This window comes from Hyaena hyaena, unplaced genomic scaffold, assembly GCF_003009895.1.
Source record: "Hyaena hyaena isolate Hyena2069 unplaced genomic scaffold, ASM300989v1 scaffold_308, whole genome shotgun sequence".
Classification (NCBI taxonomy): domain Eukaryota; kingdom Metazoa; phylum Chordata; class Mammalia; order Carnivora; family Hyaenidae; genus Hyaena; species Hyaena hyaena.
In genome coordinates, this window is record NW_024080942.1 from 980,258 (window position 1) to 1,106,966 (window position 126,709).

The 126,709-nt window shown below is 62.0% G+C and overlaps 3 protein-coding genes across 4 annotated transcripts in view; 1 reads left to right on the forward strand and 2 right to left on the reverse strand.

Annotated features, from left to right (window-relative positions):
• Window positions 1–9,166: 9,166 nt before the first annotated feature.
• On the reverse strand, window positions 9,167–78,037 carry SKI (SKI proto-oncogene). Of its 2 annotated transcripts, none has more exons than XM_039248408.1 (7): window positions 77,035–78,037; window positions 15,149–15,271; window positions 14,925–15,040; window positions 14,051–14,313; window positions 13,651–13,952; window positions 12,719–12,949; window positions 9,167–12,229 (listed from the first exon to the last, which is right to left on the reverse strand). In XM_039248408.1, the coding sequence occupies exons 1-7, from the start codon at window positions 78,001–78,003 to the stop codon at window positions 12,041–12,043; spliced, it is 2,193 nt and encodes a 730-aa protein (XP_039104339.1). In that variant the 5' UTR covers window positions 78,004–78,037; the 3' UTR covers window positions 9,167–12,040. The 2 variants fall into 2 exon arrangements, with proteins under 2 accessions (XP_039104339.1, XP_039104338.1); XM_039248407.1 differs by having other exon boundaries at window positions 14,925–15,043.
• A 24,351-nt stretch (window positions 78,038–102,388) lies between these two features.
• On the forward strand, window positions 102,389–108,523 carry FAAP20 (FA core complex associated protein 20). The gene is made up of 4 exons (XM_039248418.1): window positions 102,389–102,459; window positions 102,976–103,105; window positions 103,217–103,515; window positions 107,441–108,523. The coding sequence occupies exons 1-4, from the start codon at window positions 102,398–102,400 to the stop codon at window positions 107,511–107,513; spliced, it is 564 nt and encodes a 187-aa protein (XP_039104349.1). The 5' UTR covers window positions 102,389–102,397; the 3' UTR covers window positions 107,514–108,523.
• Window positions 108,524–110,189: 1,666 nt separating this feature from the next.
• Window positions 110,190–126,709, reverse strand: part of PRKCZ (protein kinase C zeta) — an 88,508-nt gene continuing 71,988 nt past the window's right edge. The window contains exons 11-20 of the mRNA XM_039248296.1: window positions 125,769–125,804; window positions 124,532–124,537; window positions 118,848–118,934; window positions 117,229–117,364; window positions 116,941–117,028; window positions 114,901–115,020; window positions 114,141–114,220; window positions 113,644–113,733; window positions 110,722–110,837; window positions 110,190–110,636 (exon numbers count right to left, since the gene is read on the reverse strand). Coding sequence (XP_039104227.1) covers window positions 110,549–110,636; window positions 110,722–110,837; window positions 113,644–113,733; window positions 114,141–114,220; window positions 114,901–115,020; window positions 116,941–117,028; window positions 117,229–117,364; window positions 118,848–118,934; window positions 124,532–124,537; window positions 125,769–125,804 — 847 coding nt within the window. The 3' untranslated portion in view covers window positions 110,190–110,548. The remainder of the gene's footprint in view (window positions 110,637–110,721; window positions 110,838–113,643; window positions 113,734–114,140; window positions 114,221–114,900; window positions 115,021–116,940; window positions 117,029–117,228; window positions 117,365–118,847; window positions 118,935–124,531; window positions 124,538–125,768; window positions 125,805–126,709) is intronic.

Here is a 126,709-nt window from a genome sequence, read left to right on the forward strand (position 1 = left end):
GGATGGATGGATGGATGGAAGGAAGGAAGGAAGGAAGGGTGGGTGGGTGCATAGATGGATGAATAGACAGTAGGATGGATGGACGGATGGAGAGATGGATGCCTGCGGCGGGTAGGCGGGTGAATAGACAGGAATGTGAGTAAACTGGTGGATGAATACGTGTATGGACAAACAGGTGGATGGGTGGTCGGAGGGAGGATGGTGGGTGATGGACGTGATCATGCACAAATGGAACAGAGGTTCACGTGGCATTGGGGGTAGGTTCTCATGGAATAACTGTTCTTACTAAAAGCGAGAGGCCGCAGACGAGGAAGCCATCCCCGTGGCAAAGCCAATGTCATGCCCCGGGGAGACACACCCTCACTTTGCACTTCCTGCTCTCTGCTTAGCAGGGTTCCCATCCAGTTTTACCCTCAGTATGACTGAACCAGTTCATGGCTGGCAAACTGGGCAGCCCAGTCATTCTGCAGGAGCCCAGGACCACCCCTTGCTCGGTCCTGGCTTCCAGACCCCGTGAGGCAGCCAGGCATCAAGCCGCCAGAGGGCCACTGACCACAGAGTCAGTGAGGGAGAGGGGTTCCAGAGCCTCCATAACTGGGGAACTGGTGTGATTCCGAGCCTGAGGTGTGGGGTGGAGGCTGTGGCGCCTGGAGCAAGCTGCACCTGCCAGCCTTCTGGCTCCACAGGGCTCCCGCCTCTGTTAGGAGGGGACGGATTGCTGGCCAGTGTCCCCAGCAGGAAGTCCCCAGAGAGGACGCATTCTCGGGAACCACGGACTCCTGGGTCAGAGCGTATAGGCCGGGGCCCCGGGGGCTGCGTCCTGCGGAAGCACGGGGAGGCGGATGGGGCCGCGGCGCTGGCTGTCGCAGGAGCTGTGCCACACGGGGCTGTGCCAATCGGGGGGTGGGGGGCAGAGTCCCCAGTGGATAGCCGGAAGTCAGGAGGGCCACACACGCCGACGTCCACTAGAACAGCCCCGCGGGGGCCTCACCGTCCACCTGGCTCTGCCCCCACCCCCTAACCCCGCGGCTCCTTCCTCTTTTCCGCATGAAACCTCCCTTCTGTCAAAAACAATAAAAATAGTGTTTGAGTTCAGGAAGGAAAACGTGCTGGGAAGGGAAGAGCCACTGCATTTTCCAGGTCGTCCAGGGGTGCCCTTCGGACCTTCATTCCAAACCAGCTCTGCGGGGTGTGGTCACAAAAACCAGGTGCAAGTTCAGAGTCGCCGCCCCACACGACGCCCCGGGGCCCCCAGACGCGGGCGGGGGCGGCCGGTCCCACCTCGGCTCCTTCACACACACGAAGCGAGGCCTGAGGGGAGCCCACACCCCGTGGGCCCCTGTTTGGGAGGCTGGGGCCCCCTCTGCTGGGACTCCTGGGTCAGAGAGTGGCATGCCCTTGGGGACGGTGGTGCCTCTGAGGCGGGCACCAGAGCCAGCTGCTCGAGCCCTGAGCGGGTCCCAGTCGTCCCAGCGTCTGTCCCGCAGACAGCGTCTGGCCTTCAAGTCCGTCAGGTGGGGGGCTGGGTGGGAGCAGCCTGGGGCCCCTGCGGCAGCACGGGAGGCACGGGACCAGTCCCGGGGGGCCCCTCGCCCCTCACTGTTGTGGGGGGGACCCCGGGGTGGGGAACCAGCTGGGAGCGCGCCTGCCAGCCCACCTGTGACATGGGTCCTCGGCGGAGGAGGGGGAGCCTGGTCCCTGCTCCCAGAAGGAGCACTGTCCCCGCGGGGGTCGGGGGAGAACCGTACCCGCGTCCCCACGTAGTGGCCACCAGACTCCCAGGCAGGGGCTCCATCAGGCCCGAACCGGAAACCCCGAGAGCCTTTTCCTTAGAGGAAGGCGGGCGTCCCCGAGGCCCCGAAACCACCTCCGCCGCGGGGCAGCGGCAGGCAGGCGGGGCTGGCGTGAGGCTGTCCTCACTGCCTTCCACCCCAGGAGGCCCCCAGGGGATTGGAGGGGAGGCTCTGGTCCCAGACCCTCCCCGACTGCCATCAAAGCCCTTCTCCCCTGGGCCCCACTCTCTCCCGAGGGTCCCTCCTGCCGTCCACTTGCTCGGCGCACAATTACAGAGTGACAAGCCCACGCGAGCGCCTGACAAGCCGTGGCCTCCAGGAGGCCTCGTTTGGACGCTCCTCTCTCCAGCCAGAGAGAGAGAGAGAGAGAGAGAGAGAGGCGGGTCAGGTGCCCGGCCCTCGCTGCCCGGCCCACCTCCCAGCAGGGCCCTGGCGAGCGCGACCTCTCAGACCACCCCGCGCCAGCCTGGCGCCCAGCACAGGCCAGAGCCCACCGTCCCGCCGGGCCCGCCAGCGCAGGCCGCTCGCCCAGCCTCCTCCCCCCGCCCCGGCCGCTCTCAGGGGACCCGGGCAGGCCGCCCCGTCTCGGCGCCAGGCAGGTGCCAAGGGCGGCTGTGGGGAGCCCCTCCTCCCGGGGAGGGCTTCCTGAGGGGTGCCCGGTGCCCGCTCACTACCTGCCCAAGGAGGCCCCAGAACCCTGGGGGCCCTCGGTCCTGTGGGCATCGCGGGGCCTGTTTTGGCAAGAGCATCTCGAGCAGCAGCGCTCAGCACCAAGAACAGACGCGGCGGCGAGGGGCCGTCCCCTGCCTGCTGCTGTCCCCACAAGGCAAGAACGGCCACTGAGGGCCAGCCCACCACCTCTCTGATGGAAAAGACTGGGCCACAGCCGGCACAGAACACACTGGGAGCCAGCGGGGGGCCTGAGCAGGTGAGGGAGGAGCTGCCTTGGGTCCCCTGCCCGGCAGGTAACCCCGGGGTGGCCCCGGCCTCGGGCCCAGGACGGCTGCGGTCCGTCAGCAAGCCTAAGGGGGTGGCCGGGGAAGTGAGCGGGCCAGGCAGAGACCCATACAGGCCGGAGCTGCCCCGGCCTGGGCTCCTCTGGGCACGAGGCCCTGGGTGTCGAGGGGCACACCGGCCGCCCCACTGCCCTGCCAAGGGTGTTTTCTGATGGAGACTATAAATAGGGCTGTGATCGGCCAGCGGGGCAGCCGTCTCCACCCCCATGTGACCCCCGGATGGTGATGCTCCCCAAAACTCTAGGTGCCCTTCCCCCTGGGAACTCTGCCCAGCAGTTCAGAGAACCGTCAGCCCCCAGCCCTGCCCCCTGGACAACCAGAGACAGAAGGAACCGGGACAAAGTGTCCCCCACAAATGCCGCTCCCGTGGGAGGCAGGTCGGACACCAGTCTGCAGGGCCTCCCTCCTGGGGCGACCAGGGAAGGGCACAGGGGGGCTGTTACCTGCTCCCCCCGGCCTTCAGGCCTCCCGTGGCCCCGTCTCCAGCACAGGCACCGCCCACGGGCTCTGGAAGCCACGGGAGCCTCTGCAGGGGCCAAGGTCAGGGGTGCGGCGGGCCCTCCAGGGCTCCTCGTTCCCTCTGCAGATCCCTAGCGAGCCCCGCTCTGGGAGACCCCCCCTCCGGCCCCAGGAAGGAGGGCTCAGGCGAGGCAGAAGTGGAGGTGAGAGGGCCTGTAGGAAGATGCCCGGGGGGGCAGGGCTGGGGGCGCAAATCAGCTCCTGATCAGGAAAGAAGGCGCCGGCTGCAGGTGCACAGTGGGAAGAGGGGTGGGAAGAAGGGGAAGCAGGGGTGGGGGCTGGGCCCGCTCTGCCCTAATAGAGAAGGGCAGGAGGGCGTAGCCCAAGTGGCCGGGGGCCAGTGGAGGCGTGGATTGGACTGGGTGGGGTCCCAGCCGTGGGGGAGACACAGGGTGTTGTGGAGAGGGGTCACCATCCCGCTGAGTGAGGTCCGAGGGCAGGGGAGGCCAGTCCTAGAGGAGAAAAGGAGAGGCTGGGGGACGGCATTTCTAAAGACGTCACAGGGCACCATGTGGCCTTCATGGGTCTTGGGGTCTTCAGTGGTCACGCTTGCCAAGGCCCCCACTCCCCAGGAGTCCGGCCCAGCCACCAGGAGGCGAGGGAAGTGGGGCTCAGAGACAGCCTCTGGGCCCAGGCGGTGTGGCCCCAGCGATGACTCGTGGCCCACGTGCGGACCACCAGCGGGGACAGGGCCCCGGGAAAGGGCAGAGGTGTGGGGGGCAAGGGCGCTCTTCCGCTAGCGGAACGCTCCTCGCCAGAGGGCCGCTTAAAGGATCGGGTCTCCCTCGGGCTCCCGCACAGGCCGAGGGGGTGTCACAGGCCGAGGGGGTGTCCGAGCGGACCGAGGGGGCTCCCTCCCCGGAGGGCGGATGCCCGGTCCCGGGGTTCACACGCGCCCTCCCAGCGCCCGGCCGGGCTGCAGTTCCCGCCGCCGCCGCCGGGGGCCGCCGACCAGCTCGGGCTCCCGACACGTGGACGGGCCCGCGCCCCGCCCGCCGGCTGGGCTCGGGGACCCCCCCCAACGCCCCGCCCCGGGCCGTCCCTCCTCCCGAGCGGGGACCGGAAAGGCTAAGCGCGCCCGGGACGCGGGGGGCACTTCCTGCGTGCGCCCCCGCCCCTGCCCGGGCGCGCCCGGGGTCTCGGGGAACCCCAGCTCGCTCCTGCGCACGGCTGCGCCCCTGCTGTGCTGTCTCCTGCGCGGGGGCGGGGCGCCCGGGACCCAGGCTTCGGACAGAATTTGGACGCGACGCCGGGAGGCGGCCTGGGGGGAAGTGAAACCCGGCGGCGGGGCGGCCCCAGGGGGCGCAGAGTCGGGTTTCTGTGAGACACATGATAGGAAACCGAGGCCGCAGGACGGAGGGCGCTGGACGCCCCCGTGTCGACACTCGCCTACCCCCCGCCCCCGCCCCGCGCATCAGACCCCAGAAGGCGACTCGGCGGAAGGAAGTGGGGACCCGCCGGCCTGCCCGCCCCCGGGGGCTCCCGCAGACTCGGCCGTGGGCGATGCCCCCTGCCGCCCCCCCCCCCCCGCGCTAGAGGCCTACGTGGGCCCCCCCGCCCCCCGTCCTCGGCCCCAACCCGGATCGGTGCAGCAGCCAACAGGCTCACCCCAGAAGGGCCAGTCCCGTGGCCACCTCAGCCCGGGGACGCAGGGGACCCCCGCGGCCCCCACCCCTGCCGCCCCTCCCCAGGCGCGCTTCCGGCCAGGCCGGAAGGAGCAGGAATTCGGAATGTTTTGGAACGAGCTCTAAATCCCGGAGGATTCTCTGCAGTGGCTCCTACCCCCCCCCCCCGGGTGTGGGGGGAAGGGAGAGGAGACTAATCTGCATCTGATGGGAAGGGGGGTAAACCCGGAATGGGGGGAGGCCCCCCACACCCCTGCTCACTGCCAGCTGCAAGCATAGGGGTGCAGGATGGTGGGTGGGGGGTGGCCCATATCCTGACATGGGTGCTGGTGGGGAGGCTAGACCCAAGGGGGCCACGCCGGGGCGGAGCCCTGACCTGGGCCCCGGTCCCAGTTGACCGCTGCCTTCCTGCGTGGGGAAGCAGGTGTTGGGGGGAAGGCAGATGGCCCCACAGGGACAGACCGGTGACACCCGCCAGGCCACACCCACTGCAGCTCTCCTGTCCCCCACCCCCAGCCTCCGGACAAAACAAAACCCCTCCCAGTCCCTCCCCAGACCTTGGCCAGAAGCCTCCAAAGACAACCCCCCCCAAAGTCTTTTCTGGGCCTGCCTTTTCTTAGAAACAGGAAGTTGGGGGTGTGGGCCACACCTCCACCAGGTCAGGGCCCCACCAAGGGCAAGGGAGGGGTTTGGAGCCCATGGGAACTCACCACCCTGCCCCATGCCTGCAGTCCCCAGTGCCCGAGGGAGCCCCAGAAATGGCAAGGGAGGGCAAGGAGACCCAGCTACCTGGGTGGGGCTGAGACAGGGAGGGGAGGGGGTTGGGGGACATGGGGGGAGGGCAGAGGTGGGGGACTTGGAAGGGGAGTGGTGGCACCCTGTGTCCCTTGCCGGCTCGCAAGCCGACCTGGCTTTGCCACGAACACAAGCGTGCAGACACCACCGTAGTGCCCACGGCCCGCCTGGGTTGCACAGGGGACCCCGACAAGGCCCCAGATGGGCCCTCTGCTGCCTTCCCCTCTCTCTCACCCCTGCCTGGGCCTCGAGCTGGACTCCGATGTCCTCTGATGGGGGCCGCATGAGGAGGGGACCCAAGCCCTGACCTCGGGCTCCGGCCTTCACAAGGCGCCTGTCCCTGGAGGTTTCCACAGTAAGCTTCTGCGGCAGGAGTGACCTGGCCAAGAACTTGGGCCAAGCTTCCTGCCAGTAAGGGCTCCTGGGCCAGGCTTGGAGCAGGAAGGCCCGAGCTCGGCCCTGACGGACACCTGCCTGGCTCAGGACGCTCCGAAGAGAAGCCAGGCCGGCTCCACCTGCCTGTCCCTACCACCCCCCGCAGAGGAGCCACCTGCTCCAGGGCTGAGAGTCCCCGCACGCGTGGCCCCCGGCCCCTGGCACAGGGCTGGGCACAGATGGCCGCGGGCGTGAGGCCCGCACGGCTTGCGTCATCGCTGGGGCGGGGGGCGGGGGGGTGGGCAGGCATCCAGGCCCCTGAAGTCCTGCCCCCACCCCTCCCAGGGTTCCCTGGGCACACGGGAGGGTGCAGAGCACGGCGGGGTTCTGTGCGGAGGGTCAGGGTCGTCTCCAAGGCCCTGCTTTCACATCCTGCTGAGGCCAGCACAGCCGGGTCACAGCCCCACCCTTTCCTGAGGTCACAGGCCGTCCTTCGGGACCCTCCGCAGGGGTGGGCCAACCGCCCATTTTCCCTACGGGACGCCTGCCTTCCTGCCGGTGGTGGTCACCCAGGATGCGCCCAGGCCCCCCGGCCGGCAGAGGTGGGGGGGCCGCAGGGATCCCGTGAACAACCCGCTCTGCCTCAGACCTGCCCGAGGAGCCCGCCAGCTGTTTCTTCCCGGCCCGCAAGGGGTGACCTGTGACTGGACAGGCAGACAGAGGGCGGGGAGGGGGTCTCAGTGGGGCACAGGGGTGGGTCGGGTTCCAGGCTGGGTGAGCCAGGGAGGGGGGCTGTTGGCCACAGCTGGGGGTGTGGGTGGGGTGGAGGCTGGGCACCTCACTGCGCCAGGGCCTGACCCCGCGGCCCTTCCCCCGGGGGGCTCGGGGGAGGATGGTCCGTCCGAGCTGTTACTGTAAACGGGCTGGCGGCTTCCTCTTTCCGTGGAGGGCGCGCCTGGCATCCGCCTCCCCAGATAAGGTGCGAGCTCTTGGCCTGCGGTCAGCCCCCCTGACCACAGGGTGGTGGGTGGGGCCCGGGGGGCCAGACTGTGGCTCAGGGGCAACAGACTGGAGGGGGGGTGGAGACAGACAGCCAGGCACGGCCGAGCACGGGGGCCCAGGGTGGGGCGCTGGCTGCTGGTGACAGAGGCAGAAGTGAAAGCTGGGGTTGGGGGGTCACAGGGCAGGCCCAGAAACTAGGGACCTGAGTAAGTTCCCAGGAGCACCTCCCCTGCCCTGGGCTCGCCGCACCCCCGGGACCTCGGGGGGCTTGGAAACCGCACCAACTGGGGGGGGGGCCCAGGACTGGGGCCAGGGCTCTGGACAAACGAAGCCAAGCTGTGGGACGGCCTCGGGTCCCTGAGGCCGCCTGGCGGGTCCTGAGCCAAGGAGCCCGGGGGCAGCGTGAGGAAGCAGGAGGCTGCTGGGATACTGAGGAGGGGGGTTCTCCCGCCGTGACCCCTTAAGAACGGCTTTGGGAGGTGGGTTCTGACACGAGGCAGCTCCTATCCTGTCTGCCCCGCATCAGGGTGCACAGGGCCCTTTGAAGTCACATTTATACCCCAAAGCGAACCCCATGTTCTGAGGCCACCGCCGGCCCAGCTGCGAAGCCCCCAGCGGGCCAGGCACCACACCCAGTGGCCACAAGCTGTCCCTCGAAGCCTGCCCATGGCCGGCGCCCCCAGAAAGCCCTCCTTCCCCATCCCCCCAGGGGCCCCCCGCCCTTCAGGACCGCCTCTCACCCCCTGCCTCCCTCCCCTCATTTTCCACATTCAGGGCCTCCAGCGGCACATGGACCCTCGCGGGGCCGGTGCGGGTTGGAGACCGAGCGCCTGAGGGTCCTGGGCGGCCGCTGCGGGAGATGCTCTGGGGAAGGACACGGAAAGGCCCTCACCAGGCGGGGGGCCCCAGGGAGGGGCTTCGGTGGTAGGAGTGGGTGTCCCACGGGATGGCAGGTCTGGACAAGTGTGCAAGGTCACCCAAGGTCCCGCTGCCTATCCTGGCGGCTTTGGACATGAGGTGGGCAAGGGACAGGTGTTCAGCGTCAGACGCCAGGGGGGCCTTGGCTCCGCTCGGGGTACCCCTGCGACACCCACAGGAATGTCCACTCGGAAGACCCCGGGAGACAGCGAGGGGCAGCCCTCCTAACGGAGAGAGCTGGCCGGGTGCCCAGACGTTGGGCAGAGCTGGTGGGAGGGGGCCTGCGCCCCAGGTGTCCAGCCCAGGTGACATGCTGGCGAGGGAGGGGGTGGGTGTGTTGTGTGGCCCTCAGCAGAGTCCCACTGAGACCTGTTGTCTACACCTCAGGGCCCAGGACCCCAGGCAGGGCCCTGGCAGGACGGGGTGGAGGGGATGGGGCTGTGGCTGGGGACCCTCCCTCATGACCCGCCCCAGTCCAGCCTCTGTCGTAGGCCCCAGGCAGGGCTGGGATCTTGGCCTTGGGGAGCCCGTGAGTGACAGGCAGAGGTGAGGCTGGGCAGAAGCCTGGCCCAGAGGTAGAGTGGGCTTTCCCAGGCCGTCCATGCTGCAGCCCGTCCTGCACCCCTCCCTGGGGGCTCCGAGGACTGCGGGGGCCGCGTGTGCTGGGGGGTGGGGCAGCTGGGACCCGGGCATCCCTCCAGGGCCAATGACCTCCACGTGACCTACGCGGGGCCAAGGTGGCAGCCCAGCACCCCGGGACCCAGTACCGTGGAGGCCCTCTGCTCCTCCCTCGGGACAGCAGGCTGGGCCCAGGGCTCCCACGCCGCCTGTGGGGAGCTGGCCATCCACACTGGCGGGGGTTAGGGGCAGGTCTCCAGGCCCTGGACAGGGTCCCCTCTGGCTGATGTCCATGGTGCAAAGAGCCAGCCAGGTGGGGCCTAGAGAGCCAGACCGCACCCCAGCTGCCCACCGCGCGCCCCACGCCACGCGGGGTCCGTGGAGATCGAAGGCCCCCCACGGTCTGACGGGCAGACAGACACCCACTTCCCCTCCCTGGGCTCAGGCCCTGGTGGTGGCCGGGGTTGGGGGGGCCGGGGCGGCCCAAGCACGGCTGACCTCCGCATACTCTCAAAGTCCTTTATTGTACAATGTCTTCTGTCTGGGGGAGGGGCGCCGAAGACTAACGGGTACACAGCGAAGTAGATAAATATGCCAAGCTTTTTCTTTTTTCTTTTTAAATCAGGCATTTATAAACAAGAAAGCATACATTAATTACATAAAAATAGTTTTCGATAGTAGAGTAAGTCACCATGTTGTCATTAGCAGCAGAAGGGGAAACGCGGACGGCAATGCGGACTCTCCTGGCGGATATAAAGGTAGAGCTGTGGGGTTTTTCCCTTAATCGAAAAAAAATGTCGCTTGTGACTCCTGACTTAAAGCAAGAACAAGACGGCCTCTCGAGCCTGGTGGACGCGGTGGGCGGGCGGGGGCGGGGAGGACAGAGCCCGCGGGGCGCCGCGGGGACCGGCAGAGGGTCCGTCCCCTCCGGCGGGTGAGCTGTTCTTCCTCAGTTAAAAACAACCCAGAAAACAGGACAACTACCAGGTAAGAAAAGAGTTTCTGACAAAGGAACCACCGTATACGCGTGAGATACGACAGCGTAGAGGACACGTATTTACACGGGGCTGTTCTGTACGAAGCGCAAGGTGCCGCGCGTGAGTTAGCTGCTCCAAGGTATGAATGTTATTGCTGTTGTTTCTCCCTTCGTTAAAAATCCTCTTTCAGCAGAGAAATAATGAGTAATTAAACGGGACGCACAATCACTCGGGTGATGGTTATTACACGCGGGGAGAGCCGAAGCCTGCAAGAGCCCCTCCTCCCTCCTGCGGCCGCACGAACTGTAGGACCTGCCCCCCCACCCCCTCCCTGAGGATGGAAGCGGCCGGAACAAGCCTATGCGCCCCGCTGCCCCCTGGGAAACCTCAAGCTGCTGGTGACCAGGGAGCCCGTGACCGCCGCCCCCTTCCCCGCTGCGCCAACTCCGGCGCAGGGACAGGCGCAGGCCCGGGGGACGAGCTGCCGCGGGCTGGCCAGCTCTTTCCCAAAGTCCTGGGGCAAAGCTGGCAAGTAGGGGCACGGACCCAATGGCCTAGACGGTGATCGGAGGTGGGCACTGTGGGGGGGAGGGGGGGGCGCGGGCCTGCACAGAACTTGGAGGAGCTCATCGCCCGCTGGGGCCTAAAAAAACCAAAAAGCAAACGGGTGGCCCCAAGCGACAGGCCCCCCAGGCCCTTTGATCTCTTACAACGTTCAGACTCGGCCACAGAGCACAATCCCACAGAAGCACACGTACAGCTCTGCTCCAAAGAAACCATTTCGTTCCCCTTGAAGAAATGACTGAAAAAACACAACTCCGGAAACACGAGGCTGAACACAGCATTCTGCGTGTTGTGTAGCACTGCCGGCCCCTTGCGGGGCCCGGTAATAATGCCCATCGATGGGATACGTACGGCGGAGGTCTAACGTTCCATGCATACAGATTTCGTAACTGCAAAAGAAAAACAAAAGCAAAAAACAAAAACAAAACAAAATTCCAAACAAACGCTGCATATATATGATGTCCCTTTTGCATTGCACTTTAGAAGAGGGGTCCAGCAGCACCTGCGCCCCTCCCCCCCCGTAAACCACGGGCAAGAACCCTGCAGATGACACGGTCACCAAGCCTCTGCTGGTCACGGCGGCGGGCGGGGTCTGCGCCTGCGCCGGCCAGCGGCCTCCACCTCCGTGTGCACGGCAGCTGCCTTGGCATTGGCGTTAGAATGGGGTCGAGCGAAGACTCCCGGTAAGATCTTTCTCATGTAAATAAATACCGCAATTTCAGGATGGGTAGCGCCTCTTGTCGACTGTAAAATCATTTTTCAAGCTTGGGCATAAAAAACCGTATACAATTTGCATGAACAGTTGAGAGTAAACGAGATTACTTGGAATAAATGCAAGTGACTTATTCTGATAGTGGCAGGTTCGATCGCGACTGAAGACGGGTGTCTCGGGGGTAAAAAGGCGAGTCCGGATTTGCTGTACAAGATGCTGGAAGGCACAGAACTACCCCCCGAAGTTCAGCTTTTGCATTTCCGTTTTGTGATTCCCTTGTTCAACCGAGCACCAGAGGGGGTTTCTAAACACTGGAGCACTTAGGCTGTGGACTGCTCTATAAATGGGTTTGCAATATTTGAAAAGTAAAAACCTCAGTTAACTGGGGAATAAAAAGAGAAGAGTTTTGACAAAGTGCAGTTCTAAATATACGTTTAAATGAACAAACAAAAAGGAAAAAAAAAGTGAAGTAATGCTGTTTTTGTTCCGACGCTGCAGCCTCGGCCCCGACGCGACAGGGGTGGCCGGGGGCGGGTGGCAGAGGTGAGCGGCGCCCGGGCAGGCGGAAGGCGGCAGTGGTCGCCGGCGGCCGGCACAGGAGGCCTGGGTCCTTGTCGCTGAAAAAATAGACTCTGGAGAAAACCCTCCCTGTCCCTGCGTGGGCGCGGACGGGCTGAGATGGCTTTGCGGGCGGGGCCCGGCTCCCTTGGGTCCTCGGATGGCGTCACGTGTTGGTGGGGCTTTTAAAAGTTAGTCGTTAAAAAACCTGTTGATTTTTCTGAGTATCAAGTCTTCTTATTGGTTTTAAATAGCTTATAACAAAAATGTAAATGTTAGGACGTCCCGGCAAGCAGAGGGCCGCGGCGGGCACAGAGCCTCGGCTCCGGCTGCGCTGGGAACCCGGCTTGCGCACTTGAACTTGGCCAGTAGAAAATTTTGCAGTGGATTCCAAAAGTGTGTGGTTCCAAACGCTCGCTTGGTTATAGGCACAGTAAGACGTTGTGCTGTGTGGACGTGGGGGGGGGGGGGCCGACGGCGCACAGGCGCAGAGCCCCCTGCGGGCGTGGATCGCTCGCCTGCCCCCCCCTCCCCCTGCGGCATCCGCACCCGGCCGACGGCGGCTCCGCTAGGGCTCCAGCTCGGCCGCGCTCTCGCCGCCTGCGGCCTCCGGCCGGGGCCGCGGCCACAGCTGCTCCTGCAGCTCCTTCACCACCTTCTCCAGGTGCTCCCGGGCCTCGCGCTCCCGAAGCAGGTCGGCCCGCAGCTGCTCGCGATCCGCTTCCGCGTGCTGGAGCTTCACCTGCAGGTCCTCGATCTGGAAGGGACGCGGCGCTTTAGCATCCACTCCCCGCCTGGCCGCCCCAGCCCCAGCCCCAGCCCGCCCGTCCTGGGGGCGGGAGCGCGCCGGGCCCAGGAAGGCCTCTCCGCAGGCACTGCGAGCCGGGTGCAGGTGGGCATGCAGAGCCGCTGACGGGTGGGAACTACCAAAACCCCCGAATGTGGCTGCCTCGGGTGCCCTTGACCTCCTGGGGCCAGAGTTTCCCTCGAGAGCCCAGACCAGACCCTCCAAGCACCGGTGAGGTGGGAGGAGGAGGGGCTGCCGTGCCCACCTGCCCGGGCAGGATGGCCCGGCTGCGGGGGCAGAAGCCGGGGCCCCTCTGCACGCCGGGCTGGCCCCGAGCTGGTTTCTCAAGGGGAACCACCAGGAGGGCGTGGCCACAGGGAAGGGGCGCACAGAGCTCCCACGTATGCGGCCAGAGACGCCTCCCGCACAGCCCACAGGCCGGCCCCCCACCGCCCGTACCTGGGCCGAGTACTTGGCGCGCAGGCGGCCGGCCTCGCAGCCCTTGTCGCACACCCGCAGCTGGCGCGCCTGCTCCAGCTCCCGCTTCAGGCGCAGCCGGGACTCGTTGGCCTCTCGCATCTTCTTCTCGTTCTCTGCCCGGAGGCGCTCGATCTCCTTTCGCAGGTTGCGCTTGGCCTCCGTGGCTTCCCGAAGCTTCTCCTTCTTGGCCACGCGCAGGAACTCCAGCTCCTGGGAGGGCAGGTGGCACACAAGCCCCGGCTGGGGTCACCACCCTGCCCCGGCCTCCACCCCTCCCGCCACCCCCCTGCTCCCCGCGGAGCCTCCCCCTCAGCCCTCAGCACCCGCCTTCCCGGGTGCCACAACCCGTCCCGGGAGGCCTCCCTCAGCACCTCCGCCCGGCCGGCCCTCTCCAGCCACCAGTGACTGCCGCCCCCGCCCCCACAGCCACGTGTGAACACGCGTGTGGGCAAGCACACCTCCAACCAGACCAAGGAAGAGGCACCCTGAGCGAGCGCTTGACACACACTCAGGGGACGTCTGGGATCCCGTGCTCTGGAGACAGCGAGGCTGCGCTGTGCTAGAGCCCACGTGTGAAGCTGCCAGACGCCAGCCACAGAGGTGCGAACTCAGCGACAGCGACACCGGCCGCAGAGTCCTGGGTGGAGGCCCCGCCCCACTGCCTGCCCCCCCGGAGGCGGGACCCAGACACATCTGGGCCCTGATCAAGCCCCTCCTTTGACAGGAAGCAGTCACTTTTGTGGAATCAGTTAGAATCCTGCGTGCCTGGGGGCCTGATCCTGCCTGCACGCTCGCCCGTCTCTGACAACACAGGGCTTTCGGGAACGAGCCGCAGGCAGCAGGCCGAGCAGCTGCTGTGTCCCGGGGGACAGGCCGGCTCTGTGCGGGGAGAGCGGGCGCGGCGGCCTCACCTGATGGAGGCTGCGCTTGGCCTGCAGCGCGGCGCTCAGCTTCTCCTCCTGCTTCACGCGCATCTTCACCACCTCATGCAGGAACTTCTCTTTGGCTTCCTTGGTGTCCAGGCCGCCCTCCAGGGCCTGCCGCAGGTGCTCGAGCTCGGCCTCCAGCCCGCCGCTTGCAGCGTCCGCGGGGGCCGCGGCCTCGGGGACGGCGGGCGCGGCGGGCGGGGCGTGCATGCCTGGGGAGCTCAGGTCCTTGGCGGAGCTGGATGAGGTAAGGGACGGGGAGGACAGGGACGACAGGGAGGAGGTGACTGTGGAAACAGACGAAAGCGGAAGTCAGCAGAGCGCTCACCGCACCTCCGCGCAGCGCCTCGCCCGGGGCAGGAGGGGACCCCCGCCTCACACGTACATTCCTCCCTGCTCTCCACTTCCACCTCGGCCTCCGAGTCCTTGTCATCCTCTGGGGCGGCCACGGGCGCTGGGGTCTCCGGGGCTCCGGGCGTGTCCACGGTCAGCTTCCGCTTCCGTGGCTGGATGCAGGTGGCTAGAGGTTCCGGGGCCCGGGAGACCACGGTGGCGCAGGGCGGGCTGCTCACGGCCTTCTGCTGGGCCGGCGGCGCCAGGGCCACGTTGGGGGCCACCCCCGTCTCAAAGCTCTTGTAGGAGTAAAAGCTGCAGGGGTGGGGAGGGTGTTGGGGCCACAGGCATCTGCCCCCACCGCCCCGCCCCCCCCCACGGTGGCCAGCGCGTGAAGGCTCATCGTGGGACATGTCCCCTGGAAGCTGGGAAGGAGGCAGCACACGAGCCGGGAGCCCTGGGGCAGCTGGAGCACGGCCGCTGGCCGCACCCAAGGGAGAGGGTGCAGCAGACGCTCCGGATGTCCCCGCCGGGACGCCGGTCAGCAGGACTGACGCTTCCGGAACTGCGTGCATGGGGAGCCGGGTCTGTGTGCGCAGCCCATGAAGCCGACTGCACAATGACGCACGGCGCTCATGCCAGTCGGAGCTGGTTCACTGCCGTGCGGCCCTGCCTGAAGGCGGTCAGAGCAGAAGCCGCAGGCAGGAACAAAGGCCCCAGGCCCACACACTCCGGGCCCTTCACTTAGCAGCACACGCGCCGCGGGAGGGCGGGTGCCAGTCCTGAGACATGCAGAGTGACAGCCTCGCTTGAATCGCATCCACTCCGTTTGACAACAACTCTGGGCAGCGACGCAAAGGAGAGGTCTCACCCCCGCATCCCCTGATAACGACGGACCACCCGCACCCAGCACGGCAGGTACTCACCTGTCTCGAATCAGGGCCGGGAGGTGCGGGGAGAGCTCTTTGTCACTCGTAGAAACCGCAGGGGACCAGGGTCGGAAAGCGGAAAGGCGCTGGCGAGGGTGAACGCAGCCGAGGCTCTGCTGGAAGAGGCGCCAGGGTCAGACGCAGGAGTGTAGAGCCCCGCGGTGCCCCCCACCACTACACCCGCCTCCCCCCCCATGCCCGCGGCCCAGCCCGCGCACAACCTTGCTGGAGGAGCTGGCCAGGGTCCGCAGCCAGCCAGACTGTTTGTCCTTCTCAGAAGACGTGGGGACTTGGGAGGAGGCGTCATCTGTCTTTCGGATGGAGGCGGGGGGTTCAGAGGAGACCTGTGGACACAAAAGTTGTCACCGGAGCCTCGGGGGCGTCTGTGCTCTGAGCACCAGGTGTGTACAGTGACGCGCGGGCCCGGACTCCAGAGCAGGATAAGCCATGTCCCCGAGAACGGGCGCTGTGGCGCTCCCTGCAGGCCTCCCCCGCCGTGATCTCCCCCTATGGCCACAGGAGGCCCAGGGTGGGGGCTCGAGAGGACAGCCCCTTGCCACAGCCCCGGCGGCCAATGGGAGCCACGGACCCCAGCCTCCTCCCCGTGATCATGCCAGGTGGCGGGCAGGCTCACCGGCCAAGTGTGGGGCCGGGCAGGGGTGTCTCCCAGGTCCCCAGCGTTCCAGGTGACAAGCAGAATTTCGACAACTTGCCATCAGCTGAGGGATAGGGGGGCTGCCCTCTGGCAAGCCCCCCCACCCCAAAAGAAAGCGTTCTCAAAAATAGAGACAACCCCTCCCACCACGTGCACAACAGTTTCAGGGCTCATGTTTTCTGCGAGCCTCGCTGTCGAAGGTTCGAGAAGCTGCCCCCAGACTCCCAGGGGGCCTGAGGGTCTGTTGGACGTGGCAGTTGCCATGGCCTCCCGAGCAGGGTCAGAGGGGAACCACCTGACAGCGCACGGTCCCCGAGGGAGACGGGCAATCTGGGCAACATGGACCGCACCTCCCCCTGGGGAGGCCGTGCTGGGGTCCGTGTGACAGATCAACACAGCGTCACCCGCCTGGGGAGCAGGGCCGCCAGGATGAGGCTGACCTCCGGGGCAGCGGGTGCGGGGAGGGCTTGCTGGGCGGCTCCTCCCCGCTCTGGGAACACGTGGGGAAATGCTGTATCGCAGAACCGTCCTGGGAGGGAGATGGGGGGTGGGGGAGGCACATGGTCAGGCAAGGTGTCCCCCTCACCAGGGCTGTCATCACAAAATTCAAGAGACACAGGGCTGACTGGAGCCCGGGCACACAGCCCGCGGACGGAGGATCCCGGGGAAGGGCCTGACCAAGCCCAGCACGCATCTGCCTGCACGTGTGCTCGTGGGGCCCCCGGCCCACCCCATGGCACCCACTCTTGGGGGACAGACAGGCGGGGGGGAGGACCCTGTGCAAGGGCGCGCCGGCCCGTCCTCATGCAGAAGCAGCTGCCGAAGGCCTGCAGCCGAGGGGTACACACCCAGCCCCGGGAAGGCGCTTCGGGGCGAACCCACAGACGGCTGTGGACAGTGGGCTCAGACGTGAAACACTCAGGAAAGAGAGACCCACTTGTTGGTGCTTTTTTGGGACAGAGTCCGGTGACATCTGCCAGCGCAGCCCGGATAGCTCCTGCCGCCTGTGAGGGGTGGCAGGGGCTGGGCGGAGGCCAGTCATGCCAGCACAGACGGGGCTTCCTGTTGCGCAGCTAGAGGCGGTGGCGGGGAGGGCAGGAAACAAGCCGCGTTCTCCCCGAGAGAAAAGCCGCAGGCCTAGCGCCGGCTCCTGCAGGCTGAGAAACCTCAGGGAGACTCCCAGGGCTCTCACAAGACTCCGGCTTCGGGGCCACGCACACACGCACGGGGGCTGTAGAGTGGCACCCATTGGCCAGAGCCCCATCCACGCGGCGGGGGAGCGAGGGGGCAGGTTCCTGGGCAGGGACCCGGCCTGCAAGCACCGAGCGCTCAAAACCAGCCCGTCAGTTCTGGAGGCCAGGGCCCCCCTGTCACCCCCCCACCCCGAGCTTTCTGTCAAGCCTGTGTGTGTGTGTGTGTGTGTGTCCCCGTCTGTCCGTCCGTTCGTCCAGGGAGCTGGAATGGCTCCTCCAGGATTCGCACAGCAAGAAAGGCCCCTGTAAGCCCCTTCTATCGATGACAGAGAGCAGCAGGAAGCGGCCACCAGGGACAGCCGTGTCAGGACATATCTTCCAGGCCACTGTCTCCAGCAGGGCGCACTTGGGCCCCAGGAACAGCAGACGGTCGGGGACAAAAGTGCCCTGCGATCCCTACTCCACAAGAGGTCACCCAGCAGGTAAGGACATTCGCTTCTGGTTTCTGACCCCTGTCAAGGCCTCCATGCCAGATCCTGGGGCCCACACACGTCAAGGAGGAAGCAGGCTTCCAGGCCTAGGGCACAGCCAGCACCATCGAGGGGGGGGTCTGCCCCCTGGAGTCCGCTGGTGACCCCACACAGGGCAGAGGGACTAGAGCAGCTGACCGCAGCACCACCCGTGGACACCTACCCCCGGGGGTCCCCGCGCAAGGGCAAGAGCATGTGCCACTGAGCATGTACCCTCGCCGTGCAGCGTCTTGGACAGTGCGGGGGGACAGTCCCGCCATGGGGCAGCCACTCTGTCCAAGAGCAGGCCACGGACGGCCCAGGCGCACACCCGGGACTGCCGGGCAGCTGTGTGTGGTCCTCACAGAGAGGACACCCCGCATCGGGGTTCTGCGCACGTTACACCGGGGACCTCTGTAGATCTGCAAGGATTTAGGTACAAAGTAGGAGTGACTTTGCCACCTGACCTTCACACCAACGGGGACCGGAGTGTCAGTCAAGACAGAGGCACCAAACCGTGGGCTCCATCAGATATGAGTGGAGCAGGGCCAGGACGGCTTATGGCCACCACCCAAGTGCAGCGCAGGGAGAAGCAGGGTAGACGAGAGGGTCCGTGGCCGCCCGCCCAAAGCCACAGTGGCTTCCGGCACTGGCCTCGGGGCCGCACACTAGCAAAGGCCACGCTTCAGCGCCCGAGCCTCAAGTGCACAGCAGGACAACGTGGGCCACGGCCCAGAGGCAGGGCAACGTGGAAGAAGGGCTTTGGGCTCCCCGCCACCGGCCCCCCACACCGCGCTGGGAGCCCCGTGTTTCAGCAGCACGGGAGCGGGCCTGGGCGCGGAGCCCTGACCGGGCATCTGGAGAACCCCAGGGCACGACTCCTGGGAGCGAAGCCGTCGCCGAGCCCGTGTTCCAGGGGAACGAGCTCATGACCACTCTGCCCCCCAGGGCCGCCATGGGCCCAGGAGATGTCCCTGCCTTGCCACGCCCCACGCCCCACTTCCTGGGTGCTGCCCTGCACATTTAAAAAAAAAAAAAAAAAATACGTGAGGACGAGAAGGGAGAGGAGACGATCCAGATGCTGGCAGAAGGCGCTGGCCCGAGGCCCGGCCCGCAGCCTGACTCTGCGGGGCTCCCGCTGCCACCACAGACCCCGACCATCACACAGGCGTCAGTCCTGGGCAAAGAGGGGGTGCCAGGCAGCGGAACAAACCTAGATGGCCCAGCAGCGAGACCTGCAGCCGCTCCCGCCCTCCCCTGGGAGGCCCCTCCCGTGCACGCATGTTCCAGGCACGGTCTGAACACAGACGAGGGTGACAAGGCCACGCCCGCAGACATGCGGCCTCCAATACAGAGCTCACAACAGGGGACAAAGTCACCCCGAAGGGCTGTCCAGAGTCGTCACTCTAAGTCAGTGGGAATAGTCACCATCTCCACCCAGGTCCCCAGGCCCCAAATGTTATGCAGGGGCACTTGGGGGATGTGTGGACCTCGGGCTGAGGACCTGAGGGTGATAGTCAGGACTGCCTGTCACACCCGGGCCTGCCCATGTTCCCAGAACCGGAAGCGGCAGTGCCCGCCAGGTCCCGGCCCTGCCACGGGCTCAGATGTCCAGGAGTGAGCATGCGTCCAGGGCAAACCAGCGGCTGCAGCACTCGCCCGACCCCCAAACGGCTCCCACAGCTGAGGGGCCGCTCGGGCCAGCGGGCCGGGGTCTCAGGCTCCCTCCCTTGTCTGAGATGCCTCCCCAGCTCCCACCCCCTCTCCCTGTGCCGTGTCCGGGCACCCTTGGGTCACGTCACGAGGCGGCGCCAGGCCTCCCCTGCGTGGAGGTGTGCGCTCAGAGCTCATGAACAACATGGACAACTGGACAAGGTCCATGGCGCATCCCCTCCCCACCCCCCAGCCGAGGACCACCGGTGTGTGCGCTGGCTGGCCTGGCACCCCGCAGCCAGGAACACCTGCTGTCCGGGCGCCGCAAGCAGAGCCGACACCTACTGCCACCCAGGTCCCCTCTGGCCCAGCAGTTCCAGGTGCTGGCTGGGGGGGTGTCCTCATGGCAGCCGGCCACTGCGTGAAGATGTCCACGGGCCCGGAGTCCCAGGTCCCACTGAAGGCGTCCCGACAGGAAATGACTCTCAGGTTCCCAAACGCACAGCAGCAGCAGGGCCAGCCTGACCCGGTGAGGCTGTGGGGCTGGGCCCTGGGAGCCACAGCAGCCAGAAAGCCCTCTCCAGTGGCCTGCGCACAAGTGACCCACTGACATACCTGCTGTGAGACCGTGGAGGAGGGGAGGGCAGGCTGGCAGGCCAGGCCTAAGCGGACCCCCAGGCCGCGGACAGGAGAGGGGAGCCAGGTGGGGCCGCACCCACCACCTCACCACGAGCTGCTAAGAACAGTCATGTGCCTCAGCCAAATGCCAGACAGAAAATATCACAGTTCAGATCCACCAGGAACCCTTTCCTGCCCATGTGCAGAATTCTGGCCACTTACCCCAGGGATGAGGAAAAGAGAAATTTCAAAGTCACAGGTGGGACAAGGGGCAGAAATCTCAACCTCCCAAGACCGCTGCTCACTGTGGGCCAGACCCCCAAGAGCCCCAACAGGACAGGGGACCCATGTCCAGACCCCAGCAAAGCCCCCAGGGGTGAGGAGGTGAGCCCCTTTCAGACGTCACGGTGGTGGCGAACTCACCAGACCCCGTCACTGCGTGGAGCCTCAGACCACGCATGTCCTCCGGAAGCACACCCAGGCCACGCGCCATTGGCACCTTGGCGGCAGCAGCTGCAAGGGAGGGCTGCCCGTGGTCTACACATCCTGCAGCAGACGCTCAGGGCGCTTCAGGGCGCAGGGAGCCTTTCAGCAGCCAGCCCCTCACGGCAAGTCGCCACGCAGGAGAGCGCGGGCAGACCCCACCACGTCCGCCGGGGTGCTCCCAAGGCAGGGTCGGTCACTGCGGGTGGTGCCCCGCTGCAGCGCCTCAGCCTGGAGCTCTCCACGCGGTGCTCCTCCACCCTGCCTGTTATGCCTAATTATTAATTACAGACCAAACAACAGGGGCGCCTGGGTGGCTCAGTCGGTTAAGCGTCCGACTTCGGCTCAGGTCATGATCTCACGGTTCGTGGGTTCGAGCCCTGTGTCAGGCTCTGTGCTGACAGCTCAGGGCCTGAAGCTGCTTCAGATTCTCTATCTCCCTCTCTCTCTGACCCTCCTCTGCTCACACACACACTCTCTCTCAGAAATAAATAAGAAACATTAAAAAGAAGAAAAGAAGAAGAAGAAGAAAAGAAACCAAACAACAAAACAACAGGTCTTGGACCAAAGCCCTTTTGCTCTCACAGCCAATCGGCGCTGATGGTCACTGCTTTGAGCCTTCGGAAATGGGGCTTTGAGCCAGACCCTGCAGTGAGGGCTCATACACCCCAGATCAAATCAAAACTCCGGGAGACACAGGTGCACGCCTGCCCAGTGTCCCCCAGGGGACCCTGCTGTCCAAGCGCCGAGCAGCCAGCACCTCTCCGGGCCTGGTTTGGCCACACGAGGGCAAGTCCCAGCCATCAAGCTTGGAAAAGCCCACGGATGAAGTTCTCGTGCTGCTGAGGGCTGCAACACGGGATGAGGGGGGCTGGCTTCCCCCACTCTGGGTGGTCTTCAGTCTTAACAGGCCATTCCTGCAAGGTCTGGGGCAGCCACTTGCCGGCAGGCCATACAAAGAGGAGGTGACGGTGCCAGAGGAGCCCCCCAGTCTGTCATCCCACAGAAAATGAGTGCTGAGGGGCCTGGGGCCGCCAGGGGACCCTGCACAGCCCCCGGGAGTCCTGAAGGCCACGGCCACGCTGTCAGCAGTGGGTGCACAAGTGCAGCTGCGAACTTGGGGGAGTGGACCGTGGAGCAGACACGGAGCTTCCCTGCTCCCCGTGCACCCGGGGAGGAAGGGCAGGGTCATCGCTGCCCTGGCGAGCCAGGGGTGCTAATCCCTGAGCAGGACCCTCACACTAAGGCCCATGGCTCCAGTGGGCGAAGGTCCCCTAATGATGCCTTAGACACCAAGGAGGCTGCAGCCAGATGGTGGAAAAGGTGGCCCAGAGACCTCAGCAAACACCAGTGGCCATGCGGAGTGACTGCTTCCCGCTTTATTCTTTACCAGCAAACAAAGGGTGGGTCTACAAAGGGCCAGAACTGGCACAAACCCGCCACTGAGACCCCGGGGCCCGGCCCTCAGGCAGCCTGACCCCGAGGCTGGCTGCTCAGACGGCAAACAGGCCCTGCTGGTGAGAGGGGCTGCGTGAGGGTCAAATGACAGAGCGAGGGGAACAGCAGCCCCGGCACCTGGCAAAGTGGCTGCAAGGCCAACAGATGCCCTACTTCTGCCCAGACCACCAGCACGGCCACGTCGGAGACGCCACGTCTTGGCCCAGGAGCAAGGGCGATGCCTAACCTGAGAAGGGCATGTGGAGCCACCAGCGCTGCCCCCAGCAGAGCCACTCAGCGTCCTGCATGGTGACCATCAGCTGGACAGCACCAGCCCCCCCACCGGGACCCCCTACAGCCGCCTCCCCACCCCCACACCGCATCCGCACGAAGCCAGGGTCTGCTGCCAAGCAGCACCGCGTGCGTCCCGCTGAGATGCCCTCCGGAGCACGCAGGTACCAGGCAGGCCGACAACCTCTCTGCAGAGGCGGCTTCCATTCTGGACACTGAACAGCGCAGAGTTGGCGCCAGTCTTGAGAGACCAACCTGAGGGTCCACGTGCCAACACCCTCCACGCAAAGGGACCCCACGTGAAGTTCACACAGAGCCAGGTGCCTGTGCTCTACTGGGGAGCACTCAGGCCCCGCGCCCCCTCCGGCCTCCCAAGGGACCACGTGCAGCATCGAACCACGGTCACTGGGGCGGCAAGTCGATCTGGACCGTCCTGCGCACCAGAGCCGGGTGAGGGGTCTCCACAGACATCCAAGGCTGTTCCGATTTCAGTGGAAGGGTCTCTGGGAGGTGCCGAGGCCGACACAGGGAGACAGCGCCAATGTGTCCCCGTAGAGGCGGAGGCCCAGGGGTGAGGTCACCGGCTGTCCTCGCACACCGCCCACACACCCACGTTCTGCAAATGGAAAGAAGAGCCACCAGGAGGGCCACGGCCGGTGCGGCCGGTGCGGACACTCCCAAGGGACAGGAGTCACGGACAAACGAGGCCGAGTGTGGCAAGAGACCCCGCTTCTTTCCGAACCTTTCTGGAGCGCCGCTACCGTTATTAGCTTATGTGATGTCCCGCGTGGCTGAAAAGCATCTCCTGAAAGGGTACCACCCCAGCCTCGCGTCTTCCTGTCACACGTTCTTGGCACGCCGAGTGGGGACAGCCCACGCTGTGGGCCCAGCACTCCCGTGGGGAGGCCCCTTCAAGCTCTCGTGCCCAAGAACGGTTTTGTGCGGCTCTTCTACAAAGAACTGCTTCCTTACAACAGCCGGGAGAAAACTCCAGGACCCTGATATCTATGGGGGGGGGGGGGGGGCGCAGATGTCCTCAGGGGCTTCCCGCAGAGTTGCAAGCACAGCCCCAGCCCCCCTGACGGCCCGCGTGCTCGGGTGATACCAAAGCACGAGGAGAAGATAAAATAGGAAAGCGGGAATTCATCAAGGTCAAGAATGCTCTAGGCTTCAAAGGATGCCACCAAGAACGTGGAAAGACCACCACAGAAAGAGAGGAAAAGATGTGCAAATCAAGTGCCTGATAAGGGACCTGCATCAGAATTCACGAAGAACCGCAACGCAGCCAGAAACCTTACCACGGAAAGGGCAAAGGATGGGACTTTCCTCTAAACGACACCTACGCGTGGCCGCCAGGGAAACGCAATGAAAACCGCGGCCAGACACCACCGCGTGCCCGCCACGGGGTGCGAGCAAACGAATAGAAAGCAGCACGTGCCGGCGAGGGAGGTGCCCGCAGATGGGACCCCAGGGCCCCACTCCTCAGTGAAGGCCCGAGAGGATGCAGGAGAGGGACCCAGCGGCCGAAGAGGTGACCGACCACCCACGCCGTGGAACATGTGGGGACCCGTGAGGCCTCACAGCTGAACCCCGGGCCTGACCAGTCACATGAACGTGGGTCCACGTTTGTCTTGTGTGTGTTCTGTGTACCGTACGCTGTGTTCTTACAATAAATAAAGGAAGGAGTGTGACTAAGAGAATCAAGAGGAAAACACATTTACGGACCCGTATCTGCCGATACCAATACCGCAGTCATGTGGACGGTTTACGAGACGAACCGTCCCTGGGGACTCACACCGGTGTGGCCTTCTGTGACAGGGGACACAGGAGATGCTACACGTGTTACTAGCACTGACATCAAAGATGAAAAGATGGTGTGAAAAATAAATTCGTGTGTATTCACAAGCATGACCGTTGCCGCACTAACGAAACGGGCGGGAGTGCCCCCTGCAGCCTGGCCGGGGCTCCTCGCAGGGATCGTTACAAAGCTTTTACGGCATCTAGGATTAGTCATGGTCTTTTTTTTTTAACTTTATTTACTTACTTCTTTTTTATAGTTTATTGTCACAATAAATTCGTCTCACGATTTGTTGTTTTTTGTGTTTGATTTTTTTGTTTTGTTTTGTTTTTACTTTGGAAGAGAAAGTGAGCAAGGAAGGGGCAGAGAATCCCAAGCAGGCTCCCTGCTGTCAGCCAGACCCCGATGCGGGGCTCGAACACACGAACCATGAGATCACGACCTGAGAGGAGGCCAAGAGGCAAATGCTTGGGGCGCCGGGGTGGTCAGTCGGTTGAGTGTCCAACTTTGGCTCAGGTCATGATCTCATGGCCTGTGAGTTCAAGCCCCGCATCAGGCTTGCTGCTGTCAGCACAGACCTGGCTTTGGATCCTCTGTCCTCCTCTGTCCCCCCAACCCCCTCACGTTCTCTCGAAATGAAATGAAGTAAAATGAACCTTAAAAAGAGAGAGAGAGAGAGAGAGAGAGTTGGGCATTTAACTGACTGAGCCGCCCAGGCACCTCGAGTCATACTCTGACTGTGCTTTGGAAACACTGTTCCATTTTTAAGACCATTCACCTTTGGGGACAGGACTACGCGTGTCTCTCCAATGAGCAGACAGAGGACGACAACACAGTACTCTCTGGAAGCAGTTATACAACAGTAAGCAAACTAACGCATTGTTGGGTCTTGTGTTAAATATCACTCCACTTTGCCTGCGTGAGGAGAGGCTGCGAGTGCCGCCACGAATGCGCCGCACTGTGCGCATACGTTTTGATAAATGTTAACTTTTTATAATAGATTTGTGTGCCTTTCATGGTAGCAAATGATAAAAGAGACCAACATCTAGATATAGGCTACGCATCCACAACAAAGCTAACTTGCAGCTAACTGACCGTGTGGCTCAGCTACAAGTTTTCCAAGGTGTTGCAAATCTCCAAAAAACTTTCCAACATGGTTCTTGAATAAAAACTGGCACATAAGTGGACCCACACAGTTCAAGTCCGTGTTGTTCAAGGCTCAACCGTACCAGGATTCTGGAAAGTATTACCACTGGAGCGATCTAAAGTACACAGGGAATGTCTGTGTTATTTCTTACGACTGTGTCCAAACCTATAATTGTCTCAATAAAAATACGATTAAAAAAATACAAGGTGTGGGGCGCCTGGGTGGCTCAGTCTATCAAGTGTCTGCCTCACGGTTTCGGCTCAGATCATGATCTCACGGTTTGGGGGATGGATCCAGCCCCACGTCGGGCTCTGCGCTGACAGTGCAGAACCTACTTGGCGTTCTCTCTCTCCCTCTCTCTCCACAAATATAACCTTAAAAAATTTTCTTAATGAAAAGAACAAGCTGCCATGTGACCCTCACTAGAATGGCTACAACTTTTATTTAAGAGGGGCAGTACGAGGTGCTGGGGACACCGTGAGAGCTCCGGGCCTCCATGCACCACCGGCGGGAAGGCAGGGGCTGTAGCCGCCCTGGGACTGTTTGGTGGTTCCTCACAAGGTTAAACACAGAATCAGCCTATGACCCGGCGAGTCCGGTCCTGGGCATCTACTCAAGACCATGAAGGATACATGTCCGATGCGAAAACTTGCACGCGAGTGTGCACACAGCAAGATTCATCGCAGCCAGTGGAGGCGTCCCATGTGCCCTCGTCAGAGGAGTGGACGGGCAGGTGCACCCCGGACCCGTGCTCCGCCTCAGAAGGTGCAAAGCCCAGACACACATGACACTCAGGGAGAAGCCGACACGGGGTCACACGCCTGCTGTATGATGCCGTTTCTGTGAAATGCCCAGAAGAGGTGAATCCACAGCCGGGTAGTGGAGTCATTGCTAGGTGTGCGGGGAGGGGAGTGAGGGCGACGGAGTCTCTTTCTGGGGAGACGAGAATGCTCTAGAATGCAATAGTGAAGGTTGCATATACTAAAAACCACTGAACCGTACACTCACAAAAGGTGCAATTTCTGTTACGGGAGTTATATCTCAATTAAGCTATTATTAAGAAATTTAAAAAAAAGAGAGATGAACTGCTGGCTGAAAACCCAAACCACCAAGGTCAATGGTTTTCCCCAGCTCCTGCCCTCCTGGGGGACAGAGCAACCTGCTGAGGACGCCGGCCTCTCAGGGACAGGCGGGGTCGTCAGCACAGAAAAGAGCTCCCCTGTCACGGGTCGAGGAATGTTCGGGTCGGGCCCCCTCCCAGCCACAGGATGCCCCAGTCTAAGCTGGGGACCGAGGGGTGGCAAGGGCTCTGTGATGCGGGGGGGGGGGGGGGCCTGGCACAGACCCCGGCCTGCTCCTACCGCGCCAGGACCTGGTGCCAGGGCAGTGGCTGGCAGGGTGGGGGGCGGGGGCTGAGCCACCAGGGCTGCAGGCGGCGTGGAGGAGGGTGTGAGGGGGGATGAGGGAAACACGGGCTCCTAGAGGCCACTCCGCACCAGGCACGGGACAGGCATCCTGTGTCCGCTCTGGGCGAGGGCGCAGTGCCAGCTGGGCAGCCAGGGCGACTCCAGGCTGACGACGTGGCCCCGGCCAAGGCTGTGGGGGTGGGGTCAGGGGGTGCTGCACGCAAACACAGGGGCTCAGGGCAGGAGGGTGTCCACAGGGCTCCCGAGTCCCACCTGACCCCCACCCCCCAAAGTCCTGGGGTCCTGGACAGTGGGCACCACAGAGCCCCACCCCAGCTGGCTCTCTCAACCTGGGGCTGATCGGCAGATGGGGACAGACGGTGCTGCTGGAGACCTCCACACACGGCGCCGGGCCTGGGGAACGTGAGCACGCCCCCTGCACCAGCCGCGCCCCGCCCCTCCCCCACCAGTGCCCACACTCATGTTCCATCTGTCCCCTGACCCTCAGTTTCTGAAGACCCAGAGCCCCGGGGCGGGCCCCTGGGGGCCGTATGTTCAGAGGAACCTGGTGCCATCACCACCTCCTGAGCCACGCGAGGCCCCACGCCTCAGGGACCCCACACCGTGGGAACCGGCCAGGAGTTCCCACCGATCAGCAACACCGTGCGTGCGACGGAGCATTTTTCGCAGGTGGAGATGTCACAGGAAAACCACATCTAGAAGCCCTAACACACGCATCCATTTCCTAACTTAGAGACTGAATTAAAAACCAATTCTTTCTCAACGGGCAGATTTTAACACAGAATTCAACCGCTAAGGGACTCGTCCAACTGGACACTGGCTGCAGATTTAGAGGCAGGTTAGGCGGGACCCAGCGTTGTGAGTCGTCCGCAGGTTGCAGGTGACCTGGAATCGTCTATCACACCAACCTCACCGAGACTGCCACCGCCTGGGGACTAGAGCCTGTGGGCGTCACCCTTCCACCCCCCACCCCCAAGCAAGGACAGAGCCGCTCAAGGCCTGGGCTCCAGGGGAGCATGGGGGGAGGGGGGCAGCGGCCGGGCTGGGGGCCTGACCGTCCAACTCATGTGTCTTCGTGGGTCAGTAGGAAAAAGCACAAACTGAGAGACAGAAACTCTTCTTCAAAGCAGCCCCCCGCGACCTTGTCAGGGGGAGACCCCTGGAGGACAGGGCGGGTGCACCCTGCGTGTCCGCTTCTCCGCCCTGCGGTGTCCAGGGGTCTGGGGTTCCACAACCAGAACTTCTCCCAATGTAAGAGAAGACAACGCGACATCCCCGCGACCCGGGGCTGAGCTCAGGAAGAAGAGCCCCAGCGCCCGGAGACAAAGATGAAGAAAACCCCGTGACGAGTCAGCCACACTAACCCAAGGTGGCCCGCAGGGGCACCAGGGGCCTGGGACCCCCAACCTTACCCATGCCGAGAGGGAGGCAGCCACCGAGTCCCCAGCCCACCTGGGGCGCAGGGAACCTGGAGCCACAAAACAGACGCACATGGACCTCCGAGAGCCCCCAGGGGAAGCTGAGATGAGCACAGTCTGGGGCTCCCAGCCGCAGCCCCACACGCATGGAGCGGGCCGGCTGCCGGGCCTCACCCACTCGAGCACGGGGTAGAAATGCTGTAACAGCCCTAGCACAAAATGAGTAAACACATAAAGAAAAAAATGTGAGAAAAGAGTAAGACATCAAAAAAGATCACACAGATTGGAAAAACGCAGAACTTTCCAGAATAAAAATAGTTCTCAAGGAAATTATTCAAACGCAGCGCAGGGGAAAACGAGATGAAAACACGAGAGATGGTAACAGACGTGAAGGAGATGAGGAGGGATTCCAGGAGGAGAGCAGGGTGGTGGCCGAGAACCTTCCGGGTCTGGTGAGAGGCAGGCCCTCAGCTTTCAGAGGTGAGGCAGGAGAGGGACCAGACCTTCCAGGTTCAAGGTCAACACCATCATGCCACCGACCAGTTCAAGGTGGCGCCACGTTTCTGGGGCCATGATGTGTGGGGACACATCAGTGTCTGATGTCGCAAATCCCCACAAACGAAGGGCCCAAACTGGAAGCTGGGTCCCGAGAGCGTCTGGGACAAACGTCCCCAACACACGCCCTCCGGCGGTCACGGGCACTCTCATCGGCCCAGGGGTTGGCACATCCTTGAGCACACGGACATGTGAACATGGCTGACTCTGGCCACACCTGCTGGCTCCCGGACAGGCACAGGGCGGGCAAGAAGTGGCCTGCCACACGCCACCCACGGCCACCCCGTGCTGCTGGCGTCTCCCCTGAGGGGCGTGTGCTGGGCTCCACGACGGGCAGGGCACCGCCCCCCACTCCTGCCCGGGGAAGAGCCCCATCAGGCACAGCAGAGTGCAGCGGACCCGCTTTCTCTGCAGCTCAGGGGCAGGGCCTCCTGGTCCGCCGTGTCCTCGAGAGCTGGGGACAGAGATGCCCTAGGACACAGTCCCACTGGCTCCCACGGATGAACTCTACATCCCCAGCTCAGAGCCACCCTAAATCAGCCCAAGATCTACGCCATGGACCATTCCTGAAGATTTTACAGTTCTAGAAACTGTACAGCTATTTTTATAAGTATCATTAATATTTTCCACAGGATAATTCATGTTTCATATTATACTTAAATTAACCTATTTCTGATTATTGTGGTGCAGGAGAAGCAGATTAAATTTGCAAGACAACGCCAAACCTCAAAATGAAGTGAAAATAGCAATTTTAAAGATTCACCTTGATCTTTTAAAAAAAACTTAAGTAGGTCATCTCTTCTGCTACTTGAAGGCTGTTGAGAGTAAAGAAGGGCTCTCAAAGGAGACGCAGGCATGGCTGCCAGGCTGCACGCCCCCTTGCCCGGGCATTAGACCTCACTAGGGCCCGAGGCTCTCCTTGCCAGGGCCCAGAGGTTCACAGCACCAGCTGGGACCTTCCTCCCCCAGGACGCCCAGGCACCCGCACTCCGGGCCTGGGCGCCTCAAGCAAAGGACACTCCAGGCCCGTGGGGCTTGGCGATCACCTACCAGCCTATCTGTCAAAACACAAACTTCAAAAGCAGAGGGTGCCCCCCCACCTGGGCCCTCTGCAGGGGTTGGTGGGGGGCCGCACACCATTGCTGTGGCCCAATCACCCCCAGGAGGGGGTGGGGAGGCTCACCTCCACTGGGCCAGGGGTCTGGGGCCCCGATCGGAGACGTCCGCTAGAGCCAGGCAGACCCTGAACGTCCACCCCGCCCCCGTCCTGCGGCCCCCCCACGCCCCCGCAGAACCCACCGGCAGCATCGGGATATGCGTGGGGAGGCCCGGGGGACGAGGCGGGTGGGGTGGGCTCCCCCTTCCCCGGCACTCCCTGGAAAGGTACTGTTGGAAGGACCAAAGCAACAAACAGAACTCCGAGAACAATGAAGCTGTTTTGAAAATTGATGGTTTTTGTTTCAAGACGTATGTGAATGGTCCCCCGATACTCCTGTTTTGGGGGGAGCTGGTGAGCAGGAGGGTCTGAGGGGGAGCAGGAGGACACGCCCTCCGTCCAGAGTCACCAAAATGCTGTGCAGAGCATGGGTCACAGCGTGGCACGTGAGGTCCCCCCGCCCTCGCCCCACGGAGGCCCCGCTGGAGGGAGGCCCGCCCCTGCTCCCCCCGCAGCCTCCACACAAAGAACCGGTAAGACCCGGGGAAATCGGTGGCCCTAACAGAGCCGGCCCTGGGACGCAGTGTCGGGGCAGCACGGCCTGCAGCTGACCAGGGACTTTCCTGCGGACACCCCAGCGGACCGCGAGCCCTGGCCGCCCTGAGCCCGTCTCCCCACTGCTGTGGAAGCAGGAGCCTTTACTTTCCGCAGCCAGGAACAGCGGGGACACTGAACGCCGAGAGAGGCGCCACGCAGTGGCTACCGCCTCCCGCCCCCGGCCCCCGCCTGCCCCTCCCCGGCTGGGGGCCCGCATCACCAGCCCCTCCCCCCGCACCTGCCGCCAGGACGTGCGTGGGTCCCCCGTGGCACTGCCCTCCTCACGGTCTCGCTGTCCTCCAGCAGGTCCTGGCGACCCTCTGCCCTTCAGGGATCGGCACGCCCTGTCTGGGGTGGGGACCCCACGCGGCCCTCAGCTGCTCTCCCTAAACCTACAGGTGACCCCCACGTCCCCGTCACCTGACCTTGTGCTCGATCACTGATTCACACTGACACCTGTCATGCTCAAAGAACGTGGGCGAGCATGCGGGCGTGTGCATGTATGTACAGTGTGTGCAGGCACGTGGGTGCACACCCGTACAGCATGTTCGGGTACGTGGGCACATGCATGTATGACATGTGCAGGGACGTGGGCACATGTATGTATGATGTGTGCAGGAAGGTGGACACGTACCTGCACGGCATACGCGGGAGTATGGGTGCATGCGTGTATAGTGTGTGCGGGCATGCGGGCACACGCGTGTATGTATAGTGTGTGCGACCTGTCCTCTGTCAGAGGTAGAAGGCCTGCCTCAGAGAAAAGGCCCCGGGCGAGCAGGGACTTTAGAGGCTGATCTGGGGTGCGGGTGACTGAAAGGAGGGCAGTCCTGACAAGGACTTCAAGGAGGGGTGAGGGCAGCGCTGCCCCGACCCCCGGGCCCTCAGGGGACTCCCACAGAGCAAACTATGAGAAGACACTTCTGACCACAAACGCAGTCAGGCTGGCAGCGGAGGGGCCCAGGTGGCCCTGGGAAGATGGGCACGCCAACCCCCCCCCCGCCGCGCCCCGCGGAACATCAGCCCAGACGGCCGAAGACGCTGCTGAACCCTCAGGCCCGGCCAGCGCCCGATTCACGAGGAAGCCATACCCGCAGGCCTCACACCCGGCAGCCTCCCGCCTCTGGCCGCCTTCCAGGAGACCACGGCCTTCCCGCCGGCTCCCTGAGACTCTGACCTGACGCCAGCCACAGGTCTCGGGCCGCAGCTGCCTCTCCCAGGGCTGGGGGGGCGGGGGCAGGGGGGCAGGTTCACTCAGAGAAAGGAACTGGCAGGTAGGGCCCCCCGAGAGGCAGCCCTGTCTCAGTTTCTGACCTGAGGCCACCGACCCCACATGAGGGCTGTGTCCCTGGCCACGCACTTCTCTCGAGGTGCCATCTTGCCCCGTCACCCACCCCTGCAGGAGCAGCAGCTGGGCCTAGAGAGCCAGCAAGCCCAAGCCTGCCAAGCCTCCGTGCAGAGAAAGCCTCCCATCCGCTCAGCCCCTCTTCCCACGCACAAAGGCTCCAAGGCTCAGCACCCTCGATGAATTATGCATAACAGCTCAATTATGACGGAGCCGCGGGAGGGCCGGCGTGGGGGCCCTGGAGGGGGGAGGGGGAGGGGGAGGGGGAGGAGGAACCTGGCGGCAGGCATCCTGGAGGAGGAGGCAGAGGTACTCCCGGCCCAGCAGGGCAGCCGCGTCTGCACGTGCAACACTGCAGAGCGCTGGCTGGTCTATGGGAGGGGTCAAAGGACACAGGGCCCCACACTCTAGCCTACGTCCGGATCCCAGGTCCTGGCTGGCCACCACTGACCCCCGAGGACCCTGCCCCGACCCCAAGAGGCCAACTACTGCCGACCAAGTGTGACCTCTGACTCCATCCAGGAAGCACGGAGAGTTGCCGCCAGCCCTGGGCAGCGGTGACACGGCCCCACACCTCCCGCCCCGAGTGCCGGGAAGACACACACGGGAAATGGTGACCCCCGAGGCACTTTACCCACCAGGCCTGCATCTAAGTCCCAACCCTGCAGTTTTGCACCCTGCAAAACCACCAAGAGTGGAGGCTTCAAGCCAAATAGCGGGAGGGAAGGATGAGGCATCTCTGCTCTAAAACAAGCCCCTCCCGGTGGACCCCCTCCCAGGACGAAGCCTGCAGCTAACACACACTCGGGAGGTGCCCCATGCCCGGAAGGTGCGCCCGGGTGGGAGCAGCGCCTGGCTCCAGGCCCTGGCGTCCTCGGGGCACACCCAGCAATCCGCCTCGAGGCAGCCCACGGCACGGAGCCCACGGCACGGAGCCTGTGGATCACGCTGCTTGGAGTTGAAGGTGCCCACATTGGGCGATTCCCACTTCTCTCAGGCCAGGGAACTTTTCCTGTGCAGGGCCAACACTTGCCACTCTTGAGTCTCATTCAAAGTCTCCCCAAGTGGCAGAACAGGAAAGTCTGCCAGGCCCCCTGACGCTCACATGAGGAGCCAAGTGCCCCCTGTAGGACATCTGGCCCCCACCACAGCTCTGGAGGCAGGGGGAGGGTGGGAAGGGGGCGCTGGGCGCTCGCAAGCTGGGCCTCTGCTCGTTTTTTAACCTAAAAGTGAGGCATTGCTCCGGCCGGCCCCACAGGCATGCAGTAGGCGCACTGGGTTTAGTGCTCTGCGGACGTTGTCCCGGGTTCTTGGGAACCTCGTCTAAGATAAAGCGTTACGAACAGTGGAGTCTGACGGGACAACGGGGCGTGTGCAGAGCGGAGACTCCAGGGAGGTGACGGAGACGGAGTCAGGGCACTGCCAGCCCCAGGAGCCAGGGGCCGCACGCAGCCCGTCCTGGTCCCTCTGCCCAGCCAAGTGAGCGGGAAAGGGAGGGGGCAGGGTTGAGGGCACTGGTGGCGCGTGCGCGGAGCAGGAAGTGACAGAGAATCAGCCGAGTCAGCTCTGTGCTGTGTCTCCACTGTTCCGGGTAATAAGGAAATACGAACGGGTGTTCCAGGCACAGAACACGAACTGTGTGATGCCAGCGACCTTGCACTTGAGTTACACGCTCTGGCGTATGCATTTTAAAACTGGCGTTGTACAACGTGGAGATGAACAGTGAAACTTAGGGCAGTAACTTCACTGTTGAATCTTCCTTTACTGAAGGGACCTGGAACAGCAATGAAAACCCCAGCACAAGCTGAAAGGGCGCGGAAAGGAGAGAGCCTTTCACATCTTGGTGGTTTTGGCACATTCTCGCCTCCCAGACCAGGGCCCCGCGCCGTCTGTCCTTGACGTGCATGTCAACATGGGGCTTGCGGTCCCAAGGCCTCAGGAGTGGCCACTGGTGGTCCCTCAGGAACCCGGGCAAAGGCTTCCCCAGAAGACGGCCCCAAACTGACCCACAAGTATCGCCCGCGAGGCCACCCAGCCCAGAGCCTCCCCTCGCACCAGGCACGGGACCCCGGGAGCCATTTTCTTGTCGGTTACGAAACAAAATCTTCCCAAGCTGGAGTTTTAAGCCCACTTGTTAACACCTTGCAAATGCATGCAAAATCCAGCTGACGTCAGGAAAGATGGAAACTCACTGGAGAGAGTGAGAGCAGAGGCCACACCCGCCTGCAGCTGCGGCGCTGCTACGCCCAAGGCCACGTCTGAACCCGAGCCAGAGAGAGACACTGCATCACACTGCCCACCGACCTCAAGAAGATTCCAGTAGGTCCACACAGGAATAAAACCATACATCAGCACGATCAAAAAGGTATTCTGTGCTCCTAATTCAAATTACAAAGTAAAGTAGCTTCTTGCTTTTTTTTTTTTTAATTTTTTATTTATACTTTATTTTTGAGACAGAGAGAGACAGAGCGTGAGCAGGGGAGGGACAGAGAGAGAGGGAGACAGAATCAGAAGCAGGCTCCAGGCTCTGAGCTGTCAGCAAAGAGCCCGACACGGGGCTCGAACCCACAAACTGCGAGATCATGACCTGAGCTGAAGCCGGACACTCAACTGACTGAGCCACCCAGGCGCCCCAGTAGCTTCTTGCTTCTTGTCATGAAGAAGGCCTAGCGTGCAATTGTAAAGGAAAGTATGCGTGTCTCCCCACTGCTGACAGTCTCAGAAAGAAAACCTGAGCCCCGACCCACCCTCCGGCCAGGGACGCAGAGGACAGCCACATCCACACCGCCTCTCCACCTCCACACCTCCCTGGGGTGGAAGGTAATGGAAGGGCACTCAGCCCAGGGAGGTATCTCAGCAGCTTGAGCTCCAGGCTGGAAGGAGACTTCGCTGCAGGGCAGAGGCCTGGGGACCCTCCCTGCTATGGATCACCGGTCAGCAGGGGAGGGGCCCTGCAGGGGCTCTTGGGAGGGGACACCTGTGGAGCTGGTGGCCAAGATGGGAAGAGGGACACTGCCTTGGCTCCTGACCTCTGCAGTGCCTGGCACGCCGTACGTGCAAGTAGCCCTGAGCAAAGCAGGGTGACCCAGAGCCGACCAAGGAGGCTGAGGCAGGGTGGAAGGTGGGATCAGAGGGAAGCATGTGCAGGAAGGGAGAGAGAGCCTGCTCTGGCCATCACTGGTCATGACTGAGCCACATCAGCGAGACCTTGTGGGATGGTCTCCAGCCAGATGGGCACTCCTGCCACAGGACAGGGGCTCCCGGGGGGCCGCCATCCCCCCCACCCTGGGCATATCCCCCGAGGGCAGCCGGCCTCCTTGGAAAGGGAGCCATCAGTCTGCAGGGCAGCTCTGGAGACCAGCACTTTCACCGTCCCAGCCAGGAAGAGGCCCTGCGAGGCGGCCCCGCCCACTGCCCGGGCTGTTTTGCTTCCTCAGCGCCTCACCCCTCCTCCTCCCTCCCCCTCCTCTGCGCAGCAGAAGCAGCGGCGGCCGCGGCAGCGCCTCCTTGTTTTCTCTCCATAGAAACCGACACAACAGCCCAGTGGATAGGGGGGCGCTGCTGGGCCGCAGGGCCGCCTCCACTTCCGGGCCGTGGCAACTAGGCTGGCCAGCAACCAGCAAAGTCACCAGCGGTGCGTCCCAAGCGCCCGGGCTGAAAGACAGCTTGTGGGTCCGCCAAAAAAGGAGTGTGTTCTGGATGCAGACACGGCCCAGAAGCAGGCACCGTACCCCCCAGGGCTCTGACCCACACAGGCAGGGCCACCAGAAGGGTCCCAAGCAACGTGCATTCTCCCCAGGACCCCTTCCCAGGAACTGGCAAACAGCACACACTGCAGAAACGGGTCACTCTCAAACAAGGTCTCCAGGGGGCCCCGGCCCCTCCTGTCCGAGGCGGGGCGGGCAGGGGACTAGAGGTTGGTGTGGGCCACACCAGGCTCCGGTGGACCCCGACCCAGAGGGACCCCGAAGAGCACAGGACGTGTGCATAACAGAGGCCTAAGGCAGGAGACCTGAGTGAAAAATTCAGACCACACTGGCTTTTTCCTCTGAGAAAAGGGTCGACTCAGGCTCTGCTACCTCGGAGCCACCACGGGCAGGGAGAACACGGCCCGCCCTACAACAGGGACCAGCCTGCAAAACAAGACGCCTCCTAAATTTCAGAAACTGGTCACTAGGCCCCAGAGCCCTAACACCCCCGTCCTGACCGTCCAAGGCTGGACCCCAGGCCCCCGGCACCAGCAGGAGAGGGAGCCTGGGAGCAGGCCCGCCCGGGGCCGCAGGCCTGGCAGACGGAGGCAGCCTGGTCTAGGGCACCAAGGTCCTCACCAAGGCCACCAGGCCAGTGTCCGGTGACATCCCTGCACTGCAGGGTCTGGCCTGCCACCTGACCCCCCCACCACCCCATCGACCCACGTAGACCACAGCCAGGTGTCTGCGCCCCTCACGGCATGAAGCCGAAGGCCACATGGGGAAGAGCGCAGTCTCCCAGGAAACAAGGTGGCAGCGCAGCGGCCAACTGGACAGCAAGGCCAGGAGCCCCTCCGAAGACCCTGGGACAACAGGTGGCCAGCTGGGGGCGGTGCGTAGGTGGGGGGCGGCAGGCTCAGGAAAACAAGGGTGTCCATGGTGTTGGGGAGCCCCATCTACCACAGCCCGCTGACAGTAAGCCCCACACCAGGGCTGGGGCTGGCTCCACTCCCTGCGACTGCGGTCACGGCGGGGACTGACCCTCCCTCCCTCACCTCCTATGATGCTGCAGTTCGAACCTCTACCTAGACCAATCAGGGTCTCCTGGTTCTGTTTTTAAATATCCCCCCGCAGCCTGTCTCCTGGGTTGTCCTGTAGACCAGGCGCGGGGGCGGGGGTGGGGGTGTCGGGCAGCGCAGCCCCCAGGGCACTTTCTGGGAGGGGCACTTTCTGCAGGCCACCAGGACACAGCCGAGAGCCCGCTGGGCGGTACAGCGGGGTGTCATGGAGAGCACGCTCCCAGGAAGCCAGGCTCCCCCGGGAAGACCGGGGATGCCCAGGCCCCTCTTTTGGGGACGGTGACAGGAGGGGCTGCGGCTGGGGGGCAGGAAGTGTCTCCTATATGGCCAAGGACACAGATGGCTGGGGGTGGGGTGGAGTCTTTAAAAAGACGCCCCTTCCAACAGCCAAAGGAAACAGCTCGCTGCTCTCGGAGAGCGGCACGTAAGCAGGCCGTGCAGGCCCTTGCTCCCCCTCACGGGACGTGCACAATGGACCAGAATTAGGGAGAAAGAGCCCTTCTGTGCGCAGGGCGGGGGCTGTGGGTTTGCCTTGGCGGGGGAACAACTTTCCACTGGCCCTGCCCCTCCCCCAGCCCCGTCCACTTGCAGCTGGAGCTGTCCTCAGAGGGAAGGAGGCATTTCCTGTGCCCCCCCCATTTCCCAACATTCTTGGCAAGCCCAGAGGAGAGCAGGCAGCAGGAACAGGGAGGGGGCCAGGCATGCCCCCCGGCGCAAATGGGGGGGGCAGGCAGTCACAGTGCCCAGAGAAGGTGAGCAGAGAGGCCACGGGGGCAGATGGGGGAGGGGGGCCCTGCTCCCTCTGCAGTGGCTTCCCTCCCGGGAATGTGTCCTCCAGGCCCATACTCCCCACAGAGATGCAGGAGGAAGGCTGAGCAGGCGTCAGGCAAGGAAGGTGGGGGCGGGGGAGTTGGGGGGGTGGTTGAGACAACGGCTGAAACGCACACCTGGTCTTACGGGGGGGGGGGGGGCAGGGACAACCCTCCAGGACACAGAGAGCCAGGTAGGCAGGAATTCAGGTGACTGTCCAGTCACTGGCCACTTAGTCCCTCAAACGGTCACGCGTAACAGAGGTGGGGGGGCCCTGGGGCCTCAGAGACGCTAGGCCCATAGCAATTACTCAAGAAACATCTGCAGAGTGCGTGGAGGTGGGAGGTTAAGGTCAAGGGAGGCCAGTCAGGCCTCAGCAGAAGCAGGGCTCCACCCAGCTGCCCTCTCCCATCTCCTGCCAAAGGCCACAGGAACACCTTGTCTCGGGCACCTTCCCTGAGTGCTGTCACAAAGCCCTGGGTGTCTCAAGGCACCGCAGCCCCTGGGGCAGGGACTCGGCCATGAGGAGGCCGCAGGACTCTGGCCTGAGCTTCCTGGGGGTCAAGGCAATGGCTGCAACAGAGGCGACTGCCCTCTGGTCCAAGGACCTGGGAGCACAGCCCTCGGGATTCGGGCCAGCAATGCCCCTCCAGGAGGCGCCCAATCCCTGGGGAGGCCTGGATGGGTTCTCTCTGGCACAGCAAGGGCCGCACCCTCTGTTACAGGAGGCCCAGCTCGGCCTGGCCTAGACAAATCAGGGTCCCCACCCCAAGGCCAGGGCTGATCTGCAGGGACACCCACTCCCTGGAAACATGCAGACACAGAGGAGGGGACGGGAAGGGGCTCTGGTGCCCGACTTGCACGTCTGCTGGGGCGCCAACTGTGTACCTGTGAAGAACGAACCAACCTAGGCTGCGTGGTGGCCCACAGCTTGGACTTCGGACACAGAAAACCTACAGCGTGGGGCGCCTGGGTGGCTTAGTCGGTTAAGCGTCCGACTTTCGCTTAGGTCATGATCTCGTGGTTCGTGGGTTCGAGCCCCACGTCGGGCTCTGGGCTGACTGTCAGCCCAGAGCCTGGAGCCTATTTCAGAGTCTGTATCTCCCTCTCTCTCTGACCCTCCCCTGCTCACGCTGTCTCTCTCTCCCTCTCTCCTAGAAATAAATAAAACATTAAAAAAAATTTTTTTAAAAAGAAAACCTACAGCGTATCTCACGCTGGCTGACCTTGCACAGCCCCTCCCCGGGACCCTGGCTTCTACTCAGTCCCTCCCACTTCTCCCGGAGCATATGGGCCCAGCACGTCTCTCTCTGGAGCAGGAAGGAAAGGCCCACGGCTTTGAGGACAACGCACAGGCTGGAGGGAGAGACGTTCTGGTCTCCGCTGGGAGTGGTCTTCAAATCCACAGATTTTCGGAAGGCTGCTAGTCTGGTCCCAGGGCCGGTCTCAGCGGCTGAACCTCAAAGCCTCCGGGCAAAGACAAACAAGCCGGCGCCTGAGCCCATGCGCCGGACCCACGGCCGGCTCTCTGCTATTCAGTACAGGCTCAAAGTTCCAGCAACCAGGTGCGGCCACAAGACGCCACCCTACCTCGAGAGCGCCGCCCCCCCCCCCCCACCCCCAGGCCTCTACTGGCACATTGAACGTGAAGGCTTGGCTCGAGCAGCCACTTTGGGCCATGAGGCAGGAAGCGAGGAACAGGGCCGGTGGGAGGAGAGGGAGAGGAGCATAGGGCCATGTTCTGCAGCTGTGTTTGCTCCACCCCTCAGGCCCTTCGGTGGAGTCTCCCTGCGTTTCAGTCACCCCAGCACCCCTCTTGCCAGAGGAGCAAAGGACAAAAGGCACCAAAGCTCATCGACGCCCATTGCGAACATGCTATGGCGTACAGGACCTCCAGAACCCCTCCCCCCGCCCCAGATTTCAGAACAAAGGAGAAAACTCTCGAAGGCCGGGGTCCTGAACCTACCAGGAGAGAGGCTGCGCGAAGAGGTCTCCATCCCTTCCACAAAACCCAGCAGGGAGCCGACGAGTCATGAGAACAGAGCCGCCCGGGAGAGCTCCAACCTTCACCACTGCCTCAGGCCGCCCCACTCCGTGTGCACAGGGGAGGCCACAGCACCCGTCCTGCGCAGAGCCCACACCACCACGTGCTGCCATGCCGCTGGGCCCGGGACGCGGAGTCCCTGCGGGCAGCCGCAGGCAGCAGGAGCAGGTGGCCTCCAGGCTTCCAATCTGTCTCTGGGGTCCCGGCCACCCGCACAAGGCTCCTTTCATTAGATGACCTCTGACTGTAGTAGGTGACCTTCAGAGAGCAGAGAGGGGTCCTAGTGCCTTGACCCACCGTGAGATGCTGGTAACCCGGACCCCCAAGCACAGGGGAGGGCAGACCCCCTGTAGGAAGCTCAATGTGGGGGATAGGGAACCCTGGCCGTGTGCCTGAGCTGTGGGTGCAGCGAGGAAGGAGGCTTTGGGGGGCCTGAGCAGACACCAGCTCCTAGGGGCTCCTATGCATGAGAGCTCTCACAGGACAGCCCCCCAGGATCAGAGAGGGGAGCCCAAAAGAGCAAAATGAAACTGCTCAGTCCCAGATCTCCATAGCCCTGAGAGGACACCAGGGTCACAGAGAGGCTGCTCCCCCCTCCAGGACCCAGCCCCAGTTTCTTCCCAGGCCTGTGGGGCCTGTGAAATCCATGTACAGGCGATTGGTGGGGGCGGGGGGGGTGCAGGCCAGGAGCAAAGGGCATGGCTGGGTGCCAAGGTGTCCCAATGGGGACTGTGGACGGGTGTGCGCAGGCCTCTCCCACAGAACCTGGAGCGGGCAGGCTACAAGGTCCGGTCCCCACCCAGGCCAGGCCCCCCTTCCTGCAAACCCTTAAAGACACAAATGTTTAGGGGCGCCTGGGTGGCTTAGTTGGTTAAGCGTCCGACTTTCGCTTAGGTCATGATCTCGCGGTTCGTGGGTTCGAGACCCGTGTCGGGCTCTGTGCTGACTGCCAGCTCGGAGCCTGGAGCCTATTTCAGAGTCTGTGTCTCCCTCTCCCTCCCTCCCTCCCCTGCTCACGCTGTCTCTCTCTCTCCTAGAAATAAATTAAAAAAAAAGAAAAAGACACAAATGTTTATGGAAAAACCAAGCCTCTCCAAACCCCTCTCCTGCCCCGGGACTCAGAGGAGCAGCCCCTCGACCTAAGAATACAAACTCTGACCGCAGCCTGAAAGCAGGCCGGAGGGCCACCACGTATCGCCTCATCCCGCCACGATGATCTCAGGAGAGTCGCCTCTGCGGTACTCGTACAAGGTGGTGGTGGGTCCTCACGGGCAAACAGAGAGCTTTGTGACCAGGCAAGTGGGGCACCCACACAGCTGCGGGCCTTCCCACTGCTCTGGATGGGACCTGACCAGGGTTCCCCAACACTGGACTCCAACCTCCGCCCAGGCCGGTCAGTCTCCTAGGGCCCTTCCCACAGGTGGGGCCCCAGGTGATCCCGTCTGGCTGGAGAAGCCCTCACTGTCTCCCACATGGCTCTCACGTGGCTCTCTCTGCCCAGGTGGGTGAGCAGTGCCCGACCCAGGAGAGACCCTGAGCTGCCAGGAAGCAAGGGATAGCAAACACCCGACATGACCGAGGCACTGTGCCCCCTGCCACACACTGGCCAGAGGGAGTGCCACATGAGGGATGCACCAACCCTGCATCCCTCTCATCAGGGAAACACAATCACAGCCACGAGGCACGACCACCTCACGCGTGCCAGACTGGCTTCAATCAACAGCACAGGAAACAGCAGGTGTTGGGGAGGATGCGGAGAAAGAGAAACGCCGCGCACCGTTGGTGGGAGTGCAGACTGGTGCGGCCGCCCTGGAGAGCAGTGTGGAGGCTCCTCTAAAACTAAAATAGAGGGACGCCTGGGTGGCTCGGTCAGTTAGACATCAGACTTGATTTCAGCTCAGGTCAGGATCTCATGGTTTGTGAGATCGAGCTCTGTGCCGGGCTCTATGCTGACAGCCTGCAGCCTGCTTGGGATTCTATCTCTCCTTCTATGCCCCTCCCCCACCTCTCAAAATAAGTAAATATTTTTTAAAAAGTTAAAAATACAAATACTGTATGATCCAGTAAAGCGCACTACTAGGTATTTGCTCAAATACAAAAACACTCATTCGAAAAAATACATGCTCCCATTGTTTGCTGGAGCACTGCCAGCAGTAGGCGAGAGGGGAGGCAGTCCGAGCACAGTGAAACAGACACGCAATGTACACACACACACACACACACACACACACTCCTATATATACACATACACACAACGGAACATTACTCAGCCTTAAAAAAAGAACAAAAACTTGCCATTTGCAACAACACGGACAGAACCAGAGAGTCTAACTAAGCAAAGTAAGTCGGTCGGGGAAGGCAAATACTGTATGATTTCGCTCAGAGGTAGAATTTAAGAAATGAAATGGGCAAAAGGAAAAGAGAGGTGAACCAAGAAACAGACCCTTCACTACAGGTAACACACCGATGTTCCCAGTGCGGTGGTAGATGGGTGTGCGGGGCCACCAGGCTGCGCACCAGAACCCAACGCTACACTACGCAAACTGGAATTTTTTTTAAATGTTTAGTACTTTTGAGGGGATGGGGGCAGAGAGACAGGGAGACACAGAACCTGAAGCAGGCTCCAGGCTCTGAGCTGGCATCACAGAGCCCGACGCAGGACTCGAACTTGTGAACCGCAAGATCATGAGCTCATGACCTGAGCAAAGTCTGACACCAACTGAACCCCACAGGCACCCCCTGGAATTTCTTTTAACTTAACGAAACATGGATGCGGCCCAAGGAGCTGCAGCCAGAGGGCATGGTCAGTTTCCTCAGCCTCCAGGGCCTGGAATACAGCCTGTCACATGGGAGTGGCCCTCGCCCCTGCAAGTCCCACTGACTGACACACCTCCTGGGCCCCCCGACCTGGCATCCCACTTCTAGAAGCACATCGAAGGCTGCGTGTGGCCAGGCATCACCGGGCCGCATGCCATGGGGCAGGATGGACACCCCAGGCAGCCCAGGGCAGGTGCGGGGTCGGGGGTGGGGACAGGCTGTCCACACACCAGAACACACACAGCCACAGTGTGGGCACAGAACCTCAGGCGTCACGTGGGCAGACAGAGGGACATGAGCGTGTGGCACCCATCTGTGCCAAATCACGGGAAAGTGCACACAAGCTTTGTAGCAGAAACACTCTGGCAGTTCAGAGAAGAAACCAGAACAGAGGTGTGAGGGTGGTTTCCCCAAATACTTCAGCACTTCCAGCCTGTGAACAATCTCCCATTCCCGACAAACACAGTAAAAGGAAAGGCAGGGGACTGGGAGCCAGGCGGGGGCTGAGCTGCAGGGAGGAGGGAGGGGGGACCAGCACCCCTGCCCGGCCCTTCCAGAAAATCAGAAGGCCATCGCCACCTCCAACCACACCCAAGTCTGGAGAATGACACCAAGGTATGCCCCCCACCACCACAGCCCCCCACCCTTGCCCCTCCTTTCTGGCCATGCGGTCCACTCTGGAGCACGGAGCATGCAGGCCACCCCTCCCCCTTCAGGGCCCAGCCAATCCCACAGGCTCACAGCCACACAACGGCGAGGAGCTGTGGCAGCCCCTGCCAGGGGCCAGGACCCAGCATGGGAGTCGTGTGGGTGCTCCCCCAGATCCAGGCCCGATCCGCATCCACTCCCCTCCCCCGGACAGGGGTCTCGAGACACACTGCTCCCCAGATCCCTGCGCACCATGTCCCAACTGCCCCTCCCATCAGCCTTTCTGTCCTGCAGGGTCCCAGGGTCAGGGGCCTGACCAGGGGCCAGACCAGGCCACGGCCCTCAGGACGCCACGCCCAATGCAGCAGGGTGGAGAGGGCCTCCTGAGCACAAAACAGCGCAGCCCGCTTCTGTGACCAGGATCTGGGCCGGCCACCTCCTCACCACGTCTCTGATGCCTAAATTCAAGGCTCCTTCCCACAGCACCCAGAGCAGGCCTGGCAGCCACCCCAACTGAAGTGACACACCCACAGGAACCATGTCAGACCCCACTGCAGGTGCAGAGCAGAGAGTAAGCAGGCAGCGGCCCCATCTCACCCATCTCACTCCTAGGAAGGTCCGTGCAACAGCTGCGTCTCACCCACGAAGCAAGCCCACGAAGCCCGGCTCACACCTGTCCACACCAGCATGCCCCAAAATCTACCAGAATGATGCACACAGAAAAGTGGGGCCAAGAGGCAGGACAGGGCCCACATACCTGGGGTGCGGAGCCCCATGAACCTGAGTCCCAGGGTCACGGCACAGACCCCAGGACTGGCACTGAGTGGGCACCGGGCCAGGGGGCTCAGGGGCCATCTGAGGAAGAGCAAGCCTGGGTCACACATCTGGGCTCCGGGTCTAATGGGAACATAACAAATGTCTTCCTGGCCGAAAGGACGAGTGGCCTGTGTTTTCAGGTGCTCCCCTGGCCGGTGGTCACTTTTACTACCACCGGGCACTCCCCTGATTTAAGACCAGGGGCTCCTGCCACCCGGCCCACCCCCTGGGAAGAAGCACATCTAGTATGGCGGCTGTACACGGCCCTGCGGTGGGGGGAGGGGGGGTGCGGCGGCAGCGGGGTCATGTGGGGGTCACATGGGGTCCAGGGCTGCTGGGGCGGGGGGCAGGGGGGCAGAAACCACCTGCCTACTCCGGGGTCCAGAGAACCAGGGCCGGGACACGTGGATAAAGGAGATGGGAGAGGGGAGCGGAATCAGACCGCAACCCTGCAGACCACACGCCAAAACAGCAACACAGAGACTCACTTAGTTTTGATAAGACACAGAATTACAGCAAGGACAGTGTTTACAAGACACGGCTTTGGGGGCCCATCAGTCACAACGTAGAACATGAACTAACTCACCCTCCATTTTTTTCTTAAATCAGAAAGACACCTCCCTGTGCCTGAGCCGGCGCCGGCACGCCAGCTGCCGGGACACTGGGCCGCCTGCACCCACGTACCCAGCCCCACGCACATGGGTCCAGGGGCAACGCCCCGTCTATCCCCAGTCCACTTGGTTCTAGGACTCGCTCTATTCCACTTGCCCAAAACCTAGACCTATGGGTGAGTTTGCTCTCAACTACTAACGCCAGTTTTAAGCTACTGAGATGTGTCACCTTGGTGGCTTGTGATTCTGACCTTTTGGCGTGTTTTTCATCCCCTGAAAGGCCCTGTCAGAGCTCCCAGCCTGGCCGTCTGTGCCGAGGGCGAGGGTCGTGGGAATTCAGAGGCGGCAACAAAACTCAGGGCAGTGACCTTTCGACCCGGCCCTTTGCAGGGCCTGCAAGGGGGTGGGGGCGGGGCGCCCCTGCAGCCAGGCCACCCTCCCCGGGCCCCTCAGCTCAGCTGGCTCTGCACCTGCCCATGGGGCCACTGCCCCCTGGAGAAAAAGAAACAAGCAATCGGGCCAGGCTCAGCCCTCCTCCCCAGCCTTCCTGAACCAGGTCCGCCTGTGGTTTCGGGGACCAGGTCCCTTTTCAAGAAGTGGCTTTCTGGGAACCTGGCCAGGCTGCCCTTCCCCCACATCAGCCTCCCCAGCCAAAATATCTGTCGTCAGCACCTCCTGGCTCTTCGGCAGCCAGCCTGGATTGGGGGGTGTCCCCTGAGTTCCCGTGTACCGGGCAGCCACCAGGAGCCCCTCAGGGACGCGGGCGGCACCGCTGCCTGGGGGAGGGGCACGTGACAGTGGCGAGGCACCCCAGCATGGTGGGCTCACAGGAACAAAGCTTTCTGTGGGGCAGGAGCCGCTCAGCATAAAGGGAACGAACGTCTGGGTCAGTGCAGGGCACGCAGAGCACAAAGGCGCCAGCAGCTGCGGCAGCCGCATGCTGCAAGTCCCCACGCTGGCCCTCCATCCCCGAGCGGCACTTAGCAATAAAGGGAAACCAAACAGGCCCTCCTTTAAGGCAGGCCAATGACGTGGGGCTTCACGTAGCCCAACTCCGCACCCCTAGGCAGGAGGCCACCTCGGGACAGACGTCAACCAACAGCCCCAGCGGATTTCCGGGGGTCAGGGGCCATCCATCCACTGGGACCAGTTGGGGAAAGCTGGTGAGGAAGGAGCGGTGGCAGCATGCGGGCCAGCCGGGCCACAGGAGAGGGGACCGTCCGAGCGGTTCTCAGTCGTCTCCACAGCCCCAGCCTGTGGATGGCGGGGCCAGAGGGGGGAGGGGGCTCCGGTGAACTTGTCCACCTCTCCCAGCCCGGCCCCACAGCCGACCAGCTGAGAGCCCAGGGGATGCACGCTGGCCCGCCACCTCTGCTCAGGGGTCTTGGACAGTCGGACCAGCCCTGCCTGGCCACCCTCACAATCCAGGGACCTGGAGGATGGAGAGCAGGCGTGTGGCCCTGCCCCACCCCCAGCACCTCTGAAGATGGGACGGCCTGAACTCTTCACCCTCAGCACAGACACCAGGAGAAAGAGGCCACAAAGGTGTCTGCCCGGGGAACACAGAGAGGGTGGCCCCTGACACCGTCTGCAGTTTGTTTCCCACCATGCCCCCTCCAAAAATGTGTATTGCCCGTTTTACAATCACCAGATGGAGGCCCAGGGCCCGCAGGCCTCATCACCCTCTGTGACCGCCTGACCTCTTGTAAATGGGGACAGAGCCCAGGACCTGAAGCCACACCCCCAATCCCAGGGGGCCGGCGCAGGTCACCAGGCTGCATCCAGCCCTTGGCATCGGGGCAGAGTGATTGTTGTCTCCCAGACCTACTCGCTCTGAGAACCAGAAACCGAAACCCAAGAGGCAGAGGCCCCAGAGTGACCGCACCCAGCAGCAGATGAGCAGGCACCGACCCCAGCGGGCTCTCCTGCAGGGAGACTGCATCCGCCCAGGGTGCGCCCCACAGGGAAGCAGGCCGTGTGTGGATTCACACACCCACCCCGGGTGTGTCCCACCAACAGGCAGGAAGGAAAACAGAGAAGAGCCGGCCACTGGCCTTTACTGCCCTGCGCTAGTGCTCGCCAGCAAAGCCACCCTCCCCCAACAGTCCCTGTGCCGTGCGGGACAGGCAGTGCACTGTCACAGCCCCCTTCCCGCACGAGGACAACCCCCGTGCTGCTGTGCACAGGGCCAGCTGAGGAGGCCTCCGCCACCCCAAACCCTCCCCACGCGCCTCACTTCCAAGTCCATGCTCACGTCACCATAAAGTCCCCCACTATCCTAGACAGTCTCTCGTGGCACTGGGAGCAGAGCCAGGCCCTCTCACGAAGCACGGAAGCCCCCAGGCCCCTACTAGGCTTGCCCTCCAGTCCCCGGGGCTCTGCGTGACCTCCTCAGGACCTATGGGCAGTGGCCTGCGAGGGCAGTATTGGCCAGAGGCGCGGGATGCACGTCACGGCAGGTCCTGAGTGGGGCCCCAGGAAGCCAGGCGTGCGCTCTCCCGGATCCCCAGCGGCACGGCCATGCCAAGGCCCTGGTGTGAGAGGAACATCGAAGCAGGTCACAGTCCGAGCAGTGGGTGGACTCGGGCCGGCACACACCCCCCCCCCAGAGGCTACAGCCCAGTAGGCAGTCCTCAGCTTCAGCAGAGCAGGCTCGGGGTGGAGGCTCCAGGGCTGGCAATGCCCCCGCCCCCCCACCCGCATTCCCAGGGCCCCTGCTCTGCAGCCCTGCTGGAGCAAGTCGGGTAAAACACGCCATGCGCCCAGGGAAAGAACCATGCTATAAAACCAGCAGGAAAACTCACTCCCATCTCCCCAACCAGATCACTGCTTCAGGACGGTCCTCTCTGAGTGACTGGGGGGAGTGGGGTGGCCGCTAGGCAAGGCCGGCCCTGCTGCTTCCTCACCGTCCTCTCCAGAGCCCTCAGCCCCCGCCCCACAGCTGCCCTGGGTCGGCCCGGTGCTGCCTGCGGGGGCTGCACAAGGCCCCGTGGACCCGGCACAACCCTGCAGGCAGCCCCGAGCCCATGGGGGTCCTGCTTACGCAGTAAAGAGACAGCGCGGAAAGCACAACGCCCCCTGACAGCCAAGGTGCGGCCAGCGACTCCTCCCCTCCCCACCCCGCGTGCCGGGCCCGCGTGCCACTCTCAGACGCCACCGGTGCTCAAGGGCCTGCGTCCCCACACGAGCCCCTGCCCTTTGGTCAACACTCAGGTGTGCCTGCTCAAGGCGCCGAACCAACACATGGCTTCGTGCAAAAGCCTGGAGGAAGGACCTGGGTGGGGGGCACACACAGCGGTGGCCGCCAGCCAGCTGTCGGAAAAGACCCAGAACATCAGCACCGAGAACAGGGTACCAGCTTCCCAGGCCTCAGGTCCTGCCCTACAACTTGTTCTCTGTGCTACAGCCCCGTGTGCCCGGTTGAGGGGGACGGGGATGGGGGCGGGCCCGGGGCAGGGACCTCAGGGACTCTTGGGGGGGGGGGGCAGCAGCCCTGGGGAGTGCTCTCAGAAGGGTCCCCAGTGCCTGTGCCCTAGGACAGTTGGCAGGAGTGGGCGATGTCCACTGGGGGGCCAGCTGCTTGGCGTGGCGGCCGCCGAGCCCGCGAGGCCCCCACAGGCCCGAGTGCCAGGGCAGCGGCCACGGAGCACAGAGCCGGCCACGGAGCTGGGGCCACCCAGGCTGCTCAGAGGGACAACCGGCCTTCCCGCTGAGGGCACCTCTGACGCAAGCCGGGAGCACAAACCAACGGAGGAGGCTTCTAACAAGTCCTCGGAGGCGAGAGACGCTTCTGCTCAGAAAACCCGCTCACGGGCAGAACCGAGACCTGGGACGAGAACGATCTGGAAGCACAGAGCCCACGATTCAACCTGCACCAGGATGCCCAGGCCATCATGTCCCTGGTATGCTTGGGCGCGGGGTCGGAGATGTCGAGAGCTACACGGGGTGCTCCCTCCTCAGAACGGGCCTCTCCTGGTGCTCCGGCCACTGCCCAGCACCCACTGCACGCACCCAACCACTTGCAGGTGAAAACGGAGCAGCACTGACCTGTGTGCTCCCCAGACTCCCTGCCCCGAGGCAGCGCGTGAGAACATAGCACCCCCTCCAGCCTGGCCAACCCCCCAAACCACGGACCATGCCGTCAGCCCTACGTGAAGGCTCAAGGTGGAGGTGGTATCTAAATGCCACAATCCTCGCTCGAGAGAGTACAGGTCACCTTGCTGCTCTGCTCCTCCCTGAAGTGCACCGGGACCGTGGCGCTTGCTCACCCTTAAAAGGATCCCGCTGTCTGGATGTTTTTATAAACAAGCCAAAATACTCGATTTTATCTCTGTTCAAGCTGAATTCTCAGTGGCACTTCAAGGGAAGGGTAAGACAGACTCCTTCCCCAACAGCCAGCTCAACTGTCAGCACTGTCTGCGCTTACAGGTGGCCCTGAGAGCTCAGGACACAGCCCCGGGCCCGCAGGTGTCACCACGGCGCGTGGACACCGCCCATTCTTGCAGGTGTCACCGAGAGCACGGGAACGCCACGCCTGTCACTAGACTGGCTGAGCGCTGGCTTGATGCAGCTGCGGGTCTGAATAGTCAAAATCATGGTACTTTGTTCATAATCAATTCCGACTAAAACTGAAAAGGCGGTAATGAAGATGGTAACAAAACGAATTTAATGCAGCCAAAATTGTTGCAAAAAGGAAAACACATTTGCTCACAATGGACACGCCAGTCAGCACAATTCAGCGATTTTCTAAAGCCTTCTACCTCAGAGCTTGCTTTGCTCACCTTCCTTTCTCCAGCTGAGGTCACCCCCAAGGGTCTGTCATTCAGTCTTGAGTTATTTCTTGTTGTTGTTGTTTTTTAAGTTTATTTATTTATTTTGAGAGAAACAGCCTGAGTGGGGGAAGGGCAGGCAGAGAGCGAGAGAGAAAATGAAATCCCAAGCAGGCTCCGAGCCATCAGCACAGAGCCCTATGTAGGGCTTGAACTCACAAAATCACAGGATGACGACCTGAGCTGAAATCAAGGGTTGGCGCTTAACCGACCGAGCTACCCAGGCGCCCCCACAGTCTCGACTTATTTCTGCCAGAAGCCCCAGCCTGTGCAGGGTGCCCCCCAGGCAGATGCCCGCACAGAGCAAGAGGAGAGCAGCTCCCTTACTTTGTATCTTCCTTCTCCAGTATCGCTTAGAAGACAGGATCTAATCAGAGAAGGTCAACGTCCATTACAGCTGGGGACAACAGCCACACTGAGAAAGGAGGACCCGCCTGCAGCCAGGACGGCGTCACAGGGGCCAGTCGCCCCGCCCCCAAGGTTTGGAGATGCCAAAACCCAGCAGCCGCCCGCCTTCAAACAACCAAGCACAGTTTCCCCAAGATATGAAAGCAGTCACACCGAGCCCTCCGCCCGCCCAGCGTACCGCTGCGAGGGTTTCCGGGTGAGCCCAGCGAATGAGTTGAGGAGATGGAGCTGGCAGTCCAGGGACACACGCCTCAGGGGGAGGGTGGCACAGACCAGCACACGTGTGCAAGGAACGGGCATGGGGCTGAGACAGCGGCACCAACAGGGTGGGTGGGAGCTGGCCTGGGCCTGAGGCTTCCACCAGGCAGGCTGGGAAACCTCTGGATTCAGGGGGTGCCCCACTCAGGAGGGCTCTATACAGTGCAGGGAGCAGCGAGCCCTGGAAGGAGCTCAGCTCTGGACCCACCCAACAAGTCTGGAGAGACCTTAAGGGTCAAGCTGTCTCCAAGTTAACTCAACCATAGGACAAAGCCCGAGTGACCTGCAGAGACGCAGGAACACGGAGCACCAGGCATCAATTTCAAAATAGGCGCAGCCAAACAAGCAGGAGAACACAAACCGTAGTAAGAGCCACAGCCACTAACACTGCCCAGAATGGGCAAACACATAAGAATTCACAGACCCAGCTAGCTCAGTCAGAAGAGCATGTGACTCTCGATCTCGGGCTGTGAGTTTGAGCCCCATGTTGGGTGCAGAGATCACTTACAAATAAGATCTTTAAAAAAAAAAAAAAAGATGGAAACAGATATGTCATGCTCACAACAATCCAAAGAAAACTGGAATAGCTATATTAACATCAAAGTCGATTTCAGAGCAAAGAATATTCACCAGGGACAATGAAAAGGATTACGTGGATACAAAAGTCAAGGAACCAAACACAAAGTGCAAACATTAATGCCCCAAATAACAAAGCTACAAAATACATGAAGCAAAAACCCATGTAACTGAACAGAGACCAATCTTCAATTACATGATAAGACTTCAACACTCTTCCGTCAAAACTTGATAGGGCAACGAACAAAACACAGGTAAAGGCACAATGGCACCACCACACAAAAGCATCAACCATCTGACCTGACCAGTATTTACAGACCCCCCCACCCAGCACCGGCCCTGGTCAAGGCACAGAGAACATTTACCAAGATAGACTCTATTCTGGACTGAAAACAAGTCTCGGTACATTTAAAGGGGCCCGTATCATACAAACTGTGTACTCTGCCCAGAGCAGAACTCAATTAGAAATCAGTAACAAAAATATCTCTGGAGAATTCTCAAATATTTGCAAACTAACACACTTCTAACTGACCCATATATCAAAGAAGAAATCAAAAGGCAAGTATAAAGTGTCTGAATGGAATAAAAACGAAAACACAGCACATCAGAACCTGTGCGAAATCCCTAAAACTGGACTTAGGAGAAAATCAAATATTTGTATCTGAAAAAAAAAAGTCTTAGATAAATGAGTCACTTCCACCTTATGAAACAAGGACAGACTCAACCCAAAGCAGGTCAAACAGAGGAAACTATAAAGATCAAGACAGAAATCAATGAAGCAGAAAACAGAAAAATAACAGAGAAAATCAGCGAAACCAAAACTGGTTCTTGGAGATCAGCAAAACTGTGAAGCCTCCAGCTAGACTGTTAGGGCGGGGGCGGGGGCGGGAGGGGGCCAGCATCAGGACCATGAAAGGCATCACCACTGATTTCTCTAGCTATTTAGAAACCAGTAGGGGACTATTAGGAACAATGTGGATAAAGCGGACAGGACATCGGACATCGTGGATGAAGTGAGCAATTACTTGGAAAGCAAACTCCACCACCAGCAGGCAGCCCACCCAGCCCCATCTACAGAACCTTCCCCACAAACCCTCCAGACCCAGATGGCCTTCAACGGTTAAGTACTACCAAATATACATATTTTGGGTTTTTTTTTCAAAGTTTATTTATTTTGTGAGAGATAACGCACAGGAGGGCCAGAGAGAGAGGGAGAGAGAGCTCAAGCAGGCCCCACACCATCAGCGCAGAGCCCAACGCAGGGTTCACCCCACAAACCGCGAGGCATGACCTGAGCCAAAATCCAGAGTCAGACGCTTAACTGACTGAGCCACCCAGGTGCCCTGCTACCAGATATTTTTTTTTTTTAATATTTTTATTTATTTCTAGGAGAGAGAGAGAGACAGCATGAGCAGTGGAGGGTCAGAGAGAGAGGGGGTCACAGACTGAAACAGGCTCCAGGCTCCGAGCTGGCAGTCAACACAGAGCCCGACGCGGGGCTCGAACCCACGAACCGCGAGATCATGACCTAAGCGAAAGTCGGACGCTTAACCGACTAAGCCACCCAGGCGCCCCTACCAGATATTTTTAAAAGAAAGAATTTTTGGGGTGCCTGGGTGGCTCAGTTGGTCAAGCATCTGACTTGGACTCAGGCCACGATCTGACAGTTCATGGCCTTGAGCCCCATGTCATTCTCTGTACTGGCAGCTCAGGAGCCTGGAGCCTGTTTTGGATTCTGTGCCCCTGTCTCTCTACTCCTCCCCTCCCCTCCCCTCCCCTCCCCCTTCAAAAATAAGCATTAAAAAATTTTTTTAAAGCAATGACCCTTTTTTTAAAAAAAGGAAAGAAGTAGCTCTCACAAAATTTAAGAGGGAATCCTTACTTCCCCAATAATTCTATGAATGCAACACTACAGTGATACTAAAACCAGACAAAAAACATTACAGAACAAAAACCAAACCAAAACAAAAAAACCACAGACCAATATCCCTTATGAATATAAATGCAAAAATTATGAACAAAATTTTACCAAGTCAAACTTCAGCAATATTGTAAAAGGATAATATACCAGGGCGCCTGCCTGGCTCAGTCGGTGACTCTTGACCTCCCAGTTGGAAGTTCAAGCCCAACATAGGGTACAGAGCTTACTTTAATGATAAATAGAAAGACAGAAAGACAGACAGTCAGAGACAGACAGAAAGACAGAAAGACAGAAAGACAGAAAGAAAGAAAGAAAGAAAGAAAAGCGTAATATACCGAGACCACGGAAGATGCGTTCCAGGAATGAAAGCGTAGCTGACATTCAAAATCATCAATGTAATTCACTACATCAATAAACTGGAAAAGATAGTCCTCATATTGATAATCTCAGCAACTGTAGAAAAAGCGTTTGACAAAACCCAACACCCATTCCTGAGCAAAACAAAGCAGGACAGAACTGTAGGGACTTCCTGAGTCTAATAAACAGCATCTACGAAAACCCAAAAACTAGCACGCCTGGCGGGGAGAGGCCCTCACGCCAGCCCCCAGGCGAGGAGCGCGGAGGTCCGCTCGCCCCGCCTCTGGTCAACACGGCCAGTGCCACCAGGCAGGACAGGTGGCGGTGTCCAGACCGCGAAGGGAGCAGGAATACCCGCTTTATTCACAGGAGACGTTGTCATCTGTGTCGGAAACAGGATGGACTCAACAAGAAAGCCACTGGAACTCGTTCGTGAGTGGCCAGGTTTTCGGGTGCAGGGTGGGTATACAAAAGGCCACCCCGCCAGCGATGTACGACCAGGAGAGAAGTTTAAAAAGCAATGTTGTTTGAGGGGCGCCTGGTGGCTCAGTCGGTTGCGCGTCCAACTCTTGGTTTCGGCTCAGGTCATGATCTCACGGTTCGTGAGCTCAAGCGTGGAGCCTGCCTGGGATTGATATTCTTTCTTTCTCTCCCTCTCCTTCTCTCTCTCTCTCTCCCTCTCTCTCTGCCCCTCCTCTGCTCTCTCAGAATAAACTTAAAAAAATTTTTTTAAAGCATTATTACTTAAAACTCATACTACACTGTATGTTAACTAACTGGAAGTAAACACTCGAAACTACAAAAAACCTTAAAAATAAAAAGCAATACTACTTACAGCAACACCAAAATAGAAAAACTTAGGGATGATTCGATAACCCTGACAAAAGGCTTCACGGCCTACGCACTGAAAACTGGGAAATGGCCTGAGAGAAATTTAAAACATGCACGGAGTGACTGCCTTGGTCACGGTGTGGAAAACTGAGAATTGCTGAGATGTCAGCTCTTCCGGGTCAATCCTAATCGAACTTTCAGCAGGATGTTCTTCACAGAAATGACAAACTGCTTCTAAAATTCACGTGGGGATGCAGGGGCCAGAGGACAGCAGTCACAATCAGGAAGAAGCGAGCTGGCGAGCTCACATCACCTGACTGCAAGGGCCGTAAACCAGTAGGAATCAAGGGCACGGACACAAGTATATGCACAGGCCAGACGGACACAACAGGGCGCAGAGAGAAACCCACACACGTACGGACAAAGGCTTCAGAACAAAACTGCAGCGATGACCCAGCAAAGGGCACTTTCTAACACGCGGGGCGGGAGCAAGGAGATGAACTTGGACGCGCACATCGCATCGTGCCCAAAAATGAACTCAGAACGCACCACAGGCCTAAGTGGAAACCTTAAAGTTGCAAAATTCCTAGGAACAAGCACAGGAGGCAACCTCTGTGACCCAGGCCGGGTCTGTCAGCGAGCTCGCTCCCGGCAGGCACGACCCAAAGGAACAAAACTGATGAACAGGAGTTGATCAACCTTTTTCCTTCAACTCTTCAAAGATGCCATTAAAAAAGAAAGGCACATCGGGGCGCCTGGGGGGCTCAGTCGATTAAGCAAACGACTTCGGCTCAGGTCATGATCTTACAGCTCATGGGTTTCAACCCCAGACGGGCTCTGTGCTGACAGCTCAGAGCCCGGAGCCTGTTTCAGATTCTGTGTCTCCCTCTCTCTCTGACCCTCCCCGCTGTCTCTGTCTCCGTCTCTCTCTCGGATATAAATAAAAAAACATTAAAATAAAAAAAAAAAAAAGGCACAGAGGGAGACCATTTCAGTAAGGCATCAGTGTGAAAGGGGCACGCACCCAAAAGCACTCAGAAGTCTTAAAACTCAACAGTAAGACAACAGCTCCTTCCGTAACGGGCAGGGTTCTGAACAGATGCTTCATCACAGAAGATTTCTGGGCAGCAAACGAGCGCCCGAAGAGAAGCTCAGCACCCTCGGCCATCGGAGAGACACAAGCCAGCAGGCAGCACCACCCCACACCTACACCTGGCGTTTCTAAGCTCAGCACAGACACGCACACCCCTGGCCCAGCCATTCCGCGTGCACGCACACAGCCAAAGGGAAGAATCCCATGTGTCCCCACAAACACTGGTAAGCAAATGGTCACAGCACCTTTACCTGAATGGCCAAGAACAGGAAAGGATCTGGTCACCTCAACAGGTGTGTGCATGAACAAGGCGTAGTAGATCAACGCAATGAACACGACCCAGCAGTTAACAAATACACATAACCACACAGAAAAATCTCAAAATAATTCTGCAGAGCGGAAGAGATCACTCCCAGAGAGAGAGAGAGAGAGAGAGAGACCTCTCTAGTGACAGGAAGCTGATCAGTGGCTGCTCATTATGTGTAGTATATCTTTAAACAGCTGCTTTAGAGGCCCCTTGGGGGGGTTCAGTAGGTTAAGCGTCCAACTCTTGATTTCGGCTCAGGCCATGATCTCACAGTTCATGGGTTCAAGCCCCCCATCAGGCTCTGTGCTGACAGTGTGGAGCCCACTTTGGATCTTCTGTCCCCCCGCTCCCCACATGCACTCTCTCTCTCTCTCAAAAATAAGCCTTAAAAAAAAGTAAAATAAAAATGACTATACAGCAAGTATCAACCAGACCGTTCATAGTCCAGGATTCATTTGTTCTGTAGTCTTTTCTTTTTTATTATTTTTGAGACAGAGAGAGAGCATGAGCAGGGGAGGGTCAGAAAAAGAGGGGGACACAGAATCCGAAGCAGGCTCCAGGCTCTGAACTGTCAGCACAGAGCGTGATGTGGGGTTCGAGCCCGTGAGCAGTGAGATCATGACCTGAGCCGAAGTCGGACGCTTAAACGACTAAGACCCCGGCGTCCCCATTTGTTCTCTGGTCTTAAACAATTTCCACAGGTCGACGACAGTGTATGCTAACGGCATAAGGCTACCATTTCTTCTGCGGGTGATCCCAACCATATCCTTTTCCATCCCATAAAGATCCACAAAAATACAGTAGCAGTGCATTAAAACCATTTCTTTCCCTAGATCAGAAATTGGCAAGCTTTCCCTGTAAAGGGCCAAATCGTAAGTATTTTTAGCTCTGAGGGCCAGGCGCTCTCACAACTACTCAAAGCTGCTGCTCTTGAATCACAAAAGCAGCTTCACACTCTGGGAACAAAAAGGGGTGTGGCTGAGAACCAATAAAACTTTATTTACAAAAATGGGCAGGGGCTGGGTCTGGCCTAGGGCGCAGCAGGCAGCCATGTATCCGAGGTTCTCCCAAGGGGTTCCCCACAGTGCAGCCAGCATCACCCGGGGAACTCACTAGAAATGCAAATGGTCAGAACCTGTCTCAGACCTGGGGATCAGAAACTGGGGGTAAGACCCCCGCAAGAAGCTAGCCATTCTTATGAGTTCTGAAGCTCAAGTTTAAGAAGCTACTGGCCCAGAAAACCAGCAAGGGTGACGGACGGATCCAGAGCCAGAAAGAACAAAGCAAAGCAGACGTTTACCAGAAAGCTAAGAGCACAGTCCCCAGGGAAGGAGGCGCGGGGCTCCAGAGGGAAACCCCCGAACAAGTAGTACGGATCCTGAGACTCCTGACGAGCCTCACTTCTTGACAAAGAGTTTTCAAGCCGGTTTAAAAGGGGAAAAAAAAAAAAAAAAAAGACAGTTCTAGAACGTCTTAGCTCACGTTCTTCCTTCACTCTGCATCCCTCAACAGAATCCAGAACTCAGTCATTCCTTGGGGGTGAAGGAGTCGCAGAATAAGGGGGTGGGAGTCTCTCTCCTAGACCCCCAGTGGAGACCATATTCAGACACTGACGACCTTCCAGGATAGGCACACCCACACACGCGACAGGAAGTCCTGGTACTAGAGGGTTACTTCTGGTTAAAATCACAGGTAACTGGCATTATGTATTTTCCTTTACAAAGCAGCTCTCTTTGCCCTTCCTTCCTCGATGCTTAAAACGCCAACACCATAAAAAAAAATAATAATAAAATAAAACGCCAACACCTTTTGCAAGTCCAGGAAACATACGAAGAAAATATAATAATTAAAATATATCATTTGAAGGAAGAAAACTTTTTTTTTTTTTGAGAAAAAGAAATGACAGCACATGCGTGCACGAAAGGGAGAGAGACAGAGAGGGCGAGAGGGAGGAAAGGAGAGGTAGGTAGAGAGAGAGAGAGACGGTGAGTGAGCGAGCATGGGCTCAGCACAGAGCCCGACATGGGGCTCAATCCCATGACCCTGGGACCATGACCTGAGACAAAATCAAGAGTTGGAAGCCCAACTATCTGAGCCCCTCTGGTGCCCCATGAAAACCAGTTTTAGGAAAGAGATGCAAAAATTCTTCGACTCCATTCCCCTCTCAGAAATCACCAACGGGGGCACCTGGGTAGCTCAGTCTGTTAAACATCCGACTTTGGCTCAGGTGAGTTCAAGCCCCACATTGGTCTCTGTGCTGACAGCTCAGGGCCTGGAGCCGGTTTTGGATTCTCTGTCTCCCTCTCTCTTTGCCCCTCCCCAGCTCGCACTCTCTCTCAAATAAATAAACATTTTAAAAAACGTGTTGTTTTTTTTTTTTTTAGGGGCGCCTGGACGGCTCAGTCGGTTAGGTGTCTGACTTGAGCTCAGGTCATGATCTCACAGTTGGTGGGTTCAAGCCCCACATTGGGCTCTGTGCTGACAGCTCAGAGCCTGGAGCTGCTTCAGATCCTGTGTTTCCCTCTCTCTCTCTGCCCTTCCCTGCTCATCTCTTTCTCTCTGTCACTCTCAAAAATAAACATTAAAAAAAACTTTTTTTAAATAAAATTTTAAAAATTGTTTAATCGCTGAGGGATGCCTGGCTGGTTCTGTCAGTGAAGCACGTGACTCTTGATCTTGGGTTTGGAGTTCGAGCCCCACGGCGTAAATTTGCTTAAAATTAAATTCTTAAAAATAAAAAAGTCGCCAAAGGCCCTGCTCTGCAACGAAGGAGGAGCTGTGCTAACCCTGAGCGTGTGGGAGGACCAGAGGGGCTGGGAGGAGGGCGCCAGGGCCAAACGGCTCAGGGAAGGGCCCCGGGCACCACCGGGAAAAGCGTGGGGTGCGAAGACGGGAGGCCGGAGGTCTGAAGCGAGCAAAGTAGGGCTGAGGCTGCAAGTCTGCGTGAGGAGCCGGTCACCTGCCCCGCGGCCAAGGGCACGCTTCCCCCCCGTGGGCTGACGGTCTAGCATCGCCAAGGTGGGAAAGCAGGGCTCTGAAACAAGGCAAAAACGGGATTTCAGAGAAAACCGTCGACATTCCCGGGGACCAGAGACAAGACCGCACAGCCACGACCGAGCGACAGGTGAAAGTTTTCACAAAAGAAACAAAGAATCAAAAAAGGACATTTTAGAAATTATAAATGAAATCACAAAGCCCAAAAGCAGACAAGAATGGAATTAGGCAATTAAGCTGAGGAAAGCCCCGGAAAGACACCGAGACAGAGAAGTAAGGACCAAGGCCATCAGAGCCCGGCCAGCGGTGCTCCAGAGGAAAGGGACGGGGAACCAAGCACCCACAAACTCCAATCAGCTCAACCCCCAACCAGGGGCGGGGGCGCACGGGGGCCAGGGCCCAGGCGGCCCCCCTCCGGGCCCTGGGCTCCAGAGGAAGGCAAGGAGGCGGGCCCACACCGCGCCCGGCGCGGCCTCCCAGGTGGGCCAAGGCCAGCGAGCAGGAAACGGGCCACTGACTGCAGGGCCCCCCCCACCTCGGAGCAAAGAGGAAGTGAGGTCAGCACAAGGGCCCCAGGGCGGGGCAGACAGGGGGTGAGGTCAGGAGTCGGATGCTGGATCGGGGTGAACGTGACCGCAGAGTCATAAACGTGAGCGCACAGGACGGAGTCCTCAAACGCCAGACAGGACTCGGGCAGCCCTGGGCGGGGGCCGCAGAGCCAAGCAGCCGAGGCGGGACCCGGGAGGCGGCGGCGCAGGGGACACAAACAGGTGGTTGACAGGACAAACACTGAACAGGAAGTCACTGCCCAAGGCCAAGTGGAGAGGACAAGACGGGGGATGTCCGGTGTGTGCCATTCACCCCGTATCTGAGGACCTTGTACCCCGACGCCTCAAGCAGCCACGCGAGAAGGGAGCATCCGCGGGGCAGCGGCCTGGGAAGCAGGGCACACCACCTGCGTCCCTGACACCCCCACTCGGGCCACTCCGGGTGGCGCAGGGCCACGGCTCCCTGTGCCCCTGGAAGGGAATGAGAGAGCCGCCGCAGCTGTGTGGGAAGCAAACAGAAGATTCCAGTCTGCTCCCAGCCCCTGGTCCACTCGGCCCCCCACGGAGGCGGCTGTGATGGCCAGGCGTGACTAAAGGACAGTCCGACAGCCGGCAGGTGCATTTTCAACACGTCGGGACTGAGCGTCAAGTACTTTAAAATGAACAGCAGCCAAATAAAGATCTAAATGGGGTCTTGAGCTTTCCGTCTGGTCATTCCTGGGTGAGACAGCATCACTGCAGAGCTGGCTACTCAAGGGACAGGGAGGTGACAAGATGGGCCACAGCGAGGCAGGGATCCCCCACACACCCAGGACAGAGGACACAGAGACCCCAGGGTGGAGCAGGAGGGCCTGGGGCAGCCTCCTTCCTCAGCACCGGCTCCCCGAGGCCCGAGTCAGGGCAGACGCGCTGCAGCTGGGGGTGGGCAGGGGGCCCAGCCTGCCAGGCTTCCAAGCAGGAGCAGGGAGGGGGCTCAGGTGAACCTGTCCAGCGAGGCCACCTACTCTAGACTTCAGAATCATCTGGAGATGAACAAGCGGGAGCCAAAAGACCCAGAGAAGCAGCCGCCCCCGGACACAAGGCTGCTTGCGAACGCGCCCAAAGCATCGGGCACAAGGAACACTCAGGACAGCCCCAGGCCCATGCAGGCCGTCCAACACCGCAGGACCGCAGCCCCAAGGCCGTGCAAGGTGGCCCTGGCCTCCTGTGTCGCGGCCAGGGGGTCCCAGTGGCCCACAGAGGGGTCCTGTTGTCTCTGCTCTCAGCACCTCTGGTAGAGGCCCTTCCCGGACCGCCGAGCAGCAGGGTGAAGTCCGGCAAGTGTGAGGGCAAGGCCACACCAACCCCGCCCGTGGAGGGGCGCGCGGGGGCCTGAGGTGACTCGAAGTCAGAGCAACCCTCAAAGCTGGGCGGCAGGGTGGGTGTGACTCACGTGCGTCAACTATCTAGAAGAATGGAGAGCAGCAGGCACTCTGACCATCATGTCTGTTCTGGTCCACAACACGCAGGGGCCACGGCCACTAACCCTGACCGAGGCCTCCGCGACCAGTCGCCCGCCCCCGCAGCCCCCCGACTGCCACCTGGCAGCTGTGGACTCCAAGGCGGCGGCCCCACCGGCTCCGGAACGAAGGCCTCTGTTCAACGCGAGCCACAGACCCTGACAGCCGGGTGCAGCGGAGACGGGGCAGGGGCGTCGGCGGAAAGGACCGGGTCCCGCTGGGGGACCCCCACGCCCCTGCAGACAGCGGGTGCGCAGCACCCACCACACAGCCCAGCCGCTCCTGCCCCTGCCTCCTGCTGCTGGGCCGTGGCGCTGCGGGCGTTTATCCATACGTGCACGTGGTGGAGAACCTGCCCTTGGGAACAAAAGCGAGACCCTGGCAGAGGCCAAAGCCTCAGGGACGGGTTGGCGGGGGGGGGGGGGGGGGGGGGGGGGGGGGCGGGTTAGGAGCGTCTAGAAGAACTCAGGTTTACACACCGTTTCCTCGAAGTGCCCGTGTGACAACCTAGGCTCACGACCGCCTGGTCCCCTCAGAAAACCCAGCCCCGGGGGCCGTAATCAAAGGGAACATGCAAAACCGCAGTAGGAGAGCTGCCTCCTCCAGCGAGGACCAGCCACCGGGAGGCCGGGGCGCCAGCACAGGGTCAGGGCCCCGGGGTGCAGGCTGCTCCCCGACGAGAACGTGGACACCCCTCTCACCAGGACAGCAGCCCCTGCTCTCAAAGCTCAGCCTTCTCGGGGCAGCTGGACGCCGCCTGACCCCTGCTTGCCGTCTGTTACTTCACGGGACTTTCAGAAACTGGAGGGAAGACTTGTACGACTGGAAACAAAAGGGCGGCTGCCGTCCTCCCCACGCAGGCCGCGCCGCAGGCCGGGCCCCTGAAGGCCGCCACGACCCGGCCCTGGCTTCCTGTCCTTCCTGACCCCGCTGGACATGCTGGGCGACACGGACCCGGGGCAGACTTCCGGGGAAGCCTCCTGGCACCGAGTGCCAGGCCGAGCAGGAAGAGCAGGAGTGCCCACGTGCCCCGCCGGCCTCTCGGGGCACAGCCGACGGGCGCAGACAAGCGACGGTAAAATGTCAGCAGACACAGCCTCTGGGAGGCCTCCAGAGCCAGAAGCCGGGAAGCGTGGGACGGAAGGAAGCGGCTCAGTTTCTATAAATGACCCACGACTGAGACGTGGAAAACAGCCAACGTTCACGTGCAGAAAAATACCCCGCCATCAACACCCCCCGCCGTGACCCAGGCCCGCGCTCAGCAGGGGCTCTGGCCAGAAGGACGTGTCCACGTCCAGGGACAGGCCTCCATCCTTGCCGACCTGGTCCCCCTGGAGCGGCGGGTGCGGGAATGCACAAGCCACATGCTGCCTCCCCCAGGGGCAGTGCCAGGGGCACAGATCTGAGGCACAGTCCACGGGGCGCCCTGAGGCCCCCAGCGTGCCGTCGTCATGAAGGACCAAAGGCATGAGCCCCAAAGAGGCTCGGGGACAAAGACACCCCAGCCGCAGGGTGCGCCTGGTGGTCACCAAGCTGTGCCAACAGTAGAGAGGCCCTCACGGTCAGGAAACGTGCGCTGAGGACACACTCAAACGAGAGGGTGCGTGCACGCGCAGCAAGGTGATCACGACTCGGGCCTCGGTGAGGGCTGCTCTCCCAGCTCCACCCGGGACTTGAAGGTTTTCTAAAATAGTAAGTCCTGAGCCAAGGAGAGGCAGCAGGCCTACAGACGGGCGGACTTCTGCTCTGCCATCAGCCACCCGCAGCGGGGGACACGCGGGAACGCACGCGCGCACTCGCCAAGAACGCAGGCCCGGTGCTCTCAGGACGGCCCGGCAGGTACTGCTTTCGAGCCGTGGGTTGTGCACGACGATGAACTCCCTCAATATTTAAGCCCATTTAGTGGTTTCCCTAAAACATGAAGCCGAATGAGTGGGAAACAGAACAGCCACATGACCCCTAACTCTGAAAATCAAAAACTTCTAGAACCGTAACAAACCCTGGTTATAAAAATTAATCTCAAATTCCAATTCTACTCTCGGGACAACGATCCAGGGACCGACGAGCCTGTGGACCCTGACCCACAGGCAACAGGGGGACAGAGAGAAGCACCCCTGGTCCCGGCAGGCCTGCAGAGCACAGAACCGCGACCCTGAGGCCCCAGCCGCCAGCCAAGGGCATGACAGCTGGACGAGTCGGCTCCATGGGCCGGGGTCACCGGCTGTCCACCCGACGTGAGGACAGGGAACCATGCTCCCTAAGCTGCTTCTCTACCCACTGCCTTGTTTTCACTTTCTCAGAAACCTCACTTTTCCAGAGAAGAGTCGCTCCAGGGTCGGGGTGCCTGACTGGCTCAGTCGGCAGCCGGTGCGACTCCTGACCTCAGGGTCGTGAGTTCAAGCCTCTAGTTAGGCTACTTTAAAACAAAGAAAACAAAAAAACAAAAACAAAAAAAAAAAAAAAAGAAAACAGAATTGCTCTGGGGTCAATTTTAGCCCATTCAGATCAAAGCTGTGGGTAAGGAGTTGACCACTGTCGGCTCCCAGCATCCCCGTGGGTGGGCCAGGGGCCATGGGGACTTGACACGCGGAGGCTCAGGTCAGACACTCCATAGTATGCCCCACAGTGGACGCCGCCCCTTGCAAGCCAGCTGAGACCTGGAGCCTGGGAAGGGGAGGCGGCCAGCGTGGGGGGTGGGGGCCGACAGGGACAGCACAGGCCCAGCCCATGGACACACCCAGTGCAAGCACAGGGAGCCTCCACTGCCCGGCTCTGCCTGTGCTTCCTGCTCACAGCACCTGCTGATGTCCATCCGACCGACTCGGCTGGCTGAGGGGAGAGCCACCGTGCCAGCCTCTGCGTGCCGCGTGGCCCCGACTGGCTCCCGGCCGCCTCCCGTCAGATGCCCCGACTTTGGGGAGAAAGGGCACTGGAAGCACCGGAGGGGTCAGATCTGCACAGCGAAGCCTCTCACCAGGAGCTCCAGAGGGTAAACCGAGGCCCACGAGGTGGCGCGACCCAGGATCCCAGGGTGAGGAAGTGGCCTAGCCGGGACCTGGGCCCAGGAAACACCCAGGAAGCACTGCCGTTTCTGTCTAAACTTCTAGAAACTCCTACCTGACCAGAAATACCAAAGAGCTGGAGTAACTACTTACTCCTGGCCCAGAGATGAGGGAAGGAGAAAGGGATGCTTAAAATCAGACTCAAGGGCAGCGACCTTTGCTCCACTGTGGGCAGCAGACAAGGGGCCTCTAAGAGATTTTCAACTCTTTTTCCCTTCAACCCAAACCCAAAGAGCCACCCTCCCCGAGGTTGGTCACAGGACCCCTGCCCCGGGCTCACATGGCCAGGCCTTCCTCTGACCAGCACCTGGCAGGTGGGAGCCCCAGGAGTATTTGCAAAACTGACATTGAGGACCCTCCTTTCCAGAGCACCCCTGCCCTCGCTAACAGTCCCCAGCTAGGAAAAGCCAGACGAAAAGGAAGTGCTGTCACCTGGACCAGGAATCTGCTCTCGGGTCCAAGCCTGCACCTGACCCAGAGGCCAAAACAGGACATGTGGAAACCAAATCACGGAAATGGCTGCTGGCAGTGGAGTCCCTGGCTCGGTCAGTGCTGCCCCAGGACGGGCACAGGCAGCATGGATGCCACATGTCCTGGCCAAGGCAACCTTCCAGTCCCTGGGGCCACCCCACGACCCAGAGAGGCAGTAGGCCAGGCCCTCGGGGGCTCTGGAGAACAGACAGAGCCGCCCCCTTCGGCCTCTAGGCCATGGTCACTTACACACACTCGCCTCCCCCACAAGGTGCCGGAACACAGCAGCATGTGGCCCGGCTGGAGGACCGGCATCGCCCGGCCACCTGCCCCCACATCGCCTCCTGGAGCCAACAGAGCCAACCTAGTGCAAACTACGGCAGAGAACAGGCCTGGACCCAGCAGTCCTACGGGGGGCGCAAGCCGTGGGGACCACGGCTTTCGAGGGTGGAATGACCCCCTCCTGGCTGCCACAGGCCACACACACAGGGTAGGCACCCACAAGAAAAGGACATCCATAGGGCGCCTGGCTGGCCCAGTCAGGAGGATGTGCAACTTTGATCTCAGGGTTGTAAGTTCAAGCCCCACGTTGGGTGGAGAGATCACTTAAAAACAGAATCTTAAGTTAAAAAAAAAAAATAATAATGTCTACATTCGGGTGCCACCTACTGCTGTGCTCATACCATGAGACTCCCCCCGCCCCAATGACACCCACAGCCTCTCACCCCAGGTCCTGGCCCCTGCCTGGGTGGCACAGAGGGTCTCCCACACAGACAGGCTCCTGTCTCTGACGCACAACAGAGGATCATAAGCCCCAGCACATGCCGGAGACAGAACACCAGACCGTCACTCACCACAGCGAGCGGGACTCATATCCAGAATACGTAAAGAACTCCTACAAACGAATAAAACAAAACAGCTCGACTCAAAAAGACTCAAACAGTCATTTCTCCAAAGACGGCAAATGCATGGCCAAGAAGCACCCAATGCGCACACCTCGCCCACCAGGGGGATGCAGTCGGCACCGGGATGAGACCGCCTGCACCCATCAGGAGGGCCGCCTTATCAAAACTGCAGAAAACACAAAAACAAACGGGTGTCCTGAGCAAGGACGTGCGAGCAGCTGCAAGCCTCGTGTGCCCGGTGGCGGGAACGCATAATGGAGTGACCACTGTAGCACAGGGCGGCAGCTCCTCAAGAAATCCAAATACGGGACACGTGGTGGCTCAGCGGGCCGAGCGTCCGACTTCGGCACAGGTCATGATCTCACGGTTCGTGGGCTCAAGCCCCGCGTCGGACTCTCTGCCCTCAGCACAGAGCCCACTTCTGATCCTCTGCCTCCCCCTTTCTCTCTGCCCCTCCCCTGCTCACTCTCTCCCTTTGTCTCAAAATAAACGTTAAAAATACATACAAACAAAAGTAAAATAAGAATCATAACCTGGACTTCATCAAAACTAAAAATACCTGGTCTTCTAAAGATACCGTTCAGAAAACGAAGAAGTCAGTCACAGAACGGCAGAAAATATTAGCAAATATGCGTCTGGTAGAAAACATACCTCAAACACGTGAAGAACTTTCAAAACTCAATTAGAAAACAAAGAATCCAGTTTAGGATGCCTAGGTGGCTCAGTCGGTTAAGTGTCCAACTCTTGATTTCAACTCAGGTCATGATCTCATGGTTTGTGAGTTCGAGCCCTGAGTCAGCACAGAGCCCTCTTAGGGTTCTCCCTCTCCCTCTCTCTCTCTCCCCTTCCCCCACTCATGCACGCACATGTGCATTCTCTCTGAAAATAAATAAACTTTAAAAATGAATTAAATTTTTTAAAATTACAAAATACAGTTACGGTAAGACCCAGTGACTCTGCTTCAGCACATATACCCAGAAGTGGAAAGCTGGGTCTCCAGGAGATTTCCGCACACCCGTGGTCAAAGCTGCGTTACTCACAAGAGCTAAAGCGTGGCAGCCAAGTACCCATCCTGATCTAACAGATAAGCAAAAATGTGGTCTGTTCACACATGGAAAATGACTCAGCCTTAGAAAGGAAGGAAATGCACCTGCTACAACTCTGGATGGACCTTGAGAACATCATGCTTGGTGAAATAAACCAGAAATAAAAAGACAAACCCTATAGGATTCCACTTACAGGAGATCCCTAAAGACATCAGGTTCAGGGACGGAAAGGGGAAGGTTGGGCCCAGGGGGCTGGGGGCAGGAATGGGGGGAGTTGTTTAATGGGGACAGAGTTTCAGTCTGGGAAGGTGAGAAAATTCTAGAAATGGATGGTAATGATGATTGTACAGCAATATGGATGTTCTTTTACCCCAAACGGTGCCTTTTAAAATGGTTAAGAGAGGCTCCCGGTTGGCTCATGTGGGTTAGCATCCAGACTCCTGACTTCAGCTCAGGTCATGATCTATCTCACGGTTCATGGGATTGAGTTCCGAGTAGGGCTCAGCGTGGAGCCTGTTGAGATTCTCTTTCTGTCTCTCTCTCTCCCTCTCCCCCCCCTTCCCCCCCCCCCCGCCTCCCTCACACATGCTCTCTCTCAAAATAAAAAAGGAAAAAAAGGGCCAGGATGGCAAGTTTTACAGGAGCCATATTTTACCACAACAAAACAAATGCACGAGGCTAATTACAGAAACACGAAAGGTAACAAAATGGTCAGTGCCAGTTGAAAAAAGCTGAAAAATGATTTTCACCTTTCAAATTAGCAAAGTTATCCGAATGACCAGCCACCAAAGGTCACGAGGAGGTAGGAAAACAGGAGCCTTCTTAACTCTGTAGGCTGATACACGGGCAAGCCACTCACAGAAAGACTTTCAGTAACACGTAACATCGAGAACTCTCTCAGGGCCCCATGTCTCCTGGCGTCAGAGCACGAAGCGGTCAGACACATGCACAACACGGTCACCCCTCAGTTGGGATCTACGAGGCACAAGACATACAGATGTGTGTGTTGCGTGTGTGTAAATAAGTAACACCAGAGGGGGCTGTCTTTGGTCTGCCGAATCTTCCACAAGAAACCCCCCTCCCCCACCTAACCTCACAGGTGCCCAAGGAGACACACAGACAATGGGGGCTGATCTCGGCCAGCACGGGGGACACGGGGCACAGGGACACCGGGACACAGGGCCTCCTCTCCCCACACGTCCCCTGCCGGGGCCGGCAGAGCCAATTCAGAGGACAGCCCCGCACAATCCAGGTGCACTCCGGCCTGGCCCGGGCCCCAGGCGTGCGTACACGGGCCAGTGACGATCTGTGACTCCTGTTCAAAGGCATCCGTGTGGGAAGCCAGACCATCCACCGCCACAAGAGTGGGGACAGGCCAGCATGCTCAAGCAGCAAGGCCACACAGCGATGAGGCGGCAGGTGAGTGACCCGCCAGTCACTGGGTGAGGGCCCTGCAGGCCGGCTCCACTAGGACACAGATGCACACACAGGACATGGAGGTGGCGTCCCGAGGGGCCACGATGAGAGAGGCGCAGGCCAAGTGCATGTGTTAACCTGGGCGCGGACACGGGTGCAGCTGGTTGGCGCCGACATCCCCACTCTTCCGAGCTGCGGCTCCGGGGCTTCGGGGAGCCCTCACTTGCAGCAGGAGCCCCCCGCCACCAAAGCCTTGCTTGTGGTGAAAAAACGACAGCGTGTGCCCTGTAGATGTTACATAAATGCCAGAACCTTCCAGACCACAGAATACTAGAAAATGTGTCCATACATGTGTGCAGAGGCACGCACACGTGCACACACAGGCGCACACATGCACACGTCCCCACAGGCACACTCGTGCACGCACATGCACACAAGCTCACACACATGCCCACACAGGCACACTCTTGCACGCGCACACACAGGCGCGCGCACGTCCCCACAGGCACACTCGTGCATGCACACACGGGGACACAGGCATGCGCACACACATGTGCACGCAAGCACGTACAGAAGACCCCTCAACCACGAGCAACGGTGGCTGCGGACCCTGCAGAGCAAGCGCGCAAGAGCCCCCGAGACAGCAGGGACCCGAGCCCGGGCTGGGTGCCCCTGGCAGGAAGGAGTTCGTATTACTGTCAGGCACACTGATGGCGCCACAGCTGTGACCTGTCGGACTCTGCATACGTCAGGTGATGAAACACTGAACTAGGAAATCAGAAACGTAGCCCCTTGCACAAAAAAAGAGTGACAGGTCGGACGAAACCAAACAAGCAGACGCCGGGAAGTACAGGGCCGGGCATGTGGGCTGCACTCACCAGTGTCGCCGCTCAGGTATAAGCGAGAAACCTCCCGTCCTAACGGGTCATTTTCACACCCCAGGCGCACCCTGCGTCACCCGGTGGGGACAGACGCAACCACCACCGCGGTGCTGGGAGCGACGGGAAGGGATCCGTGTGGCCCTGCCCGGCGCCGCCTTCTCGGAGTTCTGTTCCACGAGGCCAGCAAAGTGTAAGCACACAGCAGAGGCCCAGGCACCCAGGGTGGCTGCCAAGCCTCTGCCATGCCCTGACCCAGCTCCCCATTGTCACCTGCACCCCCTCCCCAGGCCCCTCACATCTGTCTACGGGGCCACACCAGCCACGGTTCCAAAAGCCCGGAGCCATGGGGACAGTAGGCCACACGGGGGGGCTGCGCTGCTGGGTCCCTTCCATGGTCCTCCGCCCTCCAGGGATCCCAGAGAACCAGGACAGGTGCCTCTGTCACAGAGGCTGAGGGGAAACAGATCTACCAAAGAAATCACGATTCAAATATAAACGTTAAAGTGAGAAAATAGAACATCTACACTAGAGGCATCAAGCTCCACCAGGTAATGAAACCCAGGAGGTACGAAAGGTACCAGAGGACCTGCGATGACCGCAGACCCTCTCCAGAGCAGGAGGGCACGTTCTCTCTCCCGTAAACCAGAAAAGGCGCCAATGCCGGCCCCTCAGAACCACCCGGTGGCAGTGAAGGCACAGGGGGCCGGTCCGGCTGGGCCCCTGGGGTGGACATCACACTATGAGGGTGGGGGGGGGAGGGGAGGGGGGTGTGCAGGAGGAGGGGCTTCCTTGTGCATGTTTGGGAAGGAGCCCCCCGGGGTCTTTCAGAGTCCGGAGCCCCCCGGGGCCTCCAGCAGGCATCAGGGACTGAGACGGGAGCTACGGCGACAAGGGGACCCGGACCCGCCGAGCAGGCCCCTCAAGGCTGCCCTGGGCGCCGGCCCGTAGCCCCGGGCCCTCTGTGGTCCCATCAAGATCCTTCCTGACCTCCGCTCCAGGGCCGTGCTTCCTTCTCGGGCCCCAAGTGTCATCCCCGGAGCCCAAGACCATGGCCAGCCCGGGCTCCAGAAACGGAACGCGCCCCGGCTCTCACCGAGCCGCGCCGAGGAGCCCGCGGGCCTACCTTGTGCTTAGAGCTGAAAGGGCTTCCTGAAATGAGACAAAACCCACTAAGGTCAGGCAGGCTGGGCGACACTCACTGCACACGAGAACGTTTTAAAAAAAAAAAAAATCACAGTTTTGATAGTTCTGCAAAAAAAACTTAGCAAATTTACAACAAAACTGTCAAGTAATTAAGGCAAGGCACTTCACACATGAACTTAAACTGCTAATTAAAATCCCCTCGCTTAATTGACTACATTTGCATATCATTCAACTTGGGAGCATCATTTTTTTAATGGCTTGGGCAACCCGGTTGTAACGCCGGGAAGCAGGGAGGCAGCAGGTGAGGCAGAGCCCGCCCCCGCACGGGCTTCCCGGAGGGCCCAGGGGTCCCTCATCCCCCCTCCCCCCGGCGGCTCCTCCCGCAGCCCCAGGCCCCCTCCGGGTGCGAAGGCAGTGAGGTGCCAGCACAGAGATCGCCCATGAGCTGCTCCCGGCTGCCCAGCACCTCTGCCTCAACCTCCCCAGCAGGTTCCAGAACCACACGTGGGCCAAGCGCACCTGTCCATCCCTCCAGGGAGAGGGTTCCCGGCCTCCCCGCGTGTTCACAGAGCGCCAGTCTGGCCACTGGAGGAGCACGGGCCTCGCTGGGGGTGACGGCGGAGTCGGGACAACCACGCTCACCACCCACACACAGGCCCCAGCCAGGCGCAGGCGGTCTCGCTCTGCAGCTGGGGGCCAGGGGCCACTCGGCAGGAGCCCTGAGGCTGAGAGCGCCACCCTCATGAAGGGGAGCTCCCTGTGCCCAGGGGCGCGGCCAGGGCAGCCCCGACATGAGAGCGACGCACAGGCTTCAGCTGACCATGGCGGCTTAGGGACCCAACTGGGCACCATGGGGCCCAGGCCGGAGAGACAGCTGTGGGTCTTTCAAACGGGGGTTTGTGTGTCACTTTCAGCACAGAACCTACAGCAAGACCGCACACCAGTGTCCACGTTCCCCAGAGCTGGGCCACAGTCACTTCCCGTCCTGACAGTCACAGCGTAGCATCGAGCGGATCTGGAAGGATAATGTCAGGCAGACAGAAGCATCCACAGGGATGGGCGCACGGCCTGAAGTGGTGCCCAAACCACGGCTCTGTGGAAGGAGGACCAGAGAGGAACCAGGAGCACCACCGCAAGCACCAGACCACGAACGCCACATGCAAAAGCCACTCCGGCAACAAATCCAGTCGTGGCTTCGCAGAGGCAGCGAGAAGGTCAAGGGCGAAGAGTGAATGCACTCGAGGCAGGGAAGGGAGCACAGCCTGGTGCCCGTCACTGCTGCCCGACCTATGGAGGCCTCCACAGGGGGCTGGGATCACTGAAGGAATACTCAGCTGACAGGGGACAGATGGGGACAGGGCATGAGAAGCTGGCTCTGCTCCCAAGGGAGCGCAGGCCTGGCCCCAAGGAGAGGTACTCTCTGGTCATCCAGCACCGGGCAGCCGGCGGCACAGGGTGGCCGTGCTCACCCGGGCTGTGGGGTGCTGCAGCGCGGGGTTCATGCCCCGCATGTGAAGCAGGACAGATCTTCAGTCCCCCCAAAAACACGCTTCCTCCCCCAACACACTGCCCAGGCCAGAAGAGGAGGGCTCTGGGGAGAACATGCCCCAGGCCCAGGCTCCAGGCAAGTCCCCAGACACCAAGTCACAAGCAAGTGACTCCTGTGAGGATGCAGCGAACGGTTCCTCTGGGGCGGGGAGACAGACAACCCACCACCCAGCAGACACCCCCAGAACACGTGCACCACCCCCACCCGAGCTTCAGATCCAGAAACTGGGACACACGGTGAAGCCACCATTGTGGGACTGTCACCCCCCACCTGCCCCCTCACACGTGGGCTCCGGGGCCAGGTTAGGAGGAAAGGGCCACAGCAGAGCCCCGCTGGCACCTGGGGCCACGGGAACCTGGCTGACCCTCAGGGGCTTCCCCTCTCCTCCCTGCCACCCCACATGCCACAGCAGTGACCCTGCCTCGACCACCCCAGTGGGTCCCCCAGGAAGCCTATTTTCAACAAGAGATGTTTCTTTCAAAGCAGCCGGCAGTGTCGCAGCGGAAGCCGCCTCGAGGCGGGCGGCACGGCCGGGCTCACCCGCGCTGGAGCCGAGGACGCCCTCGCCCACAGCCAGCAGCCCAGCACCCGGTTCACAGCAGGTTCGAAGCGTCTCTGCACAGACACAAGGCACTGCCGTGTCTTCTTGAGGACACAGGACACAGCCAGGACGAACATCGCCTGGGGGACACCACGCTGCTCCTGAGAAACTTCCTCCCTCTCTTCTTCCCTCGCTGTCAAGAGCAGAGCTGCCCAGAAACCTCGACAACTAGTGATTTCATGCCTCTGTGAGTCATTCGAGGAGTATTCACTCCGGGCCCGGAACTGGCGACCCAGCTGTGACCAATGTGCCCCCTCCACGAGCCCAGCAACCACAGACACACAAACCCCAGGCCCACCGCAGCAGGGCAGCCGGGGAACGGGGCCCGCGGGCAGGCCTGACCGCTGCGGGCCGCACACCCCGAGCCAAGCGCGGCACTTCCTGAATCACTACCTGTAGCTACAAAGTCAACAAGTCGTGGCGCTCTCTGCAGCCTCCCTGGTCCCAGCAGGGAGATCGGATGAGACACAGACACCGAGCACCCAGACGATCTCGCTGCCTTCCCGGGCTCTGCCAGGAACCGCTCCTGAAGCCTCCCATCTGCTTCCGCCCACACGAGAGACGCAAGCGTTACCCAAAGGGATGAGAATTTCCAGCAACAGCCAGAGCAGCGCCCGGGACACACACAGCAGGTACCGGGCACCACGGTCACCAGCAGGCCCACACGCAGCCAGAGGGCTCTCTGTCCCCGGCAAGTGCCCTGTCCACTCTGGTTTTCCTTCTAGAAACCTCTCTTATCCCGCAACCATCTCAGTGCAACTTCACACTGGGGTCCGGGTCCTTCATTTTAGTAAACAAGTGGACACGAGCGGTGGTGTGTCCCAGAACCAGAGGGACCCCCACCCCCGGCCCCCCTCCTGGCTCCCACACTGTGACCAGCAAGGCCAATCCACCTTGCCAAGCCTCTGCAGGGAGGTTATCTGAAAAAACAGAAGTTTAATGCAGCAAAACAGGCATCCAGGCTGTCCTCGCTGCTCTGAAAGCAGGGCTCCCCTAGAATCGGACCCTCCATTCACAGAAGAGCTGCATGACAGCTACTGTTCATTCCACACCAGCCCTGCAAACATGCTAGAGGCTTTCTGAGCATGACCCGTTTGCCAACACAAACTGTACCTGGGCTACTGGGGCAGGGGGGGGCAGCCTGAGAGAGCAGGCAGGGCAGGGACCGGGGCTGTGCCTGCACATGCAACAGGGTGGCCACGTATGTAGCCCCCCCCACCCAGGTCCCTACCACCCAAGCCACTTCATTCCCACGGACACCGTTTGTGGGTCTAACCCAACACCATCCGAAACCCTCTTCAGACCACGCAAGGCCATGCAGGGAGGAGCCGCCCGCCACACACCACCCCACACCCCCAGGAAACGACTTCCTGTCCCTTCACTGAGCCTCTGATCCGCCCCCCACATCTGAGACGGTCAATAAACTGAAAGTAGGGAGGAACGGGCATGGTCCCCAGGCCCCGCCCCGGCTCCATCCCAGCTGCCCTTGCCCTCTGCCTGGTACCCCATTTCCCCAGGGACAGTGAGCCTGGAGGGCAAGGGCCTGGGCAAGAACGGAGGCCTCGCTCACCCCCCCGCCCCCCCGGCTCTCATGGACCTTAAGGAAATAATTCAGCCTCTATATTTTGACTCAAAACAAAGAAACTTTTTAAAAACATTTCAGTTGAAACTTGCATAATTCTTCCAGTGGAGAAATCCTCCCTGACTTTCGCAATCCTTAGAAAGAGACACATTATTGCTGCTTGTGTAACAGTCTCCGGGCTGCGAAGAGTCCGGCCGCCGGCCTGGGCCACCTCCCGCGGGTCACCTCCTGCCAGACGGCCAGGGCTGGCCCCAGAAAGCACCGCCTCCCCCAGCTCCCCGGCGGCCAGGGGTGCAGGGTGCGGCTCCGCCACACCCCCCCCCAGACTTCCGCCCGCGCGGGCCTGTCTGCCCTCACCCAACATCTCAGACAGACATTACACAAACCGGCTGCAGGGAAGGTTGAGAAATGGAGACGCCAAGAGTCAATGACCCTAATCTCACGGCCCCGGCTGACGGACGGATGGACAGACCCTGGTGAGGCAGCAGGGACAGAGGCAAAGGTCACTCAATGACCCTGCCACCCCAGGGGAGCTGCCGCCCTGGGGAGACCCCAGAAGCTGGGGGGCCCAGCCCAGCTCCACAGGGGGATCTTGGAAACTGGCAGGATGGCGGACAGGCAGGCAAACAGACAGACAGAAGGGCGGGCAGCCCACACCTGGAGAACCATCTAGACATGCCTCTGCTCACTCAGACAGGCGGAGGCACCCAGCCAGTCCTTCAGCCCCCCCTCACTCCTTCAAGGCCAGCTACCTGGCACAGGGGGCGGACAGAGGCCTCGTTCGAGCTGCACCTCCTCCGCTGGAGACGACTCCCCAGCCTTCACTCTGGCACACCCCGCCTTCCGCATGGGGGGGCCAAGGCCCGGCCAGGAATCTCGCCTCAGGGCGTCACCTGAGCCAGCACCCACCTTCGCAACCACACGTCTGCAGCCAGGAAACCACCACGGAACCCCCCAAAAACCTAGAGCAAAACAAGTGGACGAAGGGACGACTCTGACGCTGTCTCTGTCCTCATAGCAGATCGCGTCGGAAGCACAGCACCCCGTTCAAGGGAGGCCCAGAGGAAGCGTGCGGGTCAGAATCTGTTCCAGCCTCGCGACGCTCTCTTCACGCCATTCCTTCCTGTGGTAACGTCATCTTAGGTAAGAACCAGACACACCTCTCCAGAGGAGGGTCCACAGGCCAAGATCCTCTTCCTGGCCTGTGGACCCAAGAGGCGCATTCGCTCCCAAGAAGGCCCACAAGATCGGCGCCCCCCCCCCCCCCAGCTGCTGGCTGGGCCCTGCCTGGAGGAAGCACGTCCTCTGACTGGGAAAGAGCTGCAGGTGACACGAGGAAAGCTGTCCCAACACCAGGAATCGAGACAGATGCAGTCATGGACACTTACACCACACGCCAGGGGGCCACCAGCCTGCGGGCCCCTGGAGCACACCGACCCCCACAAAGGCAAGCCTACAAAAGGAACCCCTCTGAGAACCCGGCTGTCTGAAGGACGGACAGACGGACAGACAAGCAGTACAAACCAGGCTCTCCGATCTGAAAACTGGGACCCGGAAGCACAGAGAGCATCTCCAAGGGGCCCGTTTCTCAAGCACACAAGTCCAGACCCTGTCCAGGGCCCAGGGAGGCAGCGCACCGCCCCACGGTCGGCCCAAAAGGGACGCACCTGGTTACCAGCGAGGAGGCGTCCTGAGGGCCGAGAAGCCAGGCCCCCAGCGGCAGACGAGCCGGCAGCACTGACATGCTCCTCTGCGACAGCAACCGGTGCTGCTGAACAACTGCGCCAATTCAGTCCAAACACCATCAGACAAGCCCAAGAAAAAGAACAGAGCCCCCCACCTGGGCAGAAGAGGGCAAGGGTGCAGAGGGCGCCAACGTCCCCATCTCCTTGCCGCGTGTTCCTGCAGCAGCAACATGACACGTGCCTCCCCCCCCCCCCCCCCCCCGCTGGAAACCTAAACACCCTAGAGCGATAAAACATCCCCAGTCACACCGCTTCCTACAGCCCCATCTCATACACGGGAAAACAGGGGACCTACGGGGGTTAGGCCAACTGGCTGGAGGTCACGAATCAGGAGACAGGAGCGAGGCTGCGGGAGCCGCCCCCTGAGGTCCCACAGCCAGGCCGGCCCCCCCACAGGGCACCCGGGGCAGCCCAGGGGGGGTGGGGGGATGCCTAGGAGGTGGCTCCCCACGGCCATGCCACGGCACTTTCTGCGGGCCCCGGTGACACGAAGGGGCATCCCTGAGGCCTGACAACCGCACATGCAGACGGGCCGCCTTCACAGGGTTTCCAGGCTTGAGGCCGGAGCCCCACCCCGCACTCCGTTCCGCGCCGGGGCAACCACAGGCGACCCGCCAGGGCCAGGCTTCAGGCAAAGCAGCGTGGGCAAAGGTAAGCTGGTCTCCAAGACAGACAGACAGACACACACACGCACACACCCCCCCTGAGACTGGCAGCCCTCCTGGCACTGAGGGCAGAATGGTGCCGAGTCTCCGGCTGGCAGGGCAGCTGAGCGGCCCCTGAGCCCCATGAGACAGGAACGTGCCTCGGCTCCCACTGCCTCACCGGAACCCAGGGCCCCGGGGGAGTCGTGTCCCCCACAGAGAACAATTCTAGCACGTTCTTTGTTCCCTGCTGTCCTCATCCTTGGTCAAAAATACTAAACTAAACTATAAAATAATTGAAAAAATCAAAATACATTCCACCAATAAGCTGTCAAAGGCGGTCACAAGGAGCGACGAGAGCCAGGCGGGGCACGGGGGAGGGGGTGTCTTCTCAGGCAGCTCCTCCACAGCAAGTGGGGTCTAGGCAGCTGGGGGGGGGTCCCATCCGTCCCTGAGGCTGAGACCCTCCTCACGTGGTGCCCTCGGCACACAGACAGACGAGCACACGGCTCCGCTGAGAGATTTAAAGAGGAAGACACACCCCAGGACTCCCAACTGCGTGGACGCAGAGCCAAAAGGCAGCAGGCAGAGCCCCAAGAACAGGACGGGCAGAAGCCGCCGCCGGGAAGAGCGCGCCACGAGGTGCCAGAGCCAGCACGGGAGCGCGGGGACGAATGCCCAGCCGCCACCGCACAGGACAGCGCGGGCACACGCACACCTGGAGGCCCCACCCACTTCCAATAAGCAGGTCCCCCTCGCCGCTTGGGAAATGCTCGTTTGATCGGCACGCGAGGTCGGGAGCAGCGTCAGGAAAAGCACGGAGGGAGAAAGGGCGCAGACCATCTGTCGAACAGGCCACAGCAGAAACAGGCTCACGCCTCGGCTCCACGGACGGCGGCCTCCTCCCCAGGGAGCGCGCCCGCCGGCAGCCCGGGCTGGGCCTTCCCTGAGCCTGGGGACGGCCGCGCCCAGAAGCACAGGGCCGGCTACAAGGGACCCTGGGACCGGTCCGTAGCGGTGACAAAGGTTGGCCCCGGCGAGCCCCCCCATCCCCGGACACGACACAGGCACACCCCGCCAGACAAGGCCCTCCGCCACTCGCTCTGGAGGTGCGGGACCTGCCACGCTACCACAGGCCCGCACACGGGACTCCCCCAGGCCCCACCGGCCGTGGAAGGAACAGGCCCCCCCCCCAAAGAAAAGCCCCCGGTTCACCCGGGGCACCCCTCGCGCCACCCATCCCCGACTCCTCTGAAATCAAGGGGTCAGAGCGGCCTCTCCCGCAAGCACCCTCCCCGACTCAGAGCTTCCCTTGCGTACAACCCCTGCCCCGCGGTCTGTGGACAGCTGCCACCTGGGCACTTGCATAGCTGAGGGCAGAAATGCCACCCAACGCTCGTGCACGTGCGTGCGCGCCCACGGCAGCCCTCTCTGAGCACGGGCAACAGGCCCCTACATCGCCAGCCCCTCCTCTGCTCACCGAGACTCTGACACTCCACTGGAGGGGCGCCCAGAGAAAACTGGGCGGGAGCATCTATTCACAGATTTAGAAAAAAAAAAAGTTTGATGCAATAGCTGAATTAATTAGGCCTCCTAAGAATAGCTGAGCCAATGCAGCATTCTGTGTGTGCAATTTAATAAGCCTGGATATTTAAAAGAAAAGTTACAAATACCTGGGGAGGGGAGGGCAGCAGGGAGAGCTGGGGAGAACCCCAGTGAATGGTTTGGCGTCTGGCAGCCCCGGAGCTGCCCGGCCGGATCAGAGACCCTCTGCCGCCGGGCAGACAACAGAGCCCCGGCCAGTGGCCTCCCCCGCCCTTCAGCGTTTCAGAGAGGGAGACAAGGAAACGGGCGTGTCCAAAACAAATCGTGGGCCACGAGCTACTCCCACTCAGGGCCCCAGGTGCCCGCTGACCAGGTCCCAAGCCCAGGGCCAAGTGGCCCTTGCCATCACACGGGGGACTCAGGGATTCACACCCTGGCATGCCCACGGAAATGCAGAGAGCTGGAGTCGCCGAGTCTCGGCCCCCTGCCACCACGGCCTGGACACCTGGCTTCATTTCTGAATCTGTCTCCCAAGACTTCAAGGCACAAACAGACACTGCTTGGCCCACTTCTGTCTGCCGAGGACCGTGGGCAGGCAGCCCTCTGTCTGGGAGCCTGGGAGCCCACTCGGTCTAGACGCCTCCTCAGGGCCCCAAGGAAGGCCTAGGCCTGAGGCTGCAGCCTGGCCCGGCCCAGACCTAACTTCCCAGGAGTTGGGACAAGAGCATCTGAGTCTGAAGCCTGGCCTTTGCGGCCCGTCCAGGCAATGGCTGTGGGCCTCAGGAAGGCTTCTCTACCCGCCAGGCTAGACCGCAGAACACTGGGACCCCCCCCCACCCCACCCCCACCCCCCCACTCCTAGCAAGCTGCCTCATCACAGGGATCGAGCACAAGGCCCTTCCTATGTGGCCGTCGATGGGGACACAGACGCCACCCTGAATTTCCGTAAAAACAAACCCCGAGACAAGTCGCGGCCTGTAGAGACAGAGCCCCTGCTTGGCTCAGGACGCGCCCCCAGCCTTCCCCCGGCCCCGGCCCGCCCAGCTCCCAGGCCCTGGGGCCCAGTGCACCCAGCCTCTCCCACAGCCAGCAGGGACACTCACCCGGGGCACCCGCCGCTTGTACTTGTTGCCATAGTCAAACTTCTCCTTCACGTCGTCCAGGCAGCGGCCGAGGCGCGCCTGCTCCTCCTTGCCTGTGTAGTCCTGGCTCAGCAGGATGTAGGCCCGCCAGTTGGCTGAGTCGAAGCCCCAGTGGCAGGTCCGGTTCTCCAGCGCCTTGTGTGAGTGCACCACGAACTTGTGCGGCGGGTACATGAGGCGGCAGTCGAGGCACTGGATGCAGGCGGCACTCGGGCTGCTGTAGAGCTCGGGCACCAGCAACCCCTTGCACTTGCCGAAGCACTCGTGGTACACACGCACGCTGCGCTCGCTGAGCTCCAGGCCCAGCGCCAGGCTGGCGGCCAGCTCCTTCTTGCAGGGCGGCGGGTAGGCGCCGCCGTACAGCAGCGCGTTGCACAGGCGCTCGGCGTCCGTCTTGGTGATGAGCCCGCACGAGGGCGCCGAGAAGGGCAGGATGCCCATGACTTTGAGGATCTCCAGCTGGTCCGCCGTGCAGCGCGAGCAATAGATGTGCAGCTCGTCGCACACCGAGTTGATCTGCTGCAGCGAGAAGTCGCGCAGCACCGAGTTGAGGATCTGCGGCAGGCACAGGCGCTTCTCGCCGCCCACCACGAAGCACGAGATGGTCTCGCCCTCCAGCACGGTCTCGCAGCGCTCGGTGGAGCGGTCGGATGGCATGAAGAAAGGCCCGGGGAGCACGGGCGGCGGCGGCTGGATGGCTGGCAGGTGCAGCACGGGCGGCGGCTCGGCGGCCGCGGGGACCGGCGCGGGCACCGCAGCCGCGCTCGCCTCCTTGGCGCTCTCCTTCTTGTAGGCCTCCTGCGCCCAGCGCGCCGAGAAGGCGGCCGGGCCGCCCAGCGAGCTCATGGAGCTCAAGTGGAACTGCTCCAGCGTCTTCTGCAGCCCCGGGTGCGGCTGGAAACCGCCGCGGCCGCCGGCCGCCGCCTCCATGGTGCGCTCCGGCTCCCCGGGCCGCTCCCGCTCCCGCGCGCCCGGGCCCCCGCGGCCCCCGCCGCCGCCCCGGGCGCCCCGGCGGCGCCCCCGGCCCCGGCCCCGGCCCCCCCCCGCCGCCGCCGCCGCCGGCTCCCGACCGATCACGGCCGCGGCCTCGGCCTCGCCCGTGGGCGCGAAGGGGTAGGCGGGCGGGGCGAAGGGGTCCCGCCGCTGGAGCCCGCCGCCGCCCGGGCCCGGCGCCACATCCACGCGCCCCGCGCCCCGCCCGCCGCCGCCGCCGCCGCCGCCCGGGCCCCCCGCGCGCCCCCCGCGCGCCCCCCGGGCCCTAGGCGCGGGGCATGACCCTGCGCGCGCCGCCAACGCCAACGCCAACGCTCGCGGGCCCGGGGCTCGCGGGGGGCGCGCGGGCAGGTGCCGGCGCCGCGAGGCGCGAATCGCCGCGGCGGCCGAGGCCGAGGGGCCCGGGAGGAGCGGGGGCGCGGGCGCGGGGCCCGCCGGGCCGTCCTCGCGCGGCGCGCCGCCGCCGCCCCGCTCCTCCCACCGCGCGGCGCCCGCCCGGCTCGTCCCGGCGGCGCTGGCCGGCCGCGTCGCGCCCGCCGCCGGCCGCCCCGGCCCGGCCCGGCCCGCCCCGCCGCCCGCGCCCGGCTCCGCGGCCCGCCCGCCCGCCTGCGCGCGCGCGGCTTCCGGGGCGGCGGGAGCGCCTGTGGCGGCGGCCCTCAGAGCGCGGCGGCGGCGGCGGCGGCGGCGCGGGGCTCGACGCACATCCTCCCGGCGGCTCGCTCCGGCTCGGACTGAGCGCCGAGCGCTGAGCTCACGCCGCCGCCCCGCCCCGCGCCGCCCCGCCCCGCGCCGCCGCCGCCCCGCCCCTCGCGCCGTCTGGAGCCGCGCGTCCGCCTCAGCCGAGCGCCGGCCAGGAATGCGACCGCCTCCCGGCCCGGCTCTTCCAAGAACGCGCTCTCCCCCCGCCGCCACCCCGCCCGGGCTCGGGCCTGCTCGGCCGCGTTCGGGCCCGTCCGCCGGGGACTCGGCTCCGCTCGGCCCCGCCCGCCCGGGACTCGGCCTCGCTCGGCCCCCCCCCTCGGCCCCCCCTCGGCCCCGCTCGGCCCCGCCCTCCGGAAGGGCGCTCGGCGGGGGCAGCGGCGGCGCCCGGGGCCCCCCTTCCGGCCGAGGCCGCTTCCTGCGCCGCTGGGAAGGCGCCGGTTCCGCCGCCGACACCGCCGCCGCCGCCGGGGCTCCGAAACCCACACGCGGCCCCCACCACAACCGCAGACTCGCGGAGGGGCAGGCAGGTCGGGTCGGCGCAGCCTCCACCGCTCGCCACGCGTCCCGTCCACGGGGACCCCACATACGACACGGGCCCCACAGAGTGACGGGGGCGCCTCGTGGGTTACTCCACGTTAGGGCTGCCACACCCGAGGGAGCCCACCCAGGAGACACACAGTGCAGCGCGGCCCAGCACGCCCCCTGCCCGCGCCCCCTGGGTGACTGACCGGCTGAGCCGACCACCCCACGACCCTGCACCCTGGTCGCGTCCCAGCCAACAGCTTCGCCTCCCACGGGTCCCAGTGCAGACCTGCCTGCTCCGCGGGCCGGGGGCTTTGTGCCTCTGGACAGCCCCGACGGACAGCCCCGCGCCCGGGGAGCCCTGCCCTCCGCCCACCCGCCAGGCCCCGGTCCGCCCTCGGCAGGCGGCCCCCCACCCTGACTGCAAAGCCCCTCACACGTCTGGAGGGCGCCTGGGGCAGCCCCAGGAGACACCTCGCTCAGTGTCCTTCCACAGACTGGCTGTCGAGGGGCAGAGACAAACCAGAAAGTGCAGGACAGAAGAACACCAGGGGCACAGAGTCGGACAGGCTGGCTAGGTGGCCCCCAGAGGAGGTGGCGCCTTAGCGGAGGCCTAGAGAGTAGGCACTGGAAATCAAGGTGGCCCCCAGAGGAGGTGGCGCCTTAGCGGAGGCCTAGAGAGTAGGCACTGGAAATCAAGGTGGCCCCCAGAGAAGGTGGCGCCTTAGCGGAGGCCTAGAGAGTAGGCACTGGAAATCAAAGGGACGGCTCTGTCTGTGCTCGGCCCCCGTGCAGGACGGTCCAGCCACAGGACAAGGGCACCCAAGCCAACCTGGGCGCTGGGTGACATATGAGGGCCATGCCCGCTCCAGCCTGAGTGACCTTCAGTTAACTTCAGCTTGTCACCTGCTCCCACCTCCCCAGTGGAGTCTGAAAGTGGCCCCAGTCCAGCGCTCCTGGGGGTGGCACCTGCCCTGGGGGCCCGGCCAGGCATCCCTGTGGCCCCTGTCACCCCTGAGGTGCCAGCAGGTGTCTGGAGGTGCAACTAGGATGGGCGGCACAGGGGGACAGACACCCAGGAGGGGCTTGAGATTCAGAGTGCGGTGGCCCCAAATCTGGAAACCCGATCGCTCCCCTCCCTGGACACGAGCCCCCCCACCCCCAACCTCGCCTGTGTCCTAGGGCTGTCCCTCCCGCCCTTCCGTCGGGTTCCCCCAGCAGCAGAGCCCCAATAGGACGCTGCTCTACGTGTGCAAACATACAACTGCAATGGACTATTTCAAAAACAAAAGGCACCTCTTACTTGTTTGGGGATGTCATTTTCTTGGTCCGCGTTGGGACCAAAAACGTTTCCATTGCACCCAAGAGGGTTCGTCCCTTCCGTGTGGATTTGAATTCTCTGCAGCTCAGGCAACCTGTAATCCAAAGGAGGTGGTCGGGGCACCAGAGGGCTGGCCGGGGAGGGTTTCCAGCAAAGTACAGTCTCTCCTGTTCTTTTGGCCAAGCAAACACCCCCACAGGGGCCCTGAGCCCATGGTCCCCTTGATGGGCAGTGCCCAGATCCAATGGACCATTTCCCTACATCCTCTGACTTTGCACGCATCTGGGAAGGAGTCCCGGGAAGGGGTCCCAAGAAGGGGCCGGGCAGGGAGGAACCAACATTTTTCCCTTCAGGTGAAGGGCCCTGAGAAGCAGGAAAGGCCTGAGCTGCCTCTTAAACAACCCCTCCTTGGACTTCACAGCCTGAAAGATGTTGGAGTTTCAGGGGCAGCCGAGCCCACCTCACCCACCGCGGGCCAGGCCAGCCATACCCAGACAGAGCCGACCAGGCCCCCCGTCTTCTCCCTGACCCAGTGGGGGCTTCTCAGCCCGCTGGCCTTTCTCCCTCTACCCCACCCCTGCAGCTGGACGGCGGGGTGGCTCACACCTCCCCCCGTCCCCCTGCTGCTGGCCAGGAACGAAGCTGGCACGTAGAAGGTCCAGGCCACAGGCACAGCCACAGCAGAGAGTGGGGCCCCACTACACCTGCGCCCCCTTCCCAGCTCACTCTCTGGCCAGTAGGTGTGGGCAACGGGTCGTGTGTGTTCCTATCTTTGGGGCTTGTACCCGCAGGCCCAGAGCGGAGGGCTGGGACCGACACGGAAGGAGAGCAAGTTCTGCCACGTGGCTTCCCTCTCCTGTGGAGACACTGGCGAAGCAGAGCAGCAACACTATTTGGGTCCCAACGAGGCCTTGAGTGGCTGGGGGCTGGCCTTGGAGCCAGCAGGTTCAGGGTCAGAGGTGAGGGCGTGGGCAGTTATGGCAGCGCTCACGGGCCCAACTGGGGAAAAGGGCTGGGAGATTCAAGGCAGCAGCCTTGACGAAGAGACTCCAACGGACCGCTCCCCACCTGCCCGAGTGGACCAGCACCGACCTCCCCAGCTCCCACCTGCTTCCTGCTCCCTGGGAAGTGGAAGAAAACACCTGGTGGCAGCCAGGCACAAACTGCCATTGTTAAGAAAGTGCTACGATGCCGTTTTCAAACCTCAAATTTGATGGGGCACCTCGGTGGCGCAGTAGGCTGAGCATCCAGCTCTCATTTCAGCTCAGGTCATGATCCCAGGGTTGTGGGATCAAGCCCTGCATGGAGCTCTGCGCTGAGAACTCCGATCCTGCTTGGGATTCTTTCTCTCCTCCCACCTTTACCCCTCCCCTGCTCAAGCTCACTCTTCTCTCTGTCTCTCAAAATTAATAAATTAAAAAAAAAAGTTTTAACACGGAGAGATCTGGGGCGCCTGGGTGGCTCAGTCGGTTAAGCATCTGACTCTGTCTGAGCTCAGGTCTTGATCCCACAGTTCGTGAGTTCCAGCTGCAGGTCAGGCTGTGTGCTGACAGCGCAGAGCCTGCTTGAGATTCTGTTTCCCTCTCTCTGCCCCTCCCCACACTCTCTCAAAAATAAATAAACATTTTTTAAATTTGGAGAGGGATAAATGAATCATGTGTGTTGAATTGGAATTAGCAACACTCGCATGAACCCATAAGTCGCAGTGTTTATAAACAAAGAGAAAAATTGTAGATGTAATCGTGTGTTGGTACAAACGTCCATAGAATTCGTAGCTCTGTCTAGTGAGAGGGCCTGAGAGGAGCAGCATCCTGACGGCAGCGAGCGCACTGAGACCCCACGTCCTGGTTTCTAACTTCCGTCCTCCTTAGGAGACTTCTTTGGCAAGATGGCCGGTCTCAGGGCTCGGGCAGGGAGAGCACACTGGGGCACCTCCCTGTGCTGGAAGCGCTGGAGGGTTCACAGCACAACAGGGACGTGTTGAAAGGACGTCACTAGCTTGAAGGGACCCCCCACTGGCAAATCGGAGGTCACAATTACAGTCATGAGTTACAATCACGGAATAAAATGGGAAACCGCAAGTCCACGCATATTCGGATCCTTATTAGAATAAATTATTTGGAAGTGGAAAGTTTGATGAGAAATAGGCAATCTGCCTGGTTTTAAAGTTCCTCACGCAAGGTTCCCATAATCGCTAAGGGAAGAAGAGTGAGTCCCCAGGGGAGGTGCGGGCAGACGCCACCGTAGCCAATCTAATTGGACACCATCACTCATTGGCTCAGTCGTAGTCCTGCACCACTGACGGGGGGACGGGCAGACCACACGGCAGTTCTGTGACTCTCCTGCCGAGGAAGCACAGCCTGGCTCTGATCACGAGGGAAACTCAGACATCCACACGGAGGCTCTACACACGGAAGGACAGGCCCAGAACCCTTAAAGGTGTCGGGGTCTCAGCTGTCAGGGAGAGGCCCAGGAATGTCCTGGATCTTCAGAGACTAAGAAATGACGGCACAGTGTGATGTGTGGCCTTGGGTTGCGTCCCGTTGCTACAAAGGACAGTTTGGGGACAACCTGAAAGTCTCGGATGTGGTCTCAAACCAGATGGCGGCGACCCTGCTTTGGACGAGGTGCTGCAGTTACGCCAGAGAACGGCCTGTTCAGATGCGTGATAGAGCCCTAGGTCAGCAATTAATTCGCAGATGCTCCAGGGAGAGGTCCTGTACCTTCCTTACAACTCTTCTGTAAGTTTAAGATGGTTAGAAAACACAGAATGTATTTTTAACAATGTTATGGGAAGGATGCATAAATTCTGATTTACCCTTAGCTTGAGCTGCCCAGCGGAGCGGGCTCTAGCCTGAGGCAGCCGAAAGCCTTACCACTGTGCCTGTGGGGTGAGGCCTGCGGGAACACTAGCACACCGAGAGCATCTGCCGCACCTTCAAACAAGAGGGCAGAGGAGCGGGCCCCCTTCCCGGTGTAACACAAGTGTATGCCAGAGAACAGAGGCATGCTTTTTAAATGTTCTGTGAAAATGCACAGGGAAGGAAGTTCTGCAGAGCTGGAAACACTGGAACATGAACCATAGTGGTGAGCAGTGTGGAGGCCAAGCAGCCTACATGAGGTCTGGAGCTGACCTCATACCTACTGTGAGCTGAGAGTTCAGGCCAGCGTGGGACAGAGTGGAGGCCACAGGCCTTTCTGAAATGGGAGTTGAAACCAGTCATGATAACACAAGAAGGGGCTGTCCACTCGATGAAGGAGACTTGGAGACTCTGCCCACCAGCCTGGAGGTGGAGCTTAGAGAGCAACCACCCCAGACCAGGACAGGACAGAGAGTTCTAGGAAAATGCAGAACCGATAGAATATAGGACGCATTCTACTAGACCAAAAACCATATGGAATGCCTGTCGGAAGATGTAGGAGGGACTAGCTATATGTACAGAGGAAACTCAGCAGGTGAAAACATAAAGGCAAATATTAACTCCAGGAAAAACAAAGAAAAAGATGTAAGCAGAGTTCACTACTGGGCTCAGCAGTGAATATTATTTACATAATTATAATAGTGCAAACAACAATAACCAAAAATTATGAAATGGCTCACTTGGGAAGATGAAAAAAAAAAAGAGAGGCAGCTGAGGGTACTGGTGAGAGCTCCTCCAGTGACATCTCATAATGTCTAAATCTGGTTTTAAAAAAAGCAAGAGCGTGTAATTTAAAAATGTGGAGAAAAATCAGGCAGGAAACAGCTGAAAGAATTGAGAAAGGCCGATACCAGGCCATTGGACCCAAGGTCCAGAGTGGGGCTCAGGGACATTGTTGAAAGTGGCCTAACCTTTTGGGTTCTTTCTGTTCCTTTTTTCTATATATCTGTCTTTCTTTGGTAAGAATTAAAACAAACAAACCAGGGCCCTAAACTGAAAATAAATAACAAAGGAAAATGAATTCCCACCATAAAATGCCACAGTTTGGGACATTAGAAAACAAACTTTGAATAGGTCATTGATTAGAAAAGGAATTAAAATGGAATCACAAAATGTTTTAAAGTGAAATGATAATGAAAACAGTCAGTCAAAATTCCTAGATGCAGCTGACGTGGTACTTAGATTTTTATAGCCTTCAGTTCCTATATCAGAAAACAAGATAGTGGTTTTTGCCGAGCGAGGAAACTATAGATATTTTTAATTTCTTCTTTGTGCTGACCTGCACTTTCTGGTTTTCCAAAGAAGCTGCTTTTGGTTTTGTTGACCTTCCCTATTGTTTCTTCTGGACCATTATGGCCAGGAAGGACCCCCCACCCCCACCCCACCGACCGCCATTCCCCATAGGAGCTTCTGTGGGGTCAGCCTTGTGGCCCATCCAAGAACTCTTCATTGCACGTGACTGAGAAGGTGTGTCTGCTTTCCCTGGGATGGTCAGGGGTGAGGGTCCCAGCATCCAGTATGCAGTTAAGACCTGCCGAATGGGGGTCAACAAGGTGACGCCTGGGAAGTTGAGCAGGGCACCTGACCATGGGACATGGGAGTCCCACTCTGGCTGCCACTGGGAATGAGGGCTGAGCCCAGTACACGGCCGCAGTGGCTCACTGCCTCCCCCTCCCCCACATCCTGCTCGTCTCCCTCTGTGGGCAGCACCCCCACGCGCTGGCCCCCCGCCCAGGGACTGCCTTTGTCTTCCTCGAGGTGGGCCCCTTGCCCCCACCAAACACCCGCCCCATGGCCCCATGGCACCGCCGGCTTGGCAGCCCCCCGCCCGGGCAGGCCTGGTCTCAGCTGCTGAATGAAGCTGGATGGGACAGCACTGTTGCTGCCCGGCCCCTGGGAGCCGCGGAGCTGGGTGTCCTGCCTGTGGGCCCACACCCAGGGTGGGAGGAGGTCTGGCCCAGGCCCCAGGCCCCAGGTTGGAGAGGCCAAGCTGGCTCTGGACCCCTTCCTCTGGGAGAAACAGCCCGGCCAGCACAGAGCCCATTGGACATGGAGGAGCAGCGGCAGGAAAGATGAGTTAGGGATGTGGGACAGGATGGGACGGTCGCAAAGCGACCCCCTCACCACACCCCCAACAGGGGCTTTGAGGCCTGCTGGCATGCTCGGGGGGTGTGTCCTCAGCTGGTGGGGCCCTCTGGAGAGGACTCAGCCTGGAGGAGGGCAGAGAGAGCCCGTGTGGGCGCTCTGCCCTGCGGCCCCCCCCCCCCCCGCCTGCAGGACCCTGTCCCCCGAAGCATCCTGTGCTGCTCTGGAATGTACACCTTGCTGGGCATGGCCTGCCCGGGGCTCTGGCCATACCCCACCGATCACAGGGTGGCCGCCTCCTGCCTGTGCCCTGCAGCCCTGGGCCAGCTGGGGCCCCACGGTCACAGCGCGTGTCCTCCGTGTAAGCCACGGGGGGTGGGGGGGACCGCGCTGCGGGGCGGAGGTGAAGTCAGGGCCGGGCCGGGGCCTGGACGTCACCAGCGTCCTTCCAAGACCTGCCCCCACCCCCACCTCGTTGCCCTGCAGACACTGCTGGGTGGCCACCGGGTGGGCTCGGGGGACCGATGGGGGCAGGAAGGACGGGTTCTTGCCCGCATGGTTTCCCACCAGCACCTTCCAAAGACGGTCCTCCAGGGCTGCCGCTCCCAACGGCAGGCCCACGTGGCCAGACCAAGTGGGATCTGGGTGCCCGAGGCCGCGCACACGTCCCTTCGGGGCACCGAGGGCAGCGGTGCCATGGCCCTCCTGTCAGAGCAGAACACAGCAAGGCTCGGGTGCCCCCAACCCGCCAGGGCAGCGTGGGGTAAGCAGGGGGGGCGTGCCGCGGGGTTCGGACAGGCAGGTGGTGGTGAGGTGGCAGGAGGGCCCCAGTGAGTGGTCCCAGCATCCGGGGAGGGGCCGCAGGGGGCCCCTCCATGCGGGCCCACCCCCCCGGATAGCCATTAACCCCTCAGCGGCTGGGTTCCCTTCCATTATGGAGACAGGGCCCCACGTGCTGGGCCCCCACACGCACAGTAGGCGCCCCCTCTCCCCTGGATCCGCCCGTCCCCACAGCACCGGGACACAGCCCCATCTCCCCTCCCTGGGCCCTCAGCCCCTCCGGCGGCCGCCGTTGGGTGCTTCCAGCCGCGGGCCCTGGGCTGCTGGCTCCTCCTGGGACCTCCTACGCCCTCCCCCCGGGCCCTGCGGTGAGACTCCCCTTGCCCGGTGCCTCTGCTTGTCGCCCACCCCTTCCCTGCCAGGGGCCCTGTCACGCGAGCAGCGAGCGGTGAGTGGACAGACTGTCACTAAATCTTGGTGAACTGACTGACACCTGACAGAGGTCTGCGGAGGCACGACGGCCCGGCCCGGCCGCTGGTCTGGCCAGGTGTCGCCAGGTGCTCCCTCTTGGCTGAGAGGCACTGCCCTAATGGCCCCCAAACTGCGGCGGCCTTCAGGCCTCTACCCCTCTGGGCCCCAGGGAGCCTCTCCAGGAGACACAGCGGCCAGGCTGAGTTAGGGTTTAGCCTTCTGCAGGGGAGGTGAGAGGGGGCGCCGCACCGCCGGAGGCGAGGGGCCCCGGGAGGGGGGCCCTGGCAGGGAAGGGAGCAAGGGAACGGCCCTCAGAGCCCGCAGCCCAAGACGAGAAGGGCGGCCGGCGCCCCAGCTCCGAGGCTCCCCGAGCGCTCCCTACGGGGTTTGAGACGACTTAGGAGGGTTCTGTCGGCACCCGGCCGGTTGGGGGAGTATGGCCCGCACCCCAGGCCTGGCCACGGCCCCCGGGCCCTCAGGTCTGTCATCTGCGGCTCCGTGACCCAGGGCCCCGGGCCCCTCTCTCCTGGAGGCAAGGCCGCAGCCTCCCCTCCCTGAAAACTGTAAACCGTAAACCAGAGCCACACTGGCTCCCCGCGCAGGCCCCCTCCCGCCCTCCTGGCGTCCTTCCTGGCAGGCCTGCGAGTGAGCTCACTCATTACATAAGGCATGTGAGCTATTTCTTGGGGGAATGAGCTCCCCCTGCACGGGGCTCCATTTCCCCTCTCCAGCTCCAACCACCAGCCACCACAAGCCAAGGGGGTCTGGGCCTGAGAGGCAAGACCCCCATGTGCCCAGGGCCCCCTCACCCTGTGCAGGGGGAGGGGCTGCTCAGCCCAGGTCCCAGCCCCCACCCCGCCAGGAACGTGCGCGTCTTGGGCAGAGGAGAGACCGAAAGTCCGCCCGGAGCTGCACCCCGGAGGGCAGTGGGCAGCAACCCAGCCCCAACCAGGCCTCGGGAATAACGGGGGGTCTCCAGGGCATCACTGGTGGCTGTCACTCACAGCCCTTGCTCCCAGGATGGGCTCAGGCTTTCTTCTCTCTGGATTGGGGGTCGCTCTCGCTGGCACCCCCCCAGCTGGTGCTCTTGGCTCCTCCGAGGACACCTGGGTCATCCAAGGGCCCCAAGCCCAGTGACATTTCAGCCAGGACTTGTGCTCCGCGGAGGAGCAGCAACGGGGTTTCACTTTGGTCAGAACAGAGGACCGTGTGCAGGACCCGGGGGAGGGGAGCTCCCCGCAGGGCAACCGTGTTGCCTGGAGGTGGGCACCAGCCCCGGGAGCCCTGGCGGCTGCAGGGAGGGGGTCTTCCCAGGCCCCTCTGGCCTCAGCTGTTGGGGGACAGGGGCTCAGGGACCTCAGACCCCCTGCCCCATTTCTGGATCGACAGGTACTGAGGGTGACCCATGAAGACACTGCTTGAAGGGACAGGCAGGCAACACGTGCAGAGAATTTCGGGGGGGCGGCCAAGCCCTCCCCTGGCCTGCGAGGGGCAGCCCCCCGCCTGGAAGGAAAGCCAGGGCTGCGGCTGGGGGGCTGCGCGTGGGGGCCGCCCATGCTCTCTGCCCCGCGGTGGGGGGCTCCTGCGGGAAAGGGGGGACTGGTGGGAACCACCCCCTCCGCTTGGCCTTGAAGGAAAAGTCGGTTGGAAACCCAGCCGGGCTGTGTCCCCCCACTTTCTGCCCCGCCCAGAGGGAGGCCTGTGCGGTGCTTGGGACTTGCTCGGCTCGCCTCGCCCTGCTCCCTGCGAGGGGACAGGGGACGGGGCTCGAGAGGCGGCAGGGCCGCGGGGAGCCCGCAGGCCGGAAACGCCGGCCCCTCCCGCGCCCCCGCCCTGGGCCTCCGTCCCCGCGACCACGGCTCCTTTCTTTTCAGAGACTCGAGTTCTTGGAACGCACACCCTCTTGGGTTTGCTATTTTTACCCGCCCCAGCCTTCCGGTCTCCATGGCGACGCCTCCAAACAGCAGATTCCAGGCGGCAATGACGTCACCTTTCCCCTTCCTGCCGCCCAGGCCTCCGGGCGCTGCCGGGCCGACCCCATCGCGCGCCCCCCAGCGCCCCGGCCGAGCCCCCCCTCCACCCACCCCACCCCCGGGCCGTGGGCTCCCCTGCGCCCTGCCTGCCCGTCGGCGGGGCCTTCGCGGCCCGCCCCCCGCCCCCTCCCCGCCGTCCCCGCAGGGCGGCTGTGCCGGAGCCCCCCGTGGCAGAGGGCGCGAGCCCAGGGGCGGCCCTCCCTCCTGCTCCGGGATCCCTGCCATGCCGGCCGCCCTGTGGGAGCTGCCGCGGGCCCTCGCGGCCGGGGAGGCAGGGGCAGGCCGGCGCCAGGCCTTGCTGGCTGCGGGGGCCGCAGCCCAGCTGGCCTGGGAAGCCCCTGCGGCTCCCTGCTCGAAAGGGGCGGCGGGGCAGGGGTCCCCCCGAAGGGCCCTGGCCCGGTGGCCCCTGGGCATCCGACCCCTGCGACCCCTGCGGCATGGTGGCAGCCCTGTCCAGGCCTGTCGCGGGCCACGCGCTGCACACCGGGGTCCCCATCGGGCAGCTGAGCTGGGTGGCTGCGTCCTCTGCTCCCGGGCCCAGGTGTCGTCCACAGGGGTCAAGGGGCTGGGTCCCTGTCTGGGCCCCACGTTACCCAGCTGTCCCTGTAATGGCCAGCCTGAGCTCAGTCCTCGGCCCAAACCAAGCACAAGGACACTTGGGGCTGGATGGCCAGCCATGTGTGACTGGGATGGGGTGGGAGCATAGGCCACCTGCGCCCCAGGCCCCCTCCTGGAGAAACACCCCCCCCACAGGCTCCACACCGTGGCCTCCCTTTCTCCATGGCTGAGCAGTCTCCTTGGTGGCTTGTGGGGTGGGAGGTGCTGCATGGGGGAGGGGGGCTGGGGGCACCACACCCCCCCTGTGGCCAGCCGTGCCTAGTGGGGTGCTGGGGCCCCAGCCCCAAGCAGGGCCTCCCCTTCCCCAGCAGCCCAAGGGGCCAAGACAAAGTAACCCCCAGCCCCGCCTCCGGCAGCCTCCCCACACGCAAAGCCTCGCTGGGCCGGGGGTTCAGAGAGGGAGGCAGAGCAGGGAGGGCAGAGCAGCACTGTGAGGGGCTGCAGCCCCGCGTGTGGGCCGGTCGGGGAGTCGGGGCCACGCTCCACGCTGCCGGCGTCCAGAAGGGCAGAGCCGACGCTTAACCATGTTGTCAGCCGCGGTCTCTGCTCCCAGAAACGGTATTGAAACAAGGTGGTTTCGAGGCTCGCATTCCTGCCCTCCTGCTCGATGTGAGGTACGAGGCCCCAACTCGCCCCTGTCTGACGTGGGCAGGCACCCTCGCAGGCCCGGGCACGAGGCAGGCAGGTGGGCGGCCCCACACACGCAGTCACGGGAAGGTGTGCGAGAAGCAGGCGGCCCCCACCCCCGGGGGAGGTGTCTGCGCTCAGGCTGGGCCCCAGGCCGGCGGCTGGGCCCCCTGGAGTGGGGGTGGACGGGGTTGTCCAGTAAAGCACTGACCCCAGCAGGCTCTGTCCAGACAGGAGACCGGAAGGGGGGACCCTGAGCGGGGGGGGGGGGGGGGGGGCTGTTGGACAGCGAGGGGCCGGACAGCAGGCTTCACGCGCGAAGGGTGTGGAATGTGAGGACGAACAGCTCGTGGCCCCGGAGCCCGCGGAGTGTAGGCACCCCCGCGCCCGCGGGCGCCTCTGCCCTTCCCCTCGCGCTGCTTATGTAACGACGCGGGCTCCCGGGGCCGCCACTGCCCCTGCCCTCTCCTCCCGACCTGACCGTTTGGGCCCCTGCCAGGCCCCCCGCGACGCCCCTGGTCTGAGCTCTGGTCAGCCAGACGTGTCCTGCCCCGGCTGGGATCCAGGAGGAGGTCAGGGGGCTCTGGCCCTGAGGGGCGGTGGCGCCCACGGGGGAGCCCCCACGCCGGGCGCGTATGTGCAATTGATTTCTTCCACCAAGTTCATCAAGGACCTGCATGGAGCTGAGCAGGAAAATGTTCTTGTTCTCAAACGCTTACGGTTTCATGAGAGGCAATGAAGAATCACGGTTCCATGTGTTTCATATGAGATGGGGACACTCAGTCCTACAAAGAACAGACCAGAGGGAGGTGGATGGGACACTGAGTCAAGGGGGCGGGGGACTCCTTATGAAGTCCACTCAACAAAGCCCTAAAATGGGTGAGGGGTGAGCGCTCTGGGTGAACAGTACATGCCAAGGCCCTGAGGCAGGAGCTCTGGTCAGGGTCCACGTGGAGGTTGGAGGGCAGTGAGTAAGGAGGAGGGAGGGTGTGGGAAGGTGCGCCCATGACCCCAGGCTGCTGCTCACCCCCAGCTTAGCTCCCCCGGGGGCGGGGTCTTGGGGGGCACTGCGCCGAGCCTGTGAGGCCCCATCGCTGACAGGCTGGGGTGGAACAGCTCCCCGGTCGGGCGAAGGCAAGTTCAGCAAACAGCACCCACCGCCTTTCACTGCTGGAAACACTGAGCACTGGGTACAGAGAACGGATTCGAAGCGGCCGAGGCTCCTTTTTCTGAACACTGTGTCCCCAGGCTGGAAGGGACACAGCTGGGGTGACAGCCTAGAGGAAGTCCCTCGCCTGGCTCAGGCCTGGTCTGTCTGCGGTCCCTGGGCAGCCCCCCCCCCGCCGCCCAGGGACCCCCAGCCTGCTGCCCTGCCCGGCTCGCCGCCCCCAGCGCCACCCCCCACAGCCCCACAGACACGGCAGGGAGGCCCCGCGGCCGCGGGCCTGGCATCGGCCTCTGCCCAGCACCTTCCACGGACTGCCCCACCTCCAGGCGAGCGCTGCCCAGCGGCTCTCATCCCCGTGAGTAATGTTTAACTTGGAAGGGCTGCCGGGGAGAAGTTAACAACAAGCTTGGATTGCAGTCTGCTTGCCAGGAGGGGTAGAGGGAGAAGGGGAGGGAGAGAGGGCGAAGTTGACCGGGGGGGGGGGGGGCAGGAGGCGGGGCCGCGGGGGCCGGGCTTGAAGGGCCCGGGATCCCCCCCCCCCCCCCGGAGAGCTGGGCCCTGCCACCGGCTCCCACGGGAGGGGGGCTTTGAGGCCAAATGGCTGGAAGACACACACTGGGCATCAGGCTGAGCCTCTCCAGGCTCGGTTTCCCCCACAGAAAGCCCACGGTCAAAGCTCTGGGGAAGAGAGCACCAGGCGTGCACACACATGCGCGCACACACACACCCCGCACAGGCACAATGCACACGTACACTGATGCATATGCAAACACAGCATGTACGTGAATGCACAGACACACATACACATAGGCAGGTGCACACACATGAACACACACTCAGGAACACAGGCTGTGGGTGGAAGGGCCCCCTGCGGTGCCAAGGCTTCAACACAAGTGAGCAAGGAGGAAGCCCCGGCGGGGGTGCCGGAGGGCAGCTCGAGCCCCGAGCTCCTGTCCCGCCAGCTCCCGGCTCCGGTGTCCACCAGCCCCACTTGGAAAGGTCGAGGGGTGCTGGGGAGGGCTCCACTCCAAATGGCCAAGGGGAGAGGCCTTCTGTTCTACCCTGAGTCGGGAACAGGCCACCCTGGGCCCCCATGCGAGGGGGGAGGACCCCGTTCAGGGCCCAGCTCCATCACACCAGGCAAAGAGCCGCCCCCACCTCCCCATTCCACATCTGTGAGGCCATGGATACGCCTTCACGAAGATACATTCTCTCGGGGAAAAATGCACCTCTCTCTAACCGTGTAGCTTTTCCCGATTGGCTCCATTCCCGCGGGGCCTGAACACCTGCTCTGGGGGAGGGACCTACCCTGGCTGGGTGGGTCCCCCGGCACCAGGGGGAGCAGGGGTCTCACCCTCAAGGAGTAACACCAGCTTATGGAAGATACTGGAAGGGAGCCCCTTTCCAGCCTCTGCCAGCCGGCCGGCCGCTGTTCTTTCTCTAAAGATAAACTGTTTCACTTTGAACTTCCTCCTTGAGAATTCTGAATTCATGACCTGTCTTGTGAGCTTGGCAAAGGGCCTGGACAGAGTAAGGATATTCCCGCCACAGTGTGCGTGTGATTGCCCATCAGAGCCCGGGCTTGGGGCGCCCTGCCCCCCGTGCGCATCAGAACCTGGGTCTCGGGGCTCCCCCCACCCGAGTGGCAGTGGGCAGGGCACCTGGAGCCCAGCCGGTGCTCTGCGGTCGGCGTATTTGCATCCCCTAAAATTCACATTGAAACCTAACCCCCCACCAGGGAAGTGAGGACTTGGGGAGGTGGGCAGCTTACAAGGGGGAGCCCCACGATGGGATCAGTGTCCTTGCAGAAGGGACCTCGGAGAGCTCTGTCGCCCCTTCTCCCAGGTGACGACACAGCAGGCAGTGGCCGTCTGACCCAGAAGAGGGTCCTCTGCAGACCTCGACCCCGCCGGCACCCGGATCTCAGGCTTGCAGCCCCCAGAGCTGTGAGAAACACGCGTCTATCGTGCATGAGGGCCCCCGAGTCTGCGGTAGGTGGCCTGTGAGGCAGCAGACGGACTGAGACAGTGGTGACCGCACCCCTGCCAGTGCATCCGGCTCCCAGGCCAGGCTGGAGAGGAAAGGAGAGCCTGAGGTTGGAGGAGCCCTCGTTTTCCCTGGAAGAAGGCGTCCTCAGGGCGCAGGCCCGCCCTCAGGTGGGGTGCAGAGGACCGTCAGGAGCGCCTCGCTGGAGCCTGCAGCCTCGACGTGGCAGGAAGTGGCCAGAGTGGAGACCGTGGGCTCCTGTGGCTCTGCCCCCCGGTCCACGGCGCTGCCACGACACGTGGTCCCTGAGCACTCGCTCTGTGGCTTGTTCCAGACTTCCAGCATGACCAGAGAACGTGTGACAACACCCTCATCACCTCTATGCAGGTTCCTCGTTGAAACGTGATGTTTTAGGGATGTTGGGTTCAAATGAAACACGTTATTACAGCTGATTTCACCTACTTTCTTTCACCCTCCCAGGGGGGCTACTGTAAATTTACGGTGACCTGGGAGGAGGGGCGACAGGCAGATGGACGAAGGCCGGGATGGCAAGGGCAGGTCTGAGGACAGGCGCGTCGGGAGGCAGTTCAGGGACAACTGAGCAGCAGAGACAGGACAGCTGGCGGAGGTGGTGTGACCCAGGTCTGTTTCACAGGACCCCGTGCTGCGGGGTGTCGGCCGCCAGTTGAGTACAGGTCTGTCACCGGCTATCTCCAAAAGCACTGGCCCGTGGGGACAAGGACAATGGAACCCACCCCAGCTGTCACTCTGCCACGTGCCCACCAACTCCAGGGCACTCTGGGTGGTTAGGGGGCCTGGGGCTGTGGCCCTCCAGGAAGGCTGCCCAGCGGTGACAGGCATTTAAGGTCTCTCTCTGTTCCCAGGGGGCCCCTGTGGCCTATAGTCCTGGCAGATCCTCCCTCCTCGTCCATGTGGCTTGGTGGCTTTTTCTTAGTACTGCCCACTCCCCAAAACCAGATGCTCTCGTTCCGTGGGGAGGAGATGCTGCTCCTAGGAGGTGTGTGGGGTGGGACTGGCCATCCTGGGAGGCGGGGGGGGAGCTGGCCATCCTGGGAGGCGGGGGGGGACTGGCCATAACCTAGGAGGCGGGGGGGGCTGGCCATCCTGGTGCGCATCCCAGCAGGGGACAGCCCCTCAAAGAGGAGATTGAGGGGAGCTCCTTACAGGGTCTNCTCCTCGTCCATGTGGCTTGGTGGCTTTTTCTTAGTACTGCCCACTCCCCAAAACCAGATGCTCTCGTTCCGTGGGGAGGAGATGCTGCTCCTAGCCATTCTGGGAGGCGGGGGGGCTGGCCATCCTGGGAGGCGGGGGGGCTGGCCATCCTGGGAGGCGGGGGGGGGGACTGGCCAACCTAGGAGGCGGGGGGGGCTGGCCATCCTGGTGCGCATCCCAGCAGGGGACAGCCCCTCAAAGAGGAGATTGAGGGGAGCTCCTTACAGGGTCTTCCCCCATCGCTGATGGGAGCTGGGGCCAGGACAGGCTCAGGATGCAGCAGGAGGGGCGGCACGCTGGCACCAGAGCTGGGGGGCTGGAGGAACAGCGACCCCATCTGTGGGCCGTGGGAGGCTGGCTGCGCGGAGGGGACGGCTGGGTGTGGGTGCAGAGCCGGGGGGTGGGGTGAGGGACAGTCAGCTCACCGAGAGTCTTGGGGGAAGGCAGGCACGGCAGGGGGCCCTCCAAAGCTCAGGAGGCCCCGAACGGGAGGAGTAGGCCTCACGCTCTGCCCAGCCTTGGGCACCCGGCTCTGCACCTGGCACCATGGCCCCAACTGCTCCCACGCAAGGCCCCTGGCTGCCACTGAGTCAGCAAGACCAGGCGTCCAGGCAGCAGCGAGGGGCGCTGCATCCAAGCCCCAGCTCTGTGCTCACTGTCTCGAGGTCCAGACAAAGGGCCGGATGGGTCCTGGCCTCAGTAGGCCTATCTGTAAATGGGGCGGAATGACAGCACCTCCACTGCGGGGCTGGACGAGGGTGAGCAGGCTGGTGCTCCTGAAGCCGGAGCTCAGCCTGAGGCCCCTGGCCCCTCGGTGCGGCTGCTCATGGGGCAGGGTGTGGGAGAAGCAGCTCTCCCCCGTCCAGACCCTCTGAGAAATCGGGTGGCCTCCCCTCTGAGAAATCAGGGAGCGGTCCCTGCCTCCACCCCAGGCGGGGCCTTGGGGCCACCATCCCCATAGCTGGGAGGCCAGGGGCTGCTCGGGCCCCAGCTGCCCACCCACCCACTCCTCCACGAAGGGGTGGACGGAGAGAGAATGACCGTGCGGGGCCAGGCGCGTGTGACCCACATGAGCCGTGGCTGCTGGGCCGCCTGGCGGGGGCGGGGCAGCCAGCAGCAGAGACTCGCCTGGCGTGTTGTGCGAGCAGAGTGTAGGCCGCACGGAAGCCCCCCACTGGGATGCGGCGTGGGAGGAGAGGGGCCTCTCTGGTGGCCCAGCTGGTTCTGCCCTCCCAGCTCCACCTGGGGGGGGCGGGGACAGGACTCCACGGAGTGGGGTGCCACTCTGCCCCCCGACCCCCAACAACAATCCAAAAGGAGTCCCACGTTCCAGACTCCAGTGCCCTTCTCCCTCCCTAGCCCCCTCCCTCCCCTCTGGGTTTTTTCAACCATCGAGCACCCCCCCACTTCTGAGTGGCCAGCTGGGGCTGAAGGTGCCTCAGGGACTGGGGGTGCTGGCTGTCTCCCCAGGCTGCTGCTCTAGCCAGGACCTCAGGACCCCTCCCCCCAGCATCCTGGACCGAGGGCCATAGAGTGGCTTCCGTGTGAGGCCCCAGGGGGACAAGGTGACCCAGGCTACAGGAGGGAGGGGCATGCCCACCTCAGGGCCCCAAGAAGGCTTGGGGCAGTTGCCTGCGTGGGTTCCCCCTCCCCCACTTGGGCCCCAGGCAGACGTGCGGCCAGTTCAGAGAAGCCAGTCCTCAGGCCAGTGTGCCACGGATCCCGCTGGCCAGACAGCCCCTGCAGGCCTCAAAGGGACCCTCAGGAACCAGGATTGCCCCCTGGCCGGGGTGGGGGCGCGGGGTGTTGCCAGGCCCTGGAAGGTCCAGGCAGCAGAGTCAGAGAAGCCCAGTATCTGTCTCGGATACCCAGGCGCCAGACGGTGGGAGCAGGGAGGCCGCAGCTCCTGCATTCCCGCCTCCTGAACGAGGGGTCTCAGGTCAGAGAGCCAGCCTGGCCCCTCCTGCCGGCCCCCTCCCCAGGCCAGCCAAAAACGCTGCCAGATCCTGGCAGCTTCCTGCTCCAAGCCTGGCAAGTGGAGACACAGACCCTCTGCTGGAGACTCGCTGTGCTGCGGGCCGGTGACCCTGTGACCCCTGGTGGCAGCCTGGTCCTCTGGTTGGTCAAAGGGTCCCAGTAAGATTCAAAGGCTTGGGAAGGGGAGAGAGGCAGCCCCCCTGCCTGTGCCCACCAGACCTGCCCCCAAAGATGTCTACCTGTCATTGCCAGGGAGGCCAGATCACCATCCGCTGACCCCTGACCCAGCCTCTCTGCCCTCCAATGGAGGAGGGGCCAGAGGAGGAGGATCAGGGTTGCGGCAAAAGGGAAGGAGGGGGAGGGGGGGAGGGGAGGAGGGGGAAAGCAGACAAGTGGGAGGAGGGGATAGAGGGGAAACAGGAGAGCAGGGGGGAGGGAGGGGGAGGGGAGGAGGGGAGCAGGGGGAGGGGAAGAGGGAAGGCCAGGCTGAGGCCCAGCAGCCCCTCTGACAGAGAACCCCCCCACTGTGGCCACAGCAGGTGGGCCGGGAGCCAGCTCAAGGACAGCTCCAGGGAGGGGATGAGAGCTTTCTGGGTCAGCGCTCTGTCACACCGTCAGGTTGGAAATTGGCCCCACAGAAACGGGGGTGACACAGCCGGGGCTCACGGTGGCTGAGGCCGGGGGGCTGGAAGGTGCACGGACCTGCCGGCATCCCAGGAAGTCAACGCCCGGCCGGCAGAGGTGTCCTAAGGAGGTGGCGGATGGGCCGAGCCGCTGCCTGCGGAGAGGCCAGGCCCACTCTGGGGAGGCCGTGGGAGGCCCCACACTCCGGGAGTGGGTCCAGCCGCCGTCGCCCGTCCTGGGCCCCTCCTGGGACATAGGCGGGCTTGAGGCTGAGCTGGCCCTGCTCCGGGCCACACTCAGCGGACGGCGGCAGGGTCCCCCTCCGCTCTGGGGGGTGGTCTGCAGGCCCGGAATGAGACAGGTGGGTTGGGGGTGCACAGCCGCCCCTGACTGACCGCACTGTACTGGGTGCTGACAGCAGACAGTGTCCCCACGCTGCTGCACAAATGACTGGGGGCTTAGAACCACAGAAATAGTCTGTTCTCACAGTCTGTAGACCACAGTCCACACTCAACGGTGGGCAGAGCCACCCTCGCTTGAAGGCCCAGAGGGAGGACCTTTCCTGCCCCTTCTGGCTTTTTCTGGGCTCCAACCCAAGAGGCTCTGGCTCCTCCCCCGTGGCTCCGGCTCCGCCCCCGTGGCTCCAGCTCCTCCCCCGCGGCTCCGGCTCCTCCCCCGCGGCTCCGGCTCCGCCCCCGCGGCTCCGGCTCCTCCCCCGCGGCTCCGGCTCCGCCCCCGCGGCTCCGGCTCCTCCCCCGCGGCTCCGGCTCCGCCCCCGCGGCTCCGGCTCCTCCCCCGCGGCTCCGGCTCCGCCCCATGACTCCGGCTCCTCCCCCGCGGCTCCGGCTCCGCCCCATGACTCCGGCTCCTCCCCCGCGGCTCCGGCTCCGCCCCCGCGGCTCCTCTCCACGCGGCTAGTCGAGCTTCCCTCTTTCGCACGAGGACACCAGTCAGAGTGCCCGCGGGCGCACCCTGACCCAGCGCGGCCTCATCGTAGCTAGATTTCATCTGCAGAGACCTGGCCTCTGGGTCGGGCTATATTCACGGGTTCCCAGCAGACCTGGAGTTTGGCTCAACACCGTGGTACCCGACGTGACCTCCACTCCCTGTAGAAGGGTCCACGGTGCCACCCACTCCCGGCTCAGCCTCGGGGTCGGCTGACGAGCCCAGTCTGGGGCCCTCTGGGCCAGCACCACTTGGGGCCCCGGGGACCTTGCGGGGGGCAGACGGCAGGCTGGCCCTCCCAGGAAGGTAGCAGCACCCCAGCCTCCTGCCCCACTCGAGCTGTGGGAAAAGCCAGCAGCGGCCACAGGGAGGACGCAGGGCCCAGGGAGGAGCTTCAGGCAGCTCAAGAAGGCTTCTCTGTGCGGGGAGCGGGGGGGTCAGTGGAGCAGGACCCAAGGGTCAGCAGGAGCCGCCACTTGCAGGGGGACCCGGTGAGGGCAGAAGCCTGAACCGGAGACACGGGGACACAGGCAAGGCCGGTGCGGCCGCGCAGAGAGGGTGGAGGCGGGACGGAGACCTCACGGCAGGGACAAGGTTCTACGGGCACCGGGACAGGGTGGCTGTCCAGGACAGAGGTGGCAGCTGGCACGGGGGCTTGGAAACAGGGCGCCATCTCTCCTGTGCCAAAGCCCCAGCTGTTTCTTGGCTTTGGGGCTCTTGGGGTGGGGCCTGGAGGCCGCGCCAGCCCATGGCTGCAGCCTGCTGACCGCTGCGGGGCCCCAGCTGTCCGTGGCCATCCCCTCGGCGGCCCAGAGGGGACGCCCAGAGGAGACTGCGGACGCCCTTGTTCCAGAACGGGTGTGCAGGCCCCGCACCCCCACTCTGCCACCCGACAGATCCTGCAATGTTTCCCAGGCAACTGTTTCAATCTGGCCCGTCTGCCTGGCACTCCACACGCCCACGGATGCCTCTGCCTGGTTGCGGGCACGCTTGCCCGCCTGGCACACACCGGCTGGCAGGTGTGGTCCAGGGGAGCCCGCTGCCTGGCTTCTCTGGAAGGCCGGGCTCTAGGGAGGAGGCAGCCCAGCACCCCGGGCCGTCCTCACCCGGAGAGCAGGTGCATCCAGGGCACCCTGAGTGGGAGCCCCGCTGTCCTGTCACGCGGCAAGGGAGGTGGCAGCCCCCGCTGTGAGCACGTGCCGCCCCCAGCCAGTGTCACCTGGAAGACCATTCTGCTTTCTAGGGCTTTCCAGGTCGTGCCTGACAGCTTCGGCCCCTGTTCGGCCCATCTGTGCTGTCCTGATCCCATTTGCGCGGTGGCCCGATGGCAGAACAGGGCCCCCCAAAAGCCAAGGAGGGGGCAGGGAAGCTAAGTGGGGCTTAGACTACTCCAGCTGGTTCCGGCCTGGGTCTGGCTAGAGGTCGTCCGTGCCTCAAGCCCCGCCTCGCAGTAGAGGCTGAGCGGGAGCTCCGGCCAGGCTCCCGGGGGCATTGGCACCTGTCGGATGCAGGCCCTGCCCCCCCAGCGGGAGTGAGGATCCGCGCCCGCCCTGGCCCTGAGAGCACCAGGAGCTGAGACCTGTGCTCCCTGGTGGTGGGAGGTGGCGGGAAGGAGGGGCCCCCGACTGCCTGGCCGCACGGGTCCGATGCTGGACCGGGCAGCCCGGGGCGGGGGGGGGGGGGGGGAGGGGCTGGCCTATCCCCATGTGCTGCCCTGCCCTGTGGACAGAGCCAGGGAGAGCTCGGAGTGCGCTGCGGGGCAGGGGTCCCGCACCCCTACACTTGCTGCTCTGCCCAAGGGGCCTCTTCTTGCTGACATAGTCTCTGTAAACATGAATTCTGGCTCATACAGAACTTGTTTCCAGAGCGCAGGCATCCGCCGAAATCAGAAATTCTCTTCCGGTGAAGCTGCCCTTGCTGCCTGTCCCCGCAGCAGGCAGCTCAGAAAACGTGAGCCTTTCAATCAAGTTCAACATCCAACCTTCTCCTGTCCCAGCGCAGCTGCTGCGTCCTGCCAGTGAGTGACGCCGGAACAGTTGGGACAAGGTGGGCCCGTCGGGGACTTGGTGCTTCCACCCCAGGTCCCTGTGCGGGGGAGGGGCGGTGAGGAGGGGGAGGGGCAGGCCTTCCTGACAGGCGCCAGCACCTGCGGCCCGCCTGGCGGGTGACCCCTGCTCTGTGGTCCGTGGAAGTGTCCCAGGCTGTAGGTGCCACCGGGATGGGGGAGTTAATCCCCAGCAGCCGGATGAAACCAGAGAGGAGAAGCCCCCAGAAAGACAAGTTGTCCACATTGCTCTGGCTCCCGGAGGGCCTCTGCTCTGCCAGGCAGCGCCGGACTGGCCTGGGGTCCCGGGGTTCTCCCTTGGCAGCCAAGGGCAAACAAGGTCCCCTGGGCTGGTTCAGGCCAAGGAGAACGGGTGTCTCCCCCTTCTGGGTCATAGGCCGCAGCCAGGCTCTGTCAGGCCCTGACTGTTTCCCTGGGCTTGCCCTCACCGGATCACCTGCCCTCACCGGGTCACCTGCCCTCACTGGGGGGTCACCTGCCCTCACTGGGGGGGTCACCTGCCCTCACTGGGTCACCTGCCCTCACTGGGGGGTCACCTGCCCTCACTGGGGGGGTCACCTGCCCTCACCGGGTCACCTGCCCTCACTGGGCGGGGGTCACCTGCCCTCACAGGGGACACTGCCCTAAGGCCAGGGCACGAGTCTCCCTGCCAATGCCTTGCTCTGCCTTTCTTGGTCAGGGGCCCAGGCCGCATGGGGTCTATAGAGGAAAGGGCAGGAGCCGCTGGGACACTGAAGCTGCACTGCTCAGCTCCGGGGCCTGTGTGGAGCCGTCGAGGCTCCTAGAGATGTGCCCGTGCAGCCGCCCCGCATGGGCGGACAGCTGAGCACACACTGGCTGTGCCTTCCTCTGCCTCGGGGAGGCCTGGCGCCAGCGCCTCCAGGTGTCCCCATGGCCAGGGCTGCAGAAAAGTGCCGGCACTTCCAGCAAAGGCTTTGAAGCTGTGGCGGCTGAAGCCGGGGCGTGGGAACCCCTGACGCAGCCGTCGGGTGGCCCTGGGCCTGCGGGGCTCCTGCCGCGTCAGCGTCAGCCCCAGGAGCCTCACATCGGGGCTTCCCTATCCTGGGAGCAGACCCCGCCGCGGTCACCTCCTCCAGGGGCTCCCGGGACCACCCTGCTTGCAGCTCTGCTTGTTCATGCACGTGCGGTCTGTTTTCCATCGGTGGGCAGGCTCTGGGGGTGAGGACCCAGCCTCATTCTCCCGGGGCACTTTAGTATCTACGACAGTCCCCACACAGGTAGATATTCAGGCAGTATTGGTGCCAGGTCTGCCCTGGCAGCTGGACGGAGGGTGACTTGACTCAGGGATGGGGGCCTTGGGGCTGGAGAGTGCAGTGGGCTTGGCGGAGGACAGGACTGTGACACGCGGACGGGACGAGGTGAGGAGGCTGAACTGAGCCATGGGACCCTGAGGAACGGGGTGCAGAGCAGAGCCCCGAAGCTGCTGGGGTCCCAGCGCTTCAAGTGTCATCTACTTGTCCATGGAGGGAGCTTCTGGCCACCCAGCCCCCTGCGCGCTCCAGCCCTGGCGGGGAGGGGGGGGGCGTCACCCAGAGGCCCATCTTGGGGCCCACGGGGCACAGGACTCTACAAGAGCAGCAGCAGCGGAGGGTGCCTGGGCGTCTGCTGCCACCAAGTGGTGGACTGAGTGGTGGCTGGGTGAGAGCACCCCCCCCCCCAGAAGCCCCCTCCCCGCCTCCGCCGGCCACCTGGACTTTGTTGCTTCACTTTCTCCCCCTTAATTAAAAAAACCCAGATTCCTCCCTTTACGAGGAACACTTGATCGTCCCCATTTTCCACGTCAGCAGAGAGGGAAACTGAGGGTCTGAGCTGACCCTTGCCACGGGAGGCGGGAGAGCAGGGGCGGCCCAGGCGATGCGGCCGGTGGGCTGTGCCTGAGGGCGGCTGCCGGGGGCGGGGGGGGGGGGGCCTGGCCTGACCGCACGCCCAGTCCTCCTCCCGGGCCTCTGAGACCCCAACCCTCCGGGGGACCGTGAGGGCTGGGTCCCCCCACGTCCTTCCGCAGCTGGAAATCCGTTCCCTCAGTCCCACCTCGGGTAGAGGAGGGGACCGGCCTCAGTCTCCACAAGTGCTGAGGTCAGAACGCTTTCCTCACTGACAGGGTCCCAAAGGCGACACGGCCTGCGGCCGGGGAGCGGGCGGGGGGAGGGGAGGGGCGAGGGGCGGGGCCTGCGTCGGGGGCGGGGTCCCCGGCCGGCCGCTCACTTCCGCCGGACGCGCGGCTCGGGACAAATGGAGGCGGCGCGGAGGCCGCGGATGGGGTTGCGCCGCCGGAGGCCGTCCTCGGGGGGCGGGTGAGGCCGGGGTCCGGGGGACCGGGGAAGAGGGTGCGGGGTGCTGCGGGCAGGCCAGTGCGTGTTTCCCGGAACCCGACCCGGTCCGCCGCACGCCCGCCCCCTCGGGGCTGTCACCCTCTCCCGAACCCCTCCAGCGCGGGGTGCACCGTCACTCGGTCTCCCCACTTTCCGGAACCTCCTCCCCGCGGCCCCCCCACCCCACTGAGGTCTTCCCGCTCTGCCCTCGCCCTCCCCGCGGGACCCCCGCTAAGGTCTCCCCACTCCCCACCCTCCTGAGGCCCCTCCACCGCGGGGCGCACGCTCGCTAGGTCTCCCCGCTTCACGGAGCCCTCTCCCCGCGGCCCCCCGCGCTGAGGTCTTCCCGCTCTGCGTCCGCCCCGCGCCCCCCCTCACTCCCTCCCCCTCCCGGCTGAGGTCTCCTCTATCGATCCCCCTGCCCTCCCCGCTCCGCGGAGCCCCCTCCCCCACGGGCCCCCTGCGAGGCGCCCCCCACTAAGATCTCGGCTCCCTCAGGGGCGGCGCGGGGCCCCTCCCGGGGGACGGCGGCGAGTGCGCGCTGCCGTGGGCGGAGCTGCTGCGCGCTTGCAGCGCGGATCTGAACCCCGACGGAGAGCTGCCGCCGCTGCCCGCCTTCCCGGGCCCGGTGCGTCGCGGGGACCCCCGGGGCGGCCGGGGGTGTGTGTGCGGGGGGCGGTGTCCCTGGCCGGAGAGGCGCCGGGGCGCCGCTGACGCGGCCCGACGACCCCGTTTGCAGGAGTCCGGGCAGGAGCGCGAGCGCGCCGCGTCTCCCGAGGTGTTCAGCGTGGGCCCCCACACCTTCCCCTGGACGCCCTTCCCACCGGCCCCGAGCGGAGGTGGGGGCCCGGGCTGTTCCTACAAGCTGCTCCTTGGGGCCAGGGAGCGCCCGGGGTCCCCCGCCCGGTCCCCGCACCGACGCCTGGAGCCCGAGCCCCTGGGGACCCCGGGCGCCAGGGAGCAGCGGCAGCAGCAGCGACGGGAGGCGGCGCCGACCCTGCGGAGCTGCCCCATGTGCCAGGTCGACTTCGGCCCCAGGTGAGTGCGCCCGGCCCTGGGCCTCCCTCCCCCTCCGCGGACCCCAGCCCTGTTAGGAAGCCACAGCCGTCGTTTGGGGTAACGAGGGTGCCTGAGCTCAGCTGTGGGCCCTTCAAACAGGAGCTGGTGCGGGCGGAGTGCGCAGCGCGCTGAGTGCACCCGCCGGGGGAGGGGCCGGTCTGGGGGTCCACCCGCCCTACCCCTTGGAGGCCTGTGCACAGGCTGCCGCCTCCCCTGAGCGGACTCCCCAGCGGCAGGGCGCCCACCCTCTTCTCGCAGCTCAGCCTCTGAGCCAGTCCACCTTGAGGTAGGGGACCCGGTGGTGACTGACAGGCTGTGGGGTCACCAGGCAGTTTCCTGTTCAAAGAGTCCGCCAATACCTTCCCAGCGGTAGGTTGGAGGTTTTATACAAGAGGGTGTCTAGAGATGTTTTTGTTCTTTAAAAACTCTATATCTTTTTATTTATTTATTTGTAAGCAAAGGGAATGGCTCCAGTTTTGCTAAGATGTTAATCCTCGAAACACCTAGCTTGTGGGCCATGTGTCACAGAGCCAAGGACACAGATGTGGGGGTCACAGGGGTCGGGATTGTCAAAAGGAGCTCGGGCAGGTGAAGCGATTGGACAGCAGGTTTCAGTAAGTGGACCAGCTCCGGACCTCGGGTGGCTCCGGGGAAGGTGTTCTTAAGTCACGGGCCACGTCCCTGGTCCCCCGGAAGCAAAACCAGCCCAGGACAGTGAAGGCGACGGAGCAAACACCGGTAAACCTTTCATCAAAATAAACAGAAAGGAATTTAGACCTGACCTTTTATTTTTATTTTTTATTAAAAAATTTTTTAAATGTTTATTTTTGAGAGAGACAAAGTGAGAGTAGGGGAGGGGCAGGGAGAGAGGGAGACACAGAATCAAGAGGCTCCAGGCTCTGCACTGACAGCACAGAGCCCTACGGGGGGCTCGAACCCACGAACCGTGAGATCATGACCTGAACCGAAGTTTGATGCTTAACTGACTGAGCCCCCCCGGGCGCCCCTGGACCTGACCTTTTATTCACAGAGATGACATTCCATCCATGCTGTGCTATCCGGGCTTCTCCGGTCTGCGCTTTGTATCACAGCAAGCCTTTGAGAGTCTGGTGTTGGGGTGAGCCCAGCCCCCCGGTGTCTATCTCCTCTCCGAGCCCGCGGTTCTGGCGAGGCCGTGGGTGAAGCCCTGGCGTGAAGCCATGTGCTGGGCGCGGAGGAGGAAGCCCAGCGGCCCACGGGACAGTCCTTGGCTCTGCGAGTGCCAGGCAGTGTGCAAAGAGGTTCCAGGCCCAGCTACTTGCTGTACTGCCTGCGTCTTGTCTGTGCTGACGCCAGGGTTCGGGGATGAGTCGCAAAGCCTGACCGGGTGGCCTGTTCGAACACAGCAGCGAGCACGTTTAAAACGAGTGGTCTTCCTGGTTCATCCCCATTCAGAGAAACCCAGGGGCCGAGGCCCCAGAGGGAAACGGTTTCCTCGGCAGCTGCGGTGGTCAGGGCGCCCTGCTCCCCTCCCATTCCTGGGGGTCCTTTTTGTCCTTGGCACACGCTGGCGTTTCTACACGGTCTCCAAGAAGACTCTCAATGACAGAGACGTTAGAGAAAAGTTCCAGTTTTGAGCTGTTGTGAGCAGTTAATTAAGGCTCGGAGAGCACCTCAGTGTTTCCAAAGTGGGCGGCCGTGCCTTGAAAATGCCTGTGGCTCCTTCCGCCACCTGACGGCAAGGGAGAGGGTCTGGGGACCAGAGCGCAGCCCTCAGCCTGTGGCAGCGACGGGGGAGCACAAACGTCCCAGGTCACTGGAAGCCAAGGCTCGCATCCTTCGTGGGCTGCCCAGGGCAGGAGAGACACTGGCCACGGAGGGCCCGGTGTAGCACGTGGACATGGTAATTAAACCGTCAGATTGCCTTGTGACTTTTCTGGAAAAGTGTTGGCTTTTAGTAATTATCGGGAATGTTTTTTATACAGTACATTTTATTCAAAAAAAATTTTTTTTAAGTAAACTCTACACCCAACGTGGGGTCTTGAATTCATGACTCCCAAGGTCAAAAGTCACGTGCTCTACCGGCACAGCCAGCCGAGCGCCCCACTTGGGAACCTCTCCTGGAGACTGAAGCGTGCACTGCCCTCCGACAGCTGCTGAGCTGGGGCCGGTCCCCGGGGGCTACAGTCCCCTGCGCGGTTGTGGCCAAGCGTGTGCGTTGGGGAGACGGTGCTGCAGGACGAAGTCACTGATGTCCTCAAAGCCTTGGTGCATTCCGGGGAACAGTTTTAGTCTCTGGTACTGGATTTGCCAAACCGGTGTGAGCCCCCATCCCCCGAAGACGTGCCTGCTGCTGAGCCGGGCATGTGTACTTCCTGGTGCCTGTGAGTCACACGCACGGTGGGGAGACGGGTCCCGCAGGCCAGCGCCGTGACCCTGTGGAAACCAGAAGCGGAGGTGTGTCCCGCATGCTCGCTAAGAGCCCTGCTTGCTGGCGTCTCGCCGGCTGCGAGGCCCCTCACGCAGCTGGACTCGGAGCCCCCTCTGAGCCGGAAGCCGGTTGAGGGTCCCCTGTCCTGCAGCTGCGCCAGCTGTCCACACTCTGGGTTTCCGTGTAACAGCGGGGCAGGCCTGACCTGGGACGCGCTGAGGCAGGGACTCTGCAGAGCGGGTTTGGCCGAGACCAAGCTCTTCCACCAGGGGAGGTCCGAGGGGCCCAGAGGGTGCCCTCCCGCCCGAGGGTACCTCCCGGGAACCCCAGGCAAGGTGACCGGGTGCAGACCTTAGAATCCTCTGGCAGCCTTGAAGAGAGCCTGCAGGGGCCCCAGGGCCTTGGGAGCACACTGAGCCGCCCACAGGGCCTGAGACGGCGGCCAGCACGGGCGTGGGCGCCCAGAGCAGCAGTGCGAGCCAGGGCGGTGCTCCGGGGAAGGGCCTTTGCGCTCTGGCTGGCGAACTTGGCCCTGACGGGATGGCCTGAGATGTGGGCAGAGGCAGGGGCCATCTTGGGAGGTCTCAGAGTTGGGAGAAGCCATCTGGGCAGATCACCTCGGAGGCCCTGTCCCACTGGCGTCTCCAGAAAGTCCCACAGGACTCAGGAGGTTGTATGAGGCGGCCGTTGTGTCAGCCGCTGAGACTCAGGGACCCCGACGGGGGAAGCCGTTGGGCCAGACCCATGTCTCGCACTCCGTAAGGCGCAGGTGGGGGCCCCGGCCGCCATGACACATGCCCGGTCCGGGGCAGAGGTTGCGGGTGACGTTCGAGTCCCAACGGGAGGGGTCGTCACCCAGGCTGCCGAGCCCAGGGAGATGTAGGAGGCCGGGCCATGCGGAGCGTGAGGAGGGCTGCGTGAGGCGGGCCTGGTCCGGCTGCGGCCCACAGCAGGGGGCCCAGAGCTGCGGGCAGGCCGGCCACCCGGTAGAGCCCACCCTGCCCTGGACACGGGCGTTGCTTGCGGTCGGGGCTCAGCCCTCCCAGGGCGTGGGCACGAGGAAGGGCCGCCCTTGACCGTGGGGCCAGCGGCTGGCAGTCCTTGCCGAGTCCCTCTCCTGCAGACGGGCATTCAGGCTCCAGCCTGAGCAGTTCGCTGGGAGCCGTGAGGTCCCCAAGCTGAGTCGGGGCCAGAAGCCCCGGGGAGGCTCGTTGGGACACAGGGCTCCCCTGCCCCCCAGCCTCAGCCGTAGGACCTGTGTCACCCTCGAGAACGTGCCTGATGGACCCCCTGACACCCCGTGGCAGGTGCACTGAGCGCCTGGCCCAGAGAAGCTTCCCCGAGGGACGGGACTGGGGAGAGGCCTTTTCTGGTTGGTGCGCCACCCCCCACCCCCTCCCCGGGTTCTGACCGGCTACGGAGACCGGGTTGGGCAGGAAGGTGTGTGCTGGGCACGCTTCCCGCTGCGCGAGTGACCTCTCCTCCCTCTTGCAGGCTGGCCCAGCTGGACATCGACAGCCACCTGGCTCAGTGCCTGGCAGAGAGTGCAGAGGACGTGGTGTGGTGAACCGATGGCCACGTGGGCCCGGCCGGCTGTGGCTCCACGTGCCCGAACCGTGTCCTCTCTGCTCTGAAAGCTGCAGATTAAAAAACGTTTTCTCGTGGACTGATGCTGTAAGTCTGTTCGTATCGAAGTCGAAACATGGGATCTTTTCTCGTTCCCACTTCGTGGAGCGGGGCGCTTTCCTGCCGTCAGAGGTGGGCGGAGCCCCCCACAAGCAAACTGGGCGCGTCCCGAAGTCGGCCACGGCCAGATGGATAGGTGGGGGGCAGCGCGCTCGTCGCCTCTGTGGACTCCACTCACACTGTGTTCCGATTCCCCGGGTGAACTTGTTCCTTACACGGCGCGGGACCACTGCAGGCTGAAGACAGTCACTGCGAGGCACCCTGGACCCCGCTGACCCTGCTGTCCCCTCCGGCAGTAGGCAGGCCTGTCTGCTGGAATGTTCCGCCTCAGCCCTGTGTCGTTCGGGCTTCCAGGACAAGTGGAAGATGGGGCACAAGACTGTCTGTAGGTAGTTTTCCTTCCATTGCTGGCAGCCCGCAGATTCTGGAAAAGCCGGTCTCCGGTGACACCCTCATCCCCACCACAGCCACGTGGCTGCAGAGCCTGGCAGCGGGAACGGATCACACAAGCCGTGAGAGGACCGTGGAGGGACCAGGCGACCGACGCCCCCCTGGAAAGACTACGCGCTGCAGCGCCCCCAGCTGTAGGCGCTTCTGGGAAGGGCAAAACTAGAGACCGTAAAAGGTCACAGGTAGTGGAGGACGGGGGAGGGGCACGGATCGGGGAGGGGACTCTTGGGGCCGTGAAGCCACTTTGCGTGGGCTGAGGTGTTAGATACGTGTCATCAAACGTTCTGTGCAAAGCCACGTGATGGACAATGTGGCACCCTGCAGATAGGGCCGTGTCCCTGCAGCCTCTCGGAGGGGGTGGGGTCCGTGGGGGTCTCTGCAGCTGCCCCGCCACTTTCATGGGAACCTGAAAGTGCTCTAAATAAAGTCTGTTTTTAAAAACCTCTGCTTCCTAGAAACGTCCACTGTTGACAAGAACAATGGCAGCAAGCGTGTTCGCTCCAGCCTGTACTAGATGCGCAGCGTACGGACCGCCCGGCCCGAGGGCGACGGCACGGTCTGCAGGAGGGAGGCCGCCGGCCGCGCAGGTCGCTAACTGCCCAGACCACACGTGGCGGCTCTGGTTTCCACGGAGCAGCAGGACGCACGCCGTACGGGGACCAGAGCTGTCGGCAAACGTGAGGATGGTGGTCTCTGACCCCTGCTGCGACCCGTCCTGCACCTGAGCTGTGATTCGGCCACAAGCAGGACGCTGCACGCATTTGCACGTGAGCAGCCACGCTCGTGCCTGGGATGCGGGCCGTAAAGTGGAACGAATCCAGGACCCCTGCAGACACTGTCCTTGTACCCAGCGTGACAAAGGGCCCCCGTCAGGGTGAAGGGGGCGCTCGAGACGTATCGCCTTCCTGGGCACGCGGGGGCTCTCGCCCTCCCCGGGTGACATCCGCTCGTCCCTGAGCGCTGCTCACCGCTCACAAGTGACCGCATGGCGCTCCAGCGGGAGCTGTGCGATGACGTCACCGCCAGCTGTGACAGACCGAGAAGCTGGCTCCCGGGTCTGCTCCATGGTCCCAGATTTCGGTCTTCGGAGGCACGTCTTCCCAGTTGCAGCTGAGGTGCTGGTTGAGGCACGTCTCCGTGGCCTGTGAGGGCTGCTCTGCCGCAGGGGTGGGGGTGGGGGGAGCTGCGGGTCGGCAGTGCCCGGCCCTGAGCGTGCAGCTGGCCCATCTGGCTGGGGTGAGGGCAGCGCCACGCAGGCGCCCCTTCGTTTCCACCACATCTCCTGCCCGAGATGCGAGCCTGGCCCCCAGGGGTGCGCTGGTGATGGAAGCAGCAGAGAGACCTGCGGCGCGTCCCGCGGGTGGACGAGGAGCCTCCCGCGCTCTGCCTGAGCCACAGAATGTGTTAGAGGTGATTTGCGTTCTTTTAGAAAACCTTCCGTTGCGCGTTCACCCGAGGAGGGGAAGGGCGGCAATGCCACCGGGCCAGTGAGGGAGCAGGAAGCGGCTGTGTCGGGAGTGCGCAGAACAGCGTTCCGCAGGGGTGGCCGCTCGCACACAGATCTGTTCAAACTTCCTAGTTCTGAGCATGACTGTTACCCATACACACAGTTTATCAAAAATGTAACAGGACGTCACGTGGGTGCTGCTTAGTGTTTCCAGGAGTATCTCGTACAGGCTCAGTTTGATTGTCTCACTTTCCCGTGGTCTCTGGAGCTTCGGGGAGCGGCGTTGGAGCGCAGGACCCTGGCCCCTGGCTGGCCGACGCCCCGCTCTGGGCTCCCCGTAGGCCTGCACGTGGAAATACAGGTAAAGGGGCGCCTGGGGGGCTCAGGTCAGGATCTGGCCGCTGGAGGGTTCCGGCCCTGCGTGGGGCTGTGCCTGGAGCTGCTTCCAATCCTGTGCCGCCCTCTCTCTGTGCCCCTCCCCCACTCTCTCAAAAGTAAACGTTAAAAAAAAAAGTTAAAGAAACTACGTGTTACGTGTTAGCGGCAGGAACTTACCGGGATGTCACGTCCCTGCTGGCGCCCCCACCCGCCCACCCACGCGGTATCACCCGCCAGGCTGGGCAGGCGCCCCTCGCAGGAAAAAAGGCACCCAAGGCAGGCTTCGACATCATGGGCACATTTTATTCCTCAGGACGTTACAGGCTAACTCTCCTGGCGGAGCAGGTCAGTTCTGTTTCTGTGGAAAGTGTGCACCTTCGAAATCGTGGGGCAGTTTGTCCCTCGGACACGGTCACCGCGGCTCCTCCGCGGCGCAGGCACAAGAAGCAGGTTCCTCCAGCACGAAGCCGGCCGTGCGGGCCCAGACGCGAGACCCGTCCGCCCCTGTCCGCGGCCTTGGCGGCGAGGGCCCCTCGCTGGCCGCGCCCGGAGCCCCGCGCCCAGCCTGGCATGCATGCGCTGTGGTTAAGGATAGAGTGAAGGGGTCATTCACAGACGTGTCCATGACACAGAAGACGGCCTCACACGGACTCCTCGGTGGACAGCAGTAATGGGTTGATGTACTCAAAACCTTCAAACTCCGACTGGTCGATCCTCTTTATGACGTCCCTGTGGGCAGGGGGGGGGGGGGGGGGCCTTGGGTCAGCCCTGCCCCCGCCCCCCCCAGCACCCCCCTCAGGCCCCGCCCCCTTACTCGTCATCCGGGGTCAGCTGCACCGGCTCGCTGGTGAACTGGGTGTCAAAGTTGTCCAGACCGTACTCGTCGGTTATCTGGGGCTGGAACGGCGGCAGCGCCTGCTTCTTCTCCAACTGGGAAGGACAAGGCGAGGGGTCAGGGCTGTGAACTGTGCGCCTGGTCTCTACCGGATCTGGGTTTTTGCAGGGACTTCCGTCACAGAATGGAACAGGAAGACACCCAGGGCTTAACCTCGCCCTGCGTCTGCCTGCCGGCTCTCCCTTCCCTTGCACACAAGTTCCGGGAAAAAGTATCTGAAGCCAGAAAAGTCCTGACCCGCGTGAAAAACATGCTGGCGGAACCCGGGATTGAGTCTGGTCTTGGGCGGTTTTTGTTTCTTACATCTCGGAACCCTGGTCATAAAGGAGCTGGGACCTGGCAGCGCCGCCGCTGCCCACGCCAGTGCCCGTCCCAGCGGGGCCTTCCTCCCCTCTGATCACAGGGGACGCTCATCAGGCAGGAAGCAGGGCTATCAGGATCCAGACTCTGACTTCCAGCTCACCACGTACGGGGCTGGGACACACCTGTGCCACAGGGCAGAGTGCCCGGGCAGGCGCCACTCAGCGGCATGTCCCCCGGGCGAGGGTGCGGAGGGCCTGCTCGCTCAGTCCCTCGGCTACGCGCCCAGTCTCCCCCCCGCGCCCCCAGGGGTGTGCCCTGCACCTACCTGTGCTGGGCCAGGCGCGTTCCCAAGAACACTCAGCTACAGGCGAGGGAGGAGGGTCCCTGCTCCGGGGATCTGTCGCGAGTTGTCCCCTCCCTCCCGTGTGGCCGCACGTGGAGCCAGCCCTGTGCAGTCCACACCCCGCAGCTCTCAGGGGCTCAGTTCCCCCGGCACGCTGCCCGGCTGGAGGGCCCTTGGCAGGGCTGAGCCCAGGACCCGCCTGCGCGGCCTCCGCTAATCCCCGCGCAAGCCGTGGGCCCGTCCCGGGCACAGCACAAACAGCGGGCACGGGACGTGGGAAGCACGGGCACCCCCTCAGCTCGTGAAGGTCTCGAGGGTGTCGCAGACTGAAGTCCTTCCCGACCCCCCGGGCTTCCCTCCACTGTCTCCTATTCAGTGACAACGGCACCCCCTCAGGCACTGAGGGGCCCCGGGCCCTGCACCCCGCGTTCCTCTCCACGCAGAGCACGGCCTCTGCTGAGGCAGATGTGCACCCGAGAGCAACAGCGGCTGCCCACCAGGCTGTCACTCACTCGGCGGAGCCAAGCTGGGCCCACGTGCCCCCACGTCCCCTAGGGGATCACCCACAGCGGCCTCCGCCCACTGGGGTCTGACTGCATGGACTCTGCTCATAAAAGAGTAACCTCCTCATTTCCATGCCACCAACCCTTTCCCTCTGATCTTGGGAGAAACCTTAAGGGCTGGAGAGGAGACCTGGGCCGCACTGGAGATGGGATGGGATGGGGTTTTCGGCAAGGACACACGGACCACAAGTGACCAGATGCCGCCTTCAGGGGCCAAGGCTGGTGGTCTGGCTGGAGCCCCACGGCGGGGTGGGGGGGAGGTTTCCACGAAGGCCTTCCCTAGTTCGGCGGGTCGGTGCCTACCTGGAGCTGGGGCTGCACTTCGTGCCACCTCAGTCAGGAGGGCGGGAGGGCACTGGGCACCGCCACGGGCTCAGCTAGCCGGCATGTGGGCCACTGACACAGTGTGGCCTCCAGGGGTTCTATGGGTGCAGGGGTGGGGGTGGGGAGGCCGGCCTGAGAGCGGGAAGGTGCCATCCCTAACCGTAGCCTGGTGGCGGCTCGCTCCTCTAGTGTGTCCCAAGCTGGACAGATAATAGGGACCAGCCCGAATGGAGACACCCCCCCCCCGTGCCGCTGAAGCAATCAAAGGCAGTTTCCTTTTTTAAGTAACCTCTATGCCCAACGTGGGCTTGAACTCACAACCCTGAGATCAAGAGTCGCTCGCTCCACCGACTGAGCCGGCCAGGCACCCCTCAAAGTCAGCTTCCTGGTTAAAAAGCGCGCGTGCTCTGAATACTGTTCTAAGTATTTGTGTCTAATGACGCCGAGGAAGAGGGGGCTGGATTCTGTTTTGAAGCAGCCCAGCCTGGACAGGGCTGCGTGTGGCAGGCGGGCGTCCTGGGAATGGGGATGGCCCTTCTCCCCACAAAGGCACAGACGGCCGTCCTCTGGGTGGAAGGTGACAGTGACCAGGTGAAGCGGATGGGAGCTGCTCTGCCCACAGGGGTGGGCACCATCCTCGGTGCCGGCCGCGGGGCCACCACCACAGCGGGGGGTTGGGGGGCACGACACCACCCCAGAGCAGGGCTTCCACCTGATCGAGTTCAAGCTCAGGTTCCAGCTCCATTTCAACATGCACTTAATTAGTGAGCTAATCTCCTTTTCCTCAGAGGAACATATTTTAAAGGTTACATTTTAGTAACTTGCAACCATCTATGTATTTCAAAACCAAAATGGCTCAATTTCCCTTTAGTACCGGGAACCCCGGCACAGAGCTAGGAAGGGCCTGCTCTGCTGCTAGCAGCACCCCAGGATGGGGACACGAAGGGCAGCCCCCGAAAGCCAACTACAAGAGCGGAGAAGACGCCCTCTCTGGGCTGGCTCCCACCACTGCATTTAGCACAGAATTGACCAGGTGCTGTGGTCACGGATCAACGACGTCCCCAACTGGACCCCAGGCGGTACAGCGTGTGCTAGGGGACTCCCAGGCGGGGCTTCTCCCAGAACTACCTAGGACCACTGTCGTCAGGGGCTTATCATGGCCCCACACGGCCCCTGTCAATCATAGGTGAACAGGTGAGTTTCCGAATCACTTCCGGGGCCCAGACCCTGATGACACACAGCATGCCCTTCACCTCCATCCCTGCCTTGGGGGTGAGGTGGGGTGGGAAAGGGTCTTTTATGCTTTACCAGGTCCCAGTCGATGCTGCGGAAGAACGCGTGAGACTTGATATCGGAAAATCCAGTCTGTGGCCGGCAGCCGAGCCTCTCTTTGGGGTCCTAGGGGTCAGAGTTCAAATAAGGACATATCAGCACGCAGCAAAGAAGCCCCAGGTCACAGCAGGAGGAAAACCGGCTTTCCTTCCCTCCGTGATAGCCAGAGCTTCCTCGAATCATCTCCAGCCAGTCTTAACCAGCCAGGTGATGAGCAGACATTCCCTTCACTCAAAATTCTCCCCCCAACATGTAGGGTTCATTAAATTTCTCTCTGGTATAATTTCTCATCCTTATGTCTTGGCAAGCATGACTAAAAACTGATGATTCACGGGACAGAGATCAAATGAGGAGGTGGAAGGAGGTGAAGATTCCACCCCCCGCAGGTGTCCCGCAGCTGACCCTGGAAACAAATGCCTGCGGGGCCCCGTCAGCCCCAGCCGGGATGGGACGTCAGGGCAGCCACAGTGTACCTTGTTTAAAAATCCTTTCAAGACGTGGGAGGCTTTCACCGAGAGGAATCGGGGGATCCGGATGGGCTTCTCCAGGATTACTGCAACGATTGGGGCCCCGGTGAGGAGTCTGGGCCCTTCCAGACACTCCGCACTGTGTTTGCTCTGCCCAGCCACCCGGGAGCTGGGTGGTCTGCAGGGCTCTCCAAACCCGTTCTGAGCAAGAATGTCCAGGGCGCTCTTAGGGCCCTGGCCCCTCTTCCCTCCATCCAGCAGGGTCTCTCGCCCACAGAGGGTTCCCCCCCCCCCACCATGCTCACATAGTCACACACGCTCAGGATCACACAGGACCCCAAGAGCATCATCACAAACGTGGGCGCCTCTGCATGTGGCCACCAGAGGGCGCTGTGGGGACCCATCCCAAGGGCAGGTGTTCTGCACTCTGGATGCCCTCTGGCTGGGACCCTAACCCGGCCCGGCCCACCCAGGCCTCCAGGGCGCACACCGCACACAGGGCAGGGGCAGGGAGGAGTCTGGGCTAAAGCAGGGCAGGCTGTGTTTCCTGGTGGTGCTCCCGCTTCCCACCCCAGCCTCTGCCTCCCCGAGAGCCAGTCTGCAAGGAAGTGTCTTCCGTGGCACTGCAGGCACCAGCTGGGACCCTTCCATCCATAACCCCCCAAAGCGGAAACACCTGCTCGGGGAGGCGGGGACAGACCCGCACGCACGGCCTGGGGGAGGCACCTGAACTGAACCCCGGGGAGACGGCCAGCGGCCCACGTACCTTGAAAAAGGTAGTCCTCTGTGTTCATGTCGGGGTTGTCGGTGATGATGTCAAAGGGGGAGCGCCCGGCCATCATTTCAAACATCAGGACGCCCAGTGCCCACCAGTCCACGCTGAACCCTGCAGGCACGGCAGAGGCCCGGCACGCGGGCAGTCGGCAGGGGCACGGCTGCAGGCTGGGTGTGCTCCAGCCGCAACTTCTCACCGGAGGCCTGGCCTCCCCCCTGCCCACCCTCGTGGGGTCCCGGTCTCTTTTTCTTCCCCCTTAATTGTTTACAAAGCTGTTTTCATATCAGGGCCATTAACTCTATACCTGCCACTTCGCTGGTTTTCCAGATTGTCATTTGGCCCTTTAATCCTGCATGTGGCCCCTTCGACCACAACAGACACGTAAAACTGAGTGTGCCTGATGGGCAAACGTCCTTTTCATTCTCCTTCGGTTCACCTGAGCTTGAAAAATTCCCTTCTCTGAGACTGCAAAACTCGGGGGCACCTGGGTGGTTCAGTCATTTAAGTGTCTCATTCTTGAGTTCAGCTCAGGTCCTGATCTCACAGTTTGTGAGTTCAAGCCCCACATAGGGCTCTGTGCTGACAGTGGGAAGCCTATCTGGGATTCTTTCTCAAAAAAACAAAAAAAACCCGTTTCCCACATTTTTCTATATTCACGGTTTCAGTTAATCTGTCAGGGTTAACGATTTTACTGCACAGGATGGCGGGAGTGGGAGAGCCTGGCTTCAGTTGTGCCCGCAGCCCCTGCACTGTCCGGACAGCAGCCCCCATCCCGTCCAGGATCCCGTCCCGGGCCAGCTTCAGACTCTCCAACCTGGTCTGTCCATCTGCTGGCTCTCCTTCCCCGTCGTCTGGCTACTCAGAGCTTCAGTTATAGCAGTCTCCTGAGCACCTCCTCCCCCAGAGCACAAGTGACCTACCCACCCAGCCAGCCCCAATTTTCATGGCAAAGAAAATGTTTAAAAATACTCGATGGGGCGCCTGGGTGGCTCAGTCGGTTGGGCGGCTGACTTCAGCTCAGGTCATGATCTCGCGGTTCGTGGGTTCAAACCCCGCGTCGGGCTCTGTGCTGACAGCTCAGAGCCCAGAGCTGCTTCAGATTCTGTGTCTCCCTCTCTCTCTGACCCTCCCCTGCTCACGCTGTCGATCTCTCTCAGAAATAAAACATTTAAAAAAATGTAAAAATACTTGATGATGTATTTGTGAGACACTCCACTGGAAACACTAGGATAAAGAGTGTGGGTGTGCACATGTGTGCAAACATGCACCAACACACACCACACACAAACATGCATCACACATGTGAGCCCTCCACATGCACCACACGTCCCAATGCGCACACACACACAGGTGCACACACACACATGCACACACACAGGTGCGCACACACACAGGTGCACACACACAGGTGCACACACACACACAGGTGCACACAGTGTCATCTCATTTTCACCTCAAGCCCAGAGAGGAAGAGGCACAGACAGCCTTCTGCTGACGGCAGGGGCTACTGGGTAACCCGCACCCGCTGGCTCCGCTAACGCCTGTGTCCCCCGCTGACACCAACCGGGGCCCCAGACCCAGGGGTTGTGTTGGCTTCATGGGGCTTTTCCTCCTTCCCAACCCCTTGGGGCTCCTTGACAAAAAGGAATCCCATGCAGAGTCCTCCACCAGGGACACTTGAGTGGACACCAGGACACGCAGGGGCCACGCGGGTTCACGTGAGGGCAGAGGCCAGACGCTGACAGGCCGGGACGAAGTGAGGGCTGTGCTTTAGATGTAATTTGGTCAGTAAAGCTCTCCTTTAGGACCCTTGGCAGCGTCAGCCCCAGCAGGCCCGCCTGGCCCTCCGCATCGTGCATCGTGCCTGCATCCCGAAGGCTCTGGTGTCCCTTGCAGCGGCGGGGGACAGGGCTCGTCCACGCCCACCAGCTGAGTGCCTGTGACCAGCGCCTCCCCCACCGCCCGCAAGCCCCGCCCCAGGCCCCGCCCCCACAGCCTTGCCCCGGAGCCCCGCCCCACGGTCGGGCTCACCATACTCCTCTCCCCGCAGGATCTCCGGGGCGATGTAGTTCGGGGTTCCGCAGAACGTGCTGGTGGTGTCGCCAGGGCCCAGGCCTTCCTGTGGGGACACAGTCCGTTACCAGAGAGGAAGAAAAGCGTCTGAGGTTGGTTAGAGAAGGAGGCGCCTCGCCTGGGCCCCTGTGGGCTGCGGTGACCCCGAGGTCAGCACCTCTGACCCTGCGGGGGTGAGACGGTCAAGGCGCTGTGCCGACCGTGAACCCCGGGCCAGGTGGGGCGGCCTGGGGGCCAGGTGCTCGCCTTGCACATGCCGTAGTCCGTTAACTTGATGTGGCCGTCCGCGTCGAGAAGGACGTTGTCCAGCTTCAGGTCCCGGTAGATGATCCCTCTCTCGTGCAAGAAGTTGAGCGCAATACAGATCTCAGCGGCGTAGAATCTGGGGAGCACAGAGCAAACTCAACAAGGCGCCGCGGCGAGAGGCCCGTGTGCAGACAGCAGGAGCTGGGGGTACCCCGGCCGCCCTGGCGCCCTCGTGCTCACCAGCACGTGGGGCCAGTGAGACCGCCAGAGGCGCTCAGCGTCCCAGACGTCAGGGGAGAGCAAATCAGGACCACGGCACCCACGCTCGGACGGCCACTCTCAGAGACACAGACAGAAAGTAAGCAATGTTGGCGAGGATGTGGAGAGTGGACTGCGTGAACGCGGCTGGTGGGAACGTAAACTGGCCGGGGCAGCACGGAGGGTCCTCAGTAGGTTCAACAATGAAACACCGTGCAGGGTCCCAAAGGGCTATCTGCACAACCCCGTTCGTAACTGCATTATTCGCCGTAGCCAAAGGTGGAAGCAATGTCGGACAGGTGGGTAAGCAAAACGTGGCCCCTCCATCCACGGGGATGTTTGTGAGCCTGCTACGATAATGAAGACTGAGGCCATCAGCCAGCCCTCAAAGGACACATGCCAGGATTCCACTCACAGGGTCCCTCGGGGGGACTGGGCAAGGACTGGGGGGGCAGCGTTTCCCAAGGCAGAGCATCAGTTTGGGAAGACGGAAAGTTCCAGAGACGATGGTGAAGATGACCGCCCGAGTGTGTGAATGTGCCTAATGCCCCCGGGCTGTGCACTTACAATGGCTAGAATAGTGACTTTTAAGTTACATACCTTTCACAACTAAAGAAAGAAAACATGAGGTGCCTGGGTGGCTCAGTAGGTTAAGCATGTGACTCGATCTCTGCTCAGGTCCTGATCTCATGGTTCGTGAGTTCAAGCCCCATGTCAGGCTCTGCACTGACAGCACAGAACCTGCTTGGGATTCTCTCTCTCCCTCTCTCTGCCCCTCCCCCACTCTCAAAATAGATAAATAAACTTTAAGAAAATAAAAAAGAAAATACTACTGTGTGAGGAGTGTGTGATTCCTGATTTAGTACCTGCCTTTCTCTGGAAAGGATGTGAGGTGACTCAAAACACTGCATGGAACTGATTTGAGAGAGGCAATGAGGAGCAGGGGAACATGGAAAACAGGAAGGAGGTGGAAAAGAAATTCACACTTGAGGCCAAGGCTGCAGAGGGCCGGGGGGGAGGGGGCTGGTGGCCCTGAGAGTCACTGTCACTTGACAGAAACGGGTTATTATCCTCCGAGAGCCAACACCCTGCATCTGTGAACCAGAACCAGAAGCAGCAGCCACGATGCCCACTCGGGTGAGTTCACAGCAAGAGAGTGGCCCCCCCACCCCATTTTGGAAACAAGGAAAATGGAAGAACCGCTGTGGGCGCCCGCCCGCCCAGGAAGCGCCCACCTCTCTGGGTGACGTGCCGGCCTGCTGTGGAGCCTGACGCTCGCAGGGGACAGTGACGCCTTCTTTGCCGTGCCCCCCAGCTCCCTTCCGGCCGGGCCGCACCCCCACCCCCAACCCTCCAATTACCTGGCGTGCTCCTCTGGAAGCTTCCTCTGTCTCTGCATGTGGAACATGAGGTCCCCGCCATTGACATACTCTATGACCAGGAACAGCCTGAAGGGACACGGAGGGTGGTTGGGATTGAGACCCCCGTGGTGGACCGTGCGGACCTAACTAGGGGGTTCAGTGTGGGGAGGCCCCATCACCAGGGACGGCTGAGCCTGCCCGAGGGCACGGGGCCCAGGGAGGGAGGCCCGGGGTCGCCTGGCCCCTCCCGGGCCGGTGAGGAATGAGGCTCAGAATGAAGAGTTGGGCTCTGAGCCTGGGTCACTGGGCACCGTCCGGGGGGATGTCCAGGCCCTGCCTGTGGGCAGGTGTTCTCAGTTCCAGTCCTGACATGGGAAAAGTGCCAGAGAGCACCGTGACAATCCCATTCAGCCGCTGGGATGGCCGGGATGTCCCCCAGCACAGGAGCAGAGCTCTCCCCCACGGAGCCAGCCTTCGGGTAAAGGAGGTGAAAACATGGCCGGGGCAGGTGTCCCCAGAGAGCAGAGGCAGGACATGGAGGCAGAGGGCACCAGGAGAGCGGGTGTGCGCACGGGCCAGGGGAGGGGGTGACGACCTCTGGCGAGTGACTGCTGTGGCCAGAGTCTGGGTGGACCCCAGGGAGGCACAAGCCGGTGCCCCGTTGCCGGGCGGGAGCCCAGGAGGTTTGGATCGGGGCAGGTGGTGAGCAGGCACCGAGGACAGCGGGTGAGGCTGACGGGGGCTGGACACCGACTGACAGACCCCTGTCTGTCACACCTGCAGGGGTGACTTGGGGGCAAGGAGAAGGCCTGTGGGGGGGGCAGCTGGGCCAGGGAGGCTGGTGTGGCCCTAAGACCACACGCTGTCCCGTCTCCCAAGTGACTCCTTCTGTGTGCCATCGTTCTTCAGTTCATGAAGATGCCATTTTTGAAATGAAAGTCATGCACAGTCTTCGAGAAACACTGTGTTGAGGACAGCTCATGGCTCCGCGGGTGCGGGGTGGGGTGCTGCGCCCACACGGCGGGAGAAGACGGGCTTCAGGCCCCCTACGGTGCTGGTTCTGAGACGCGTTTACACGAGCCACAGCCCGAAATCTGTAAACCCGCAGATGGAAAAGGGCCTGGACGAGCAGCCGCAGCCCACCCGCCAGTGGGGAGCAAGCCTCAGCCCTTGCTCTGCTCCCCAGCCTCCAAAAGAAGCATCTGGAAGGGTGCAGAGAAACCCTGGCCTCCCCAGGGGAGACTGTGAAGCTCCGCCCACCCAGCACAAAGCCACACCCACTCACATGTGTCTTGTGGCGTTCAGGTCACAGCAGAGAGAGACCGTTTACCATCTGGCTCTGACAGTTTGCACACACAGGCCACCAGGAGGGAAGTGTGGCAAAGGTCACCGTGGGAAGAGACCTCGGACCTCTAACCCCGGGGATGACTTCAAAGCGGCAGACGGAGATTTTCCACAGCGACCAGGAATCACGTCCCCAGGCTCCCTTGCAGGGATGCTCACCCCAGCGCGGTGCTCACCCGAAACACTGCTCCGGCCCGGGCCACCTACCTGCCCAGCATCAGGTGATGCTGCCTTCCCGTAACGGGGACAAGCCAGCACCACCACCAGAGAGAACAGTACACTCATTCTGGGAAAGTATCAGAGCCTTAAGGAGCCCAGAGATGAAGGGGACATTTGAAAACGTAGAAGTGGAAGCAAAGGTAGTTTCCTTTCTCCATCCAGAGAAAAGTCGTGGGCTCTGAGGGCCACTGAGGGCTCTGATGGAGCCAGGCCGGGCTGTCTGTGGCCACCACCTGCAGTCTGTGGTCAGGGGGTAATTCCCGGATCAAAGGACTGTTTCAGTTTGCCAAACCCGATCAAGCCCCAGTCACAGTGGAAGAGGATCTCGGCTTTCTCTGCGGAGGCAGTGTCAGACCTATGGTTTTGGGGTATTTTTCCCCTTTTTTGGTCTCCAGATAACCCGTAAGCCTGCTTTTGACGTTTCCTCAGAGCAAAGCTGCACCAGATACGTGGCACCAATTCCCCCTGATGGTGAGGCCCCGTTGACTCGGAGCCGGCTGCCATGGCCGAGTGCCACAGGTGAACAGAGGCGCGGATGAGGTGCGGCCTCCTGTCTACAGACGTCCTAACTGCATGTCTGAAAACGCAGGAGAGCTACCTCCCGGCTCACGAAGCACCGAGAGCAAAGCTTACGCGGGAGCCGTGCGTGCGGCCGGCCAGACCTCGCACGGGAACGAGAGATGAGCTCAGGACAAACATTCGGCCAGGGACTGACGATACCGCACGGAGAAAACTTCACCCACATCAAAAAGTAAACAACAAAAAGGAAAAAATAAGCAGCGACAGTGTGACGATAATCCAGGGCGCTGGGTGTCCGCCAGGTTGTCTCCCTCTGGGCGCGTGTCTGCATTTTTAAGATTGCAAGGGGGTGCCTGGCGGGCTCAGTCAGGAGAGCTCTTGATCTCGGTCGTGAGCTCGAGCCCCACGTGGAGACTGCTTTAAATAACTAAATATAGAAATAAAAATGCGGGGCACCTGGGTGGCTTAGTCGGTTAAGCGTCCGACTTTCGCTCAGGTCATGATCTCGCGGTTCGTGGGTTCGAGCCCCGCATCAGGCTCTGTGCTGACTGCCAGCTCAGAGCCTGGAGCCTGTTTCAGTCTGTGACTCCCTCTCTCTCTGACCCTCCCCTGCTCACGCTGTCTCTCTCTCTCTCTCTCCTAGAAATAAATAAAACATTTAAAAAAATAAATAAATAAAAAATAAAAATGCATAAAGCTTCTAAAAGAAGCTATTCTCTGTGCCTTCTGAGGTCGCAGTTCAGGTCTGTGCTGACAGTTTCCTGGACACATGGAGCCCTGGGATCGTCTGAGCCCGAGTGAGGCCTGTCCTGGGCGACGATGACATGGCAGCGTGCCCACCCTCATCCGCTTCGGGTCCCCAGCTCCTAAGGGGACAGTCCCAGGATGCCGTGGAGCATGGCCCACACCCCAGAGGGGTAACGCGCCTATGCCCACCTTGTCCTGGCCCCAGGTCGCTTCTGGATGAAGAAGACACAGCCACCCGCTTGCATCAAGAGTGGTGTGAGGTCCCTGGCGGCTGGAGGGCTTGGCCCCGAGGGCCCCTCACCGCCCAGGGCTTTGACATGACCTACTGACGCTGTCCGCGACCAGCGCCGTCCCCCCCACCCCCGGCTTGTGGAGGTATAGCGGAGCCCCCAAGACGGAGGGACCCTCTCTCCCCACGGCGGCTGCCTGCTGCTGGTCCACGGCCCTGGCGGCACTGCCCTGCGAGCTGAAGGGCCCGGAACACGCACCCCGCCACGTGGCGCCCGCTCCCTGTGTCCTAGGCTCACATTAAATCACGACTCTGACGAATGTGCTGTATTTTGAATGTGCAGTGACTCATGTGCTGACAGGGGAGGTGCCCGTGCTGCTGCCGTGCTCACGGCCTCCCTCTGCTAAGCACAGGCCCCAGGCAGCCCGGTCCCCCCCACCCCCAGCCCGCCCGGCTTTGCCTCTGCTCAGCCGCCTCTCAGCCCGCCCACCACCCCCGGCCCCACCGTGCGCCCTACCACCCACTGCACGTGTGTTCGCTGCCGCCCCCAGAGGCCCCAGCGCCCCCCGGCTCCCTGCGCCCCCAGTGCCCCCAGCGCCCCCCGGCTCCCTGCGCCCCCAGTGCCCCCAGCGCCCCCCCGGCTCCCTGCGCCCCCAGAGGCCCCAGCGCCCCCCGGCTCCCTGCGCCCCCAGAGGCCCCAGCGCCCCCCGGCTCCCTGCGCCCCCAGTGCCCCCAGCGCCCCCCCGGCTCCCTGCACCCCCAGAGGCCCCAGCGCCCCCCGGCTCCCTGCGCCCCCAGAGGCCCCAGCGCCCCCCGGCTCCCTGCGCCCCCAGTGCCCCCAGCGCCCCCCCGGCTCCCTGCACAGACCTTCACTTCCACCGCCAGAAGCTCCACCTCGGGGCTGCTTGCGGATTCTTGCCTGCACTGGGCGGCCTGCTCCATCCTCAGCTTGGCTCTGAGGCTTCCTTCCAGGCCTCCGCGTGCCCAGAGGGTCGTTGCCCATGCCCTGACCCCACACTGCTAACCCTCCCAGGGGCTGGGTGTCAGGTTTCCCCAGCAGAACACCACCTTGCTGAGATCTGCCATGGCCTCAGTTTCCCCGGGGCCAAAATGGTTGTGGACAGCTTCGGGACGGCCCCTCACATCTCCCAGTCTCTTTCTGCTCCTTCCTGACAGCACCTTGCCTGGGACACGTCCCTGCTGCCTGTCCCACATGAGGTGCTGGGGCTGAGGTATGGCCCCTCCTCGCCCCTGCTCTCAGGGCCTTCCCGGCCGGCACTCGTACACCGCGATCCCTCCTTGCGCCAGGGCCATTACAGAGTCCCAGCTGATGTCTATCAGAGCTGCAGGCAACTCTTTGAGTGCAATTTATAAAGAAGACACAGAATAGCACTGGCTAAGTGGCATTTAATATCTACACACCACTTTGAACCAAGAGCAATTCATTCGAGGGTCTAAGTCGGCAGAGAGCGCAAGGCTCTTTCGTAAACAAACAAGGCTATTTTCCAGCGAGCGCACCTTCTACAAGGAGTGAGGGTGTGGCGATAAACCGAGGCACAGGGAACAGCGAGTTAACTGCAAATAGTTCAATGGCAGCTTGCTCATCTGAGACCCGAGATAATGTGAAGTGAGAATGTCCCCAAATTACAACTAAATGGGGGGGTTACTAAAAATAGTCACTTTAGCCCATTTTTCCTGGAACAGCTCAAACAGAAGCAGTTCCTGTTGAGGCAATTTTGCAGTTAATTTTGCCGCTGTCAGGAAGATGGGCCGTCTACGCAGCCCCGAGTATGGTCGCTCCACGACGCAGGTGTTCATTTTGTATTAAAACACCACCGTGCTTGCTTCGCGCATGCGCGGTGATATAAACGCCGAGCTGTAAACCTCGGGGCCCGCGCAGCCGCGAGCAGCCGTGGCCGGCCAGAGCGGGCACAGGATTTGAGGGGGGAAAAGAAACCCTTCTGTCTCCCCATCCCGAGACCCTGCAAGCGGCTGCCCCGGGCGCCAGCCACTGCTCTGGCGGCTCGTCGGCCCGCGGTGTCTGCGGGCACTGCTGTCCCCAAGGGTCCTGTCCCCGCGGCCGCCCCCACCCTGCGTGTGGCCGCAGCACGTTTCCGACTTCAGTCCCTGTGGGGGTCCTGCTGGTGGGAGGGTTTGTGGGCACAGTGCTAACAGCCACCCGACCACGATGGGGACGCTGCTGGTCCCTTGGGGACCCAACACGCCGGCGGTGCTTCTGTTCAAAGACACGGCGCCCATATGGCAAGAGGCCGTCCCAGTGGCCCACGTCCACGCACAGGCGGCCACGAGCTGGGCCTGCGTCAACGGTTCAACGTCTTACTAATCCCGCAGCAGCCCTGTTCCCAAAGGACCCTGGGGCACAGGGAGGTGACCCTGTGCGAGGTGACAGCGGGGCTGTGCTCCGGGCCTCGGGCACGCAGCCGTCAGGAAACCCCAGGGCCCTGTGCACACGTCCTCGCAGGCTTTCTGGCCCCCTGGGTCTTGCGGTGTCTCGAAGAGACTTCCCAGCTCTGTAAGCGGCTTTGTCAACGCAGACCTGAGGGGAAGCCCGTCTGCCGGAAGGCACCCCCGGCCCTCAGTGAGTCACATCTCCACTGTGCGGGACCTTGAGCTCTCCTCTGAGCTGGCTGTGACATCTGTAACCCTCACTGATGTGTGAGTCGCGTGAAGTGTGACACACTTCACTTGATCCTTACACCGAGGACTTGATTGTACCCTTAAAAAATAGGCTTTACACTCCACACCTGCCTGTGAGGTGTCAGGTATTAACCAAGTGCTCAGGGTACAAAACCACCCAGCACCCGTACTCTCCCGGAGCCCACAGCCAGTCAGGAGACAGGCACATAACACGGCCCAGGGCAGATGGCCAGGACAGACGGCCAGGTGTTTGGTGCTTCCAGACAGACTAACAGATCCTGTGAAAATGAGAGACAAACTCGCCGTGCACGTTAATTATTCCTGCGATCTGCCCGCCCCGCCTCGTGAACACTGTAAACAGATCTTCTAAATGTCAGTTTGAAAAGCGCTGTTGCAGTGGTGGTGTCACAGGGTCACAGAGAAACACCGAACAGACCAGTGGCACACCTGGGCAAGTGACCCACAGGCCACCACGGGGGGCAGAGAGGGCTGTGCTCCAGGCAACAAAACTGGGAATGAGGCTGAAAGTCTGGCTCCCACACCCCCATCCCCGTGGTCCATACAGTGGAAGCAACCAAAACACGAGTATTCTGCAATCGCGCCCTTCAGGAAGGATACGTTTGGGATGGGCTGTCTGCCCCGGGCGTATTCCATAATTCCCAGAGCCAGTGCGCAATGGAAGCATGGAGAGAATGTACCAGAACACAACACAGGGAATCTGTGACAGCCAGGCCTTTCAGGAAGCTCTGGGGCAGGAGGGGAGGCGGGAGGGACAGGGCGGAGCCCGCGCCACACGGCAGAAGCGACTGGGAAAGTGCCCGCGGGGCTTCGAAGCGGGAGAAAGACACTGGATCTGCGCCTGCACAACACGGCTGAGCTGTGACGTGGGGGAACAGAGGCCGGGGGCCCCGGGGCCGTGGCCAGGGAGGAATCTGGGACACACTGAGGAGGTGGGATCAGTGAGACCCAGGGAGGGAACAAGGACAGATTTGGGGGCCAGGTCATTTATTCCAGGTGCCTCGGACACACTGGTGGCAGCCAGTACGGGTGGGCAGGGGACTGAGGGTCAGGAGGGAGGTGCGGGGGGCCGTGGGGCCGTACACGTCACTGGCCTGATTTACAGCCGGGCGAGTTCCCACGAGCACGACACTGCTGTCCTCAGAAAGGCCTGCTGGCAAGGCTGGCCCTCGGCTGGGGTCTAGGACCTCGCCTGGTGGCAGCTCCCTCCCCCCACACAAAACCTCCTGGAGCGGGGAGGGCGCCCTCCCCACCCGGCCCTGCTCTCTGCTGAGGACCTGGCCGGGCTCTGCTCCGCGCAGGCGGGGGCGCCCACGGGTCAGCCCCCAGTACAAACCCCAAGCTGCCGCAGTTGCTTGCTGGATGACGTGTGTCCTCTGTGACTCGCTCTTGGAATCTCCCGCCTGCTTTTCTCCTGACTGGGCCCCAGACGTCTCTCTCCTTTGCCAGTTTTGCTTTTTACCTTTCACAGCAAGAAACCTCCACCTCGAGTCCTACTACGTGCTGGTCCCATGAGCTCTCCTGCTAAATCACTGAACCTGGGGGTGGTCTTGAAGACCCTGACACAAAATGTAGCCAATGATTTTTCAAATAAACAAACAGGTTGAGTTCAAGTCAAGTGGCTGAAAATAATTCTAAATATATACTATCCTAGACCAGTAGTTTTCAAGTCTTTTAATTTATTAATTTTTTTTTCTTTGGAGAGCGAGTGAGCACGAGCAGCGTAGGGGCAGAGGGAGAGGGAGAACCTTAAGCAGGCTCCATCCCAGCGTGGAGCCCAACGCGGGGCTCGATCTCAGGACCGTGAGATCGTGACCAGAGCTGAAATCAAGAGTCAGATGCTCAACCAACTGAGCCACCTAGACCTTTTAAAACAGTACGACTCCTATAAGTAAGTTTATAAGTGGCATATATTTATTTATTCTGCTTATCGGTAAGATCTAGAAGCACATGGGGCCCCTGGGTGGCTTAGTCGGTTAAGCGTCCGGCTTTCACTTGGGTCATGATCTCGCGGTTCGTGGGTTCGAGCCCCGCATCGGGCTCTGTGCTGACTGCCAGCTCAGAGCCTGGAGCCTATTTCAGAGTCTGTATCTCCCTCTCTCTCTGACCCTCCCCTGCTCATGCTCTC

Coding starts and splice junctions, on each gene's coding strand:
- SKI (XM_039248407.1), bottom strand. CDS start 78,003: ATGGAGGCGGCGGCCGGCGGCCGCGGCGGTTTCCAGCCGCACCCGGGG. Junction 15,272..77,034: donor ACAAGCGGCGGGTGCCCCGG/GTGAGTGTCCCT, acceptor TTGTGTCCACAG/GTCTCCTCTGAACCCCCCGC. Junction 13,953..14,050: donor AGTGGAGAGCAGGGAGGAAT/GTACGTGTGAGG, acceptor CTGTTTCCACAG/TCACCTCCTCCCTGTCGTCC.
- FAAP20 (XM_039248418.1), top strand. CDS start 102,398: ATGGAGGCGGCGCGGAGGCCGCGGATGGGGTTGCGCCGCCGGAGGCCG. Junction 102,460..102,975: donor AGGCCGTCCTCGGGGGGCGG/GTGAGGCCGGGG, acceptor CGGCTCCCTCAG/GGGCGGCGCGGGGCCCCTCC. Junction 103,516..107,440: donor CAGGTCGACTTCGGCCCCAG/GTGAGTGCGCCC, acceptor TCCCTCTTGCAG/GCTGGCCCAGCTGGACATCG.